Source organism: Enhydra lutris, unplaced genomic scaffold (genome assembly GCF_002288905.1).
Source record: "Enhydra lutris kenyoni isolate GAN:26980312 unplaced genomic scaffold, ASM228890v2 scaffoldscaffold18, whole genome shotgun sequence".
Lineage (NCBI taxonomy): Eukaryota > Metazoa > Chordata > Mammalia > Carnivora > Mustelidae > Enhydra > Enhydra lutris.
Window position 1 is genome coordinate 34,910,108 of NW_019154102.1, and position 142,604 is coordinate 35,052,711.

At 44.9% G+C, this 142,604-nt stretch overlaps 5 protein-coding genes and 1 pseudogene across 9 annotated transcripts; 2 read left to right on the plus strand and 4 right to left on the minus strand.

The window, feature by feature from the left end:
• Positions 1–14,261: 14,261 nt before the first annotated feature.
• Positions 14,262–29,651, minus strand: LOC111148090 (CD8b molecule). The gene is made up of 6 exons (XM_022504488.1): positions 29,557–29,651; positions 25,982–26,341; positions 22,053–22,139; positions 18,492–18,581; positions 16,992–17,028; positions 14,262–14,990 (listed from the first exon to the last, which is right to left on the minus strand). The coding sequence occupies exons 1-6, from the start codon at positions 29,597–29,599 to the stop codon at positions 14,978–14,980; spliced, it is 630 nt and encodes a 209-aa protein (XP_022360196.1). The 5' UTR covers positions 29,600–29,651; the 3' UTR covers positions 14,262–14,977.
• Positions 29,652–36,705: 7,054 nt separating this feature from the next.
• On the minus strand, positions 36,706–37,446 carry LOC111148002 (zinc finger matrin-type protein 1-like). The gene has a single exon (XM_022504334.1). It carries the CDS (start codon positions 37,444–37,446, stop codon positions 36,706–36,708), a length of 741 nt encoding a protein of 246 aa, XP_022360042.1.
• An 8,477-nt stretch (positions 37,447–45,923) lies between these two features.
• On the minus strand, positions 45,924–63,540 carry LOC111148057 (lysine-rich coiled-coil protein 1-like). 4 transcript variants are annotated; one of them, XM_022504432.1, is made up of 4 exons: positions 63,427–63,540; positions 51,698–51,802; positions 51,168–51,278; positions 45,924–47,311 (listed from the first exon to the last, which is right to left on the minus strand). In XM_022504432.1, exon 4 carries the CDS (start codon positions 47,287–47,289, stop codon positions 46,516–46,518), a length of 774 nt encoding a protein of 257 aa, XP_022360140.1. In that variant the 5' UTR covers positions 47,290–47,311; positions 51,168–51,278; positions 51,698–51,802; positions 63,427–63,540; the 3' UTR covers positions 45,924–46,515. The 4 variants fall into 4 exon arrangements, with proteins under 4 accessions (XP_022360140.1, XP_022360142.1, XP_022360139.1 ...); XM_022504434.1 differs by lacking the exon at positions 51,698–51,802; XM_022504431.1 differs by lacking the exon at positions 63,427–63,540 and having other exon boundaries at positions 51,698–52,133.
• LOC111148058 lies at positions 49,964–50,674 on the plus strand (annotated as a pseudogene).
• Positions 63,541–71,856: 8,316 nt separating the features above from the next.
• Positions 71,857–111,166, plus strand: LOC111148136 (SET and MYND domain containing 1). 2 transcript variants are annotated; one of them, XM_022504560.1, is made up of 10 exons: positions 71,857–71,993; positions 89,539–89,718; positions 93,620–93,833; positions 94,783–94,913; positions 96,964–97,002; positions 98,869–99,058; positions 105,932–106,024; positions 108,125–108,288; positions 109,322–109,490; positions 110,804–111,166. In XM_022504560.1, the coding sequence occupies exons 1-10, from the start codon at positions 71,857–71,859 to the stop codon at positions 110,960–110,962; spliced, it is 1,476 nt and encodes a 491-aa protein (XP_022360268.1). In that variant the 3' UTR covers positions 110,963–111,166. The 2 variants fall into 2 exon arrangements, with proteins under 2 accessions (XP_022360268.1, XP_022360269.1); XM_022504561.1 differs by lacking the exon at positions 96,964–97,002.
• An 11,193-nt stretch (positions 111,167–122,359) lies between these two features.
• Positions 122,360–127,689, minus strand: LOC111148135 (fatty acid binding protein 1). Its single transcript, XM_022504559.1, has 4 exons — positions 127,486–127,689; positions 125,704–125,876; positions 123,921–124,013; positions 122,360–122,472 (listed from the first exon to the last, which is right to left on the minus strand). The coding sequence occupies exons 1-4, from the start codon at positions 127,550–127,552 to the stop codon at positions 122,422–122,424; spliced, it is 384 nt and encodes a 127-aa protein (XP_022360267.1). The 5' UTR covers positions 127,553–127,689; the 3' UTR covers positions 122,360–122,421.
• Positions 127,690–142,604: the final 14,915 nt, after the last annotated feature.

Below are 142,604 nucleotides of genomic sequence, written 5' to 3' on the forward strand. Positions count from 1 at the left end.
TCATGTCTACACAAATACCTGCATAGATATTTACAGGAGCTTTGCCAGAACTCGGAGGCAACCAAGATGTCTTTCAGTAGGCGAACGGATCAATAGCTGTTGGTACATGTGGGCACATATCAAGCCATGGAAAGGCATGCAGGAACCTTAGAGGCACACTACCAAGTGAAAGCAGCCCACCTGGAAAGGCCACATACTCCCTGATTCCAGTTATGGAACATTCAGAAAAGGTGAAACTATGGAGATGGTCAAGGGTAATGGTTGCCAGGGTCAAAGGGGCAGGAAGGAATGAACAGCACTGGGGTTCTGAGGGTAGCAAACTACTCTGCAGGATGCTGTAATGCTGGAGACATGTCATCACACATTTGTCCAAACCCAGAGCATGCACACCAAGAGTGAACCTGAACATAGACCGTGGACTCCGAGTGATAACTGTATGCCTGTGGTGGTCAATCAGTTGTACCAAATGTAGCCTCTGGTGGGGATGTTGATCATGGGAGGCTGTGCACGTGTGGGGGCAGGAGGTGTATGGGAAATCCCTGGACCTTCCTTTCAATATTGCTGTGAACCCAAAACCACTCTAAAAAAGAAAGTCTTAAAAAAATGTAGTAATCTTCCAATACAAGGTTACCATACAATGCTGAAAAAATATTTCCCACCTATAGCCTGGCAGGAAAAAAAAAAGGTGATACATGTTGTGGGTGAACGTGGGGTGAAACTGGGACATGCTGGTGGTCTGGGAAAAAAAAATTTAAAGCTATAAAATGTTTATACCCACGTGCTCAGTAATTCCAGTCTGGAACATTTCTCCAGTAGATATCAATCTTTGATTCAGTACAATAGGGTATGAACAGAGATGTTAAATGTTGGAAACAATTGAAATCCTTAAAGTAACAGATTATTTAAGTAGAGTATGATAATCCACTTAAAGCAATTTTAAACATTAAAGATTTGAAGTATTATAATTATGAGAACTCTATAGGAAAAAGAAAAATGGCTTAGAGGAGACTTTATGAGAACATACATTCTACGTGATTATAACTATGTAAGTAATATCTAAAAAAAGTTAGAAGAAAATGCATCAAGATTCCTTTCCTTTGCTCTTTTTGCTAATGTTTAATTCTTGTAATGTGTAGGACCGCAGTTCTATTACTTTTACAAATGGAAGGCTTAAAAATAACACACTTCCCTTCTGGGGGACTGATGCTCAGGGCAAAGCACACCACTTTTTTTTTTTTTTTTAAAGATTTTTTCTTTATTTATTTGACAGACAGAGATCACAAGTAGGCAGAGAGGCAGGCAGAGAGAGAGGAAGGGACTCAGGCTCCCCGCTGAGCAGATAGCCCAATGTGGGGCTCGATCCCAGAACCCTGGGATCATGACCTGAGCTGAAGGCAGAGGCTTTAACCCACTCAGCCACCCAGCTGCCCAGCACAACCACTTTTTAAAGCTCTCTGAGGATAAGGACCAAGGACCTGAATCATTCTCATTTCAGACGTACTGTTTATTTGCTCATTTATTTAGTTTGTATTGTGCTGGTGGGGGCTTAAGCAATGCTCAAGAGACACATGTATTCTCTGAGGCTGACAGCGTGGTGGGACAGAGGTAACAGGGCAGAGAGGAAGGAACAGCAGAGTGTGAGGACTGGGGACTGGGAACCCCTTGGGGTCTTCTGAATGAGTGGGGGAATGATCTGGGAGGAACTGCTAGGAGGAGCCCTGGGGGTCCAGACAGAAAGAAGGGGAGGGGCCTTCCGCAGTGTGTGTGTGTGTGTGTGTGTGTGTGTGTGTGTGTGTGTGTGCGCGCGCGCACACGCATGCCAGGGCGCAAGGGCCTGTGGTGACTGGGAAGCCAGCTGGAGTGTATTCTAGGTGTGGTGGGGAGCTGGAAGGGATCCCCCACACCCTGAGAAGAGGAAGGGAGCACGCAGCCAACATGCCAATACCTCACACTAGCCACTGACGGCCACACTCTTTACCCACATGACCTCCTGGGCCTGGGGACCCTGAGAAGCCCCGTTCCTCCAACACCGCGCTCAGTGTAGCCTCTCTCAGGGCTATGGCAGATGAATGGGCACAGCCCGCGTCTACCACTCGGGTCTGTGTCTTTGTTCACGGCTGCCATAGAGCTGTGTGTACAGTGTCTGCTGAACGGCAGGAGGGCAATTGTCATCTCCAGTTTGCAGAAGTGGAGACTGAGGCCTGGGAGCAAGAAGCCATTGGCCCAAGGTCTCGGAGCAGGGAAGAGAATGAGGAGTGAGCCTGTCACTGAATGAGCAAGCAGGAAGAGAGAAATGTCTGACTCCATCCCTCCCTCCCCCAAATTTCCTCGAAGGGGCCTGAAGAAGGGGCCCAGCGAAGGGAGAGAGAGGCCTGTGGGTGTTGGCAAGAGCAAAGTGGGGAGCAGAGGCCCCCACAGAAGATGACAAGAAGATTCTGGTCTCTCCAGAGCATGCTCGAATGTGCTTTCTTGTGCTTCTTTCCCCACCCTGTGTTGACCTGACTTCCTGCAAATGCAATGTTACGTCCTCTTTTTCCTTGATTATTTGCATAAATAGTCTGAGTCTTTTACAAAATCTTTATAAGCTCCATTTCTGAGCTTGGAATAATCAACTGCCAAGTAAACGAACCACAATTTACGAAAATTGCCTCTTACTGTCAATCATTTAGGTTGCTTTCGGTATTTCTGAAATACATAAATAATATTATTGAATAGTGTGGATAACATGAGCATCCTATTTCCTGAGGATTAATCTGCAGCCTGGGTTTCCAAGGTCTGAGAAGTTTCTTTGGGTCCTGTCGGTGTTGACCTTCCGCAGGGCCTAAGGCGGCTGTGGGCAGGCGGAGGAGGCCGGGGACAGAGCCGGGATGACACTGCATCTGTGTTTGTAAATGAACTTGCTCTTTCAGGCCCAAACAGTGGTGTGGGGAGAAGCAGGGGTGCGGGGGGCACTGCTGGAGCCGAGAGGGGCTGCCCTACATAGCATCCCCACATAAAAGGGCAGGTGTGCAGGTGGGACCTGGGGTGATACCAGTTCTGCCTGACTCCCCAGCAGAGGTTGTTGGGGGGGGATCACCCACATCACCTCCTCTCAGGCCCTTCCTTGGTCTATTCCCTTTAACTCCCTCGGGAAACAGTCCCACATTCTGGGATTCTCTGTGCATTTCAACCTGACGTTTGAAGCAGGGCCACGGCATCTGTAACTGTCACGGCAAACCCCAGGCACGCATAAACAGAGGTCTGTGGCTGGCTTGCGGTTGCTGTGATCACACCAGACTCAGAGAACCCCTCCTCGGGCAGGCGTCACCCAGTAGTACATCCCAAGTGGGAAGAGCCCCGCGCCGGGTGGGTGTCCCAAGGATGTCTCAGAGAGAGACCCCAGCCCTGGGAGCCTGGGCTTCAGCCAACTTGGCCTCCTATTGGTTGATTCCTTGGAGGCCAAACACATCTAGGAGGAAACCAATGAAATTCATGCAGAAGCAACGCGGGAGAAGAAAAGTGCTGTGTCCCGCTCTTGCCTGCCTCCTCCAAGTCTGCATGGTCAGCAGACCAGACCATAACCAGAGGGGCGGGAGCGTCCCCGAGAAGGCCTCTCCCTTCCTAGAGGCTTACCTCCAGCCCATCCATCCCTGCCCTTTACCACCATTACCTGACTCTATCAGGCTGGGTGACTCAGCATGTGTGTGCCAGCCAGCCTCAAAGACACACACACCGTGGAGAGCAGCTGCAGCCCCTGTCCTCAAGGAAGGGACACCAGGCACAATTCAATCACAAATAGGAGCCACGTACCTGAATGTATGGATACTGATGGTTGGAGTTTTGGGAGAAAAACATCCAAGACAGCTCCTCCAAGCTTTGATAACTCTGTAGGCCAAGCCGACTCAGACACCTGCGTTTTTAGGTGTTTTTTTTTTTAGAAAGTCTCACTTATGTTATATTATTGTACCCCTGAAAGACTGAAAGGAAGTGTGGTCTTGTGGGCTGTGCAGGCAGCCCCAGACAGCAAGACCTGTTGTCTTCTTAGCTCTGCCCCTTGTTGTCAGAGGAGTCCATCTGCGCCTTGGGAATGAAGGCAGGTCACACTTGCCCCTTTGGTTAGCCAGCGACAACTCCCCAGTTGGGGGGCAGGGTGATGGAATTAGAAAGCCAAATTGCTCCTTCCAATAAACAAAGTAAAACAAGATAAGGAGCAGTTCTAGAATAGTGACTTTCTTGCAAACAATGAAATATTCTGAGAATCTGTGATATCTATGGGTTTGTAAATGAAGAGGAAACAGGAACCGCTGATCGTTAATGATACCATTAAAAGCGGCACTGGTTCTGGGCCAGGGGGCACCAATAGACATTCTGGGAAAGCAGATGACCCAGGAAGAGAGGCATTCCCTGTCACCCAGAAAGAACCCAGCTTACCTTCTTAAACTTCTCTGTATGGATATGTTACTTCGTCACTGCTGGCTGTGAAGTGTAGCAATTAGAAATACCACTTCCCTAAAATAAGTAGAGTGGGTTCAAGGCTAAAGACACTAAAATAGAGTGTCACCTGTTTACTTGTATCTGGTAGGTTTCCTCAAGTGGGCTAGAAAGGGATGGAGTGACAGTTGGGAACTGGCCACGGAAATAGTCACACGTGGACATCCTTGTGAATTTTGTGGCAGCAAAAGGCTCATCTTGGTGCACTAGTGACTCGAAACTGCAGTCATGTAAGCCATTGAGTAGACTTGCTTTAGGAGGGGTTCTTGGAAGCCCGCAGGGACTTCCTTTGAGAAAAACACTTCCTGGTAGAATTAGAGAATGTGAGTTTCATTAATTTAAATGTGGGGAGGACGAGCCCGTGGCAGGGCTGTCCTAGAGGGTCTTCAAGTATTATTTTGGAAGCTGAATGAGACTAAGTTCTTTTCCCAACATAGAGATCTGAATTCTAAAGGATCAGATTTTACGAGTCACGAAGAATTTTTCGAATTTTTCATTTTGGTTGCAGTTTGCTGCTGCTTCTGCGACAACCAGAGTAGAGAAAGAGCCCACAGCATGGCTATTTTGTAGCAGTCATGAGCTCTGGGGCTTCATATGGTGGTAAGACTAGTTGAGCTTCTGCAGGACCTAGGATTAAATTGCCCTTTCTTTTGTCCCCACGGCTTCGGGTGTGGTCACAGGACATCTCACTAGGTATCACTGGGTGGTGGGACTCAGAAGAGTCTTATCCCTGCCATTTGCTTTATAGCCTGGTGGCTTGGTGATGCTTAGACTTGGCATCCTGCTTGTACCAAGGCAAGAGTGCACGCGTGCATAAGGGCTTAACTGAGAGAAGGCAGGTAAAACCATATATTAACGAGCACTTAGTAAGCGTTTGAGAAATAGCGGTGGTGGCTGGCAAGTGAGGGCAAATATCAATGAACAATATGTGAAGATATGGGTCATCTGGTCACTTAAAACTTCTGGTGAGACTGGATGTGGGCTACTCTCCTCTGGGAACAAGTAGAAACGTGTGCAACATGGGTGCGTGTGTGGTCAGACCCATAGACAACTTTTGACAATAGATAAACGAAGTAGATCATCTCATCTATATTTTGGAAATTTAAAATTTATGTTAATCGTTTGTTATTTGAGGATTGTTTTGCTCACCTCATTGGAGATTTTGCAGCCTCAGGAGATGCTCTGGATGAGCTCGCCTCTGAAGGTTAAGATGCCTTTTGAAGGGCCCTGAACTCACAGTGAGAGCCCCAGAGCAGCCGGAGATGATGAGCCTGTGATATTCGGCAGGTCATAGATGACTTTTACTTTCGTGTTCATGCGTGTGGATTACTCGCATCTGTGTGTTACATGTACAGCCAGAGAAAACTATAAAGCAGTTTCAATTTTGAAAAAAAAAAAAATATATATATATATGAGGAGAATGTAACAAGGAAGAAATTACTGTTTTAAAAAAGTTATGGGTGGGGCACCTGGGTGGCTCAGTGGGTTAAGCCTCTGCCTTCAGCTCAGGTCATGGTTTCGGGGTCCTGGGATTGAGCCCCACACTGGGCTCTCTGCTCAGCAGGGAACGTGCTTCCTCCTCTCTCTCTGCTTCCCTCTCTGCCTACTTGTGTTCTCTCTCTCTCTCTCTCTGTGTCAAATAAATAAATAAAATCTTTTAAAAAATGTTAAAAAAGTTATGGGCGCCTGGGTGCCCCAGTTGGTTATGCTTCCAACTCTTGACTTAGGCTCAGGTCATCATCTCGGGGGCATGAGATCGAGCCCCAAATTTTTGTCGCTATAATTCTGTTGCGCAATCATAGTAACCTTTCCATAATAGATTGATAGAAGAGGATTTACTGGGTCAAAAAATAGACATAACTCTAAGGCTTTTGATACCTGTTACCAAATTGCCCTTTGCAATGGTGGCACCATTTATCAGTACTCTCATCCATCTGAAATATTATATTTGGGATAATCTATCTGGTAGATTGCCTTTTAAAAAATGCATTCCTTTTTAAAATTTGTTGTTTAAACAACTCTGATCTGTATTAGAAACAAGTTCATATTTAATTTTTATTAGTTTATTATTCACTCAATTACTGACCTCCTAGTATCTTGCTTTCAGTATATTTTTTAAAGTATTCACTTATTTAAGACACCTAGACTCTCTTTCCATGTAAGATGTGAAGGGTGAAAACTTAATTTTTTTTTTCAAATAGCTAACCAGTAATTGCTTTATTATGTAAATCCTTTATTATATAATCCATTATTTCCCCTTGTATGTGAATGCTACTGGTGTCATGCACTCCAAATATTCTAATGGGTTCTATTCTCATTTTAATTATTGGAATCAGTGATTGTAAATTGGTCCGTATGTGTCTAGTAGCTGATAACCTTATTGGGAGGAAGAGGCTTTTGCCTTTGAGAAAGAAAACCTTGATTCCAAAAAGCTGGATCAGTTACATTCCTCTATCTCTGCATTTTTTTCCCTCTGCTAGGACCTAAGGATGAGAAACACAGGACATCACTGTGAGGACAGAGGAATCCAGAATTCAAAACCGTGGTGACCAGTAACAAAGCCTGTGGGAAAACTGTTGGGGCGGAAGGGAGGGGTGTGGGGGGAGGAGAAGAGAGCAGCAGGAGGGGGTCACAGTAAAAACTGAAGATCAGCTTCTGGGATTCTGACGCTTTGAGAAACCAGCCAAGTTCTAGGACCCTGAGAAAAAATTAAAAACCAAGAGTTTGGGGAGAAGAAGGAAGTATTATCTCGTGCTTTTCAAGAAATTAGTTAAATAACAAACAAATAAATAAAATGATCCACAGCATCATGCCCAAGTAAATCAATGACCTCATTGTACCTATGCTTGAAATGCCATTTTTTTGAAGTGTAGGAATGGACAATAGGTCTAGCTACTGTACAAATTCTACCTCTGTGAAAAAAAAAAGTCTGAACGAGTGGAAATTGCATGCTCTCATGTAACCGTCCAGGCAGCCAGGTGGTGACACCACAAACCCACAGCCAGAGCAGCACAGTGGCTCTGGGGTGGTGAGTGGCAATTTTAGGCAAATAGAGAGGAGAAAATAAATTACCTGGAGTGACTGGAAAACTAAAAATAGAAAGAGGCGATAACACATCAAGCAAGATGAAGGACATGGTACCATCAAGTCTTCGTGTCGTGTAGTACCTACCAATGGCTCGGCTAGAGTAGGAAATGTGTATTGAACGCTGACAGGTGCTGTCGCCACCCGGATGCCACCGCTTTGTCCCCACTCCCCCATTCCATTGCTGCTTTGTCTTCTTGTACTGTTCCCTTTGCATGTGTAGCTGTGTCACGTGCCCCAAATCCCTTTTGAAATTAGGGAGTGCGCGAATGAATAAAAATATTGATTCTTAGGTGCTTTTCAGAGTATTATAACATTGAACTTTAACAATCAAGTTAATTAATAGGAAAAAAAGGAGGAATTCTTTTGTTTCGATATATCCTTACTTCAGGAAAACTGGTTCCTTTTCCAGGGGAATATTTGCTTCCCAGCGCTCATGCCCAGTATTGGCGGTGAGACGTGTCTCCTTCTACGGTGACATCTGCACGGTCATAGGCTCGTGTACCCTCAGCCCGAGGCATGTACGTGGTTTTCCGCGGGTGATCACTTGCTTTACAAAAAATAGGATCATGTTTCAAATTCTCCTTTGAAGGAGAATTTTCCTCCTTTTCCACCTTTTCCTCCCTAGGGATTCCTGGCAATCTCACGAAATCATTCCCTTGAGTCATTCTTTTGATGGCCACGTGATGTTATTTTAGGGCATGTACAGATCACATTTTATTTGGTAATTGCATATCGATGAACTGGGGGTTGTTTCCAGTTTTTTTTTTTTTGTCTCAAGAGAAATGTATAAGTATATAAACGTATAAGTATACTTACTCTTTTGCAATAATTACTTTATGTGGGCATATTTCCTGGATTGTTGGGGTAGAATATGTGATTTATATTAGACGTTACTAGATACTACCAAACCATTTTTCCGAAAGGGAAACAGCTATAGTGTCTCGTGATACCACCAGCAACCCCTGTGAGTGCCCTTGTCCACGTCCTCTCCGCACTGAGGGCTGTCACTCTTACTGTTTTCACCTACTCAGGGACATCTGGATGCAAATGACAGATTTCCATTTTCCTGGAAAATGTATTCTTAACCTTGACCTAGTCACCACCCATTCTCTGGAGATGAAACTGGCGTAGAGGTCATGGCAGGAGAGATGAGACCGTGTGAATCATCCGTCCTCTCTTGAACATGCAGACGCATTCAAAGGGCTTCATTTATCTCAGGGCAGGGAGGAGGGTGGGGAAGTTTGGAGTTAACATCAGCCGCGGCTGTCCAGGGTCAACTGTGGGACAGCTGTCCCCTGAAAGGCCCTGTGGGGCACAATAATCAGGAACCGTCTACGAGGCAAACACACAGGGGCCTGCTCCTTCTGAAGAGACACAGATTAAATCCCAACAGTGTCACCCTCTTCCACTGCTAAGCTCCACAGATGCCCGAGAAGATGTGGAGAACGGTTAGCAAGCTCTGGCTCCCATCAGAGCCCCAGTGAGCCTTCCTTCTCTCCTCCTTCAACCCCAACACCTCAAGGTAGGCCATGAAAGAAGGGAGGCTGAGTTTCTGGCCAGGTGGGCTCTGAGTGTGGTCTAGGGAAGGGTTTCCACGAAGGCCTACTTGCCTTGTGAAAGTCATCCTCTGTCCCCTTCCCAAACCGGAAGTGTTAGCGTGGTGGTGGGGAAAACAGTGGGGTAGAAGGAAGGCACATCTCACCTCCAAATTGTCCTGCCCTGCTTACCCAGAGGCTTGGGCCAGTCCTCTCATTTGTGCTGATTGAACCTCCCATGGCTCTCTGCTCCCTAGGCCTCCCTGGCTCCCCAGGCATGGCAGAACCCAGGGTGGAGTGAGGGTAGAGGGTAGAGGAACAGGAGTCATGGCCTCCCTTTGGCCTGGCCTGGCCCCTTCAGCATCCTGTGGGCCAAAAGCGGGCCCGAGGCTAGACCTAGACAGCAAGTCTAGCCAAGCAACCAGCTTTTGGCCCACAGGATGCTGACAGGGGGGCTGGGGAGAGCTGTGTTGGGGAAGATGGGCCTCCGCCTCCCCACCAACACTTCAAATCTTCCCCTCTCTTAACTTTGTCCCCACCCAACCGCAGAGACCTCCACAAAATCTACTGTGAAAGGCCTCATACTCTTCCCCCAGCCGAGCACTTTTTGTCAGGTGGCAACTCGTGCCTTCTGCTTGTGTTAACATCACCTGGGTATTTGCCTGTTCACCTGTTTACCATCCGTCCAGGACTGGCACAAGGTTGGGTCGCCGAGGGCACTCGCTCTTGGAGTCACACAAGTGCCGGGCCTGTGTCTATGTCCCCCACGATGCTGTGAGCCTATAGAGTTAGGGATAGCATCTGCTGAATGCATTGTTGGTGCCAAGAACTCTATGGGTGCTCAGTTAGTAACTAGTTTGCTGGGCATATGGTCTCCAAGGGGTTGGTTGACTGTACCTGTCAAAGCAAACACTGAGAAGTGTGGCTAAGTCTAGTCTTCACAATCTCAGGGCCCAGATAGGCTGGGTGGGGGAGCTGGCGGAGAGGGCTGAGGGGGTGCCAAGGGTAGGCTGTGTTCCTAGCTCAGCAAGTGGGCTTCTTGCTTCCTCTTTTATTCATCTAGATTCTGGTTTCGAGGCTCAGGAATGCTGACTGTGTATGTGGGAGGCAGAATGGGGCCAGAGGGCTCCCACAGGCCTTGGTCCCACCAGGAGATCAGGGACTGGCCAGTAAGAAGGGATCCGGGAGGCCAGGCTGTGTCTGTTCTGGTTCCCCCAGTCCCAGCACAGGGCCAGCAGGACACACAGAAGGTGCCCAGAATAAATACCTTCGAATTGTCATGGAGAAGCCTGAAGAAGACAAGGACTAACCTCGGCGAGCGGGCAGGTGATGAGCTCGCTTGTCAAAGGGGACAGGGCGGGAGACAGTCTGCAATTAAAAATATATGAAAAGGGACACCTGGATGGCTCAGTCAGTTAAGCATCTTCCTTTGGCTCAGGTCATGATTCTGGGGTCCTGGGATCGAGTCCCACATCGGACTTTTTGCTCAGCCAGGAGTCTGCCTCTCCCTTTGCCCCCGTCCACTGCGCGTGCTCTCAATTGCAAATAAATAAATAAAATCTTAAAATATATATATATATATATATGAAAGGAAACAAAGACTTTTTTGTTCAAATTCTGAAGCCCAAGCTAAGCTCAACATGGGTACTTGCACATAAAAGGCATTTAACGAGGGGGAGACAACAGGATCCAGGAAAGCCTAGGAAACTGTGCAGGAATAGAGTCCTTTTTCAGCCCTTAAGCATTCAGCATAACAAGGACGCCCCCCCCGGGGGGGGGCAGGCATGTGTCTGTGAATCCCAAACTGATTTGGTGTTGGGGGACGTGGCTTCCTTCTGTTTGGGCTGAGGCACCCAGTTAGATAGCCCGCGGGTCTCCAGGAACCCGTGAGTCACAGTCAGCTAGGAGTGTGAGTGACGCATCTGGGGAGGTTTCCCAAGAAGTGGTGGAGGAAATCTCTTTGGTCCTCCACACCTGGAAAGGCCTCGGAAGACAGAGCTCTTTCTCTCTTTTCCTTTGACTGGGCGGTAGATTCGATCAGCTCCACAGGCCACACAGGACCGGGGATCACTTTGTGAAAACAAGTTGCCCACTTCCTACAGGTAGAGAGACACGAGCTGCGGGGGCAGGGGTGGGGATGAGTAAGGACGAAAGGGAGGGGGTGGTGGAGGAGCCCCCTCTTCCTTTGAGCTTGTGCTGCTGGGTGCTGCACCTGCAGGCTGGCACCCAGAACTGGCTACCTTTGCTTGCCGCTGAGAGGAGGGCCAGCTGGGGGAACCAGCACTGGTCTCAGACCCTCCTGTCTGCATGCCCCACAGTAAAGCAGAGAGACAGAGACTGCTGCTGCACAGGAGGGAACTGAGGCCCGCAGATGTTACAGGAGCTTGCTCACGTTTGCACGACTGGAGACTTAGGCCCTGCTGTCCGGCAGCTCCCACACGCGTCACATGATTTCCATTGCTCAGATTTTTAAAAATCATGACTTATGAACAAATCTCTCATTGATGGCTACTGGAGCGGATTCCAATTTTTTAATATTACGACGATCAGAGCCTCTTTTTAAAAAGACACTGTTTCTTTTTTTCCAAATTATTTTTACCCCCAGTTATAAAAGTCACACGATTGCTGTAAACATTCACACAACACAGAAATGTACAAGGCAGAAGTGGAAATTCCCCAGAGTGACTACCATTAACAGCTTGGAGTATACCCTTCCGGACCTTCTTCTATGCATACACAAATATGTCTAGAGGCATTGATATATTATTAGAGAAAAAAAAAATCAAATTTGTGGAATAATAAGACTTGATTTTTTTTATATTCTATATCTTAAGTATTACATATTACATTTTATAAGATTTCGACTTCTGTTTAAAAGAACACATGCAGGAAAAATCTGGGAGGACAAGAAAATTTTAATGCCAATTTTGCATATTTCCGCAATGTTCTGTACTTAGATATACAAAACATGTCTTTGTTGGAGTTTAATCTCTATCTATTTCCATTCATACATATGAGAGTTGGCATATCATGAACATAGAGCTCAGTGATTTCCACAAACTGAACACACGCGTGGAAGCAGCCCCCAGACAGGCGACAGGACACGGCACCCCCCAAACTTCATACTCCCTCCTACTGAGCAACCCTGCAATAAGGGTAACCGTATCCTGACTTTAATGTGTATTTGCTTTGCCTGTTTTTACTGTGCTTGAATTTTAATGGTGGCCATATATTGCATTTAAAATGAGGATAATCAATACAGATGTTCAAGCATATGCAGGTGTAGTGACCGTCATGGGAAGCCAGGATGCATGAGTCTCACTCATTCCCTAACAGCTGCATGGATTCCCTTGTATCACAACTGATATGTCTTTTTCTTTCTTTCTTTTTTTTTTCTTTTATTGATCTTTTTCTGATGGACATTTGGATTACTTCCAATTTTTGGCTAATAAGTAGGACGACAAAAACCAATCTGATGGGTATTTGTGCATGTAACTTTGAGATGTGTGTGTGTGTGTGTGTGTGTTAAAGATAATTGCCTAGAGGTGAAATTACTAGTCAAAAGATAGCTAGGTTTAAAAATTCTTTAAAAAAATATTTTGCCATGATGGACCTCCAGAAAGTAGTAGATGCTCAGTTCCTTCTTCAAAATAAAAGTCAGGTGCCAGGTGCAGACCTCTTCACCGCAGCCCCTGCTGCTGGCAGCCAAGCCTGCTCCAGCTCTCTGGGCAGACCAAGCTGTAGCAGGTGCCTGCGGCACAGAAAAGAGACGGAGGTGTGCCCCCCTTGCCCCCCTTCCCCGGCCCTGGTCCCCCAACCTTACCCCCATGTGAATCTGCAAACAACTAAACACGATCGCAAAGACAGCAATGGGGAGATGCTGCTGTATAGCCGAGACAGAAGCCGGGAGAGGGGGCCTGGAGGCCTGTTCTTACTTCCGCTGTGGCCTGGGTGTGAGCCTGTAGGGAAGGCAGGCTGCGCCTCTGGGCTTAGTTTCTATCTTTTAAAAAAAAAAGATTTTATTTATTTATATTAGAGAGAGAGAGAATGTGTGAGGGACAGAGAGAGGAAGCCAGCATGAGCAGGGGGAGGGGCAGGAATAGGGGCAGGGAGAAGCAGACTCCCTGCTGAGCAGGGGGTGAGCTCTTAGGCTCCATCCTAGGACTCAGGATCATGACCTGAGTTGAAGGCAGATGCTTAACCGACTGAGCCGCCCAGACACCCCTGGGCTTTAGTCTCTTATCACTAAATGGGATGTCTCAGAGCAAGAAGCCCACCTTAAACATGAACCTGAGAGGAGTCTGGCCCTGGCTGCCTGGGCTCCTTCTCCTCTCCCTGGGAACCTGGCAGGCAGCTTGTCCAGTCGTCCTCAGAGCTGATGGGCAGAGAGCATTTGCTTTTCTCAAGAACCTCTTGCACCAACACCTTCTAACTCCCACCCACCACGCCTAGTTCTGCACCCTTCACTCCACAGGCAGCATCTCAGATGCCCCCTCCCCTCGGCCCATCTTTCCTTTCCTGTTTTCTGTGGCTGCCAGAGCTTCTGAGCAGAGCCTGGTTTGCCACTGCCCTTCATCAAGGGCCCCTCCCAGCAGACCAGGAAAAGCAGGTGGGGCTCTGTTCTCCCTTGGCCCGATGCTTCTGTTAACTCAGCCTAAGGCTGCACTCATTTTTGGCTCAGTAGCTTTTACACTGTGAAAGCCCAGGGTGGGGAACTAAGATCAGGTCCCCACCCCGGGCTTTTTCAGAAGGCAGGAGATCTCGTCTCAACTCCCTCTTCCAGCTCAGCATTTTCCCCTAGCATTTGCTTTCCCCATCAAAGCTGAGAGAGAGACCCTATGCCTCTCACCTTTTCTTTAGTACAAGGTCAGCAGTCTGTGGCTAGGACTCCCTGGGGTTCCACTCAGTAGAGCCAAACAAGTATAGTGAAGATGGCTTGGAACGGCCAGAGGTCAGCTCTGGGGCCCTACTGCTTGGCGCTGGGCGCTGGGGTGCTTCCCAACCTGTGAGACTCTCCCTGAGCCTACAACACGGACGACAGCATGTCGCAGGGGCAAATGAGGACAGGCACATTTTATCCTTGTTATTTTTTTTCAGCTGAGCATCAACATCTTTACCGTACAGATGGGCTTTGTGCTTTTCCATCACAGGACCCATTTGCATCTTTTATTCAGGGCTTTATTTTTACAACCAAGACATTTTCACAAAAAGAACAGAAAGTGACAGAGAAATTTAACAAGCCGTGGGAAGGCAGAAGTGAAAGCGGGGGAAATTCCTAATAGGAGATAAAGTGACTTCCCATTCTCAAAGCCACAAGTCCTCAGACCCAAAAGGACGTCCCCGGAGGCTGAAGTAACCGCAGGAGTCAGGTCCACCTTTCCCAGAAAGCTGGTTTCCAAGCTGGGGCTGGTCTCTGGGGCTCTCAATGAGGACAGTCAGCCCCAGCCTGGGAAGACCAAGGAGGAGCCATCCTGGGCCATCCCATGAGAGACTCAGGACTCCATGTCACTGCCCTTTCGGGGCAAAGTAGACGGCCAACACAAAGGTCCCATCCTAGCCCAGGGGAGTTCGGGAGCTGGAAGTGGTGTCATGGCGGCATTTTCTACTCCATCCTCCAGTGTGCACCCCCCTCCGAGTTGCAGAAAGCTTTTGGGGGGCTCTGAAGCCTTCTCTCTGTGACTCCCGATGACCAACTAACAAGTAGCTCCCATGCCTGAGGCCCACAGAGAGCACTTGCAATAGTTAAAAGCAGGCAACTTCAGCAGGTCAGTGAAATTTCCACAGTGGAGTGAGTTGAACGTGGCCCTTCTCTCTCATTTTTCCAGATCTCGCTTCTTACTGACCAACACATTTTTGTAGCAGGACCCCAAAAGTGTATTTTTTGCTCATTTATAAAACCTGAAAACAACAGCAAGTTGAGACACCACTTATTTTTAAGGAAATGATATGCATTTCCTGTAACAAAGACAAATGACAGGTGAGGATCCAGGGCTGTATTTCCAGTAAGGAGCCTGGGCCAGGAGTTTTCCATTAGTCTGTTCTTAGGGTCCTACTTAGTCATTAAAAAAAATTTTAAGAAGCTCAAAAAACAAAGCCCAAAACCCTCTAGCTTTGAATAGTGTTACTTCCTGCAGGACCTTCTAAGAGAAGCTAGTCACAAATGTACACTAAGGGGCCAGAAGAAGATGGCTTGCTGATGGGAACATTTTCCAGACTCAGCTTCGGGCTGGGGAGCGTCTGTCCCAAATCGAAGTTTGAGTTCAGAAGAGCTGATCTGTGGGGCCCATGGACCCTTTTGCCCACACCTGGATCATGGTAGCAAAACTAGACGTGGTTTCCAAACTTTGTTTTAGCCACAAACCCTTTTGTTCAAATGATTTCTCTTAGGCAAGTGTAACTACAGGTGGCCCATGCGGCAGTACTGTGAGCAGAGGGTGAGGGAGCTTGCGGCCCCCCGTGACCACCCCCAGCTCCTTCCCCACCTCAGCGGATCCTCAGCAACCCTGGGTTTGCCAGAGCATGAGATCCCATAAAACTGGCATCAAATCACCAGGGAACAAGTTAAAATAAAGGACTGAGCAGGGGCAGCTCAGGGGGATTCATTCTCCATTAGACGTTACCATGGGGAAGATGCTGAACAGAATATTCTGCGGATCTAGGCTCAGACAAATACACTCAGGTTACCGTCTCTTAGGTAGGGGATATCTTCTAAGTCCAGCACATCAAATTGTGGGAAGGGTGCACCATCAAAGTTATCATTGAAAATTGCCCATAAAAGACAGCAGGCATGTTTCAGTGACTATCTCTAGTCAAGCAAATATATAGACAAGTAATAATGTATATAAGAATGCAGAGAATATAATACAGAGTTTATATGGAGTTTAAATTTTAAGTAATTAGGAAGACATTTTTGTTCCTTGGTAGAACTGACTTTCATCAGAGACATGAGTTTTGTGCTCTGACTTCATGGGACTAGGGCTGGGCGCAGGTACAGTTTTCCTGTTTTACAGGTGAGGAATCTGAGGCTCAGAGGGCTTAAGCCACTCGCCCACAGTCCCATGGTTGGTGAGTGACAAATAGGATTCGAACCCCCAAGCCCAAGCCAGAGCTCATGAGCACCAGGCCCTGTTGCCCTCTTCAATCTAGAGGCATGACGGGCTTTCTTTTTTTCCCCCCGAACACCTCTAGATGGAAGGGACTGTCGTTAATGAGAGAGGTAGATGTGAAACAGTCTTTTGAGGAAGAAAATGTAATCCAAGAATACTGCCCATGGCCGGGCTGAGGCCTGGCAGTCCCTTAGGCTGCGAGCAGCCTCTGGCCATCGGCCTCTCAAGGTGTCAGCCTCTGGGGGCTCTGCCTGCACTCACACAGCTCAGGGACCTGAAGAACTAGTGCTTTTTAGCTCCCATGTCTGTGTGACTCAGCTTTTCATTCTGCCAACTCTGGGGACCCAGGCTGCCCGACGCTCCACACCAGTAAGGAAGGAAGCAGTGAACTGCCTTGGCCTCCAATCCAGTCCTGCTCTTTCCTAACCCAAATGCTCTGAGCAAGTCGTTCAACTGGTCTGTAACAGTAACCCTCCTACGTCCTTGCAGGACCAAGTCAAATGAAATGCTGGGTGGGCAAGGGTTTGGGGTATCCTCCTGCATTCTATGCTTGCAAGAGTTGACTGTGATCATTTCTAAGAGCTAAGTCCGTGCTTGAAATACCCAGTATGTTCATTTGTTTAGATGATCTCTCCTCCTGAACTCTATGGCTCCCTCTATTTATACAGTCTAAGATTTTTTGCAGGGGGGGTCTGGCTTTGGCTCCTGCAGGTAGAGGCTGTGGCAGCAGCAGGGGCCGATACCATACCCAGGGCCGCATTACCGGCACTTTTCTGGGGCCCTAAGCACTTACTGTTTCAGGAGACGAAGCCGGGCTCTCCTCCGCAGGCCTGGAAGAAGAAGAAAACAAGGACACAGGTTGGTGTGGGCTGTGGGGTGCTGACACCCAGCCTCAGAGAGCGAGGAGGGAGATGAGGGGGGAAAATAGCACCTCAGACCTCTTTTCTGGCGTCAGGCTCACAGCAAACCCGTGACGATTCCTCTTAGTATCTCCATTGGGTATATGGGGAAACTGAGTCCCAGAGAATGCGTGGCACGGAGTTACTTGCCCAAAGTTGTGCAGCTAGTAAGCAGTAAAGCCAGAATTCGAACTCAGTGAATCTACTCTGGTCTGTGTGCCCTTAAACATGCCAGTTTGTCCTTCGCAGCAGGTCGGGAATGGAGAGCTGTGCAGACAGGTGGTCTCGAGCTAGAGGAATCACAACGTTTCCCACCGGGATGCGGGAAAGAAGTGTGGGCATGTCTATCTACAGGTCTATCTCATCTTTTATTACTTTTCAGTTATGAAACACATTTAATAACATACTTACTATATGAAATAAATACACCTATTTGCAGTTAGAGTTTAAGAGTTAACTTTCGATCTATCTGCAGCTGGGGTTCATAATTTAACAAGTTTTTATTAACAAGATCCTTGATGGGAAAGGTTTGCAGACCACTGAACTTTAATGGGGACAAATGGATCCTTCCGTGAATGGCAATGTTATGTAAAAATGTTCACGTGACACATTTCTTTGGGGAGAGGGTCTGTAATTGCTATCACAAGTTTAAAGGGATCGATGACCTATAAAAGAGTCACTGATCAAGTCCATGCCCCTGCGAGCCACCTCCCCTATTTTATAGAAGCCCAGAGAGGGTCAGTGAGGTGCTCGTGGTGACACAGGTGAGCAGAAAGGCCAGGGGTAGGGTCCGGGGCTCTTGGGCTGCCGTGTGGGCTTTCCCTGCAGCTCCCCACTTTTCTGCTAAAGCCTGGGAGCCCAGAGCAGGAGATGATCTCGTCTTCAGAGTGGCTGAGAGACAGTTATCTTCAGTCTCCCTGCAGTCTCACAAAGGAGGAAGAGTTCGAGCTTCTGGGAATATAACCCAAACCCCAGTGCCATGTCTTCTGTGTTCTGATTCCATCCCGAGTGCTCATGGGAGTTCCCACTGACTGAGCTCTTACCCCAGGTTCGGACCTCTGGGCAGGACTTTACCAACAGCAACCCTGGGAGGTGGGTAACATTGTTACTCCTGAATGGAGTGGCTGAGGCTGAGAGGCCAAGGCACAGCCCAAGGCCCCTAGATCAGCAAATAGTGGGGTTGGCTTCAAGCCCAGGTCTGACTCCAGAGACGGCATGGTCTCTGGTCCCTGCAGCGTGGCATCAGGCCACAAATCACCTCCGCGGCTTCCATGGGTTGGGGGTGGGTATAAACTTCTGCCACCTGTCCCACTTCCCTAGAGAAGGACGGACCCTCAGGGACATCTCCAACAGCAAAAGCAGCCACCACGGTGGTCCAAGAGGGCACAACTTACGGTGTAGGTGGATGGCCACTCCCAAGGACACCAGCAGAAGCAGGACTCCGGCCACCAGGAGGCCGAGGGTGATGGGGCCACAGGATGGGCCTGGAAAAGACACACTTACTGAACATCTGAGGCAACACATAAAAATACAAAGAGGGAAAAATCAACTGGAAATCCCACCTCCCAGGGAATGCCACTGTTTGCATATTTTTCTCATCTTTCTTTCTAGGTACTTGAAACACACTGAGATAATTTTACACGGAAAATGTTATGTCCCACATCACCCTTTTAAAAATTAATTAAGCTCAGGAGCTACTTATGTTCAAAGGAGATAATTTTCATGCCTGGTAAAGAGATTTTCCTATTTATTTTTAAAGCTCTTATTTTAACTACACAAGAGACAGCTGAATATATTTTCATTGTAAAGGATTCGAGTATATGGTTAGAGAGCTCCTTGGCAAACTAGCCCCCTCACAGGGAAAAAAAAAATGCTATGGTTAATTTGGTACCTTTCTCTTTGTGTTTACACATGCATAATTTACACAGACACATACAGGTTTTTTTTAAAGCACACAGTGGCTTATATTGTACAAATTGTTTGGCAAACCATTTTTTATTTCACTTAAATAGATTGGGGGCCCCCCAGGTGGGGCAGTCAGTCGAGTGTCTGACTCTTGGTTTCGGCTCAGGTTGGGGTCATGACAATGAGCCCCGCAGCAGGCTCTACGCTCAGCGCAGAGCCTGCTGGGGACACTCTCTCCCTCTTGCTCTGCCCCTCCCCCCACCTCTCTCTAAAATAAATAAGGAAAATCTTTTTAAATAATACCTCAGCACACACTTTTTCTAGCAGAGTAACCTTTGCAGTTTGGACGTATCATGGATTACTTGGCCCTCGGATGGGCATTTTGTTTGCTTCCTATGTTTTGCTTTTACAAATAACCCCAGAGAAGCTCCTGGTACATTCTTCCTAAAGTAGGAGCCTGCCCGAGGCAGATACTGAAAACAGGAATGGCCAAACCATTGCTTATGTCCACCTAAAAGTTGCCAGACCCTGTGAAGTGCCTTCCAAAAAGCCAGCACCGATTTGCCCTCCTAACCACCAGCCGTGCACCTGGCCGACCCTCGATATTATCAAAGTGTTTGGTTTTCAATAGTGTCGTGGATTAACATGATGTGTCACTTCCAGTCCTTGACGATTTATCAGCGTCACCCTATTTTCATGTACTGGCCACTTGTAGGATCTGGCCTGGCCTTTCTTGCCTTGCTCGGTTTTCACAGTCCCCTGAAGCCTAGAGGTCACCAGCTGTTCCTCTCCGTGTCATCTCAAGGGACAGCCCGAAGACTTCTGGAGCAGGCCCTTCCCCAGGGTGGCCATATGGTTTCATTCATGAAGACAAACTTTGAGCTCCAGCTGGGTGCCCCCCTCAAGATGAGTGCCTTATGTACAACACCTCATTCAATCATGCCAGGCAAACATCTGATGAGGAAAGAGGTTCAGAGAGGCTGAGTCACCTGCCCAAGAGCACACAGTACAGACAGTGGCAGACAGGGACTCACACCTAAGTCTGGTTGACTTACAACTGGGGTACCCTGTCCCACGGCCCCTATCCCCAAAAGCAACCCCCACCTACTTCTCTCCCAGCCTCCACTTGGCCACCTTCACACCCATCCTGGTTATTCTTAATAACCTACTAATGCTGGACTTGCATATTTGCCCTGGGACTTAACTGAGGATCCATATAAGAAATGATGCAAGAACTTCAAAGACCTTTGTCCTCATCACTTACAGAAGTGTTTTTTTTTTTTAAAGATTTTACTTATTTATTTGACAAAGAGAGAGAGAGAGAGAGAGATCACAAGTAGGCAGAGAGGCAGGCAGAGAGAGAGGGGAAGCAGGCTCCCTGCTGAGCAGAGAGCCAAATGTAAGGCTTGATCCCAGGACCCTGAGACCATGACCTGAGCTGAAGACAGATGCTTAACCCATTGAGCCACCCAGGCGCCCCAACAGAAGTGTTAGAGAATTCAGTATTGCTCAGCAGTTCTTGGAGAAGGATGAACAGAGCGGCTTTCCTCTAGAATTTAACCCTGGGATGAAGGCTCTGGAACCCAGCGCCTGGGGTAGTTTCTTCATGCCGCCGTAGGGGGGCAGGGGTTTGTGCAAGTGTTCCCTCTGGTGCAGCTGGCTTCCCTGCTTCTCTAGAGTCACCCTCAACTTCGTGGCCCTGCTGTGTTTGCCTTTGTGTCGTTTTCTGTTGTGAACTACCTGAAATCCTTTAGGCAAAGTTGTGGAGCATAGGTGCTTTCTCCAATGAGGTCATTCTATCTCCACCTTTATGCTCCCCAAGACTGTGCCCTTCTGTGTCCAGGTTCTGACTTCCTTTATTACTGTGACCCCGTGGGATGGCTTCCTGTGCTCATCGCCTGAATCCCACTAGATGCCTGTCCTCGGGCTCCTTCTGTTACTTGACGTATTTAAGACTAAGAAACCCCAGGAGCGCCAGGCTGCTCTAGTGTGGTGGCTTCCCTGCCATTCGTCCTATGGGTAGGAGCAGATAACACCTTCTTTTTGTCATCAGTATCTTTTGCGGGGCAGAGGTAAGTATTTTTCCAGAAACACAGTTGGGCTGATGGTTCAAGGGAAGTGTGTGCACGTGTGTGTGTGTGCGTGTGCACGTGTGCGCATGCACGCGCTCCATCTGCCGTGTCTGGTGCTTATAGCACAGACACACAAGCTTGTTCACTCATTAACAAACATATATTAACACGTGCTGTATGTTAGGTCCTCTGGTAAGCATCCGAACTGAGAAAGTTTGAAGTTCTGGTCCTTCGGGTTCGGTACTTTTGTTTGCTAACAGCTCTACTGAGATGGACTTTACATATAAAGTTTTCCTGCTCCAAGTGTGTAATTTAATGGTTTTTGGTATATTCACAGAGTTGTGCAACCATCAGTCGCCACAATCTAATTTTAGAACATTTTCATCTCACCCCCCCAAAAAATCCTGGACCCTTTCATGATCACTCCCCATTCCTTTCCAACCCCCCAGTTTTAGGCAACCACTAACCTACTTTCTGTCTCTTTGAAACATCATATTCTGGGATCCCATAATACAGGATCTTTTGCATCTGGCTTCTTTCACTGCGTAATATTTTCAAGGTTCATCCATCCTGCCGCTTGCATCAGTAATGCACTGTCTATTATGGCCAAATATTACTCCATTGTATGGATATTCAAAATTTAATTAATCTATTCATCAGCTGGTGGACTTCTTAGTTTCGACTTTTTGACCATTGTGAATACTGCTGCTAGGAATATGGTGTGCAGGTTTTTGGGGGGACATAGGCTTTGCTCTGTGATGATTTGTAAGCGTGTCCCCTACTAGACTGTGAGCTGCTGGAGGGCAGCACTGTGGTCATACTCGACTTCCCTTCTGAGCCCAGCTTGGCTGGAGCCAGGGAAACGGGCCAGAGTCCTCACATGGGAAGGGCTTATGGAAGGAAGGAAAGAAGGAGGGAAGGAAGGAAGGCAGGCATCCTGCTGTACTTCTGATGGTCCAGGAAGATGGGAGAACTCACCCTTCTGGGTCACTGGGCTTGGGGGCCGGCACCTTTTCTTCGTGGTGGTCTTCTTGGTAGGCTGGGCAGTGGTGGGAAGGACATCAACTACAGAAAGTAAGCAAGACACATGTTAAAATCTCATGTCTTCCCTCCAGGTGCTAAAGCCCCTGTGACTATTCCCTGGGCTGCTACAGGGCTCCAAGCTTACAGAGCAATAGAATTTTCTAGGTGTTTCCCCAACTCTCAGACCTATCCGAGAGCCTAGGCAGGGGGCTGCCTTGGTGTCCAGGAAAGAGAGGGGCTCTGCACCCACATGGTCCTGAACAAAGCCCCAGCAGCCCTGATTAACTGCTGTGTGACCTGGGGCAACTCCTACCATTTTTCTGTGCCTCAGTTTCCCCATCTGTTGAAATAAAGATGACTCCCAGTTCCTTCTTGGGAGTGTCATGAGAATTAAAGAGGACAGCAGGCCCAGTGAATTGTGCTCCCCCTGGCCACAGCAGGCTTCCCCTGGCTGAAGACCTTGAGGGGAAGCCAGAGTCCCCGAAACCTTGATAAGACCAGCCCCTCAGCCAACCTGCCAATTCTTAAATGGTTGGAGGAAGCTCATAGAATGGAAGTGGGTGCCCTTTCCCATATGTACAACACTGGGCAGGCTGCAGTGGGGATTATCTTTCCTTAATAAGTGTCTTTACAAATCATCTACTACCGGAGCTGGAAGGACCTCTAGTCTCAACCTTTAATTTCAAAGATGAACAGCAGCGATGTGAGGGGCTGGCCCTGAGGCCCCACATTGCAAAGAGCTTGCCTGAACCCCCGACCCCTCGCCTGACGCTTGAGTGGGCCACTCCTCTCTTTTGTTCTAATCCAGGGTCACACTCTGATGCATTGGGGCAGGGCAGGGGAACAAGCACACAGAGCCAAGGGAGGCACTGGAGGCTTTGGGGTGCCAGGAATGGTGTGAGCACTAGATGCTGCTGAATCCATCCCTTGTCTCTGGGAGGTGAGCAAAGACGTTTCACTGCCATGACTTTCTGCAAAATGGTAGGAGGGGGAAGATGGTGACCCCATAAATTTAAACTCTAGCATCAAGGCAATAGGGAGGGGCCACCCGCAAAATGGTCATTTCAGGGCTGGCCAATTTCCCATATAAAAAGTGGACAGTCTGGACCCTCGCTGGCCTGAGTGTCCCCCAGAAAGTAGAGATAACACAATCTCCTCTGCTGGCTTTGTGAGGTTTCTGGGAAGAACCAGCTCACCAGAATGGACCCCTGCTAAGTCCCACCATGTGCTAGGGGCACAGCCAAGCACTGCGGCTTATGTTTATTGAAACCAACAACTTTGGGGACAGGCACTAGTACCCCCGTCTTATCCCCAAGGAGGCCTAGGCTCAGAGAACTGAAATAGTGTGTCCAGGAAGCCTTGAACAGCACAGCCAGGATCTGAGCCAAGAGACCCCGACTCTGGGCTCTCACGCCACTGCGCTGCCTCAGGTGCCAGCGCCTTCTGGCAAAAAGGTAGGCACATCAGGTCAAGGCCCTCGGCCATGGGAATACTGAGGGAAACTAAGGTAAGAGGGAAAAGGACACCAGCTACGGTGCTCCCAGGCTGTGCGGGAGCCTGGCCCTCTGTCCAGGGTGGGCCAGTATGTTTCCTCTGTTCCTCCCCACGGCCCTGGAAGGGTCTGTTCCCTTTACTTCATACACAAGGAGGCACAGAGGTCTCTCGGTCAGCGGGAAGCCTCCAGGGGAGCCGACTCTATAAGGCCTCACATGTCTTGGCTGGGTTCAGGGGCCTGGGTCTGATGAGGGGTTTGTGGGGAGTCTCGTTCCGTTTTAATTTCTTCTTGCCCAGAGCTGGGTCCCCTTGATGACTCCTGACTCCCCCTGCCCCCCCATTCAAATCTCCCCACTTCTCTCCTCTTTGAAAAGGAGAGGACTTTTGAGCCCATGGTATGGTTAAGCGGTACCCTAAAGGCCCTATCTTTCTCCAGATACTTTCTTTACTACTTGAGCTTCCTCCTTCAGTATGTGCTGGCCTCCGGCAGGAGGGGTAGGGTGTGGCTCTGGACACCCTAATTCTGGCCAGATGACACAGTTGCGGGCACATGCTTTGGGAAGGGTCTGCTATTCTCGGAGAGCTGGGCAGCATGAAGGGTTTGGAAATATCAAAGCCAGGTGTGAGTGGGTGGTGGTGTAGGTGGAGGGGAAGCTTCTAGAAACCAGTTTTGTTTATTTCATCATCTACCTTTCTTAGACCCCAAAATCTCATGTGTGGGAAAATGTGGGTAAATTTGTGGGAAAATTTGTAGAGACAAAAACAATAAACTAAACCAAAATCCCAGACCCCCCCCAAAGCCCAATTTTCAGTATAGGAATCAGCTGACACCCTGCTGAGGATGCCTGGGCTTCTCGCCCCGAGGGCTAACCCTCACCCCTACCTCCTGACTGAAGACCCCAAACTGGTGAGATGGGACAGCAGCTTCCCTCTGTTTCTGTCTTCCTAATTGTGCTGCTGTCCCAGCTGTCCCTGTGTCTTCCCATTCTGAGTGGTCCAATTCCTGGGGGGGGGGGGGGGGGGGGGCCCCTTGTCATTCTTCAGTCCCCAGCCTGAGAAGAACCCAGGTGAGAGGGAAGCAGGACAGTGGGAGGAGTGCAGGGGGTCAGCCGGCCAGTGGCTAACATGGGGAAGGGGCTAAAGCCAGGTGCAGGCATTTGAGAATTTCTGCCACGATTCCCTACATCTCCCAGAGCTTACTCCTCACTGTCCAAGAGTGCGACCACCTGCCCCTGAGCCTCTGGCCAGTCTCACTCAAGGGTTGCGGTGTGTAAGAAACACATCGAACACTTAGTATGCAAAATATTTCAGTAATAATTTTTAAATGGATTACAGGTTAAAATGATGATCTTGTTGATAAATCGGTTAAAAATGTAGTATTTAAATTAATTCTGCTTCTTTCTTTTTACTTTTTTAACATGGCATTAGGAACTTTTTTTTTTTTTTAAAGATTTTTATTTATTTATTTGACAGAGAGAAATCACAAGTAGGCAGAGAAGCAGGCAGAGAGAGAGGAGGAAGCAGGCTCCCCGCTGAGCAGAAAGCCCGATGTGGGGCTCGAACCCAGGACCTGGGATCATGACCTGAGCCGAAGGCAGCGGCTTAACCCACTGAGCCACCCAGGCGCCCCGGCATTAGGAACTTTTAAATCACATCTGTGACTTATCATCTATTTCTGTGGGGTGTGCTGGACTTAACTCTCAGAACTGCGGCTTCTTGGGGTTGGAGGGTGTTGTGGAGGCCAACGGCAGCCCCATGAAACAGACGGGAAACCTGAGGCCCAGGGAGCAGAGGTACCAGTGCAAAGGCACACAGTGAAAATACAGCAGAATTTGCAGCTAGGCCTGGGGTCCAGTCTCCTTCCTCCCTGGACCTCTGGGTGTAGGTTTGAGCCACAGGCCCCCCCATTCAGCATGTAAGAGCATCCGCCAGCCCTAGAAATGCTCTCACTGGGTATGTCCAGGCAGTGAGGACCTTCTTTCCTGGTGTGCACTCTTGGTGGGAGTTTCTGAGACCACTGTCAGGTTTGGGAACTCAGCCCAATCTAGGCAGAGCCTCATGTAGGCCTGGTGAGGCTGAAGGACAGCACTGCCTTGTCCCCAGAAGAAACAGCAATGCTTCTAAGCATCCCATCTGCAATAGGTATCTGCTTCTTACCTCCCAGTGTAGAGGGCAATGGGAAGTGAAATGACTCCGTAAAACCCCTGCTTCTGCTTGGCCCTGGGTAAGTGTACTCCTACCAGCTATGGGCTACTGCTCCTGGCGGACACCCTCTCTGGCAGAGTGGGGCTTGCCGAGAGCAGAGGCAGCTCCCTCGCCTGGCACGCACCCAGCACCCAACACCCAGCAGGTGTTCCATGCTCATCAGTAGCATTGAGCTAGATTCTTACCCACACTCAGCTGAGTTCCCTTCCCGAAGTTCAGCTCAGGGCTCCCAATGGTCATGCAGAAGTAGATGCCACTGTCTGCAGGCTCCACTTTAGTTAGATTGAGAATGGACCGGCTTGCATCCAGAAACACAGTCAGCTTCTCTTGCTTCACCTCTTGGCTATACACAATCCCTCTTAGGGAATCCCAGGCGGCCAGGAACTCATGGTGACTGTCCGGGCTTGGAGCCTGGCGCTGTCTCAGCCAGTAGATGCGCGTGCTAGTGCGGGAGGCTGTGGCTTCACAGGACATCACCACTGTCTTGCCGGTCTGAATCATTAAGAACGGCGGGGTCTGCTGCAGCACGGAGCTGCCATGGAGAACTAGGAGAAGCAGAAGGCACAGAGACCATTAGCATGTTTTCCCAGCCACCGCTGTGGGGCTCTAGAGTCACAGAGTCAGGCATCGAAGGAAAGCCATCCCCAGTTGCAGGAGCCAGGGGCTATGATAAATGCCGCTGGTGGCTCCCGGACTCAGAGCTCGAGCACCTACATCCCAGGGGACCATCTGCAAGGCGGGTGTTTCTTATGGCCAGTTTGACCGAGGGGACGGGGAGAGAGCTGCCATGTATTGCTTGCATGCTTATATGCCTGGCTTTTTGTGTGAATGATCTTAATCCAACCTGAAACTTATTTGGGGATTTTCTTCCCCCCATGACACAGATGAGGAAAGTGAGGCATGGAGTTACTTGTTTAAAGTCCCACCAACAATTAGTAAGTGACCTGGGATTCAAACTCAAAGATTCCAGGTCTGAAATCAAAGCCAGCTGTCTTTCGCCTTGTCCTGCTGCCACTCTCTGGACAGACCTTCACAGGCTCCAAGCAGGTAGAGAAGACTCAGGCAGCCCGGAGGATCCCCAAATCAGAGGCAGAGCCTGGGGACTGGCCTGGCCAATCTAAAAGAGGGCCAGCCACCCTTTCTGTAAGACATGCTCAAGCAAGAGGAACTTACTATTGCCACAGGTGCCACTCAATTCTCAGCCTAGCATGTGCTAGGTCACTGGATCCCCATTCCCAAAGGGAAGGACAGACACCCCAGAACAGTCCTGGGATTTCATTTTAGTCTCAAGATGGGAAACATCGACGAAGAGGGGATTGTTCATGGAGAACTGGACCAGAACTCCAAGACCCGGTCTTGAACCCAGCTTTGCCCCCTACCAGCGGAGGGATTGTAGGAATTCAAGGAGTCCGCCTCTGCCCTTTAAGATCAGGGCAGCTGGGGGCCACTGTCCTGCTTGCTCGAGAGGGTGAGGACGTCCAAGAAAATGCACTGCAAACTGTAAAGTGCTGTCCATTGGTATATCATTGTCTCCGTGTCCCACACCGAGTTGTTACAGACAGCAGATGACACTTTAGGAAAGATTTGAATGGATGCTTCACAGCCAAGTCCTACACACTGAATCTGACCTGGTGAGCCTTCCATTTTAGCTGTGGGGGAAAGGGAGATCCTACAGACCGGGGCAGAGACCCAGGAACTGCAAGGCTTGGAGGGCACAGGAGTCTAGAGGGAGTGTGTGTGTGTGTGTGTGTGTGTGTGTGTGTGTGTGTGTTTGTACCCAAGGGGAGCTGGCCTACTGAGGCAGCGGCCTAGAGTCACAATCCTGCCAATGCTTGTGTCTCAGGCTGATTCATGGTCCCATAGCAGGTCACAAACGTAAGCTTTTTGACTCCACTCACAGGCCACTCCAAGCTTCTGCGTGCATCAAGAATGACATGGTACCTGGTGCCCACGTGTCTGCTGGCCCTTCTCTTTTCTCCCTAAACACCATCCTACCTTTTCAGCAGAGTAGAGCTTCTTCACTGCTTTGGGGGTCACTGATATCTTGGGGGCGATAATAAGAGACGATGCTGCCCATCTTCACTGAACTGTGCCCAGCGTGGTGCATGCATTATGTCACTTAATCCTCAACAGGTCCTGGTCTACACCCATTTTACACATGAGGAAAGAGAGGCTCAGGCAAGTTAAGGACATGCTCAAGGTCACATAGCCCATATGTGGTGGATCCAGATTCAAACCCAGGTCTGCGGCCCCACAACCTGACTTTGAGCCACTCCCTGAATCGAGGAGACCTGGGATCCTCTCCTGAGTGGCTAGCCTGTCCCCCTCTGCACACAGTGGGTCTGCAAATATGCAGACTCCTGAAATTCCTGCAAGAAAGCCTAGAAGTGACTCCTTTTTTTTTTTTTTAAGATTATTTATTTATTTATTTGTCAGAGAGAGAGAGAGAGGGAGAGCGAGCGAGCACAGGCCGACAGAGAGGCAGGCAGAGGCAGAGGGAGAAGCAGGCTCCCTGCCAAGCAAGGAGCCCGATGTGGGACTCGATTCCAGGATGCTGGGATCATGACCTGAGCCGAAGGCAGCCTCTTAACCAACTGAGCCACCCAGGCGTCCCTAGAAGTGACTCCTTAAGGGGTCAAGGGGCCCCAAAAGGACCTGGGGCTCTATGTGTATGTTCCCCTTCCTGTGTCCTGACACGCAGGCTTGCTAGGTGACATACCCTGCTCTCTCTTCTGTCCCCGGAGGCTGAATACCCGGCCGTGGCCAAGCCCCGTATCTGTGCCAGACTCGGAGCCGGGCCTCGCTACCCATGGGTCTCATGGGATTCATCTGACCTCTCCCAGTGATTCCACACTCAGAGGGACCTGCTGTTTCTAAAAAGATCAGTAATAACCAATAGGCTTGAATGGCCTGGACTTGTTTCTACTGGAGATGTGGTGAGCTCACTGGGTCAGAGCAGGGGCCTGGCAGACCTTGTCACGGTCGGCAGGATAACCAGCTTTGGGCTTTTTGGGGAAGATAGCAATCCATCGCAGGTTAGTGGGCAGTTTGGGACTTCTTCCGAGTGGCAGTCTTGGTGGGCTTATGAGAGGGACGTGGGGACTTCCTTGCTACATGCGGACTGCAACATTCCAACTCCAGCGCTGCTGGTTGGTTCTGGGAACCCCGCCACACAGCACATACAAGCCAGGGAGTGCTGGGGAGACGGGGACCCCTTAGGGAGTCCTCTGCCACACCTGTCCCAGAAGGGGCAGCAGCCTGGTGTTCAGCAGATTGTGCAAGTACTTCCCCGGAAGTATCAAAAATGTGTTGACAGAACCCTGGGCCAAGTACAGGACATCAAAACCAGAACTGAGCCTCTGGAACCCTTCCGGGGGCACATCCCTGTGGGCACCCTAGACAAGGGTGGATTTTTTTTCCCTCCTCTCTGTACCTCCTTCCCCTTTCTCTTTTCTTCTTTCTTAAATCCTTACCCCTCCCCCTGCCTCCCTCCCTCTTCTCTTCTTTCCCCTCCAGGATTTTGGGGGAGCTCCAGGGGCTCCAGGGATCCCTGGATAAAAACGGGGGGGGGTGAATTTCTTCTCCACCCTCAAGGTCTGTGCCTACTGCGCCTCCTCCCAGGGACCCCCACTGCCCTGGTCTCTGGGCTCTGCATCCCGCCAGGACAGCCTTTTCTAAACTCTAGGGCTCAGGCTCTTCCTGGGGCCAGGGCAGACCACCCGCTCCAACCCTGGGCGCCCCGCGAGTCTCCCGGGCTTACCTGCGAGCTGCGCGGCCAGGAGGAGCCAGAGCCCCGGCTGCATCTTGGCACGCCCCGGGGACACCTGGTCCCAGCGGCACGCTGCTGAGACCGTCCAGGCTGGCAGTGGGTGGGGAGCGGGGCGGGGCAGCTGGGGTGGGTTGTGGGAGGAGGGGTGGGAAGGACAGGACCGGGCGGGGGAGGGGAGGGAGTCCGGTGTGAGGTTGGCAAGCTCTGCTCCCTCATTCTCCCCGCATTACCAAGGTCTCGGATGCGTTTCCAAAGAGCACGCTAGGACCTTCCGCTTTGCTTCCCGGGGAGGAGGTGACACTGCTGTCCAGCGCCAAGCAATGGCACGTATGTGATCGTGTCCTGCCCTGGGAGGGTCAGGACTCCCTGGGACAGTTGAGGCCACTGAGGCTCAGAGAAGTCAGGATCCTCAAGGTCCCACAGACGTGAAGGGTGGGGCTGGACCCTAACTGTGGTCACTCTTTTCTCTTCCGTCTTGCTTCCGCCTACTCCTCCCTCTGCCTTTGTTTTGTTTTGTTTTAAACTTCTTTTCTTTTGGAGAGGCCCTCCGGCTCAGTGGTGCCTAGAGTGACCAAGACTGAGGCCTTGCCCTGAGAAGACATGAGCAGACATTTCTCTGAAGAAGATGTACAAATAGCCAACAGACACATGAAAAAAAAATATATCACATCACTCAGCATCAGGGAAATACAGATCAAAACCAGTGAGATACCACATCACACTGGTCAGAATGGCTAAAATGAACAAGTCAGGAAATGACAGATGTTGACAAGGATGCAGAGAAAGGGAACCCTCTTACACTGTTGGTGGGAATGCAAGCTTGTGTAGCCACTCTGGAAGACAGTACAGAGATTCCTCAAAAAGTTAAAAATAGAGTTACCCTACCACCCAGCAATTGCGCTACTGGGTATCTACCCCAAAGATACAAATGTAGTGATCCAAAGGGGCACGTGCTCCCAAATGTTTATAGCAGCATGTCCACAATAGCCAAACTATGGAAAGTGCCCAGATGTCCATCAGCAGATGAATGGATAAAGAAGATGTAGTGTATATACATACATACATACATAATACACAATGGAATATTATTCAGCCATCAAAAAAATGAAATCTTGCCATTTGCAACAATGTGGCTGGAACTAGAGGGTAATACACTAAGCAAAATAAGCCAGTTAGAGAAAGACAAGTACCATAATATTTCACTCGTATGTGGAATTTAAGAAACAAAACAGATGAACATAGGGCAAGGAAGGGAAAAATAAAATAAGATGAAACCGAGAGGGAGACAAACTGTAAGTAAGAGATGCTGAACTGTAGGAAGCAAAATGAGGGTTGCTGGAAGGGGGGATGGGGTAACTGGGTGATGGGCATTAAGGAGGGCACGTGTTGTGATGAGCACTGGGTGTTCTAGGCAACTGATGAATCACTAAATTCTACCTCTGAAACTAATTAAAAAAAAAAACAAACACTCAGACCTTGCCCTAAAGGGCGCACCCTTGTGAAGGAGGAAGGGCTGCTCCTACAGCCCAGCCAGAGGCCAGAGTCTCCCTCAAAATTCTTCTCATTTCCATGAGCAAGTGTGAGGCTGAGCACACACAAGGCAGACAGCCCTGGTGTCTAGTGTAAGCTTTTTTTCCTCCTTAATTGAAGTGAAATTCACATAACATAAGGTTAGCCATTTTTAAGGGTACCATCCAGTGGTCTTTAGTACATTCACATTGACATGCAACCAGCACCTACTTCTATCTGGCTCTAAAACATTTTTGTCTCCCCAAAAGAAATCTCTGTACCCATTATGTAGTCACATTATACTTCCACCCTCCCCAAATCTTCACCTGGTCTCTAAGGATTTACCTATTCAGACATCTCATATAAATGGAATCATACAATATGTGGCTTTTGGTGTCTGGCTTCCTTCACTTAGCATAACGTTTTTGAGGTTCACCCATGCTTTGGCTTTGAATCAGTACTTCATTCCTTTCTATAGTTGTAGTATTCTGCTGTGTGTATATAAGATGATTTGTTTATAGAGTCACCTATTACTGGACATTACTGGACATTTGGGTTATTTGTACTTTGGGCTGTTGTGAATAAGACTGCTATAAATATTCTTGTACAAATACACATTTGAGTACTTGTTTTCAATTCTCTCGGGTATATACGTAGGGGTGTAATTGCTCTGTTGTATGGTATTCCTATGTTTAACTTTTTGAGGAACTGCCCAACTGTTTTCCATGGAGCTGCTCCATATTACATCCCTACCAATAATGGATGAGGGCTCTAATTTCCCACATCCTCACTGACACTTGTTACTTTTTTTTTTTTTTTAGTATATCCCTCTTAGTGGCTGTGATGTGATATCTCATTGTGGTTTTAATTTGCATTTCCCAAATGATTAACATTAGACATCTTTTCATGTGTTTATTGGCCATTTGTATCTCTTCTTTGTGTGGCTATTCAAATTCTTTACTCATTTAAAAAATTGGGTTGCTTTCTTGTTATTGAGTTATAAAAGCTCTTTATATATTTTAGATACTAGACCCTTCTCTGATATATGATTTGCAAATATTTTCTCTTGTACTGTTGGTTGTCTTTTCCCTTTTAATGTCCTTTAATGCACAAAACTTTTTAATTTTGATGAAGTTCCATTTAGGTATTTTTTCTTTTGCTGTTCATGCTTTTGGGGTCATATATCAGAATCCTTTGCCAAATCCAAGGTCATACATATTTACTTTGATGTGTCCTCCTAAGAGTTTTATAATTTTAGCTTTTATATTTCCGTTGCTGATCCACTTTGAGTTTGTTTTCATATGGTGTGAGGTAGGGATCCAACTTCATTCGCCAGCAGAACACTGTTTTGATCGCTGTGATGGGATGGTTAATTTTATGTCACCATGGCTAGGCCACAGATGCCCAGGTTTCTGATTAAACTTTATTTCTGGGTGTGTCTGTGACGTTCTTTCTGGAAGAGATTTACATTTGAATTGGTGTACTGAGTAAAGTCAACGCCTTTCCCAATATGGGTGAGTATCCCTCCAATTCACTGAGGGCCTGAATAAAACAAAAAGGTGGAGGAAAGTTAGATTTGCCCTCCCTCTGCCTATCTGCCTGAGCTGGGACACCTGTCCTCTCTTGCCCTCCACACTCCTTGTTCTCTGACCTTTGAACTTGGACTGGAATTTACATCAGTGGCCCTTAGGCTCTAGGTCTTCAAACAACACTGTCTGCTCTCCTGGGTATCCAACTTGCAGACAGCATTTCACAGGACTTCTCAGTCTCCATAATTCCATAAGCCAAAACCTTATAAGACAGTATATATATATATATATGTGTGTATATATATATCAATTATTATATTTTACATATATATATATATATATATATATATATATATATATATATATCTCCTGTTGATTCTATCTCTGTGGAGATACTAATGTAACTTTCTAATAAATTTTAAAATCAGAAAGTGTGAAAAAAGAAATTGGGAAGTGTGAGTTATTCAACTTCTTTCTTCTTTTTAAATGTTTTTTATGGGTACCATAGTCAGTTAAATGGATGCCTTTGGCTCAGGTCATGATCCCAGGGTCCTGGGATCAAGTCCTGCATAGGGCTCCCTGCTCAGGGGGTAATCTGCTTCTCCCCCTGCCCCTCCCCACTGCTCCGATCTCTCTTGCTCTCAAACTAAATAAAATCTTTAAAAAAAAAAAATGTTGTTTTAACTATTTAGGGCCCCTTATATTTTCGTATGAATTGGAGAATCATCTTTTCCATTTCTGCAAAAAAGCCCATTGGAATTTTGATGGGATTGCATTTAACTTGTAGATTGCTTGGGATAGTTTTGTCATCTTAACAATATTAAGTTTTACAATCCATGAACACAGGATGTCTTTCCATTTATTTGAATCTTCTTTAATTTCCTTCAGCAGCATTTTTTAGTTTGCAATATAATATAGTTTGCAGTACAATACAATATAGTTTTCAGTATAATCTTTGACCTTCTTGGTTAAATTTATTCTTTGTTATTTTTGGAGAGGTTTCTATTATAAATGAAATTTTTAAAAATTTTCCTTTTTAGTTGTTCACTGCTGGGGTATGGAAACACAACTGATTTTTGTGTGTTGTGTTTGTACCCTGCAACTTTGCTGATTTTATTAGCTCTAGCAGTTTTGTGGGGTTTTTTGTAGATTGAGATTTTTCTATATATAGGATCATGCCATGTGAGAGTAGAGATAGTTTTATTTTTTTCTTTCCAATATGGATGCATTTAATTCTTTTTCTTTAATTGTTCTGGTAAAACTAGAAATATGTTATTGAATAAGAGTGATGAGAGTAGGTATCTGTATCTCTTTGCTGATCTTAGAGAAGTTTTTAGTCTTCTATCATTGAACATGATGTTAGCTATGACTTTTCATAAATGTATTTTATCATGTTGAGGAAGTCCTATCTATTGTCAGTTTTCTGAGTATTTTTTACCTTGAAAGAGTATTCGATTTCATCAAATGCTTTTTCTGCTTCGACTGAAGCTTTTTTTATTTTGTTCTATTAATACAGTATATTGATTGATTTTCTTATGTCTAACAAACCTTGCATTCCTGGAGGGGGGGTCTCACTCCTTGCACTGAATGGAGACTTTCTTCTTGTAGGGCATATAGGGGGAAAGAGAACAAAGTGAGTAACCTCCTTTTGTCATTTCTTGTGTCTGTGCATTACTTAAAGTAACATTTGGAAACAAAGGTGGATGGAAAGAACAGTGGGTCAGGTCACAGAGCATCTTGATTAGAATAATTTCTTGGTTCTTCCAGCCTCCAGGCCTTGATTTCCTCATCTGATAAATGGGGTTCAGATACCAGCCTTTCCTGCATAACTGGGTTGTCATCAGGGACAAAGGAAATCAGGGCTCTGATTTTTAAACTGTCAGTTGAACTTCCAGAAGCTAAGTTAGGCTTTCTCTGAGTGAGTAGGAACCTCTGGGAGGGTCACGTTTTGTAAATTTATGGGAGTCTATGTTGATTGTCTCAACACGTAGGTGAGGTGAAACAGCTACTGGCATTTTGTAGGTGGGATTAGGGATGCCAGATGTTCAACAACTGTGGGATGGTACCAGTCAGCAGACAACGAATACTCCCACAACCTTCAGGATTCTCAAAGTCTTTCCAGGCCTACATCAAGGTGAGTTACCTGCTCATCATGACTCAAGCCCAGAAATGAGCTCCATTTTATACATCAAAAAAGCCTTCCTTTCTTTCTGTCTTTGTATCTTATTTGTATTTCATTCTCCGCTTTATCCTTAGTACCTGGAACAATGACTGGAATTTAATATTTGTTAACTGAATGTATAGGTAAATGCCTATTTTCCTGTTGAGTTGTTTATATTTTCTTATTAATTGGTAGATACTGTTAGTCTATTAGAGCTCTATCAGTTAGGGCTCAATCAGAATGCAAACCATTCTAGTAATTTAAAGAGAGAAAATTAAATATAAACAAAATTAAACTAATAAAATGTTGTTAACTACTAAAACTGGTACAAGAGTCTGAAACAGGGATCGACAAACTTTTTCTGTAAAAGGCCAGGTAGTAAATATCTTAGGCTTTGTGGAATATTTATGTATAACAATACAGAATACAAATCTCCACGACTTTTGTATTGATAAAATTTAAAATATAATAGTAGGGGCGCCTGGGTGGCTCAGTCAGTTAAACAACTGACTCTGGATTTTGGCTCAGGTCATGATCTCAGGATTGTGAGATAGAGCCCTGAGTGAGGTTCTGGGTTTGGGGTGGAGTCTGCTTAAGATTTTCTCCCTCAGCCCCTCGCCCATTTGCACTTGCACTCACACTCTTTCTCAAATAAATAAATAAATAAAATCTTCAAAAAATAATAAAAAATATAATAGTACAATCTTTGGAATAAAGTTCTTTAATGAGAAGAATGGGATCCATTCTATTCTAAGAATAGATCCATTAAGAACTATTCTTAGATGGGGGGCAGTACAAAAACAGGTAGGGGGCTGGCTTTGGACTGCAGACTGCGGTTTGCTTACCCTTGACTCTTGAGGGAGGTGAACATGGAAGAAAGAGAGAAACCTGGAAGAGGGGCTCCCCACATGACTGAGATCTGGACCGCTGCGGAGAGAATATGGAACGCACAGAAAACACAGGTCACCAGGGACAAAAAAAAATTGTCACATGGCGTGGACTGCAGCTACATCCCACGTACAAAGGCAAGGACTTGCTGCTAGGGGAAACCAGCAACCTCAGGAAAAGGAAGAAAAGTCCCTCCTGCTCCCAGTTTATAATGTCCCTCTAGCGCCCTCTACTGGCAGAGAATAACACCAAGCCAGAGCGCAAAGGAGACAAGTTTCGATTGTCCAGTTTCACAGACTGGCAAAGAAGCTGTTTGGAGATAAGAAGCAATAATTTGATAACTGACACAGGAGATATTAATACAGAGTGTTGCAATTATTTTTGCCAGTGTGTTGCTTGCCTGTAAAAAATATTTATTTAAAAGGTATTAATCTTGGGGTACCTGGCTGGCTCAGTCAGTGGGTAGAGTGGGCAACCCTGAGATCAAGGGCTGTGAGTTCAAGGTTGGGTGCAGAGATTACTTAAAATTTTTAAAAATCTTTTTTTTTTTTTTTTAAAGTAGTGGATACTACCTAATTCAAAATAGAAAAAAATGAACACTTCGAAAAGCCTGCGACCTCTGTCCCCCACCGACTTGGTTTTTGCCCCCAGAGCCAACAGTTCAGTGTATCTTCCTGGAGGTGTTCTATGCCTATATACAATACTTATCTTTTAATTTATTCTTTAAAAATTTACAAAAATATGTTCTGTTACACAGATTTTAAATGTTTCTGCAATTACACTTATTATTTTTTCATCTTTATGGATTCTGAATAATGTATCTCCTTCAAGAAGGCCATTCACACTCCAAAACTAATTTTCCTATATTTTCCCCTAATAGTTTTATACTTTAGTTTTTACACGGACATCATTAAGCCATCTGTATTTTATATTCAAATATAAATCTGAGGTGGGGGGTCAAGTTTTATTTTCTTCCAAGTGGTGGTCACAGAATTGCTTCAGCCTTTCCAACATATCCAAATCGTTTACTATCAGGGGCCCAAATCCCCACCATCAGTAACAACTGCTGAGGATGGCTTCATCCCACAAGTCCCTCTCCTGCGTGCTTTCTTTGCCAGGTTGCTTCTTCTCTCTCTGGGACCTTCTTCCCTCCGTTATGGTATCTTGGTGGCTCCTCTTTCTGTGTTTGGGCTTTTCCGCGCTGATTGGCTGCACCTTGACCTTTTTCTTGTTCTCTTTATGGGAATCTCCATCCTCACGATGCTTTGTCTTCCCCTGTCCCTGCTCCTCCTTGTCACATTCTCCTCTTCCCTCCTCCCTGAAACTTCTGCCCTGGCCTTGATCTTGATCTCCAGCCTGATGGGCTCTGGTGGGATCCTCCTCCCAGAGGTGGCTGGTATCTTTCCTGCGTTGTGCAGCATGGAGGTCAGGGGTCTTTCCTTGCACGGGTGGGCTTGGAAGCCACAGATTCTTGGAGAAATGGTCCTGTGTTTTCTGACAGTGGCTTAGAGATTCCAGTCTTTGTCTGGCGTGATGAAGTTTGGACCACGGCAGTAACTGGTTTTCTTCTGTTCTCTGCCTTGGGTGGGAACTGGAGAATGTGTGGGTCCTCGTGAAGGAGGATCCCTGCTCCAGCATTAGAGGTCTGGGTGCAGTGTGGCCTCTGTCTTTGTACTCAGAATCTTCTGTCACCTTTCTAAAGCAAACCTCCGGTTGTAATCCTCTGGCTTTCTGCTTTCTAACATAATCCTCAAGTTCATGTTGAAAAGAGTCATAAATCTTAGAATTTTCCATTATGTTGACTATGGATGAATCTCTGCTAGGGAAGATGGAGGAAGAAATTTCTGTTAAATGTGTCATTTTTCTACAGACGTGTACTTTGTCATTAAAAAGATAGGCTCTCATGCTGAGCAGTGTGAAGCAGGCCCTGCCTAGAAAGGTCTCAGGTGCTGGCAGAAAATGTCTGTATCGTGAGATCCATTTTACCTTCGAAAGGCCCCTGGAATTTACCCCCTGCCTTCCATCCTCGCTGCTCCCTCCCCTGTCTGAGCCCCGTCTTCTCTCACTGTGCTACAGGTGCTACAACTCAGCCTTCATGGTCGCTTTAACATACCCTTGAGTCACGCTCCAGGAAGCAGCCAGAGGAATTATGTATTTTTTTCAGAGTCAGTCTTCCTTCCTTCCTCTCTCTCTCTCTCTCTCCCTCTCTTTTTTTCTTTCTTTCTTTCTCTCTCTTTCTTCCTGTCAGTCTGATTCTTCTTCCTACAGCCAAACCCCTTGTGTTCCCTATTGTTTTAAAATAGTCCTTATTAAGTCCCTGAGGCCACCCCCGGCTAGCCTGGACCTATCCTCAGTCTCCAAGTACCAGCCACAACTGCTGTCCCCCATTTTTTCCATCCCCTCTGTAACAGCCATGCTCCCTCAGGCCCTGAAACCTCTGCTCAGGCCCTTCCTGAGTCCTTAACCTCAGCTGCTACTTTTCTCCACAGTCTGCTAGCTTGTCATGGCCCTGCCTACTTCTGTGCCTCATCTCTGCTTTGTTTTCCCCCCTGGCTTTGTTTTCTTAGTTGGGGTGCTGTCTGTTAAGACAAACTGTTAAGACAGGCTGCAGCAGATCAAACAGGTACACCCTGACCTCAGGGCCTTTGCCCTTCTCTGTCTGAAGCCTACAAAGCCCTTTATCTATTTAATCAGGAATGTCACCTCTCACAGTTTCAACGGACACCCTCAACCCCTGGGACAACCCCTAGGCCCCTTCCCTACTGTTTTTCTCCAGGACACTTTCTATGACCTAACGCAGTGCTTTGAGATAATTGTGAAAATGCTGATTCTGAACCATTGGTCTAGGATGGGGCCTGAGACTCTGCATTTCTACCAAACTCCCAGGTGATGCTGATGCTGCTTGTACCCAAGCTACATGTTGAGCAGCAAGCATCTAAATAGAATTTAACTTGGGAATTTGGTCTATCTCCAACCCTGGAACAGAAGTTCCTTACCATATCAAAATGTGTTTGACATAAAGTCAAGGCTTAATGCATACTGATAAGTATGAATCCGTGAGTGACAAGAGGCCCTGATCTCTCCTGACACTTCATGTTCAATGTGCCGGCCCACTAGGAAGTCCAGATCCAGGAAGTCCCCCCCTCCCCCCGCCACCTCCTCGGGTTCACACCTCAGCCACCATCCCCCACAACGAGCGCTCTAAAATGTCACCACATGGAGCAACAGACAAACATGTCTGGTTCGCCTCTTACCTGGAACATACTAGTTTACTGAAAGAAATTTCCACAAACAGATGCAACCCTCATCTCCTCAAGCTCATAAGTCCTTGAGGTGGTGTAAGGAGAAGTCCTGTGGGCCCACAGAGAGCAGAGGCCACTGGGCTAGAATCTCAAGAGGAAGTGAGGAGCTAGTGGAAAGTGCGTTTCACTCTGAGCTCCAGGAGAAGAATCCCAGCTTCCTCCTTGCTCAGAGGTCTCAGCTAGGAACCCTCTACCCCCTCCACCCCTCCCACTCCCCCACCCTGAGCCAGGAAACAGCAAGCCACGCCCTTTCCTTTGTCTTGGCTTTTGGGTTTTAGACCTCTTCATCCTATAGACCCAGGCTATCAGGAGAAACAAATCCTATCAAGTTTTCAAGGTGATTCAGGAACACCTAAGCCAATCTTATCACCTTGGAATGCGCTCTGTCTCCCAACCTAATCAACATTCTCGTATCTTGTTTGAAGTTTATTGTGAGAAAAATTTTAAATAAAATCCACCACCCTTAAATTGTAAAGTGTAGCACACATGCAGAAATATAAAGCACAATGATTCATCACAAAGGAAATGCCTACCAAAGCACATTCAGGTCAGTAAATAGACACTGCCCACAGACCAGAAGTCCGTCTAGTTCCCCTCCACTTGTTAACTGAGGGGCACTAACTTGACCTCTGTGGTAATCTTGTCCTTCTGTATAGCTTATCACTTAAGACATCTCGAAATAAGGTAGTTTAGTTTTTTTACTATTATTTTATTTATTTTTTAAAAAGTTTTATTTGAGAGAGAGTGAACATGGGGGTGGGTGAGTAGAGGGAAGGGGAGAAGCAGGATCTCCACTGAGTGGGGAGCCTGACATAGGGCTCAATCTCAGGACCCCAGGACCCCAGGATCATGACCCAAGCCAAAGGCAGATGCTTAGTGGACTGAGCCACCCAGGCGCCCCTTGTTTTTTTGTCTGAACTTTACATAGGTAGAATCATATACCATGTACTTCTTTTGTTCAACATACTTTTGAATTTCACCACAATGTGTTCTTTTTCATGGTTGTATGGTATTACATTCTGTTGAACTACATAATCACAGATCATGTATCCATTCATGGACTTACACATGTTTCTATTCTAGTCTAAGAGCAGAATCTCTGGGTGACATGGCATTGCTTATTTAGCGTTATCAAACACAGTAACACCAAATATTTTTTGAAAGAGACTCTACCAGTTGAAATCCTTCCCCAGAAGTGTTTGATTGCTTCTCATTCTTTCTAATGCTTAGAATGATCAGACCTTAAATTCTGTATCTAATTGTAATAGTTAAAGTAAAATTCAGAGTAACCAAAAGCAAGCCAAACCAAAACCAAACACAAGCATTTCTTAGTTTCCAAGGATACCGAGTACCTTTTGTAATAACCACTGGCTTTTTGGATTTTTCTCTCTTGTGAAGTTCTGGCGGAGGTCTCCTGAACATTTTCCTGCTGCCTTTTTTGCATTTTCCCTATATTCTGCCAATGAGCCCTTTGCTGTTTCTACAGGTGTGAGATCTCCCACTCTTTGCCTTGCATTTTCATTCTCCTTGTGGCATCTTTTGATGGACAGCTAATGATAAAGGGTGAAATTTCATGTGCTTGGCTCTATTCTCCCCATTTGGAGGGGGACCTTTGAGACCACCCAGTCCAATGCCCTCTTTTTCTTTCCAGAAACAGCCCATTACCCCTTTCCTATTAGACCAAGACTATGACCTCACTGTGCCCTCATGTTCTCTGCATATTCTCACATACACGCTGAGGTGACTCCCTCCTTCCCTTCAAGGTCTATGGTAAACCTGTTTTCCGCACTCTTGGCCCCTCCAGGAAGCCGCTAGATCCCTCCAGGAAGCCCCTAGATCCTGTGAAGTCCAGCCAGTACCCATCTGTCAGGTACCCCCACCCAACACACTTCCTCCTGATTCTATCCCAGCTCCCTAAATGGCTAGGGTTCAAACCTCAAACCTGGGAGGAGACAGGGCTGGGCTCCAGTGTAACCTTGGACAAATTACTTTGAATGATTCTCAGTCTCAGCTTTCTTCCATGTGAAATGGTGGGAGCAAAGTTCCTTCTTTGATAGCTTTGGGGATGAGATGGACACCAATGTCACATGCGCCCAGGCAGCATCCATTGTTATTAGGGGCTCTGGTCTCCAGGCAATCCAAGACACACTGGGATATCCATACTGCCTGTGAGGGTTGTCCTTTTCTTTGGTTTGTTTCCTGTCCATTGGAGGTCCATACTTTATGGTCCTGGAGGAGCCTCCCAAGATGCCGAGTGCCCTTGCAGCCATCGTTTCCAGGGCAGATAGCATGGGGGTGGGTGGCAGGGAAAAGCCTAGAATGCAGCCCTTCTCCTCCATGATTAGCGCACCCTCATATCATGGCCTCTGCTGCCCCATCCTTCCAGTTCTTTCGCATGCTTTCCTCTGGCATTCTGGGTATCAGGACTGCTTACAAAGTACTAGATCAGTGTGCTCCAGCCTGAGGACTGCCCTCATGCCAGTCTGCGGAGTTTGTTTTTAATTATGTTGAATGTTTACGTTGTGCCAAGCACTTTATATCCTCTTATTTAATCTTCAGAATAGCCCTGCATGGGTACTTGTCTTATCTCCAGATTAAGAAACTCACCTAAAATCATGAAATGTGTAAGTTAGCTTTTGCTGCATCACAAACCACCCAACAACTTACGATTTAAAACAGCAAGCATTTATTTTTCACCATTTTGTAAGCTGGCTGGCCTGGCTCAGTAGGGGTCGGAAGGCCAAGGAACCTGGTATGTGGGGAAGAGGAGGAGTTAGTTCAAGGTCAGCTGGGTGACGGAAACATGGCCACAAGTCTCTCATGATTCAGCAGGGCCTGTACAAGGTGGCTGAGTAAACAGAAGTAGCATGAAAGCAAGCAGGGGCACTTTCCAAATCTAGCTTGCGTCATATTTGCTGTTCTCCCGTTGGCCAAACCAAGTCCCATGGCCAAGCCCAGCAGTATGGGAAGGGACTACCTCAGGGGTGGCACGGGGTGGGGGTGGGGGGATTATTGCTGTCATTGGCCCGACAAGGAATGTACAATACATAGCTTATAAGTGTCCAACTGGAGTTCAAAACCAAGTTCGTTAGATCTGAAAGTTCAAAACTGTCTTGGGAGTTATCGCCCAGGGCCTGAGAAGCCAGAATACTTCATGCATTGCCTAAACAAGTCAACAGACTTTGCATGCACACCTGTAACTGTTTTGCAAATGTATATACATAGTGCCATTAATAGACAAAAAATACACCTCAGTAAACATAGAAGTGTTTGTTCTGCTTCATCGCTTGTTTTCTTGTTTAGAGATTCTAAATATATTTGATTTTCCTTTGCTTGCTTTTTATCACCTTCTTGCAAGTCTTTTGTATTATTTTCCTTACTTTTTTTTGCATTACCTTCATTATTCTCCTTTTTACACTTTATTTCCCCTTTCTATGTTGTCTCTACTCTCCTGTATTCTTTTTATTTCCTAAATGCTTTTATTTCCCTGTTGCTAATTTTTTCCTGTGTCTGTCAGGGTCATTGTTTTGTAATCACGTCTAGCTGAAATTTGATGCTCCATGAATATTTCTGACTGAAAAAATAGAATTACCTTTTTTTTTTTCCTGCATTACATTTTGTTTTCCCTGCAATTAATAATTATTTTTCTTTTTCAGTTGCCTGTCTGGCCATTTTATTCCAGAGCTATTTTTCTAGTTAACGTGCTTTTCTCATTACTATCTTATTTCAGCCCTTTCTGGTATTAGGGCAGAGTTTTCATCTGTTTTGTGTCTGCCTTTTTTCAGTGTCTTCCTGTCCAAATGGTTCATAGTTCATTTTTCTCTTGTAATATTTTATGTGTGCAAGATCACATTCTCCTCCTCTTTTCCAAAATTTAAATGAAATGTGTTAACCCTGACCCCTGGAAGGACATTTCTGAGGACAAGGGAATGGCCTGGGGTAACTTTCTCAGCTTCACAGCTCAGGGCTCCCTCTTTGTTACTGCGAAGGGTGCCAAACATGGTTACTTCTCTGCCTCTCAGGGCTAAACCTGCTGCAGAAAATTCTACTCTATTTCCTATTGGCCTCTGGGCTTTGCCTATCAAAATAAAAGATGTTGTATTTTGCTGTTATAATCATTTCTGGGTTTTGCTTCCTCTGGGACCTTTTCCTGCTCCCTATTTGAGCCTTCTCTTCTCCTTACTCCTAGTGTTACTTCCCTGCTTGATTTGGTTACTCAGCCTAGCAGGTTTTTTGTTTTGTTTTGAGGCAAGATTTTGTCCTTGTGAAGGGAATAGTTGCTAGGGTCTTGCTGAAATCCTCAGGGTGTAGAAGACCATAACAGTAGTTGATTGCCTGGTGCTTCTGTTTCAGTTTTGCACTCACCAACTCAGAACCAGTGATGAGTTCTTCCAGTCTTGCAGTTCTTTTTAGACTTTTCCTGTTTAGTGCAAGGATAAATGATGGTTTGGGACAGGAGGGTGTCAATGAAGATGCAGAGAACTGGACAATAGGAGAGAGAATTCGATGATATAACCAGGAGGAATTACTGATAGGGTTGACGTAGGAGAGGAAGGGTTGAACACCTGATTCGGTGTTGTTAGTCACAGAGCTGGGGAAACTGGGTGAGGAGGAGGCAGGGAGGAATGACTGGTGATGAGGGAAGCAAGTACTCCTTTCCATTTCTAAGTGGAAATATCAACAAATGCAGTTGGATATGAGTCTAGAACTCACAGAGAAGATCTAGTCTAGAAATAGAAATTTAGAGGTCATCAACTGTCTTAGACACTTTGAACTGCTATAACAAATTACCATACGCCAGGTGGCTGAGCTAGCTGTCTGGCCTCTTCTTACAAAGGCATTAATCCCATTCATGAAGGCTCAATCCTCATGACCTAATTACCTCCTAAAGACACCATCTCCATATACCATGACACTGGGGATTAGATTCCAACATATGAATTTGAAGGGTGGGGAACATGTAATCAACAACATACAGGTAAATTTAAAGCCATGGGCCTGGGTAAGATCACTTAGGATGTGTGATTTCCGAGTAGTAGGCTAGGTCTGGTCCCCGATGCACCATATGTGATGATGCACTTAGAGATAGGTGGGGGAGGAGGAACCAGGAAAGGAGCCCATGGGAAGGAGGAGCTATAGAGGTAAAGAAAATCGGGAGAATGTGGTGCTACGAAGGCTGGGGGAAGAGCATTTCAAAGAGAGATTGATCAACCAGATGGGAGGGCTGAGAGGCTGAACTGAATACAAATAAAAAATATCCATTGGATTTGACAACATGGAGGCCATTGGAGACCTTGACTGACAAGAACAGCTTCAGAGAAGCAGTAGGGACAGAAAATTAGGTGGAATAGGAGAAGGAGAGAATGAGAGGTGACCAAGTATGTAGACAGCTGGTGTAGACAAGTTTTGATGTGAAAGGGAAAGGAGGTAGCTGCAAGAGGATATGGCAGTGAAGGGAGTTGTTTTTTATTCTTTGTAGAGGGGAAAGAGAAACATGTTTGCATACTAATGGAATAATCCAGACCTTGAGAAGGTGAGAGGGTATAGGATCCAGTGCATGCGGGGAGACTCGTTTTTAATAGGAGCAGGGACACCTTCGTTGTAACAGGAGGGAAGACTGAGAACAAAATTCCTGAGGGAAGTTCATAAATCTGGTGGTATGGCAATGAGTTAAAGCCCCTTCTGAAGGTTTCTATTTTCTCACTGGAGTGTGAGTTGAAGTCAGGAGCTGAGAAAGGAGGCCTATGGGAGGTGTGAGTAAGGGAAAGGTTTGAGGAGAGAGAATATAAAAGTGGTATCTTGTGCACCATGGGGGGTTAAGGGGGTAGAAGAGTAAATGAAACAAGATGGGATTGGGAGGGAGACAAACCATAAGTGACTCTTAATCTCACAAAACAAACTGAGGGTTGATGGGGGGAGGGGGGTGGGGAGGGGGGGGGTGGGATTATGGACATTGGGGAGGGTATGTGCTATGGTGAGTGCTGTGAAGTGTGTAAACCTGACGATTCACAGACCTGTACCCCTGGGGATAAAAATATATGTTTATAAAAAATAAAATTAAAAAAAAAAGTGGTATCTTGGAGCGGGAAACTTACTAAGGAAACTTGATTGGAGGTTTGTGGTTATTAGTTTAAAATAAAATGGGTCATCTACCTTCTCTCCCTCCCTCCTCCCCTTCTTTCCTTCTTTGCTATTTGGGGCCCAGGGCAGTAGGAGCCCAAGCAAGGTGGTGTGACCCAGAGATGGGCCAGGGCTGAGTAAGGCAACAGCTCAGCAAGGGTAGCGAGATTGGTTCATGCAGGAGGAAGGGTTGAGGGGGATAGATATATTGATATATTTTATTATATTTATATATCTTTTAGTGTATAAGCTAAAAACGCTTTTAGCAAAAATAATTCTGAAGTTAATATTAAAATAGATATGTAAGCACAACATTGTGAATGCAGAGACTTTTCATACCACAGAATCTTGTTATCCAAAGCGTTTTAGAGGTCAATCCTAGTCATATTTGATAATGAGGAAAATGAAGTTAAGTGACTCCCCCAAGTCACGTAACAATTTGATGTCATAGCTGAGACTAGAATTCTGGGATTCAGATTCCCAGGCCATAGTTCTTTGTACAAGATACTGATGCTCAAATATTTGATATACTTATCATAAAAAAGGGAATTATCAGAATGAAAGCATTAGTTAGGAAAGAATAATCTGCTAGCATTTTATTTCTTATGAATTCCTCTCTCTTCAATTTCAGCTTTTTGGAAAAATTGTCATCAATAATAGATTTCTGTCCTAAAAAGTGGGTTTAAATATGAATGAGCAAGGTATAGTAAAGAATTTTTACAACTGCGAAGTGTGACCTACCCAAAATATCTTGCCTCTTAAGTACAAACTGCTTAGTTATTTCTCTTCCACAAGAAAATCACTGTTGAATGGGAACAGATCATCAACACAGAACAACAAAATGCAGAAATTAGAACACTTTATTATAAATATTTCCAGAATATAAACTGATTTTGCATAGACTCTTTGAAACTTTAAAAACTATACGTAACTTTAGCTTATTATTATTATAATGAATTCCATTCTCCACTTTCCAATCTAAAAATACACTGCAAGTTAAATCAAAAAGGAAAAACAAATCAGTCTAAATTGTATCATAGAGAAAACTAATGAATATAAATACACCTCATCCAAAACTAAAACAAACCCAATCAAGAAACAGATTTTCCAAAGCCTATTAATACACTCCAATTTAAAATAAATGACCTCCCAAGGGAAAAATACTTCTACTATCATAGCAATTTGATGAGTAAAAGCAGAGCCACTCTCATTAAGGGAAATTATACCTTATACATGAAAAATGTAAGGATGCATTTAGAAAATGAGGAAAAGTAATTTCCATGATGGAGAGTAAGCATATTAAATACTTCCTGTTCACTGCCTGTTGTTAGAAGTTAAAGTACCTGTTCACATGAAAAAACTGGTAAGAACATGAACATCAGAAAACCAGACCCCTCAGCTATTTTTTCAATTTAACCTCAGGAGAACCAACCCAAGAGCTTCAAAATCCGAGGATAGACTGGTCCCAAAGCATCTCCTCCTCTGTCCTCTCTTTACCTTGTTCCTTTTTCTCTTTTCTACGCTTCCGTTCCTCTTTCTTAGAGGCTCCATCTCGGCTTTTTTTCTCCTTTCGATTCTTAAGCTTTCCTGTACTGATCCTGTCTGCTTCCATCTGTGTTTTGCTGGTTTGGAAGTTCTTCTGTTTGTCTAAATCTATTTCCTCGCAACCTTTTTTTCTCTTATGCTTGGGCCGCTCCTCCTCTGGTTTTTCTCTGCCTTCTTCCAGGTGCCTTTTCCCCTTCTGATGTAGCCGTTTATGATGGGCTGGATGGTCACTGGCACTGTTTGCTGAGGAGAGGCCATTGTGAACTCCAGATTCTACACTGTATGAGCTATAGTTATACTCTCGCTGACTAAGGTTCAGGGGTCCTGGTTTCTTTGAGAAATAGTCCCTTGTGAATTGACAGTAGCTCAGGGAGTCTAGTCTTAGCCTGCTGTCATGAGCTGGTAGCCACTGAGGTAAGCGGTTTTCCACTTTTTGTGAACTAGGGCATGATCTCGGGTAGGTCTGCCCGGTTTCAGAAAAGAGTCTTTGATCAAATATTCTATACCTTGGTCGGTAATCAGCCTCTTCTCTGTACCCATAGGTTTCCAAACAGTTGTCTCTCATCTTTCTGAAACAAGTCTTTGGCTCTAAGCCTCTGGCTTTCTGCACTTTGATATAATCTTCAAGTTCATCTTGAAAAGAATCATATGTCTTCTTTGAATGCTTCATTAGGTTGACAACAAGGGATTCTCTGTAGAGAAGATGGGAGAAAATTCTTCTTACTAGATTATTTTATTCTGAATATTTCCTTTGCTCTTGAAGAGAGCTTCAAAAAACAAAACAAAGCAGCCCAAACAAATTAAAACTGAATTTGGCATAAAAGTTAAATACCATGAAATTATATGTCAAAAAGGTGCATTAGGATAGTCAAATATTGGGTGCCTGGGTAGCTCGGTTGTTGGGTGACTGCCTTTGGCTTGGATCACGATCCTGGAGTCCCAGGATCAAGTCCTGCTTCGGGCTCCCTGCAACAGTGAGTCGGCTTCTCCCTTTGATCCTCCCCTTCTCACGTTCTCTCTCTCTCTCAAATAAATAAATAAAATCTTAAAAAATAAAAGAATAGTCAAATATCTCCTAGGCCACTCAGAAGTAGCTTTTGTCTTTCTCAGATGTGGGATGAATGCAGAAAGGAGATGGAATATAGGGTTCTGTTGTATAGCTAAAAATTTAAGACATATGGGAATGTGTAGATAAGGACTACACATTCCTGACAAGTGGCCTGTTCAAGTGCTCATATATTTTCTAAAGTTCTGATTTAATAAATTTCTTGTATATTGTTTTCTAAAAGAAGTAATAGAACCATATAGAAGTAATTTAATTTCTAAACTCTTCCTTTTACTCAAACAAAATAAAATAAACATACATACTTACCTGACTAGAGTACTATAAGACTTAATGTTTACAAAATAGTTTGGGAATGCTGGAAACTAGAAATTCAGCTATGAGAAGAAACTACTCTTTTGTATAGGGCATGAGAGAAGATGAGGGAACAGAGTTCTGTACCTTCTGTATAGGGCTTGGATTTCATTCTATTACTTCTGATTGGTGAAGAAAGCATTCTAGAATGTCTTTTGCTTTGTTCTCTAATATAAAGTACTGGTGGGAGGGTTAAGGGAGGAAATGGAGGTGAAAGCTGAGACAGTGTCAGACTGATACAGAGAAAAGTTTCAGGAGAAATATAAAGTAGATACACTAGTTTTTTTGTTGGCATGTTTGATTCTTTTGGTGGGGGCAGCACTATTCCTGATTTATTTCTTTCCCCTCCCTCAAATTCTACATAAGTGCAAATATAACAGAAAACACTTACTACAAGATGATAATGCCCTAGATATTTTTGGTTACTTACTCTGTCTCCAAAAATTAGGAGGCTGCATAATCCATGCAGAAGAGTATATTTCTTCCCTTCAACAGAAATAAGCCTGACAATAGCACTCAAGAGTCATTAATGATCAGCTATCTTTTCTGGAAACTTGAGATTAAAAACAATGTTTAAATGAAGCCTCATTTGGTGAGTCAGAAAATTTAGCTCCTATTCAACCTAAATAGTGTAAAAATTCTAACTAGAAGAAAACAATTTAACAAATATTTGATTAAATATAGGCAAAAGATTTGAATAGGCACCTCAGAAAAGAATATATACGAATAGCCAATGAGCACATGAAAAGATACCATAAGTCATCAAGTCAATGTCCATTAAAATCACAATGAGATACCAGTATCAGCACTCACTAGAATGACTGAGATCAAAAGAATAACATTATCTGTGTTGGTGAGGATGTGGAACAGCTAGAATTCTCATACATTGCTAGTTAGCGATGTAAAATGGTACAACCACTAACAAAAGTTTGGTAGTTTCTGAGGAATTTAAACATATACCTACTGTATGATCTAGTTAGTCCATTCCTAGATACTTCCCTGAAAAGAAAAGGAAATATACATCCATACAAAGACTGATACATGAATATTCATAGCAATTTTATCTGTAATACCCCCAGAAAGGAAAACACCAAAATGATGATAGACAGGTAAATGGAACTATCAAATAGTGGTATACCCATACAATGACATATCAGTGATAAAAAGGAATGAACTATTGATACAGTCAACAATATGGATGAATCTCAAAATAATTATGTTGTACATAATATATTATATACATATGTACATATGTATATGTACACATGGATCTATGTTGATGGTGTAATTCTAAACTTTGTACATAATATATTGTACATAATATACACACATAATATATGATTCCACTAAATAAAACTCTAGAAAATGTAAATTAATCTATAGTAACAGTGTTTGCCTGGGGATGAGGCAGGAATGGGTGGGTGGGATGATTATAAATGGTATCTTTGGGTGGGGCGCCTGGGTGGCTCAGTGGGTTAAAGCCTCTGCCTTCAGCTCAGGTCATGATCCCAGGGTTCTGGGATCAAGCCCCCCATCAGGCTCTCTGCTCAGCGGGGAGCCTGCTTCCTCCTCTCTCTCTCTGCCTGCCTCTCTGCCTACTTGTGATCTCTGCCTGTCAAATAAATAATAAATAAAATCTTTAAATAAATAAATAAATGGTATCTTTGGGGTCTGGATATATGTTTACTATATTGATCATTTGAAGGTATATACATCTGTCAAAACCCATCAAATTTTATATTTTAAATATGTATGGTTTATTATATGTTAACTATACTTCTACAAAACTGCTTTTACAAAGTCACTAACAAGATTGAAAAGATGTTGATAATTGTTGAAACTGGATGATGGGTATATGAAGGCTCACTATCCTATTTTCTCTACTTTTATGTTTAAAAATTTGATGCTTCATACCCACAAAGATGGCTAAAATAAAAAAAGGCAGATGACATTAAGTGTTGGCAAGGATGTGGAAAATTGGTTAATTCATTCATTGCTTGTGGGGATGTAAAGCAGACGGTTATTTTGAAAAATAATCTGGACTTCTGGCCCTGTGCCTACCGGGTAGGTCTGAGCCTACCCGGAGCCAGATAGATGGTCACCAGGAAGTTCAACCCCTTTGTGATCTCAGACAGCAGCAGAAACCCCAAATGCCACCTCAGTGCCCCCTTGCGCATGTGCAGGAAGATCCTGTCATCCCCACTCTCCAACAAGCTGTGGGGAAAGTACATCTGCTCCATGCCTATCCACAGGGATGATGAGGTCCAGGTGGTTTGAGGACACTATAAAGGTCAACAAATCAGCAAGGCTGTCCAGGTGTACAGAAAGAAATAGGTCATCTACATCACGTGTGTACAATGTGAGAAAGCTAATGGCACAACTATCCATGTGGACATTCACCCAAGCACGGTGCTTATCAGCAGGCTAAAACTGGACAAAGATCAGAAAAAAATTCTTAAACGAAAGGCCAAATTTTGACAAGCTGGAAAACAGAAAGGCAAATGTAAGGAAGACCTTATTGAGAAAAATGTAGGAATGAATATAACCTGTTGTGCAACCATAGTGTAACTGTAGATTTTTTAGCCTGGTATGTATTCCTTTGAAACTTCTCAAGATATCTCTATCTCTTGAATATTTCATTTCTTTCTTGTTTTCTTATTGATATATAGCTCTGTAAATCTACTTTTTCTGTTTTGATGAATACTTTTATAAATAACCACTGGAAATATTTCCTAATTAAAAAAAAAAAAGAAAGAAAGAGAGAAAGAAAAACAATGTGGCAATTCCTCAAACGTTAAACAGTGTTGCTGTATGACCCAGCAATTTCATTCCTAGGTACACAATCAAGAGAACCGAAAACATTTGTTCACACAAAAACTTAACACCAATGTTCACAGCAGCAATATTCCTGGGAGCTAAAAAGTAGAAACAACTCAATGTCCATTAACTGCTGAAGGAATAAGTAAGGCATGCTATCTTCATACAATGGAATATTATTCAGCAATAGAAAGGAATGGAGTGCTGATACACAGTACAACATGGATGAACCTTGAAGGCATGACAAGTGAGAAAAGTGTCCTCACAGTCCACAGATCATGCAGAGATCAGTTAAGAGGTAAATGGGAACTTACCCTTCTCAGGCTGAGGACTTGGTGAAGAAATCTGGTCATAGTCACCCATTAATGGCTTGTTTTCTAGCATGAACCTTCCCCACATGGCGAGACTGTGCAACAACAAGGAAACTAAAAAACACGATGCAGAGATCCCCAAATCGATTTTTGTCTAATACTCTTCTCCCAGTCATCTGAAGCCAACTGCAATCTTGTTATAAAGATTAAACAGTTCAAAGTTTAGAATTATACCATCAACATAGATCCATCATCTGAAAATTCACACATCTCCAATTTCGTATCATCTTACTTCCTGTAAGTCTAAAAGTGAGGCTAACTCTTTGAGCGCATATTTTACCCCAGAAAAATAAATATTTTGTTTTAGAATAAAGTGACCCCAAATTTCCACCTCCAAATTTGCAGATAGACATTCATGATTTTTAGTTTATTTAGTCTGAACTAAGAGTGTAAGAAGCCTTTTGCTCGCTTCCAAATAAGTCAGCTTCATAGAAATAATCCTATGATCTAGAAGATCACTATTTTCTACCTACCTCATAATGTGAAATGCTTTGCAATTCAAACTATATCCCTACTCCCCATACTCCTTTTATAAGGGGAACTGGAAAAGTTCAATATTTGTTCATTCAACGTGGTACCTATGAATAAAATAAAGGGGGGTAAGATAGAAATTACATTAAAGATACATTAAAGGTAATATTTTCAATCTTTAAATAGACGTCATTTCATATACCATCTCAAATTTTAATTTCCTGGGTGCTTGCAAGGCTACATACTAGCTTTTTGCTAATTAGAATGAAATTTCAGTATGAAAACATTTAGTAAGCCTCTAATCTTTAATATGGTAATATATTTTTATTTAGTCCAGAAAATACCATTCTAAAAGAGAAATTACTGGGTCACCAGTCTGGACTTTATTGAAAGATAGGACTAAGGGGGGCACCTGGGTGGCTCAGTAGGTTAGGTGACTGCCTTCGGCTCAGGTTATGATCCCAGAGTGCCGGGATCGAGTCCCACATCGGGCTCCCAGCTCCATGGGGAGTCTGCTTCTCCCTCTGACCTTCTCCCCTCTCATGCTCTTTCTCACACACACACTCTCTCTCTCAAATAAATAAAAAAAAATCTTAAAAAAAAAAAAAAGATTGGACTAAGAAATCTGGCCTTGGCATTTTTGTGTTTTACAGTAGACAATTTCAAAGCATGCAGTTTAAGAGAGTCTCTGATTCTAGCTATATCCCTAATGTCATTTGGGAATCACACAGAGAAACCACAAATCACTTTACCTGTGACGGGAAACAGTCCTCCACAGTTGGTACAAACATGATCACAAGCAAGGCTCACTAAACCAGGCTCAGATAAGCCACTCAAAACTATAGTCATGTTCACATATTAATTTCCAGAACTTTTGTTCAAAAAAAATTCTCACCAGAATAAATAATCTGTACCAAAATGACCACATTTATACTTGAGGTCTATATTACTATCTAAAAGTTCTTAACAGTTGAAATTTATTTTATGGAAATTTATTCATTTATAAATATGATATCAAAAATTGGAACATCAAAATTGTACTTCCTATGCAGCCATATAAATGAATGTACGGTCAAGGAGAAATGTCCATTATATATTAAGGGGGAAAATGATGATACCTATTTACCTATTAATTAATTAATCTAAAATCCAATTTTAGTGTAAAAACACTCAACATACAGAACCAAAAAAACTAAACATATTCATATATGTTTATTGTAAGGAGGAGTTAAAAGAACTGCCCGGCAACCCATTTACTTCCTTTCCTGGGGCTGGGGGAGAGGGTAGAAGGTAGGTGACTTCTGGACCTCTGACTAAAGAGACCAATGATATTAGCTAGGAGAAAGGGAACTTATATTTGACATGTCCTTAGCAAGATGTCCCTGGCTAAGGATTATCTATAGTAAATAAATTCAGGATTTATGAGGCATAGCTTTCTGAAGAATGTCATGTGAGCTAGGAGGTATAAAATGGAGATGATTCATAATTTAAATAAATACTCCCACTGGGCGAGGTGACCCTCATTTGGAAATCTCATCTGTTATTTTGGGCCAGAGAATGCATGACCAATGTAGGAAAACATGGTTTGCGGAGCCATCTTTCATGTCCTAGATATCTCCGCTTCTTTAATAGAGTTGCGTGACCCCTTCTTGAAATACTTAGTAAACGTTGATACTAGGTAATATTACTGATTTGTGTTAGTCTGATCTGACAGTCTGATCCTGTATATTGCAATATCCATAGGAAAAAAATCAGAAAAGATATACATTAAACTTAATGGGGTTTGGGAAATGGGTTTAGGAAAGAAGTAATAGACAATACTTAATATTTTGCTCTCTGAACATGTCTGTATTGTTTTAATTTCTGCAAAAGCATTACTTTGTAATTGAAAACTCTATAAAAATTTAAATGTTCTACAGAGTATCTTCATATTAAGCTTAATTTTTAGTACCAGCATATAGATTAAAAAGGTTTGCTTAAAAATATTATGAGTTTGGGATGTTTGGGTGGCTCAGTTGGTTAAGCATCTGCCTTTGGCTCAGGTCATGATCCCAGTGTCCTGGGATCAAGCCCTGTGTCAGGTTCCCTGATCAGAGGGGAACCTGCTTCTCCCTCTCCCTCTCCACTTCCCTAGTGCTCATGTGCTCTCTCTCAAATAAATAAATAAAATCTTTTTAAAAATTTGAGTTTAAGAACTGTAAATCAGAAACACTTTAGAAACAATGAATATTTAAACATGTTTATTATATATAATATCTCTCTGAATTATTTTTGAGTTGTTTTAAGGTATATAACTAAATTACATATGACTCCAAAGTTAAAATGAAAAGGCAAGCTATAAACTTGGAGAAAATATTCCCATCTCACATATCAGACAAAGGACTTATATCTAGAATACATAAAGAACTTTTGACTCAATAAGACAAATTCAAATCAAAATGGGCAAAAGATTTGAACAGACACCTCAAAAAATAATTTATATATATAAATATGACTTGAAACCCTACACCATCGCTGGAAATCATTAAAATTAATAGGACTGAAAATACCCAATGTTGGTAAGGATGCTGAACAACCGGACTTCTCATATGTTACTAGCTAGAATTTAAAATGCTACAAGCTTACAAAGCAGTTTGATAATTTCTTTAAACATTAAACATCTACCATATGACCCAGTCATTTTGCCTGTATGTATTAGTCTGAGAGAAATGAAAACATACATCCACACAAAGACCTGTACATGAATGTTCATAGCAGATGTATTTGTAATAGCCCCAAACTGAAACAATCCTAATGTCTGCCAATAGGCTAACTGATAAACAAAATACGGTTTATCTATACAATATAATTATTCTGCAACAAAAAGAAAACAGCGATATATAGATAATATGGATGAATCTCAAAATCATGCTTAGTGTAATACACAAGAGTACCTACTGTATGATTCTATATTTGTAAAAAGTTCTAGACATATAAACTAATCTATAGTGAGAGAAAGCAGATTAGTGATTGTTGGGAACAGGAGTAAGTGTGGGATGGATTATAAAGTGGCCTGAAAAAACTTTTGATGTTAACAGAGGTATTTGGTATTTTGTTTACAATGGTTGCTTGGGAGTATACACCTGTCAAAAACTCATTTTCTTGTATACTTCAAATATGTGTATATTTTAAGTAAAGTGTATCTCCCATCCAAGTACTAACTAGGCCCTACCCTGCTTAGCTTCCGAGATCAGATGAGATCGGGCACGTTCAGGGTGGTATGGCTGCAGACAGTAAAGTGCATCTCAATAAAGTGTGTCAGAGGAGCTTAAGGATCTTTAACAGATGTTTTGGAAAAAGGAATAATTTTGCCTTAATTTGTTCAACTGGATTTTTAAATGTTGAGTTTGTTTCCAGAAAAATCACTCACCTAACAAAGGCCAATTTACCTACACAGAACTACTGCCAGTCATATTATGTCACTTAATCTCATTGCTCCTAGGGCCAGACATAGGGACTCTGGAGTCAGTGCTAGCACTTCTTAGCTATGTAAGCTTGGTTAAATTCCCAACCTTTTTGTGCCTCAAGTTCCTCATCTCTAAAATAAGGATATAATATATGCCTCAAAGAGATGTTGTGAGCCTTAAGGAAATGAATACATATAAAATGCTTAGAAGAGTATATGGCACACGGTAGGTGCTGAATCAATGAGCTACTTTTATTAATCCTCAGGATTTCATCTATTTAACTGACATAGTGAAATATTCTCCCACTCAATTATTCTCATAACTACAGAAAACCAAATAAAGGAAAGATTATATGTAAACAGAGCAAGAGTGCTTGTCAGGAGTACCTAAATCTTTTTATTTCAAGCTAACTCATGTTTCAGAGGGACTTCTTAAAAATGAAAACTGAGGGGGCACCTGGTGCTCAATTGATTAGGCGTCTGACTCTTGATTTCAGCTCAGGTCATGATCTTGGGGTCATGAGATTGAGCTATGAGTCAGGCTCCCGGCTGCTTGGGATTTTCTCTCTCCTTCTGTCCCTCCCCCTGCTCTCTCCTTCTCAAATAAATAAATCTTTATTTTTTTAAAAGATTTTTATCTATTTAAGAGAGAGAGAGAGAACATGAGAGAGCATGAGCAGGGAGAGGGGCAGAGGGAGAGGGGAAACAGACTCCCCACTGAGCAGGGAGGCTGTCCTCCAGCTTGATCCCAGGACCCTGGATCATGACCTGAGCCAAAGGCAGGTGCTTCACCAACTGAGGCACCCAGGCACCCCTGTAGTAAACAAATCTTTTAAAAAATAATAATAAAAATGAAAACTGAAGGTTAGACTTGATCATTGTCCTTTGCGATTGTTCTAATTTTAAACCAATTCTTTTAAGATTTCAGTTTAAATTGTGTTAATGTGTGTCATGTACAATACTCAAAAGGGTATGGAGTATCAGGCAGAAACACCTAGGATACAAGCTAATTTTACTATTTATAGGCTGTATTAGGTCCCATCTTGAGTATTTTTTAAAGATGTACCTTCTAGTATTTTTGGAACAAATCTAGGAAAATTCTGAAATCTTGAGTTCCTATTTATACTGCACATACACCACAAGCCTAGTTATAGATGAACACCCACAGAGTACTACTTACTTGTTCATTTAGTTCGGGGAAAGGTACCATAGTGAAAAGAGCAAAAATATGGAATCTTTTATTTTGAAGAAATGAAACTATGTAGGTTATTCAGTAGCTGGAGGTTTGATCTTTTTTATTTCAGTAAAAATATGGAAAGTCATTGTGAAAGTTAAATAAATACATCATATATCAACTATTGTGTTAAATATGAAACACATGAGTAATATGAGTTACTCTTAATTCAAAATTGCCTAAAACAGCTTCATATCTTAATAAAAAAACTAAGAGCCACTCAAATTCTAGAACTGTCAGAGAGAATTTGCTACATTCCAACCACCCATTTAGAAATTGTAAAACTTGAACTTCTGCATTGTGTAAAATGTTTTTAATAGGTCTTGGGTTTGGTGAATAAAGCAACTGAATTTAAGTTAAAAAAAATCTAATAAAACGTTTATGCCCCACAAGCACATTCCAACCACCCATTTAGAAATGTAAAACTTGAACTTCTGCATTGTGTAAAATGTTTTTAATAAGTCTTGGGTTTGGTGAATAAATAAACTGAATTTAAGTTTAAAAAAATCTAATAAAACGTTTATGCCCCACAAGCACATCATTTGTGTTGTGGCATGGCATTTAAACATCATATAGTATGAAGGTCTTAAAAAATGTTTATTAAATATCTCTGAAGAAAAAAATGGGCAAAATTAGGATGTTAATCTGGTTAGTTTTAGCTCAATTCTTCCCCTTTAAAAAAATACACCAAAGAGCATGGTCTTATACTTTTAAACCTAATTCACAAAGAAGCATTAAGGGATGTTTTGTATTTTTCCATTATCTGCATCTTTTTCTTAGAGATGTTATGTAGCATTCTCTGTATTCTGTTAAAGCTATCTAAAAGTATTTTGGCTTTTTTTTTTTTTTTTTTTTGATGCAGTAGTAAATACTATTTTTTAAAATCTAAACTTACTAAATGTTGCTAACATTTAAAATGTTATTGATTTTGTATATGGGCCTTAAATTTTACCCCTTGCTAAACTTGTTCTAGTAGCCTTTTCCTAGATTCCTTGCTGTTTCCTACATGTATGATCATATCATCTGCAAATAGAGACAGTATTACTTCTTTCTCTCCCATCTCAACACCTTTTTTCTTTTTTTAAATATACTTTTAAAGATTTTTATTTACTTTTCAGAGAGAAAGAGAGCACACAAGCAGGGGGAGCAGCAGGCAGAGGGAGAAGCAAACTCCTCGGCAGAGCAAGGAGCCTGATGCAGGACTCAGTCCCAGGACTCTGGGATGATGACCTGAGCTAAAGGCAGGCACCTAACCCACTGAGCCACTCAGGTGTCCCACCCTTTGCTTTTCTTGTCTGACTGTACAGGCTAGGACCTCCAGTACAATACTGAATAGAAGTGGTAAGAATGGATATCCTTCCCTTGTTCCTGCTCTTGAGTTCTGCAATCTTTTAACATTACTACTATCTCAGGAAAGACTAAACAGAACATCCCATTAAATTTAGACTAGGTAACTGATTCTATTACCTTAGCTATCTTTTAAACTATTTGTTTTCTTTGCAACAAATTTTTTACCTTTTTTTTTTTTATTTTATTTTTTTTACCTATTTAAGTGTCCTTTAGAAATCTTAATTGTAGTACAAATGCAGCTCTATGGGGAGCCTGGCTGGCTCAGTTGATTAAGCATCTGCCTTTGGCTCAGATCACAGTCTCTGGATCCGGGGATAAAGCCCTGGATCACACTCCCTGCTCAGCGGGGAGTCTGTTTTTCCCTCTCGTCTCCCCTTTGCTTGTTCTAATAAATAAATAAAATCTTAAAAAAGAAAGAAAGAAAGAAAGAAAGCAAGAGAAAGAATGAAAGAAAGATAGAGAGATGCAGCCCTGTACCTGTCACCATCATACTCTTAGCTATGTTGGTTATTAACCTTGCCTTTTCAGGAAATGAGATTAGTATCTGATCTAGGAGTTTGCCACACTCTAGCTATTTTACACTAACACAACAATCACAAAAATAACTAAGGGTTTACTACTATGGTATATTTCCAGTGATAAAATACAAAAAATTTAACAAAATCCTTAACTGGGAGTACCTCACATTTAATAGTTAACACATTTAATACAACATTTATGTCTTTATATCTAAACTAAGTCTTTGAACACCAATAATCATTAAGGACTCTATGGCTAGCTAGCTCAAGGATCATGCTTGTGAAGTTAATTTGACTTGGACCCAAGGCAGACATCCTTCATCAGAATGCCACCAAATGCATTCCATTCCTTCCAAAGGGCTGGTAAATGTGAATGGGTCTATAAGGGGGGAAAAACCCCAATGCTCATGTCCTAACATATACTTAATGAATATAGTAGATGAAATCTTGTTAGCTGTTTTAACATGCTTAGTCACCATTCTTATATATGGACAGCTAATAAAGGCAACAAATCCGAAAATCACAAATAATCATTAATGTCTCTCCAGACATCTTCCTCCCCAACCATTCTATCCAGCTATCAGTATTAGATTTACAACATGCTCTGGTGTGCATGTAGCAAATACATCTCGAGCAGAGCACAGATTCACATAAAATAATGAACGACTTCTGATTATTCCAGGAGTCCTGGCTGATCTACATTTACACCTGCACTTTCTTCAATGTGCTTATCCTGCTATCTCTTACCCATTTTAGAGGCTATTAACCTGTCTCCTCCCACCCACCAAGGAGAATCTGACTGCCTTACACTACTATCCTGTATTTCCTCTGCAGCCATTTCAGACTCACAGATGGAGGTTGTGTGTCAGAAATGGCAAAGCAGCCATGCCAGGTCTGGAGCACTTACCTTTACTGTAATTTGAGAGAGAAATAAACTTTTATTTATTTATTATTATTTTTAAAGATTTTACTTATTTATTTGACAGAGATCACAAGTAGGCAGAGAGAGGGCAGGAAGCAGGCTCCCTGCTGAGCAGACAGCCCTACACGGGGCTAGATCCCAGGACCCCGGGACCATGACCTGAGCAGGCTTTAACCCACTGAGCCACCCAGGTGCCCTGAGAGAGAAATGAACTTTTAGTGTGTTTAAAAGAAACACTGCATTTTTCTCCATTTTTCTTTCTTTTTCTAATTTCACTAACAAACACTACTACTACCAAGCTCTTTAAAAGGGCTGTACCTAATTATCTGTATATCCTTGTACTAAGCAGATAACTGGTACGTAGCAGGAGCTCAATAAATGTTTTCTGAATAAATGTCAACATGTTAGCTATTAGCTAGATTTTGTCATTTGATCCAGATCTCTTCTTAGTATCATGAAAACAAAGGAAAACACTTTTAGGCAAGTGCTATGTAAATGGGTTAATGATTCAATAAGGAGTCAAAAATATCCTTTATTCTAAAACTGAGTCCATTTAATTTTTTTTCTTAAAGCGAAGCAAATAAGCAAGAATTGTTTGTTGCAGTGTTGTTTTTACTGATCCCTCAGGAATATCACTACCAGGTGAAAAATTTTCTGTCAAAAATATTTGAGGAACATCACTGAATGAATTACAGTGTCCTGGAAAATCTTATGACAACTTCACCATAAATTCTATGTATATTTCTTTTCATATAAGTCTGGTCATGTGGTATTATTTTTTGGTGACTGAGTTTACTTTCTCAATTTCCTATTTGTAATCTTATACCTTGTGTATATTTCCTGCTTGCCAATATTTAATCCTTACATCTGTTCATTATCAAGTCCAATACAGAAGAGCTCCTCTTAGGAGTGTTACAGCTATAGGTGAAAAGGAATTAGAAGATGTTCTTCAAATCAGTTTTAATTGTCCTATCAGGATCTTGAAAGTGACTGGAATTTTAGTAACTGGATGCATGATAACTCTTTCATACCTTTTGGATGAATCTTCTGTCTTTCAAGAAAAAAAAATACTGGATAAGTAACAAGCAACAGGCTTTTTTTTCCTACTTCTTGTTAATGTACTATCTTGACTGGCAATTATTAAGGGCTTTTACAAATATCTCAACTAAAAATACATTGCCTCAGGGTGCCTAGGTGGCTCCTTAAGCATCTGTCTTAGGATCTAGCCCTAAGGCTTAAGCCTTTGAAGCCTTGGGCTCCCTGCTCAGCAGGCAGCCTGCTTCTCCCTCTTCCTGCTGCTCCCCCTACCTGTGTGCTTGGTCAAATAAACCAAATAAAATCTTTAAAAAAAGGTACTGATTCCTATCATTGTTTTAAAAAGTATAATATACCAAATATTAGTCATTTGTTAGATAGCAGATAACTGAACAGTTAATGAAGGATATTTACCCAAAATAAAGTGACAAGAGGTAATTTTTTAGGTGACGAATTATATCTTTTCAAATCCTAGTGAATGGTCTCAGTCTTAACTCAGATTTCATCACTCTTTTGAATGTCATCTGATAACCATTATAGGTTGAAGTTTCATGTTTTACGAACTGCTGTTCTAGTACACAGCCAAATCAAGAATATCAACATAGAACTGTAAAGGCAGTTCATAATTTTAATGCTGTCAAGGACCTCCTAGTTCAGTTGGTGCAGAGGTCCTCAACCTTGCCACTACTGACCTCTGGGGTAGGAGAATCCTTTGTTGGGGTGGAGGTGAGATGGCCCTGTCCATTTCAAGATGTTTGCAGCATCTCTGCCCTATATCAAATAGATGGCAAGTAACTCCTATGCTCACTATGCCCTTTCTTCCCCAGTGGTGGAAACAAAAATGTCTCCAGAAAGTGCCAAATGTCTTCTGGGGTGTGGGTGCAAAATAACCCCTGGCTGAGACCCACTCAATTGGTCTAATCCAATTCTCTCTCCCAACAGATGACAAAACTCAAAAAAGAAATTTGGGACTTTGAGTTTGAAAGAAAAGTTTGGGACTTACTCAGTTCATACAGCTAATGGACAAACTAACACTACAACCTATTACTTGTTAAGATTCCTATTCCAGTATTCTCATTATGCCACCTTTAAGTTGCATGGAAAGGTTACTGCTAGCATTGTGTGAACTGACGCTGTATAAAGTAACTGCACACATTCAAAGCCATCACACACACACACAAAATGTCATCTGGCAAAAACTGTTTTTCCATGAGAAACTATTTCTAGGTCTTCTGTGATCTGGGTATGAGAGCCAAATTGAACTGTAGTCTTGACATCTATAAACTGCTTAGGCTTACTTGTTGTTTAAGAGGCAGTAAGTTTGGTATGAAAACAAATAAATCCAGATTTTTAAAAATCTCAGATGTCATAACCTAGGCTGACTGAAGACACTAAATCTAGTCTTCCAAAGGTTGCCTTCACTAAGAGACCTTTAATAGAACAGCATTTTGGTTGTAATGAAAAATTCCATTTTTAGTGTATGGAATTTATATAAGGTGCTTACAAAAATGTTTTAAGAAATGTATACTTTTTCTTCTTTTTTTTTACTTTGCCATTCCATCAAAGTGAAATATGTAAGATTATGGAATAGCACAGAAAAGTAGAATATATCATGAAAGAAGGTGAAAACGAAATTATTTTCATGAGGTTATTTACTGATGTCTCTCCAGAAAAAAGGGAACTAAATTATTCTATAATATTTTGGCTTTCACCATCTTTCATTCTGGAGACAAAAAGCAACATAAGGCAACCCAGCAAATACTAAAAATTATGAAAATGAAGATGGTTAAATGTTTCACTGAGATCTGCAATGTGATCAAGCTCCACCATCTAGAATCCTCTCCAAAACTGCCTTACAGCCTTACCTCCTAGTTTGGAACAAGCAGGCTGTTCACAGGCATAAAGTACTTGTAAGAACTCAAACATCTGTTAGGTTGAGATGATCAAGAAATAGCTTTTTGTGTTAGGGGAAACGTGTTGGTGAGAACTGTGAAAACTTGGGGCAGAAACACTCCTTCCAAACTCCTGCAGGAACACTTGCCCAAATTTTAGCATGGCCTCCAGCAGCTTAAGGCTGAACCCCTGGGATGACCCAGCCCCCTTAGGAGCTCCTGCTAGAAAAAGCTCAGGGCTGTCAAAATACATGTACTGTTTTTAGAGCCGACACCTGATGACAGGCCCCCAACCTCTTTTTGAGAGTGCTTAACCAAAAAGGGCTTTGGATTGTGGATCCTTCCGGTCTCTGAGACGGATGTGTACCTCCTCCAACTCAGAAGCGTCCTTCTCAAAGACCTGGAAGCCATTCTTTTCAAGTGTAATTATCAGGAAGGAGAGGCCTAAGTCGGGTCCCCCAGTGGCTGCGGGAGGACAGAATCCTAACTTCCTTACTTGCCAGCCAACAGACGCTGCTGGCTTAACAGCATCCACAAGGAACAACACTTTGTAACTTCACTTCCCTGACTCCTCTTCCACCTCTCCTGCAGTCCCTCATTTTCCTTTTAAACTCCCAGTCAGCTCTGAGCAAATACGAATGGCGCTCAGCTCTTTTCTCTACTGTGGGCAGTTTCTGAATAAAATTTGTTTTTCAACGCTCTCACTAATGGCCGCTTTGCTGTCTTGGACACTGGTAGATCCGTACTGAACTCAGGCCACTAACAAGAGAGGCCTATAAATCTAAGAAGCTGTTTTTCAGGGTGTTACCCTCAAAAAGCCTAGAAAAACTCTCCGAAGGGGCGTCTCACAACTCTTGCCCCTCTTCTCCTCCTTCAGACCCCCGCAGTTTTAACCTCTCGGGGTACTTCCGGCTTCTCGGCGAAGTCCTGACTCCACTTCTGCCTAAGTACCTACTTTCCCGGATGTTGAATGGCACCCAGCCGAGGTCTCCACGCTCGCGCGTCTCCGGCTCTTTCTCTCCTCATCTCGGAACTTCCTCATCAATCCCGCTACCCTTTCCCTGACAGTCCCAGGTCGGCTTCTACCTGGCCACCTCTCTGCCCTCTCAATCCTCAGCATCCTGGGCGTGCTAAGGCGTCTCTCTCCCCTCCGCGCTCCACCTGAGGGCCGTGGCGCCCCTTTCCAGGAGCGACGGGTGGTGAGGGGAGCGGACGGACTCCGGCCCTCGACGCGGTCTGCCATGGCGCACATTCGGGGCGCGCACAGCCGTCCCTGGGCCGCGGAGTTGAGGGGCTGAAGACGCGGCCGCCCCCGCCACCGGGGCGGGAACTCACCTTCTCTGAGGCAGGGGCGGGCGTCTACAACTACTGTTCCCCCTCCCCGCCAACGCCGCCAGCCGGGGAATAGGCCGGGGTGGAGGTGGCGGAGAGGCAGGGACAGGCGCTGCCGCCACCGCCGCCTCCGCCGCCGAGCAGGCGGGGTTAGGGGAGGAGGCGGAGACCCGGCTTCCTGAGGGGAAGTCTCCGCCACCACCGGCGACTGACTGGACGGCGCCGGCGCCATGGCGGCAAAGCGCGCTATTGCGGTTGCGCGGGTCGCCCCACTTCCAGAGAGGGCCTTTAGCCCCGCCCCCTCCTCTCGACTTTTCCGGGACTCGCCCCCCTCCGTACCCGTGTTCTTCTGTGGGGTGATTTCCCCTCCTCGTTCGAGGTCAGGGAGAACGGGTGCGGCGGGTCACCTGGGGTGAGTGAATCTAAAACCGACTGAGAAAGAAAAAACCTGGAAACCTCTGGATTCTTCCTTCAGAGTATCTGAGAAATACGTAATCTCCTTTAAATGTCTTTCCCTTGTTAGGGTCTTTAATGTACAGAGTTAGAGTAAGCCGAAGCCTTGGTCATGATACGCTGTCGTCATTGGTCCGTAAATGACTTTTTGTCTCGCCTCCTTCAGTATATGCGTGTGTACAAACACACACATACACAACCTCACCTCATCTCATTACCCATCTCCCAAAGAAAAATCACTGCCCTGGTTTGTCCTCATTTCCTTTTGTATATAAATCTTTATCACACAAGCGTGTAGCTAAAAAACGTTTACTTTTGAATTTCCTAAGATTTAAATCTTTCTCTGTGCAGTATTCTAGAACTTGTTTCACTCAACACTTGGAGGATCATCCAAACCGTTGCACGTAGGTGTACAATATTCCACCCATCTTCCTGTTGATGGCCTTGTCTCCTGGTAGCTGTGCAAGTTTCTCTTGAATAGACTCTCCTTTCTTGTCACACTGCCATTGGTTAGTTTCAGGTGCTCATCATCTTTTAATAGAATCATGGCAACAGATGCCCAACTTACCCTTCTGACTTCACCAGTCCAATCTACTCTTCATTACTGCTGCCAAAGGGTTCTATCTAGAAGTCATTCCTGGCTCTCCCTAGTCTATTGGAGAAAGTCAAATTAGACAAGTACTCCTGGGCTTCTGTGCACCTTGATCTCATTATCTTCCTACTGCTGTCACCTCCCCACCCTGCTTGCACTTTATGATTTAGCAACATTAAATCTTTACTGATTCCTATAAATACCAAACTGTTGCATGACTCAGTTTATTGTGTATGCTGCTCCTTCTTCTGGAATGTCTACTCCCTACTTCCTAATGAACTCCTCCTCCCTCCACAAGTAAATTGTATCCTGAATTCAGCATTTCTCATTCATTCTTAATGTTTTTGTTACATATATATCTATCCCTAAGTAACATGAAGTATTACTTTGCATGATTTAAAACTTTACATAAATGTCATTATACATACTGTTTATTCCCCTGCAACTTACTTTTTTCACTTATTCTGTTTTGGTATGCAGATATGCTGAGATGTGAGGTTCTAATTCATTCACTTCCACAGCTGTATAACATTTCATTGCATGACTACACTGTGAGCTATCCATTGTCCTATTGATGGACATTGAACTTGTTTTCCATTTTTGCTTTTATAGCTAGTGCTACTTTAATGTTCTTAAATAGTCTTGTGCACACATGTGAGAGTTTCTCTGAGGTTTATACTTAAGAGATGTTGCTGCCTTTTAACTAGAAGCCTCAATAATACCCACTTCGAAGGCTATTATGAAAACCATGAGCGATGTTAATAAAGCACAATTTCACACATTCAAACATTTATTGTTAGAAAAACCTTCAAATGTTTATGAAACACTGGGACATAAAGGCAATAGTCTGGTGCTTGAATGGTAAACAGAAAATGTGTGCTTCTGTAGCTCCTGCAATACCCAACTCACTGTAGTTGTCTGCACATCATGTTTTTTCTTTATCTCCACATCTCCACTCATGCTGCTATGTCCATGGGGCTGAAATAGTCACCTCCAGCTCTGGTTGTCTCCCTGCCTTCTTATCTTTGTCACCTATGACTCTGAAGCCTTTCCTGACTTCTCAGGCTTCCCCGGATATCCTTTCCCTTTTGCTTCCTATATCTCTCTCACCATTTTTACATGCTCTTCCATAATTATCTCTAAATGGTCATTGTTCACAGGGCTTTAAAGACAGAGCTCACATTTATTCATCTTATTTTGGGGCACTGAGCACAGTGCCTGATACATGTGCTGATAAATGCATGTGGAATGAGAATATTTAGGGATTCTTGGGAAGAAAATGCAGCCAAGGATTTCTTGGGGCCAAAGGAAGAGGGATGGAAGCAAGCATGTTATTTTATTAAGAACACAGAGCCCAGAGAGTTTGAAATTTTGCCAGTGATGTAATTATACAGGATATAATGGACTGTTAAAGAGGAAACCTGCCTCTGTCTTTATGGAATGTGAGTGTTAGATGTGCACATCTAGCAGATTTTCTTTGATTCTGTCCCTCTTAGTGATTACAAAATAAATGAATCAGCCAGTGAATGCACTTGAAAGCAATGAGCAGCCCCCGGCTTATTTAATGTTGCTAGACATTAAGTTATTATCAGTTTAAAGCAGGCGTTGGCAAACATTGTCTGTAAAAGGCCAGATAGTAAATATTTTCAGCTTTGTGGGCCATATGGTCTTTGTTGCAAGTATTCAACTTGACTGTTACAGTGTGAAAACAGCCATAGAAAATATGTAAACAGATGAGTATGGCTCTTTTCTTTTCTTTTTAAGTAGGCTCCATGCTCAGTGTGGAGCTTGAACTCGCTACCCCAAGATTAGGAGTGTCGTGCTCCACCAACTGAGCCAGGCAGGTGCTCCTAATATGTCTGTTGTTTGATAAAATTTTATTTATGGTCACTGAAATTTACCTTTGATATAATTTCGATGTGTCACAACATACTCTTCTTTTGACTTTTACCCCCAACTATTAAAGAAGGTACAAACCATTCTTAGTTTAAGGTCTCAAAGAAAACTTGTTGATCTGGCAGAAATGAACCTTATCCCCAGGTACAAAGGAGGTGGAATCCAGTGATCAAGGGCCGTTCTTTTACTAAAGAAATCTTGCAGTTCTCTTGATTTGCCAGTAGATGGAGGTCCGTTGTAGGTGTGTGGCCTAGAGAGCTGGTCTTTCCAATACAAAGGATGATTGGAGTTTTTCCGTAGTGTATGGTAAATGAGCCACTGCCATGTTAATGCAGGCTTACAAACTGTCGCAGTGTTTCAGAATCATTCCTCTGGGTTTCATCTATATCGCCACCTTTATACTTATACGTATTCCTTCTTTGCATATCCAACTGAAGGGAACACAACCATTCTCAAGTCCTCTGAGATTATTTGCTCAAGGGCTCAGGAGGAAAATAATGTGAATACAGGCTGTGGCTAAAGATTTGCGGGCTGCAGCTTGGAATCTGGGAACAGCTGCTAACCAAGATACAGGTTAATAAGTGGAGCTCATATTCAGAGGATGCTTGAAGCCCAAGTGTTGATATACTTAAAACTCCAAAATAGCCCCCATTCTTGGCTTCTTCGTGTCACCTTCTTCTACCCTTAAGGTGCATGACAGGACCCGACATTACTCTGGTCCAGCATCTTCTGCAAGTTTCATTATACCTTTTTTAGGGTGCGGGAGTACTTGGTAGCCATAGTGACATTCTAGGCACATATGTGTGGCCTGAAGTGCAAGGGAAGTTCAGCTGACATAGAGGTAAATAGAACCATAGTGGTTATTCCTGTCATCCTCTTGTCTGAAGTCTCCCAGCTCAAATCTCTGTCCCAGGCAAGGAGTCCTCTGGCTTGAGCTGCCCCATTTTTCTCCCTTTGTCAACACCCTTCCTCAGACACGCCAAAGAAAGAGACTGGATGGCTATGAAAATCATTAACAATGGAAAAAGTTTCCAACTTCTTGGAGCAGGAAAGGGCTTGACAGAAGCATAGCTTTTAAGGACTGTGAAGCTCAAATCTGTCACGTGGTTATGTCTACTCTGGCCCCGAGTTTGATCTCTGAGGAAACGTAGAATAAATCTGTTTTTTCCATACCTCAGTATGTGATGTTGAAGAAAACTCATATGTTCTTCCTGAATCTTGTCTGCTAAACATCTCCAGTTGGGCAATAAGGAATCCTTCCAAAACTCTAGATGGGTTTTTCCTGATAATGAAGACCAGCAGTTCTCATGAAGGCAGTCCCACCACTTGGGGCATTTTAGAAATTGTGTGTTGGGGGGAACTTCTGGTTGTGCCATGCTACTGGCATATTGTGTGTAGGACTGGGATCACAGAAGGGTTTGGATCCCAGTGGGAGAATCCAGAGGGGCGTAGGTGAGCAAAAATTTTTATAGGATTTAGGTTGATGAGCAGTGCAGCAGGGCCACATGTCCTCTTCCATGTCACCAGCTAATAACTAGAGCCACCGTACCCTTGCTCGCTGATCCTGGCCAGAGATGCAGGATATCCTTAGAAGCAAGAAGCAGCCTTATGCATTGAAGATTCTTTGCCTGGCCCTCACAACCTCAAATATACAGATGTACATTTTAGGTGGGTGAAACTTTGATTATAATTATCAGAGTCTAGAATTCTGTTTTATATGTAATCATAGAATCTTTTTTTAAAAAGATTTTATTTATTTAAGACAGAGAGAGAGAGAGAGAGTGAGAGAGAGAGCATGAGAGGGGAGAAGGTCAGAGGGAGAAGCAGATTCCCCATGAAGCTGGGAGCTGGATGCAGGACTGGATCCCGGGACTTCGGGATCATGACCTGAGCTGAAGGCAGTCGCTTAACCAACCGAGCCACCCAGGTGCCCCCAGAGTCATTTTAATATAAGCTAAATCTTCCAGGAAGGCAGCCTCTTGTTAACTGAAGGATTATGCTTGCTTTCGTTCAGAACTTAACTAAGAATCATTCACTATTTCAGAAAAATCATGTCACAGACACCTGTGCCCTGTGCGGTATTTGTGTCTCCAAAATCAATCTACACTTTTAGCTGTTACTATCACAGCGATTCTATGTGGAGGTGTAAACATATGAACACGTTATCATGTGTTCTACTGTGGTTGTGCCTGAGTGTATACATAATGAGCTCACTGACATATTTAATTTACCATGAATATATATTATTTTATTATAAGCTGACTTTAATTTTATTTCTCCCTTATTAGGTTAGGGAAATGTTTTCATCCATTTGGGCTACAATAACAAAATATTACAGCCTGGGTAGCTTATGCAGAACAGAAATTTATTTTTTATAGTTCTGGAAGCTAGAAGTCCAAGACCAGGGCACGAGCACAGTTAGGTGAGGACTCTCTTCCAGGTCGTTTGTAGTCCTCACGTAACAGAAGGGCCTAGGGACCTCTCCGGAGCTTCTTATTCATGTGGGCTCCATGTTCATGATTTAAGCCCCTCCTAAAGGCCCCACTTACTAAGACAATTACCTTAGAGGATGAGGACTTTCAACATTTTGCAATTTGGGATGGGATGGAGGGGAGTAAGATACACAAACATTCAGACTACAGGATTAATAATTTATATTTTTTAGATATAAGAGCTAGTAAATTTTATATGCCATTTCATTTCAGAGTAGCAAAAGGGTGGTTATATAATATTTATTAGAATGTGAAATGATAATATTTTATATGTTTGTTTCCTGTTGTTGCCATAACAAATTATTTAGTGGCTTAAAATAAAATAAATTTATTATCCTGCAGGTTGGTGGTCAAACTCCAGAAATGGGGTTCCCTGGGTTTAAATCAAGGTGTAATAAGGCTGTTCTCCTTCTAGAGGTTCTAGGGAGAGAAGCCATTCCCTTGCCTTTTCCAGTTTCTAGAGACCACCTGTATTTCTTGGCTCATGACACATCCCTCCATCTTCCAAGCCAGCAATATAGTATCTTCAAACGTCTCTCTGACTCTGCCCTCTTGCTTCCATTGTTATATCTCCTTTTCTGACTCTGACCCCCTGCCATCCTCTTATAAGGATTCTTGTGATTCCATTGGGCCCACCTGGATAATCCAGGATAATCTCTCTCTCTCAAGATCCTTAATCACATTTGCAAAGTTTCTTTTATCACGTAAAATAACATATACCTGGGTCTGGGGAGTAGGACCTGGACATCTTTGGGGGCCTTTGTTTGGTCTACCACACTTTAATATAATACTTGCTTTGATAAGGTTGACACTCGCAGATATAAATAAAGCATTAGGTTTGATGCTCCCTCTCTTTCTGACTTGGGGCAGCTAGATTTCTTTCTTGACCTTGGCTGGGGCTGAACTTGTTCCAGGGGTATGGTGTCTAGAGAACAACCTAATCCCTCCCAGGCTGAGCCACGGGCTCCTGAGTGAAGACCTGTTGCTGCAAGGCCCGAGTTGCCAGGCAGTGTGGGTCCAGGTATTCATTTGAAGCTAACCTGGATTGAAGAGCTCCTTTTTAATCTTTTTTTATCCCCCCCCCATTGGGAACATGTGATGTTTACTCTCTGGGGAACCTAACTTGATTTAATTAAATTAATTAATTGTTTTTTTAAACAACATTGGTTTTTTTTTAAAGATTTTATTTATTTATTTTTTAAAAAGATTTTATTTATTTATTTGACAGACACAGAACACAAGTAATCAGAGAGGCAGAGAGGGGGAAGTACACTACCTGCTGAGCAGAGAGCCCCATGCAGGGCTTGATCCCAGGCCCCGGGGATCATGACCTGAGCCAAAGGCAGCTGCTTAACTGACTGGGCCACCCAGGGGCCCCTTGTTTTGTTTTTTTAAATTGAAGTAGCATTGACATGCAATGTTATATTCGTTTCAGGCACACAATGTAGAGATTTGACAACTCTGTATGTTACCCTATGCTCATGAGTGCAGTTACCATCAGTCACCACACAACATTATTACAGTACCACTGACTGTATTCCCTGTGCTGGACCTTTCATCCCTTTGACTTATTCATCCCATAACCAGAATCCCACATGTCCCTTTCCCCTTTTGCCCAGTCCCCCAGCCCTCTCCCCTCTGGCAGCCACCAATGTGTTCTCTGTATCTGTGGGTCTGTTTCAGCTTTGTTTGTTTTTTTTAGATTCCACATGTAGGTGAAATAATACGGTATTTGTCTTTTCGACTTTATTTTTTAAGATTTTATTTATTTATTTGACAGAGAGAGACACAGCGAGAGAAGGAACACAAGCAGTTGAGTGGGAGAGGGAGAAGCAGGCCCCCCCGCTGAGCAGGGAGCCCTACACAGGGCCGGATCCCAGGACCCTGGAACCATGACCCGAGCCAAATGCAGACACCCAATGACTGAGCCACCCAGGTGCCCTGTCTTTTCAACTTTAATATCGGCTGTCTCGTAATCAAGAAGAGTGGCAGTTAGGGGCACTTGGCTGGCTCAGTCGCTAGAGCATATGACTCTTGAGTTGTGAGTTTAAGCCCCACATCTGGTGCAGAGTTTACTTTAAAAAAAAAAAAAAAAGAACAGTGGAATTTAAGTCAATGGACGTTTTAGAATTGCCCTTCCCATGTCCTCATTCCTAGGAAAGAAGAAAGAGGATGTTGGTGTTTTTTGGGGAGCAGATACATGTTTCAGGGAAATTTGATAAAAAAATAGAAATGAGTGTTCTCTTTTTCAAAGTCTGCCTCCTCTCTCTAATACAGCCTCCACCAGCACACCCGCATCATCAGGGAGCTCCCAGACCTCCATGCCCTGGGTGGGGGTGCTGTGGGAGCACCAGATAGTACTGGAGAAGAGGGATGCCTCCAGGAGCCTAAATAGTACTGTTATGTATCTGCCAAGGGGGTCAGTTTGGCATCTGCTGTATTCTGCAAACAGTCTGCCTATGGGGGAGGAGGGAGGGAGACAGGGGCCCATCACACTTGAGAAAGTATAAGCCTGACAGCTGAAAGTTCCCAGAGCAGCAAGCATCACCTCTTCTCTTGGACCATTTCAGCTGTCTGCTTTGGATTGACAGAGGCATCTGGCTGCTAAAAATACCCTACTGACCAAGTGCTCCTTATTCCAACTAAAGCTGAGCACAACTGCCATCCGGAACTGATCTGCTTCTTGCAAAGGAATTTTTCAAAGTTTTCCGTCCCCATTCGAGGGGCATACCAGCCCATGGTCATTTCTGCCTTGTCAGCTTTGCTGGGTGATGAATGAGACCCTTGTCAGATCACTGTCATCTTGCCTGCCCCATTCCCACCTCCAGGAAACACGGCAGAGGGGGAGGTGAGGCCCCAGTGGCTGAGAGGGGGTAGGGAAGGGGAGGTGCTTGTCCATTTATAGGCTTGCTCTTTGGGATGCTGAAGGTGCTGAAATAGCAAGGACAAGGGACTTGGCTGAGTGTGAAATACCCACGGAGCTGCCTAAAGGACTCTGAGATGACAATAGGGAGCATGGAGAACGTGGAGGTCTTCACTTCTGAGGGCAAGGGCAGAGGTCTGAAGGCCACTAAGGAGTTCTGGGCTGCGGATGTCATCTTCGCTGAGCGGGCTTATTCCGCAGTGGTTTTTGACAGGTATGAAATGTGGGGCGGTGTCGCCTTTTCTCTATTGGTGTGGGTCTAAAATCCTTTGCTCTCAAAATCATCAGGGAAAGGGATAGAATCCATGTGATCATTTTTAACAAAATGGCACTTCTGACAGCTGTTTCCTGGCATCACTTTTTCTGCAAAGAGTCATTGCTAATGTGATTTACTCTGGTCCCTGGGAGGGTTGTAAAGGTGAACAAAGGCTTTGGGGTACTTTCTCACAGTCCCGTTGAACTTGGCTGAATGGGTGTTCTGTGTGTGGGAAGGGCAGAGAGAAGGGGAATGGAAAGGTGGGTGTGGTGCTGTAGGAAACATTTTCTTACAGAAGGCTCCATGTTTTTAGCTTCTTGAGTATAATCAATATATTAGAGCATAAAGTAATTGCAGAGACTTTAAAAAATCAATTGTAAATATACAACACTGGAATCCATTTACATTTGAAAAATTAGAGTATCACCAATGAAACTGAAAGCCCTTTTTACGTCTCCCACCGCTAACCCCAGTCGTCTCTTTCCTCAGAGGTAATACCTGTTATGATTTTAATGTGTTTCCTTCAAGAATGTTCTTGTACTATGATGCACGTATATCTGCATTTATCAGAAATGTATAGCTGTAGTTTGTCTTTTTTTTTTTTTTTAACAGAGGTGGTGTCATACTTCAAATGTCATTCTGGAACTTACTCTTTTCACTAAACAACATGTTTTAGATATGTCTATGGAAACTATAAGTCTATAGATAATTATTTTAAATCCTTGAAGATCTTTTCTTTTACCCACGTGTAGATCTATCCATGTTGACCCATATGCTGTGTGGATTGCCAATTTTAACTGCTGTAGATATTCTACCCTATAAATACATGAAAACTTATCTATCCACTTCCCTTTTGAGAGACATTTGGTGGTTTCCAGTTTTTCATAAAAACAAACATTTCTGCAGTTAAAATCCTTGATCATGCCCACTTGTACACGTGTGTGGTTATTCTTCAGGATATATGGCTAGAAGAGGAATTGTGCCATAAAGTGTGCTATTTCTATTTTAATAGGCTCTCCAAAGCAGCTGCATTAAATTTACATCCCTGTTTCCCCACAACCATGTCTCTACTTGACTACCAAACTTTTAAATTAGTATTAAATCTTTATTAAAAAAAAAAACAAACAAACGGCCAAGTGATTAAATTATAACAATATTCTCCAAGCCCAAGGATGGGGTGACCTGTCTCACATTGGTATGGTCTGAATCAAGCTGGCCTCTGACAATCTAGGCTTTGTGGTTGGCTCAGTGTATTTACCATCCTGAGAATGGGCACTGCTTTTCAGAGATAATTTGATTAGTATTCAGATTTTCATTTCTCCCGTGTACCAGGACCTTAGGGAGAAGGCAGTGAATGGAATATATGGCTGACTGTCACCTGAGGACTATAAGGGGGGGGCTGAGGTGACAGGAATACCTCTTCAGTGGGAGCTTATCTTACTTGATTAATTTACATGTGTATGTTTCATGGCTGGAGATGAGTGCAGTTGAGGAGTCATTTGAATTTGGAATTAAGACTGAAAAGCTGGGAAACTCTCAACTCTGATCTTGGTGCTACCACTGAATGGCCACATTGCCTTATATAGGATACTTCCATGGGTGCCTCCAGTTCCCTAATAGCCAATTAGTATCCCTTTTAAGAATGTTTGGAGTTGGGGCACCTGGGTGGCTCAGTGGGTTAAGCTTCTGCCTTCAGCTCAGGTCATGATCTCAAGGTCCTGGGATTGAGCCCAAGGTTGGGTTCCCTGCTCAATGGGGAGCCTGCTTTTCCCTCTCCCTCTGCTGCTTCCCCTGCTTGTGCTCTCTCTCTGTCAAATAAATAAATAAAATCTTTAAAAAAAAAAAAAAAGGAAAACTAAGAAATAAAAATATATATCTTCACACAAAGATACTAACCCTAAACATTGTTGTATATGTCCTTCCAGCTTATTTTAAAACATAGGTTTCATTTTTACTACACAGCTGGGATCTTATTATAGAAACAATGATGTTTTACATTTAATAATTTAGCTGCTTCTTTGATACTAAATTCCCTTCATAATATAGTATTTAATGGCTGCCTACCACTTCTTTATGACTGAACATTTGGGATGTTTACATGTGTTTCTTACCGTAAATAGATCATCATTCATTTGAAGTTGTAACTACAAAACAACTTTAGTGTACATTGAGATTACATGCTAACAAAATGTTATATTACTATTATAATAATAAAAACTGAGATTATTAGGGTAAATGATCTTTAAAATGATTGAAAAAAATCTAGAAGAGATACTTTTAAAAAGTGATTTTTCCCAAATTTGTCCCTGCAAAGATGAAGGGGCTGCTCTTTGGGTGTACCTGGGACAGCCTGGAGAGGCAGCAAAGGAAACCTTTGCCCATCATGTCCTCCCATTTTAGCCTCCTAGGAGACTCAGCCGCTGTAGAAGAGAAACCCAAGTGGGGAGGTAGGACTGAGTGACTCACAGAAGAGGCACATTCTAATCCATGTTATTGCAAGCCAGGCTTTCTACCCTACCCTCCAAACATAAACAGGAGGAAAGATTTTATTTTTAGTTGAGTGCTATATTAAATGAAAATTCTTTCCAACAATACATGACTTATATTGTATGTATGAATGAATGTATGAATCTTGAATGTATGTATGAAACATAACAATAAATGAACATCTAGGAAACATAATAAATGAGCACCCATGAAACCATCATCCTGCTTAACTAGAGTATGCCATTATATTGCATCTTTATCTTTCCCTATCCAATCCCCGGCTTGTCACAAAGGTGACTAGTATCTTGAATTTTATGTTATTATTCCCTTGGCTTTTGACTAATAGTTTTATCACATGTGTACCTATTCCTAAACAATTTATAATTTAGTTTTTGTGTTTTATTTTTGATCTTTGAAACAAGGGTATAATATCACATATGACTTTATGCCACTTGCTTCTTTCACTCAATGTTAGCTTTCTTATTCATCCATATGGTTTTGTGTTACTAAAGTGTCGGTTTGTACCACACTTTATTTTTCCATTCTTCTGCAAGTGGTTGCAAAGAACATTTTTTATTTTATTTCTTGGTAAACAGATACATTACGTGTGTATCCTAGGAGTGAAAATTACCCGATCATAATGTATGTGATATTCAGCTTTAAAATATAATGCCGTAGTGTGTAGGCTGTCTTGCAAGTTTGCATTGTCTTTGTCAGGATGGACTTAGTTTAGCATTAACAGCAACAATCCAGGCCCTTATAATATAATCCTTAGTCTGGTTAGGATCTCTTGAATTTTACTGGTTGGAAAAAATAGGTGGTCTCCTTAAAGATAAAGGAGCAAGAATAAAGTAGAGACAATCTTTTCAGGGCTGGCACATATGTAATACTTAGACTACCGAGATCCCTTCCAGGTATAGTTAATCAACTGGGCAACTCCTTCCTGAACTCCAACTTAGCCTAAGGAGTTTTTCTATCAGGGTGCTCCAAGAAGCCCTTACTAATCCATCAAAACTGGCATTTAAAAGAAGAGCTATTTGCCATCTCTCTTAGAGGTTTGATTGGGTGTTGGAAAGGGATGAAGGTGAAGTAGGTAGGTAAGATCAATTTACCAAGGAGCTGTCTTTCATGGACACGGTCTTTTAAAGTGGATGAACCCCCAAGGGTGGTAGATGAACTAGTTGCTCTCGACTCCTCGTGCTTTCTATTCTGAGTGTGCCCAGTTTTCGGGAGGACAGAGAATAGGAACCCATGATACCTTAGCTTGAGTGATCCTGCTTATTTCTCCATGAGATTGGACTAATCTGAGAATTCATGGTGTTGTCTTATTCAGATTTTTAAGCTTTTTAAATAAAATATAGAAATTATAGGAAAAACAAAGTAAGAAAATAAAAATTCTCTGCAACCTTAACATTCAGAGAAAACTACTGTTAATATTCTGGCATATATCCTTATGATTGTTTGTTTTGTGTTGTTTTTACGTGAAGTATAATTGACTCCTTACAAATGTTTTATGCAGATATGATCCATATCGAATATTTTCTTGATCCTAATGATTTGTAGGTGGGTGGTGGTGGTGGGAGAAACACTACACTAAATGTATACCTTGATCATAAAATGCTTCCCTAAAATTAACAGACTGTATTAAAATGGGAGGGGCAGCTTATTTTACAATGAAAGGAATATGACACAATATAGTATTTTATTAATTCTAGGATACATATTTAATTTTGACATCTCTGAAGTCATGATGTATCCTACAATCTGTGGCTCATGGTTTAATTGGGAACATTTGTTTGTTTGTTTCCTAATGGCAAAAAAATGATATATTTAATAATTGACAGTATCTTAGATTCAATGTAATTAATGTACACATTTCTTCCTTTCACAAAAGTGGGTTCTTATGTAACTTCTGTGTCCTAAAATATGTTGTGAGCAACTTTTCAAACCATTATTATCCTCCTAGAGCGTATTTAATGACTACATTGTATTCCTTTTATTGACTGTTACGTATCACTTCAGCAAGTGCCGTATTTTGGAGATCAAGGTTGTTTCCTCCTTTTCCTAATAGATCATTCCATACATCTCTGATTATTTATTAAAGATAAACTCCTAGGGCGCCTGGGTGGCTCAGTGGGTTAAGCAGCTGCCTTCGGCTCAGGTCATGATCTCAGGGTCCTGGGATCGAGTCCCGCATCGGGCTCTCTGCTCAGCAGGGAGCCTGCTTCCCTCTCTCTCTCTCTCTGCCTGCCTGTCTACTTGTGATCTCTCTCTGTCAAATAAATAAATAAATAATCTTAAAAAAAAAAAAAAAGATAAACTCCTAGATGTGTTTTGGATTCAAAAGACAGTTTTAAGGTTCTTAATATAGATTTCCAAATCACCCCCACCAAAGAGGATTATTATACCAGTTTTCTTCACAGGCGATATAGCATTTGCCTCCTTATCCCAGCACTGGCCAACACAGAGAGCTAACTTTGACTTTTATATTTTATATTTTATCTATAAAAACTTTTTTAGTATTATTTTGTTTTCAATCTTTGTATTATTAGGGAGGTGAAAGGTTTTTAAAAAATACATTTATTGGTCATTACCTTCCTTCTTTTGTGATTTGTCTATTTTCTTTTGATGCCCTCATTTGAAAACTATATGTGTAGCTCATATAGAGCTCATAGCTCATTCAGAACTTCTAAGTTGGTTGACTCCTTCTGCATCATTTTGATTTATTACCTCTTTTGATTTTATCTCTTTTGTAATTCTCAGTTATTTCTATTTTAATTAATTAATCAACATATTTATTTATTAAGTACATGCCACGCCCAGTGTGGAGCCCAGTGTGAGGTTTGAACTTAAAACCCTGAGATCAAGACCTGAGCTGAGTTCAAGAGTTGGATGCTTTGGGCACCTGGGTGGCTCAGTCAGTTAAGCGACCACCTTTGGTTCAGGTCACGATCTCTGGGTCCTGGGATAGAGCCTCATGTTGGACTTCCTGCTCAGTAGGGAGTCTGCTTCTCACGCTCTCTCCCCCTCTGCCTTTCCCCACTGCTGGTTCTGTCTCTCAAATAAATAAATAAATAATCTTAAAAAAAAAAAAAAGAGTTGGATGCTTAACTGAGGCACCACCCAGGCACCCCTTGTCCTCAGTTACTTTTGACTTTCTTTAATTTTTCATGTCTTTTATTTTTTAAAAACTATTCATTTTTCTATCTTACATATATTTTTTTTTTTAAGATTTTTTATTTATTTGACAGACAGAGATCACAAGTAGGCAGAGAGGCAGGCAGAGAGAGAGGAGGAAGCAGGCTCCCTGGTAAGCAGAGAGCCTGATGTGGGGCTCGATCCCATGACCCCGAGATCACGACCCGAGCGGAAGGCAGAGGCTCAAACCACTGAGCCACCCAGGTGCCCCTCTTACATATATCTTTTAAAATGATATCCAAGCTTTTTTTAAAGTTTATTTTTATTTTAGTTACTTATTGTCATTGCATTCTTTCACTTTCCTTTTTATAGCTTATTTAGTTCATTTTAGGTCAAGGGGAATGAGAAGATAAATGGTTTTAGCCTTAAGAGCGACTCAGGCGTTCTGCAAGATTAAGGCCTTATCTTTTTTGCTGCTTTGTCTTGGAAGGACTTTTCCAGTTCTCTGAAGTAAAACCTCCATCCTTTTCAAACTATAAAATCAGTTGGTTAACCTAGTTGACCTACAGACCAAGGTCCATGGGGCATGCCTTACCACACTGTGAATAGAATTGTATCATCGCCACCACCATCATCATCTTCAAACAAAACCCACAACCAAATAGATTCAGGGCCAATCTGGCGTAGAATCAGATTTGACCAGGGTAGGAATTTGAAGCATGCTCTACAGTAATATTGGAGAGCTTCTTCTAATAGCCATCTACAAATAATGGACTGTTGTTTGGAAGAAAGAGGGTTCTGAACCTTTTTTTTTTTTTTTTTGATTGACAGAAGTGTGAGAACGAAGCACCCTGAGCAAAAGTTACAGAGTCATATTTCGGGTCAAAATGAAGTGTGGAAGGGGTAGTGCTGGTTAGAGCTCAAGCCATCTAAGAACTAAGTAAGCCTTGGAAACCTTTACCTTTAGAGGTACCTACCACCTCACAATATATCAAAATGTAGTTTTTGCTTACCATTTCTGAATGGAGTTTTATAACTTTGCTATTGGAATTGTTATTAATTTCCATTTGGCATTTTTTGTTTTTTTTGTTTGTTTGTTTGTTTTAAGAAAACTTTGGGACTATTCAGAAGTATTATAAGTCCCAAACCTTTTCCTAGGTCACCTATAAGCTTTTAGGCCCTTGACACTGAGCCTCTATTGCCTAAACGAGACCAGGGCTGCCCTCTGTCTGGAGATGGAAAGGCTATTTTCAAGGTTGTGTCGTTCCTGATGGCAACCTGGCAGAGATGATGTCCATGAGGAGTCAGGCAATAGAGGGGAATTTGGTCATTTGGCCCTGAAGATCCCGTCTAGCATGAGATTCTACGGGTTATATGATTTCTTCAGTACATGTGAAGGACTCCAGTGCAGCACCAGAGGGGTGCTGGGCTAATATAGAAATGGAGCTTATTCTGATTATTATTTTATTTTAGCATTAAACACAAGAAAGGGCATGGAAATGGTGCTCACGAGCAGTTCTAGGAGCCAAAAATACTGTGTAATGTTTCCTTTTTTAACAATCTTAGACATCATGAATTTAGAGCGCATCTAGCTTTTGGGTTCATGGATCCTTAGCTAGGGAGAGACCTGTATTTAGAGGATCAAAGTTTATGTGGATGTGCATTCATGCCTTCTACTTCCGGAGAGAAAGTCTATAGCTTGCGTCACTTTTTTTTTTTTTTAAGATTTTATTTATTTATTTGAGAAAGAGACAGTGAGAGAGAGCATGAGCAAGGAGAAGGTCAGAGGGAGAAGCAGACTCCCCATGGAGATGGGACTCCGATGCAGGACTCGATCCGGGAACTCTGGGATCATGACCTGAGCCTAAGGCAGTCGTCCAACCAACTGAGCCACACAGGCGTCCCAGCTTGCGTCACTTTTGAAATCACTTTTAACCCAGAAGAAGGTTGAGATCCATTGAGTATATTCAATCCTCTCTTACAGATTGGGAAACAGCTTAGTGACGTGACATGCCCACGTCATACACAGACGAGTCATAGGGCAGGACTGAGATTCCTGGGATCTTGTCCAGCCATCACTTTTCACTGTGTTGAAAAGTGGGGTCCAGCATTGCCTACTTAATTTCTTCTTTTCTTGTCAGTCCTGTTAATAATATTTATTTTTAATGCAAGAAATGGTACCCGTCCATCAGTTTCAAAACAATCAGTCTGGTTCTGGGACCTGAGAAGGGTTAGATCCAGAAACTAATAGGTAAAAAACAGGAATGTACATGTGATTACCCAGGAAGAAAAGTGCTTGTAATAACGAACCAATGTATTCCCTTCCTACCATTTCTATAACAAATTACCACAAATTTTAGTGGCTTAAAAACAAATTTTTTAAAAGATTATTTATTTATTTATTTGACAGACAGAGATCACAAGTAGGCAGAGAGGCAGGCAGACAGAGAGAGACAGAGAGGAGGAAGCAGATTCCCTACGGAGCAGAGAGCCTGATGTGAGGCTCGATCCCAGGACCCTGGGATCATGACCTGAGCCGAAGGCAGAGGCTTTAACCCACTGAGCCACCCAGGTGCCCCTTATCTTACACTTTTGAAGGTCAGAGATCTAAAATGGGTCCATAGGGCTATGTTTCTTAGAATTTTTTTTTTTTTTTCAGTGTAACAGTATTCATTGTTTTTGCACCACACCCAGTGCTCCATGTAATCCGTGCCCTCTCTAATACCCACCACCTGGTTCCCCCAACCTCCCACCTCCCGCCCCTTCAAAACCCTCAGATTGTTTTTCAGAGTCCATAGTCTCTCATGGTTCACCTCCCCTTCCAATTTCCCTCAACTCCCTTCTCCTCTCCATCTCCCCTTGTTCTCCATTCAGGCTGCCTGTATTCCTGGGCTCTATCTTCAAAGCCAGCAGCATAGCGTCCTTTCCCCCCTCTGACCTCCTGCCTCCTTCTTAAAAGGAACCTTGTAATTACATTGGACCCACCGGGATACTTCAGGATTGTGTCCCCCTTCTCAAGGTCCTTAATCTTAATTACATCTGCAAAGTCCCTTCTGCCATGTAGTATAAAATATTCACAGGCTCGGGGTGGGGGGCTTTTGGGAATTTTAGGGGGGCCTTTGGGGATTTTGGAGGGCTATCATTAAGCCTGTCACAACCAATAAGATGAATTGCATATTAATCCAGCTCATCACAGAAGATGTTAAGAAGAATCAAAGATAGGGGCACCTGGGATCGAGCCCCACATCGGGCTCTCTGCTTAGTGGGGAGCCTGCTTCCCCCTCTCTCTCTGCCTGCTTCTCTGCTACTTGTGATCTCTGTCTGTCGAGTAAATAAATAAAATCCTTAAAAAAAGAAGGATCAAGGATAGTGCATTCTTTTAAAAGATTTTATTTATTTATTTGACACAGAGAGAGAGAGATCACAAGTAGGCAGAGAAAGCTGGGGAAGCAGGCTCCCTGTTGAGCAGAGAGCCTGACATGGGGCTCATCCCAGGACCCTGCGATCATGACTGGAGCTGAAGTCAGAGGCTTAACCCACTGAGCCACCCAGGCGCCCCAAGGATAGTGGATTTATACAAAAAAAATTTCTATAAATAGAAACTGAACTGGATCCTTATTCTGTTGCAAGACTTGAAAGTGCCCAGGAGATCATGCATTCGTGTATAGGAAAAAAACAAAGGTAAGAACATAAGAAAAAGTAGAGTACTTTAAAAGAAATTAATGCCAGTCAGGCTTTTTGAAAATTGGAGCAGTTAGGAGCTTCGGGTCCACTGGAGACAGCTGGGCTTTTAGCCACTGTAATACTATATGGGCCTGTGGGAACACCGGGATTAACGTGGTTTAAACACCAACACACTGTGGCCTTAAATCTGATAACAGCTGGTAGGGTGGGTAGTGAGGGCAACTGTTGCTATAAATGGAAATCATTTAATAAAGGGATCAAGGAAATTCCTGAACAATTAGTTCAGAAAATGAATGAATCATTGTTTGTTATTCAATTTACAGTGTTAAACATTTACACTCAATGTTCAGAAAATAAATGAATCATTGTTTGTTATTCAATTTACAGTGGTTAAACATTTACACTCGGTGTTGAGGATAACCATAGCAGATTTAGAAATATGTCTTTATTTTGTTTTATTTTTAAGTAAGTTCTACACCCAACATGGGGCTTACACTCACAACCCTGAGATCAAGAGTCACATGCTCTACCGACTGAGCCAGCCAGGCACCCTTAGAAATATGTCTTTAGGGTTGCCTGGGTGGCTCAGTGGGTTAAGCCTCTGCCTCCGGCTCAGGTCATGCGTAGTCTCAGTGTCCTGGGATTGAGCCTGGAGCCTCGCATTACATCGGGCTCTCTGCTCAGCAGGGAGCCTGCTTCCCCCTCTCCCTCTGCCTGCCTTTCTGCCTACTTGTGATCTCTCTCTCTCTGTCAAATAAATAAATAAAATCTTAAAAAAAAAAAGAAATATGTCTTTAGTTTGGCATTTTTAGTTGCAGAGACAAAACACAGTGAAATGTCAAATGACCTGTTATAAGCTGTATTGCTCAATTTCATGAACTAACCCTTAGATGTGGAAGTTTGAGAATAATTGCTTTTTCATTATAATTAGATCCAGGCTGTCCCCACAACAATGTCATCTTCAGTTATGTGCATCTGAAGATGTGTTTTGAGCATGGGAAGTGGGGCGCGATCACAGCCCCAGTGTGGGAAATGCAGACAGATCCAAGTGGGGTATGTGAACTTCATCATGTGAGTTGTGGCAGAGAAAATGTTGAGAATTGCTACTTTACTAAGGAAGAGATGTTAAAAAATAAATAGGCAATACCTATATCTGACCTAAGGAAGTAGTATCACCTAACTTCTTATGCTGAAGTATGTAGAGTACAGACATTAATCCAGCGATGCCCCATGGGCTGACATGGGCCATTTAAAAACAACATTAAGTATATGGCATCAGGAAATGAAAAATGAATCTCCCAGCCCCAGGTGTGTGTCTCCACTCTGCAAAAGTCTTCAGTGGCTCCCCTTTGCCTGCAGAATAAGGACGTACTACTGAGGGTAACATTCCAGCTCTCCTTGTGTCTGGTCATTGTTCCAGCATTGACCCAGCAAATTACTGGTCATTTCCCAGTGTGGTGTAGCCCATGGTCTTGTCAGATAGCTACTCCTGTCTCCTCCACATGCTGTGTCCCCCACATGGATGCCTTGACTCAAGCCAGTGCCTCTCCATGGAAGAACTTGACATTCTCTGAGTACAAACTCAGCCCATGTTTAGTGGGTTAGAACAGTGCCTCCTTCCCTCACAGATGACCGACTTCCCAGATTCCTCGCCTCCCCCACCTCAGTGTGAGTTCGGTCTCTCTCCCTTGAACCCTGCAGCAAGTTGCCTGCACTCCTGGATGGCATGCCTTCGGCATGCCCTACATGTGTTTATGCCTCAGCTCAGCCTGGGGACTGCTCAAAGGCAAGGTTTGTGTCTTGTTTATCTTTTTTTTTTTTTTAAGATTTTATTTATTTATTTGACAGAGAGAGACACAGTGAGAGGGGGAACACAAGCGGGGGTGGGGGGTGGGAGAGGGAGAAGCCGGCTTCCCGCCAAGTAGGGAGCCCAGTGCGGGGGTCAGTCCCAGGACCCTGGAATCATGACCTGAGCCGAAGGCAGACGCTTAACCACTGAGCCATCCAGGCGCCCTTGTGTCTTGTTTATCTTTAAGGCCCTCTGTTACCAAGCTCAAGGCACAACACACAGTAGATGCCCATAAAGGCTTGTGAAAGGTAGAGTGGAAAGAACAAGGAAGGAAGGAAAGAAGGAATTGAAAATATTGTAAAATCCTCTGGGTACTTGAGGGATGGAGTATTCTTTAAGACATGCCCCTTCCCCTCCATTTTTGAAGGAAGAACCCCTGGCAGGGTGAGAGTTTTTAGGAGTCCAAAAAGGCAGAGTTGTTGGTTCAGTCCTTTCTGGCTGTTTCTGGAAGGCTTGTCCACCTTGCAGGCACCTTCTCTTCGCATTTATCTGTCCAGTAACTGGTTGTTTCCATACAAGGAGCTGAGTAGCAGCTGCACATCCAGCCTCTTGACTCTGACAGATGATATAACCCAGGACAGACTCCAGGGCAAGGAGTGAGTGGGGCCGGTTGGCCAGGGCAAAGCATGCTCAGGGCTGCAGGCAGAGCCCAGAGGTGGGCTTTGGCGCCTTCCTTTGTCCTCTGTGCTGGACGCAGTGGAGGCAGCTGGAACTCTTATAAGCATAATATCCCTGGAAAGACTGTGGTCACTATTCTAAAGGGTTGCTGTGAAGGTTTAACAGAGGAGAATTGCTTATAACATCTATTTGAAAATTGCAGAGTGTTGTGAAAATGGGAGTTACTGTTCTCTACAAGCACTGGAAAAAGGGCCTCAGAAGAAAAATGGGACTTCCCAAAGGTCTCCTGGCTAAGGCTGGCTGGAGGAAGCATCTTTCTCTTGGAATCCAAAAAGCGGTTTTGGACTTCCTGTCTCCTGGATACTCTCTCTCTCTCTCACTGGGGAAAGTAAGTAGGAGGGGAGGTATTTCTGTTAGAGAATTACCTGCCCCTCCTACAGGGGTTCCCCTCTAGCTGGGAGGTCTTCCTTGCTGGCGGCTGCCTGAGAAGATGCTGGAGGAGAGCAGGAGCTCTGAGATCACCTAGCCTGACCTCCCCACATGGCAGATGGGCTGGTGGACCAGGCTGAGAGCTCCTGAGCCCTCATCTTGTGCGAGGCTCACTGAACTGGCTCTTTTACATTTCATTTCATCTTCAAAATCACTCTGAGAGTGGTGGGATTTGGGAACTTCTTTGTAATTTTCTTCTTGCTTGAATTTCTTAAAATAGTTAAGCATGTTTCATTAACAAGTAATATTCATCTGTCTAAAAGATTTCAAGATCTAGGTGTTGTTATTCCCATTTTCACATAAGGAGATGAAGACTCAGAGAGTTTAGGGTACCTGCTTGAGGTCACACAGCTGGTAGCTCCTAGAATCAGGAGTTGAACCCAGCTCTGACTGACTCCAGGTCTGACCTTCCATAATACCCATTCTGCCATCAGTCAGGGAGATGGAGACCAGAGGGATAGGATTTTTTTTTTTTTTTTTTTTAATTAATCTCCTTCCTGCCTTCCTGACACTTCTGTGCATACCCTACGGGAAGGAGCAGATTTTCTCCCATCTCTACATTCCTGTTACTCAAAGTTACAGCTCAGCATCACCCAGGAACTTGTTAGAAATGCAGAATCTCAGGCCCCACTGCAGAGCTACTGAATTGGAACCTGAATTTTAACAAGGTCTCTGGCAATGTGTATGCACACTGATGTTCAAGAAGCCCAGCTCTGCTTCACACCCACCCCCTCCTCCTTCCTGGTTCCAGCCTTAGGGCTAAGCCTTAGTGGCAGGTGAGGTGTTGGAGAGAAACGTCAGCTTCATCCCAAGGAGATTTAAATTAGGAGATAACTCACAATGCTTTTCACCAGGATTTAAAACTTGACTTTAGGGGTGCCTGGGTGGCTCAGTGGGTTAAAGCCTCTGCCTTCGGCTCAGGTCATGATCCCAGGGTCCTGGGATCAAGCCCTACATGGGGCTCTCTGCTCAGCAGGGAGCCTGCTTCCTCCTCTCTCTCTGCCTACTTGTGATCTCTGTCTGTCAAATAAATAAATAAAATCTTTTAAAAATAAATAAATAAAACTTGACTCTAAGCCCTAGAAAACTTGTAGGATGGATTGTAAAACAAGTGTGTGAGCCTGTAGAAAATAGTTTGGATAGTTTGGTGGCTAACATCTGGAACCCACTATGAGTTCACTATGAGAAAAAAATAATCATTTCAAATTAATCACATGTTCTTCTTACGAGAAGTAATAAAAATTCATTATAGCAAAGTGTAAAGACCGTCATGAGACAATATGATAGTGACATGATGTTGAACTGATAGTTGAATTGATTAAGGACCGCTAATTGATTGTATAGTGTTTGTAGAGGTCTCTCTAACACCCGGTCTGGAGTGTCTTTATGCTGCAGCACGGGGCCTCTGTCTCTAGCCTTCTCCTGGTCAGAGTGGTTGCTAGTGACTTAGAAGGCACGAGGGGCTTTCCACTAGAATTTCGTGTGAACGTATTATAGCTATCATTCATGGCAGGTAGATTATTCTATAATTAGGCCCCATTAGAAGTGTAGTAAGTCAGTTCATGGGATCCTGGAGGCAGGTTCCAGTACAGATGTATTGCCTCCCTTCGAGCCAGGCTAAGAAAATTTGAGCTTTATAAGCAGCATGGACCAAGGAGAAGGCAATGCCAGAGGTCCATCCCTGGGGCAGACCGTAAGGGGGTGTTGTCTAAACAGAATTTAAAAACAATAACAAAACTGACATTTAAAAACCTAACTAAAGACTTGGTTTTAATTGTCACCGTGCATCAGTAATTCTAAACAATGTCTAGGATACAATACTCTTCTTTGGTGGGGGGGGGGGGGGGAGGGGAATCTACTTTGGTCTCAGTTCAAAACAATTGTTTTTGCATAAACTTCAAATTAGCACGTTTTAAAATCACTTACCCTTCAATAAATATTGTATCTTGCCCAAAGGTTAAGCCAGAGGACTCTTCAGTCATCTGGTCGACACCTAACACCCATGCCCTCCACCACGTGTTTGTTGCAAGAGCAAGTTCTTAAGGTTCTCCGTTGCTTGGCCATGGTTCATGTCTCCAGCCCCTGCGCTACTACGTCTTCCTGAAGTTTAAATATATTAGAAATAAGTGGAGCCCACAAAGATGAAGCAGCAGAACTTCTCTGTTATTCTAGGTGACCACCTGGAGTTTGTGGTTCTGTTTAAAATGTGAAACAGTGAAATAGTGCAGGAACTGCAAAGCGTAATATTTGGTAGGTGCAAATTTCAGTTTCCACATGAAATATGTCTATGAATGTGAATATATCTGGATATATATGCTTGAGTATATTGAGGATATTATGCTTGAGTAGTCTAAAAATATCTAAAAATTGGGTGTAAAATGCTAGAGCAGTCCCAATGTGGGGTTGTTCCCTGATGGCACCCCTAGAGCAGATAGGCATGGAACTCCATGTGACAAGTCACAAGTGACAACCAGCATGATTGTGCTTGCTTCTCTTTCCTCTCTCACCATTTCCCTTTCTTTCCTGCCTTGGGTTTGTATTCCTGTTCTGGGTCCTGAGACCCCAGAAGTGGGCGTCTGCTCCTCCTTCCTCTTCCCAACCTAAGACTTGCTCTTAGCCCTGTATCATCTTCCGATAGAAGTGATGGCAGAATGAAAGTTCAAAGTGGTCTGGACCATTTGGAATACTATCAGCTAGGGATAAAGGGGAAGGCCCCCACTTCAGGTTAAAAAAGTTCAATGTCATGAAGAAATTTTGGGGAGTGTTGGATAGGTTCACTGTCTTGGTCATGGTGATGGTTTCACAGGTATGTGCATATGTCTGAGTCTATAAAGTTAAAGATTTTGGCTAGGTATGTCAGTCATACCTCAAAGCTATTTTTAAAAACACAGCATTGTATGGACACATTGGGGGAAGCTTTGATTTGGCTGCAGCACCTTTAAGAAAACTTGGGAGGTTCTGGTGTCTAGATTTGTCATTTGATCTTAAATAACTGTGAATTTTTTTTGCTGAAAGAGTTAATGGAATCACAATGTTCAGATCCAGGAAATGTGATACTGTACTCTGTTCTGGGTACCATAATTATAAAGCACCGTGACCCACCATCCACCTTTGAGTGGCCAGGAAACAGAATTTGGAGCCTCATTGGAATCCAAATTACTTGGGCTCTTCAGTAGTTCAGTCTCTGCTGATGAACTTCACATGCCTGCCAGAGAATGCTATCTTGACTTGAGGCAGATGTGAGAAATTTATAGCTTCCCATCTCTAGGGTTTTGTTGACGCCATTAAATGATCAGGGTCCCTGCCCGTGTGTTCTATTCTGCTGGAGTGCTCATGGCAGATGACCTTCTCAAACAGGGAATACCCTCTGTGGCATAGCTACGATGGGTGCAGATTCTTTGCAATTCTAAATATGCCAGTGTAATTCTACCCTTCCTCTCTCACTGGAAAGCTTAAGGGATCGCAGAGGAGGGAGGAAGACATTATTATGGGGATAACCTTGAACCTGTTCTAAACTTAGAAATAACCACTAACCTTCCATGCCTGTGAGTACTTCATGGTTAATAACAATTATTAGCAATGCACCTCATAGTAGTTGGGGACACAGTGGTGTGTTGAGTTGGCAACCCAGAGACTGAAAACTGGACTTTAGGAAACCCAGGACCTAGCTTAGAGTAATAGCCCATGCAGTGCCCTCAGCTTGGCTCTCTACCTGTCTGTCCATTTCTTGATGCTGTCCTGGGACCATGGGGCTTGGCCTTTGGGCTATTGCCCTGGCATTGGCCACTGGATCTTGCTTGATTGCCCTGCTGTGTCCACCTTCCTTTGGCTGCAGGGACCCACTGTGGGCACACTGAGACCAGAATGGGATTGTTGAAGGGACTGGGAATATTTAACGTTGAGAGGGGAAGTGAAGGGGAGTCACGCCAGTGGTCTTCAGATTCTTGAAGCACTGACCTGCCCAGGTCTTTTCCATGGGACAAGGATCCAGAGAGCCCAATGAGATGACAGGAGTATGTTTCTCGGGAAGGCAAATTTGAGCCTATCACGAAGAGGAAATCTGCCATAGTTAGGACTGGTCAACAATGGACTAACTCTTCTTGGAAGCAGTGCACTCTTTTTTACTATGGGAATTTCAAAAAGGCTCGGTCAGGGATGGACACAAGGGATTTCTGTACTTGTATGTTTTATTGAAGTTTTTTTTTTTTTTTTCAGGCTCTAGAACGTATGATTCTAAAAACCCCTATTTTCCTATGCTTTTGGATCCCTCTTTAGACTATAAACTCCAGCCTGAGTTTACATACCCATTTTCCCCGGGAAGCTCCGTGCTTCTGTGCGTACTGCTGAACTTCTTTTCATCATTTCTCTGCTTCAGGGGCCAGGATTTCTTTTCCCCACATTGCAGAGATACTGAGATATTGCGCATCATACCAGATTTCACTCACTCTGGGTGTTAGGTTATGTCTTGAAGTACGTTTCCTTCATGCTAACTATACCCTTTTCTGCCTGAAAGACAGCCCCCATCTGGGAGACACACAGCTCTCTCTTGGGAACACTGGGGGCTGGGAGCATGGGGTAAGGAAACTCATCTGCCTATGCCTCTCCCCCTCTCCTCCTGAGTGAGCAGGCATGAACTTCTCTTCACTGCCACTCACTCTCTGAGCCAGGAAAATACAGTGGATGACCTCAGAGACATCAGTGACCTTGTAATTGTTACTCTTGCAAAACGCACAGAACTGTGACATGTATCACAATGTGCAGACCCCATTTTGTGTAAAATGTATCATGTTTCATGTTCCCTCATATTGTAGATATGAGTTTTATTCTTCAGGGAAAGGGTCACTGCATTTCAAGAATGAGAAGTTCATGTCACACAGAGCACTCCCTCCCATGCTGTGGTGCCAGTGACCTGTGGCTTTTGGCAGGGGGACCATGAGGAATTTCCACCCAGTCCCTTGGCCTGGAAGACTTCCTGGGCTCCTCAAGTGTCTGTTCAAGTGTGTTCCAGGAACACCCCATGGGTCCACTATCCTAGCCTCCTTATGCAGGTTCACTCACTCTGACGGCTTATGTATTCCCAGTGCCAACCAAATAGGGGTCATAAATCTACACTCGCTGAGTTAAATTGAAAGGCTTATAAAGCAGGGTGCAATAGTATCTCCCACATGGGGCCCAATGTCTAGTGCATTCCTTTTCTGTTGTGCCACCCCAGTCACCCGTTTCTCCCTCCATTTCCAGCCTGGTTAACTTCGTGTGCCACACCTGCTTCAAGAGGCAGGATGCGAAGCTCCATCGCTGTGGACAGTGCAAGTTTGCCCACTACTGTGACCGCACGTGCCAGAAGGATGCTTGGCTGAACCACAAGAATGAGTGTTCGGCCATCAAGAGATACGGGAAGGTGCCCAATGAGAACATCAGGTCAGAGCTGGGCCTTGGGGGTGGTACTTAGGATTCCCAAATGTCAGGTGGGGAAAGGCCTTAGTAACAAGCATTCCCAGGCCCAAGGAAGCCAAGCTGTGTGCACGTCAGGATAGAGCCTCAAAGAGACCGGAGAGGGGCACTTCTGCATCCGGGAGCCCATCTAGAACTGGATGTCTGCAGCAGCCATTCCAGTCCACAACCACTGGTTGGAGCTGGCGGCAGACCCCTTCTCGATGGCTCTCTAGGGTTTAAGTCTTTTTTAATTGACCTGCCAATGTTTAAAAAATTGGGAAAGGCCACATTTAAAAAAAATAAGGATTTCTGGTTTCCTTTCTTTCTTTCTTTCTTTCTTTCTTTCTTTCTTTCTTTCTTTTTTAGGATTTCTGGTTTCTCTTGAAAAAAATAATCTCAAGATTTGGCCAAACGAGCTAGAACTCAATAGCAGCAACTGCCTTTGAGAAAAAATGCAGAGCTTTTTTAAAAAAGTTTTTACTTAAATTACAGTTCGTTAGCAGAGAGTGTAGTATGAGTTTAAGTGTACGATGTAGTGATTCAACATTTCCTCCCGTCACCCGGTGCTCATCACAACAGGTGCTCTTCTCAGTCCCCATCGCCTACTTTTCCCCATTCCCCTCCCCACCGCCAGTAGCCATCAGTGTGTTCTCCATGGTTATATGGCAGCTTATCCTCCATCATCAGATTATGGAAGCAGCCCATGTGTCCATCACCTGAAGAATGGACCAGGAAGATGCGGTAGATACACACACACACACACACACACACACACACACACACACTGGAATACAGTATATACATATATTGTATATATATATACATATGCATATATATACAATGGTATACTCTCTATATATGTATACATATACATATATATAATGGAATATTACACAGCCATAGAAAAGAATGAAGTCATTTGCAATGACATAGAGCTAATGACTATTTTTTTCAAAGAGTATTATCCTAAATGAAATAAGTCAGAGAAAGACAAATACCCTCTGATTTCATTCATATGCGGAATTTAAGAAACAAAGCAAAAGACCAAAGGGAAAGAAAGAGAGAGGCACACCAAGAAAAAAATGCAGAGCTTTTTAAGCACCACAGCCCGCTAGTCCCTGGGCTTGTGCAAACTGCCCTCTATCCTCATTACATGGGAAAGGCATTTGCAACTGTTACTGGTGACCCCGGCGGCTAAGGCCAGAAATCTCAGGGCCTGCACTGCCAAGTAGGGCTGCGGGTTGGTGCTGGGAAGTGAGAGTGGAGAGCAGAGGAGAAGTGGAAGGTGAAATTGGGAGCATTTTCACCAGGTTTGTAGGGTGTGAAGATAAAGTACAGAATGGAATGATCATATCCTAGAAATTTTTAAGAAACTACAAAATGAAATGGCTCAGTCAACCTTCGCATCCCCTTTAGTTTCATCTGCTGAACTCCTGCTTCTTTAAAAAAATTGTCCTTTTGGGGTGCCTGGGTGGCTCCTTCATTATGCATCTGCCTTTGGCTCGGGTCACAATCCCAGAGTCCTGGGATTGAGACCCACATCGGGCTCCCTGATCAGTGGGAAGCCTGCTTCTCCCTCTGCTTCTGCCTGCTGCTCCCCCTACTTGTGCTCTCTCTCTCTCTCTCTGTCAAATAAATAAATAAAATCTTTAAAACAAACAAACAAAAAATGCTCTTTTGCAATTTTATTTTACTTATTTTAATTTTTAAAAAAGCTTTACTGAGATATAATTGGCATATAAGATTATAAGATATTTAAGCTGTACATAATGGTGACTTGATATATGTATACATTGTGAAAGGACGCCACCCCCCCATCTAATTAATTAACACGTCTATCACCCAACATATCCGTCCTTTTTTTTTCAAGTGAGAACTTTTATGTTCTACTCTCTTAGCAGATTTCAATGATACAATACAGTGTTATCAACTATAGTCACCATGTTTTACATTAGATCCTCAGACCTTATTCATCTTATAGCTGAAAGTTTGTGCTTTTACTAAGCCTCTCCCTGTTTCCTCCACTCCCCAGAGCCTGGCAACCACTTTTCTTGTTTCGGTGAGTTTGACTTCTTTCTTTCTTTTTTCTCCTTCCTTCCTTCCTTCCTTCCTTCCGTCCTTCTTTCTTTTCTCTTTCTTTCTTTCTTTCTAAGATACTATATATAGCAGATACCATGCAGTTTTTGTCTGTGTCTGGTTTGTTTCACTTAGCATAATGCCCTCAAGGTCCATCCATGCTGTCTTAAGTGGCAGGATTTTCTTCTTTCTCGTGGGTCCATCCATGCAGTCTTAAGTGGCAGGATTTTATTCTTTCTCGTGGCGGAATAATATTCCATTATATATGTTTATTGCATCTTCTTTATCCTTTCATCCACTGATGGACACCTAGGTTGTTTCCATATCTTGGCTCTTATGAATCATCCTGCAGTAAACATGGGAGTGCAAATAGTTCCTCACTATCCTACTTAGTCTTTCAAGCCCAAAGTAAATGTTACCTTCCGTGATAGGGAGCTCACTCACTTTATCTGCACAGTCCCAGTTGGTAATATCTTCCGATACTGAGTTGAAATCTTTTTCCCATTTGTCTTTACTCTCTAAGCTCTGTGACCCTTTCCCTAATATTCGGAGGTAACAGACACTCTGCTGGAACCTTATTTTCTCCAGTACTGTCCTGAGCTCCTTGTGGGGATACCTTGGTTCCCAAGCACCTGGGATGCCCAGCAGGGCATCTTTGCAGAAATAACTCTGTGATCCAAACAAGAGGAGAAGCAGGCCTGTTCTTTGCCAAGGGGGTCCCTCAAGGGACAGATCTGCCTTAGGCCACCAGACCCCTGCAGGTGCCTGGCCAGCATGCATTCAGTGAGTAGCTGAGAGTTGCCAAATATCCCTCAGTCATAGGCTTCATCTTGTGGTCAGTTAACAAGGAGACCCTCACTGCACTCAAGGTGAAGTGCACGCCTGTCTCACTCAATGCCCTGTGCTCTCTAGGGCTCCCTCCTGTCCCACCTTGCCTCCACTCCTCCTCCAGAACCCTATGTCCCAGCCAGGCCAGTCCCTCCCTGCTTCCTGCATATGCCCAGCCTCTGGCTGCCCCCAGCCTTTGCTTATACTGTTTCCCCACCTGGATTGTCTTCCCACTTCTCTCCCTAAGCACTAAGACTCTAAGTTCACACACATGTGGACATCCAACACATTACTTTGTCTTCCAAATACCCCATCAGGGGATGTGTATTATCCCTCTTGTGGCTAAGTTCAGGGAGGTTCAAATGAATTGCCCAAGGTCATACAGTAACTTGAAACAGACATGAACCCAGGCTATTAGACTCCTTCTCCAGTGCCCATCTCAGTGAGCCATACTATCAGGAGAGACCAGGCTGCCATAGCTCAGTGTCCCCAGACCCCTTTCATGGTCTCAAAGATCCCATGAGCCCTGGTTCCTGCCCACTTCTCTACCTTTATTTGCTCTGTACTCCTCACTCCCTAGGCTCCAGCCACCTTGGCCTTCTTGCTGTTTCTCCATTATGTCAAACTCGTTCCTTCTTCAGGGTCTTTGTGCGCACTGCTCCTTCTCCCTCTGCCCAGAGCCCACTCCTTCTGTTCATTCCATTTTCAGCTCTGGGGCTCCCCCTCCACGTCACCTCTTCTGATCACCATGGCTTCCCTTTCCCCAGCCACTCTCTATCATATGACCCTATTTTATTCTCTGCATAGCACTTAGCACTAGTTTCCATTTGTAACTTGGGTCTCCCCCTCTATGAAAAGCTCCATGATTAAAGAAATTCCGTCTATACAGTTCAACACTGCCTGACACGCAGTAGGTAGTCAGTAAGTGCTTCTGGAACGAACCACTGCGTCGGGACATCCCTAACCCTGCCCCTGTCTACAGGCTGGCGGCCCGCATCATGTGGCGGGTGGAGAGAGAGGGCACCGGGCTCACCGAGGGCTGCCTGGTCGCTGTGGATGGCCTGCAGAACCACGTGGAGCATTTTGGGGAGGAGGAGCAGAAGGAGCTGCGGGTGGACGTGGACACCTTCTTGCAGTATTGGCCGCCCCAGAGCCAGCAGTTCAGCATGCAGTACATTTCGCACATCTTCGGCGTGGTACGGTTCCTCATGACGTCGCAGAGGCTGGGGGTGGGGGGTGGGCAGTGGTGGTGACCACTGGGATTGGTCTGCCAAGACCTATTCAGAGCCTGCAGGGCAGAGTGGGAGGGGAGGCTGAGAGAAGGACTGGAGGGGACAGAGGCCCAAAGTAAAGAACTTTCACCCCCTTTCTTTCTTTCTGGATTTCCTTACTAGGAAGTCATTCCCTCCCTCTTGGAAGCTGGCATCGCACGCACAAGCTATTTGTTATCTCCAAATGGTAGATTTGGATAGAAATTTACCCTCTTGGTTATCTGTACTTTCTACTTTTTCTCCTGTTCGTATTGAAAACAAAGACCCATCACTATCCCTTGTTGCCCACCAGTCACATTGAAAATGAGATCATTCCTTTTCCCAGACACGGTGGACAGGGTAATGGAAAGCCTGGAGCTGGGGGCTGTGGACATTGGGGAGAGTAGCGGAAGGACTTTTGGAGAGTGCTGTCTTGGAGCAGCAAAGCCAGACCTCTTGTAGCCCTAAGAGTCTAAGAGGTGGTGGAGGCTTAGGCCATACAACACCCCCACCCCTACACACACACAGACACACTAAGTCAGGCAGAGCAGGGCAGAGAGAGAGAGACCAAGATAGAGACCAGAGAAGACTCATGTGAGACCCAGATACAGGAAAAGGAGGAGACTTCTCAGAACCAACATTTCTGTCTTTGGCCTTTGTATAGAATACAACTACCCAAAACTTCCAAGGTGGCCTTGCATTTTAGCAAGTACGGTACTCCCCCGGGGTGCTTATCTCGAGGGTCCTTTGGAGTGACCTAGAGAATAGGAGACTCTCTACGCATCTCCAGAATGCGACCGAGTTTTCTATTTTGTTGAACTCTCAGCAGCCGGGATGGTGTTCTGTCCCTGATCTATGTGTGTTAACTGACTCTTTCATCTTTTCCTCTGGGTAGATTAGCTGCAATGGCTTCACGCTCAGTGACCAGAGGGGCCTGCAGGCGGTGGGCGTGGGTATCTTCCCCAACCTGGGCCTGGTGAACCACGACTGTTGGCCCAACTGCACCGTCATATTTAACAACGGCAAGTGAGTATGTCTTTAACTGGGGTTGGTGTGATGGGGATGGGGAGACCTCACAGTGTTTTCTCCACTTGACCTAAACCAAACCATGGAACCTGCACTAGTATGGATTTCGACTAGGCAGCAAATAGAAATTTCATTCTAGAATCATAGTGGATAAGAGAAAGGTAATGAGGAGGATAGTAAAGAATTCCACATGGGTAATTTCTGGGTCTTTGCGTGTTTCTTGAGGCTGCCTAGATGTGTTAGGTAAACCTCTGACTACTGCTTTAAAGCTTGAAGGCTGGGATTATCTATCTAGAGGTCACTGCAGAACAGCATCAGCTGAGAAGGGGCTGAGGCAGAGCATATATTAGTCAAGGTCCCAGCAGAAATCAGAAGGCACACTCAGAGTTTGCCCAAAGAGAATTTAGTAACAGGACAATCTATAGAAGTAAGGGTAAAGTTTAAGAAACTAACAAGGAATGGTGAGATGTCCAGAGTCTAGCAATAGTATGAAACCATTACTGCCTCTAGACCTAGGGGTCAGGTGTACTATATTGTTCCTGCAACTGGTGAGAGCTGTAGCCATGGGAGAAGTTCCTTTCTCTACCCACAACCCAATAGCTTAGCTGTACTGGTAGAGAAAGCAGCTGCTGCTGGAACCATTGAAAGGCAGAGAGGGAGCCGGATGACTAACTACCCCAACCTCTCTCTCCTCCCACTTTCTGATCTCCTCCCATTGGCCAAACTCCAACCAGAAGCCAGAGAGCAGAGGACCCTGAGTAATGAAGCCCTTTAGAAGCCCACACCCCTCGCCCCACACTCCAAAGGCACAGATCAAGGGACAGAAGGACAAAGAATATGTCTTGGGGGTGGGCACAAGTGGAGAAGTCAGCAAACAGGAAGAGACTCTTGTTGTCCATGGCTCAGGGCTGGGGGGGATTTGGGGGAACAAGACCTAAGCAGTATTACTTATTTTGCTCTTAGAGATGAGATAAGCTTTTATGACAGATGCAAGTCAACTCTGAGCCATCAACAGTGAGCAGATTTCCTTTTCCAAAACTTCCTGGAAACCAGAGACAGTGCTTTCTGGTTTTCAGTCAGGAATCAAGCCTAAACCCTAGTCTAGCAGGGCCTCTGATTCCCCCATTCCTTCCTATTTCTGGAAACAAGGGCCTGCATGACACCGGGCTCTCGAGCAAGTGAGAAAGTCACTCAAGACAGAGAAATTTATTTGGGACCCAAATGGTAATTTTCCTGTGGCACTTGCAGTTCGCTTCCTAAGCCTCTTGGGGTCACTGGCGTGGACCTCATGGAATTTTCCTCAGAGGAGCTGTTGTCCCAGGTTAGCCTGGTTGGATCAAATCCAGCCATATATAGGGCTGGCCTTTCAGGATGTCACTGCCCCAAGCCATGGTGACCCAGGGCTCCCCTTGTGACATGTGACAGCCACAGGAACCCGGGAGACCTTTCTTCAGATCATTCCTGGTGTCTGTTCCAGCTTCTTTGCATCCACTAACTTTGAGCAGCCACATTGTACCTGGCTTCTTGGCTGTTGTGCAAGAGAAGGTGACTACAGTCACCACCCAGCTGCCTGCCATAGTGGAAAGAACCCAATTCTAACCCCAACAAACTTTATACATGACCTGTGTGACCTAACCAGTCTCCATACACAATTCACACAGTCCCCCAAGATAGACATCAAAGAGGCAACACTTACTCGGCCAAGGTGCTTGTGAGTGGGATAACAATAGCATCCCATTACAGTTTTTGGCACCTACTTTGAAATGTACTATCTCATGGAACTGCATTTCCAGGTTACAGTGGAGCATACTGAGCCCAGGAACGATGAGGACCTTTGAATCCAGAATTTTTCATTCCAGAGCCAGTGTGCTTTCCGCTATACCAGGCTGTGTCTGGTCAAGGGAGCCCGGCTGGAAGGGGCTGGGATGTAAAGCTGGTTGTCATGGCCAAAACTTTGATCGCACTAGCTGGGTTGCTGTGCCCCCTTGCTAGCTGTGCTGAACTAGCCAATGGTAATGATTCCCATTCGGGTGTCTGTTTTGTCTTTCAGTCATGAGGCAGTGAAATCCATGTTTCACACCCAGATGAGGTGGGTCAGTCTTTGCAAGCATCCCTTCTCCTCTGACCCATCTCCCTCACTTGCCTGGTTTGCTGGGCCCACCCCTTCCCGAGACTCCATGGCTGCTTCTCGGCTATAATGTTCTCCTGTGTCCCCAAAGCCTTATCCTTGCTGAATGCTGTATTTTAAATGCATACATATGAATCATCTTGTTCCTCACCCACCCACTCCCTGCTGTGCCTTTGCTTTCCTTTGCTTCTTTTCTTCCCCGTCTTTCACGCCTGACTTCTCTCACTCCCCCAGCCCCAAAGCATGATGGTCCCTTCTAGTCCACATCACCTTAGCAAAGCCCACACTGTCCCTCAAAGTCCTGCTTATCATAAAAGGAGGACTGCTGATTTTATTGACCTACTAAAGAAGTGTGTTTGTTTATAACCCCCAACTTCCCACCCATACTGGCTTCTGAAAATAGTCCCTGTAACTGTGATAATTTTGATAAATATTTATTCACACTATTCTGTTTACTGCTTCTGGCCAATTGTGAATTAGTGTTGTAGGTTAGATTTTGCTCTGACTTTTCTTAATGACAAATAAATAACCCCAGATGGGTCTTTTTCTCAGGTTTGGTTTAAAAGGACTTGAAATGTTCTTTGGATTAAGAACCAAACTCTGCGTGGGAGTTTGGGCTCTGGGAAGACAGGGGTAGAAGTGGTTGGTACATTGGAGTCTGTGTTGGCCTGCGTCACACATGACTTTAGATAATTTCCATCATTCCCTGGGCCTTTACTTCCACATCTATAGAGCCAAGGTCAGGATGAGACGTCTCTAGGGACCTTCCTGGTTCTAAGTCTCTGTAGCTCTGGCCTGCATTTCTAATCTCTCCAAGAAATGCTTAAATAAATTGTCCACGTGTGTCTCAATTAGTTGACCTCTAGAATTGCTGGGCATTAGAGATGGAAGAGGGAGAATGGAGTGGTGCTCACTGTTTATCCCCTGATCCCCTTTCCAAGTAAGGTAAAATGGGGCACCCATATTTTCATATTTAAGTGACATTAAATTAATTTGGCTTTGGAAATTCCCTTAACATGATTGAAATAATTTGAGATACTGTGAGACCTTGCAAGAATTGGCTGAGCCATGATGGGACACAGAGCTGCTAGAAATCCTAAGTCACCCGGCACTGGATCACTGTTGAACATCACGATGGAGCCGTGCCTGGAGAAGGGGTTTTGGGGGGCAGAACTGCTGACTTATGCCTCCAGGTCCAGATGGCAGAGATCCACACTCAACACTGGCCCAGGAGTTGCTCACATGGAACTCTTTAGACTATCGGCAGAGCCCTAAAATGAAGGGCTTTGGTGCATCTCCTTTCTTGTGCATAGCAGACCCAGGAAGCAGATGGAGGACGGTCCAGGGAGAGCAGTGTGATGAGGTGAAGCATGACTGGCACTTGATTTCTGATCTTGACTGTTGCCAAGGTGCTGTGGGACCTCTGGGGAAGTTCCTTCCCCTCTGCCTCCCCTCTGGGAGACAGCGCCCTCCCTTGTGAAATGGAGAGGTTGACCCCCTTTGTTGCAAGCAATCAGTAGCAAAATGTACAGGGATAATTGCAGCATGGAAGCAAGGTATGGTTTTGTGATCTCTACCCAGAATCGATTTAATTGGATTTCCAATCAATTAAATAAATGGAGCAGATTCGATTGTTGATGAGTAGAGCAGAATTATCCAGAAAACTGTCTGTTAGGTCACATTTTCCCCTTTTGTGGGGAAAATGGGAGTTTTCTTGGAGTGCTAGTGGAAGTTGTCTTTGAGACTCAACTCCTAGAGACCTTGAAGAGCAGAAAGCCCCTTCTGATGGCCCTGGATCTGACTTCCTCTTTCCTTTACCCTCTCCAGGATTGAGCTCCGGGCCCTGGGTAAGATCTCGGAAGGAGAGGAGCTGACAGTGTCCTATATCGACTTCCTTAACGTCAGCGAAGAGCGCAAGAAGCAGCTGAAGAAGCAGTACTACTTTGACTGCACCTGTGAGCACTGCCAAAAAAAGCTGAAGGATGACCTGTTTCTGGGGGTGAAAGATGACCCAAAGGTACATGTGGCCCTGCCACTGGGGTGTTTGCGACCCTCTTCTCCACGAGCCCACGAGGCTGGCGTTCACTGCTAACCAGCGCCCCCTGGTGGCTAGTTCGTGGAGAACCAGCCTGTAACTGTCGGAAAGGTGTTAATGGGAGGTGGACGGAGCACAGATAACAGGTCCCAGCTAGTGTCCTGGGGCCACCCCTTGCCAGGAGTTTACACTGGGAAGTTGCTCGGTTTTCTCATCTATAAAATAGGAATGATAACACCCAGTAGACAGGGTTGTTAAGAGGATCGAACAAAATAATATATGTAAAGGGAGTGGCATATAGGGTGGCACTGAGTAAATTTTAGTTCCTCTCTTTACCTTTTTGCTGGTTAAGTAATGTTGAGAATTTCATATATTGAGACCAGATGGGCAAAGAGACTAGTTGCCTGCTTATCACAAAGGTATTCCTAGTCCCCTGGGAATGGGTAATGTGGACATGGGGCAATGTGGAGGCTGGCTAACATGCTTAACTCCTGAGTAGCCTGTTGTCTGGTTGATGGTGAGACCATTGAGCAGCTGAAGGATCATGGAGGGGATGTCAGGAGCTTAGCTAAGCTGGGAGAGAGCCCAGCAATGGTATCAACAAAAGGCTGAAACTGGCCACCTCCTGTTCTGTTTTCCCCCATGGAAGGGAGCACCGGTGGAGGTCAGGGCACAGATGTGGGGGGTCTTCTCACTGCTGGGGCACTCAGAACAAAGGGCTCCATCACTTTTATAGATTCTGAGGTGGGGAGGGAGAGGGAGAGGGTGTGGGGGAAGGGCTAGGAGTGGAAAAGTGCTGGGTACTAGGTTGGAGTGAGAGAGAGAGTCTTCAAATTTCCCTCCTCCTCCCCTGTAAGGCCTAGGAATGAAGGCCCCTGGCTGGGAATGAAATTGTGCAAGGAACATGAGCAGCAGAGGGCTGGACTCCCTTTAGAGACTGTTCGGAGGGCACTTTCCCCCACAGGCATGCCAGGTAGAGCCTTTGTAATTGTGGTCAGGTCTGAAAAATTACACATAGGTTTTTAACCAGGAGCTGGACTCCTGGGGGAGGCTTTCTGAGCCCCTCTCTATAGCCCATAGGCCACCAGTACACTTAAGATACAAATACACAAATGTGCTTCTTGGTGAGCTTAACTTCTGCATTGTATGTGTGAGCAGAAGTTTGCCTCTGATTAGAGCAAAGACTATGAGCAAAACTGACTTCTAGGTACAGACAGTGGGGCCACTCTCAATTAATTCGTTACTCAATGCTATCAGTGCTAATGTTCAGATAACACTATTTCCCCACTTGATTCATTTCTCTCATTCATCCTCTGGCCATTCTAGACTTTTTTTTTTTTTTTTTTTTGCCACTAACTTTTTTTTTTTAAGATTTTATTTATTTATTTGGTGGGTGAGAGAGAGAGTACGAGTGGGGAAGAGAGGCAGAGGGAGAGGAAGACTCTGCACTGAGCAGGGAGCCGGACATGGGACTCCATCCCAGGACCTTGGGATCGTGACCTGAGCCAAAGGCAGACGCTTAACCCACTGAGCAACTCAGGTGCCCTGCCACTAAGTTATTTTTATTCTTAGGATGTAATATTTGTTACTCTTTGTCCAAACAGTTCTACTTCCAAGAATTTACCCAGCAGAGTTACTTACACATGTGCACAAAGGTATGTGTATAAAGAGATATGTTGCAGCATTGTTGAGAACAACTGAATAAAACCTAAATAATCACCAATTGGGAAAATTTAAATTAAATTACCTTGCAGTCACTCAAACCAATGAGGTAAATTTTTGTGGACAAATATGGAATGAGCTCTTTTTTAAAAAAAGATTTTATTTATTTATTTGACAGACAGAGATCACAAGTAGGCAGAGAGGCAGGCAGAGAGAGAGGAGGAAGCAGGCTCCCTGCTGAGCAGAGAGCCCGATGTGGGACCCTGGGACCATGACCTGAGCTGAAGCAGAGGCTTAACTGGAATGAGCTCTTTAAGAGAAAAGAATGTAAGCTCTTTAAGGGAAAAGAATTAAGGACCAAACACTGCCACTGCATTGGTTCGCTAGGGCTGCCATAACACAGTACCCAGAAGTGGGATGACAACAGAGATGTACTCTTTCCCAGTTCTGGAGCCTGGCAGTCTGAAATCAGCATGTAGGCCAGGTTGGTTCCCTCTGGGGGCCGTGAGAGGAGGCTCTGCTCCAGCTTCTCTCCTTGGCTCTCAGATGGCTGTCTTCTCTCTGCGTCTCTTCACAGTGTGTGTTTCTCTGTCTTCACCTGATATTCTTTTTATAAGGACACCAGTCATATTGGATTAAGGACCCCGCTACTCCATTAAGACCTCATCTTAACTAATTAAGTCTGCAGTGACCTATTTCCAGTAAGGTGCATTCTGAGGTACTGGGGGTTAGGACTTGAACATATGAATTTGGGAGGATGGAATTCAATCCATTACACTGTTTATAAACTATCATTTATAAAAATGCTACCATTTATAAAAAATAAAAGGGACACACACTCTCTCTCTCTCTCTCTCTCTCTCACACACACACACACACACACACACACACACACACAGATCCATGCACACATATGCCTGTGTAAGCATAGTCAGGCTTGATACAGATGGTAGGAGGAGGAGAAGGCTGTAAACAATACATCAGTGATGCTTGGTGTGGACAAATTGAGAGTCACCCTTCCCGGACAGGATACAAAGGAGTTGGGGCCCATGAATTATTATGTGTGTGTGTGTTTTTTTTTTAAGATTTTATTTATTTATTTGAGACAGAGAGAGAACCAGAGTGGGAGAGCCCATGCACAAGCAGGGGGTGTGGGGGCAGAGGGAGAGAGAGAAGCAGACTCCCTGCTGAGCAGGGAGCCTGATGCAGGGGCTCCATCCCAGAACTCCAGGATCATGACCTGAGCTGAAGGCAGAGGCTTAACCGATGGAGCCACCCAGGCGCCCCAATATGGGATTTTTGTTTTTCACAAATCAAACATTCTATATTATGGGAAATGTATACTGGCACGTGTATGCAGAGCACGGAACAGTACCATAGGAGCTACAGGAAAGAATAAGCTCCTGTGTCCACCCTCGTCCTGACATTCTAGAACCTGTGGGATAATGTGTTTTATCTGCAATCCAGCCAGTCTTCCTTCCTGATGTGTGGCCCTGGGTATTTGTTTCATAACTTGCTCCCACCATTACTTAATTTTTTGTTAAGAAACCAGACTCTTTTCTCCCTTCCAAAGTTAAATGTATGTGGTAACCTGGATAAAAATAAAAACCAAATATTTTTAAAAATGAGAAAATAACACCACAATGTAGAACATTCCCCTTAACTGTAGCTTTGGAGCCTCCCTGTTTAGGTTCCTTGGGTTTTTCTTTTCTCTCTCCCCAGCCCTCACCCCTGGTTTTCACAATAGGAAGGTACTAGTTTTTCAAGGTTGGGGAACCAGCATCCCTCTTTTTTCTTCTAGCTCTTCTCCCTTCAGTGACTCCTCCCCCTCTGCTGACTCCTCCCCTTCCTCCTCTAGCCTTCCTCTGGCTCCTCCTCCACTGTCATTTCCCCCTGCTCCATCCAGTTCCTTATTCTTTCCCTCCTGGTTGTCTATTTTGTGTTTCTAGGGAGGGGAGTCTCTCTCTGTAGGGTTCCTTAAATCCTAGCTGTGGATCATGCTTTCCTCTTGCCTTTACTCTGAAAAGTGGAGCCAAGTGGAACAGCCCCATTTCCTTTCTCAGAATAGCTTTATCACATGTTGCACATGTAATTAACAAGCTTCTAGCCAGGTTGTTTTGAGAATCTTGGCAGTTGCCTCCTTGAAAAAATTTGATTCACTTCCAGAGCTTGAAGTAACACTCTTCCTTTCAACGTCAAATCAAACAAGACTTTTTATTAACATCTGACCACTTGGTATTCTCCAACTCTACCCTGCAAGCTATCTATTACTACAGAAGATTCACTAAGAATTTTGAGGTTTTTTTTTTTTTAAAGATTTATTTATTTATTTATTTGATGGGGAGAGAGAGAGAGAGAGATGACAAGTAGGCAGAGAGGCAGGCAGAGAGAGAGGGGGATGCAGGCTCCCCGCTGAGCAGAGAGCCCGATATGGGGCTCGATCCCAGGATCCTGAGATCATGACCCGAGCCAAAGGCAGTGGCTTAACCCACCCAGGTGCCCCAGAATTTTGAGTTTTAAAGATGATGGAACTTAGATTAGAGACCAGTGATCGTAAACTAGATTGATTCTATGAGCCACTGTTAGGGCAACAAGCTATGGATGTTACAAAAAAATCTAGGTTTGGCAGACTAGTGGTACACCTCTAGACTACCAGTTACAGAGCTCTGTACAACCAGGTGAGATGTGGACCCCCTTTTACTTATGTGCTTGACTGAAATGAGTTTAGGAAAGTGAATATGCACTAAAATGACTTGTCTATAACCAAGACAAGGTCCAAGTCCATAGAAGACTAAGTAGCACTCTGGGACTAGAAGATAGCCAGAAGCCAGAAATCTCGGCCATATTAAAGATCGAGACAAAGGTGAGATCAGGAGTGAGGCCTGTGAGCAGAAGTAACAGCAGCGGTGGCTACCTCAGTGGTGGAGTCAAGCTGTGTGACAAGGGCAGGTAGATATGCAGGATTCCAAGGAGGCCAGGTACAGAGGGAAAAGAAGATAGTCAAAATTGAAGGGACAAGAATTTCAGAGAAGCCAGAGTAGGTGAGGTGAATAGAGGCCTAAGTAGAAAGTCCATTCCTTTAGGAGATCCTGACCCAGAAGCAAGCCGTCCTGGCCAGGGCCTCTCGTACTATAAAGTGGACATTGCCGCACTGGCTCAGGACACCTGGGAAGCTGAGGGAAGATCCTGATCTCCATCTCTTAAGGGAGTGTGTTTTTAAGGGAACGAATGCCCGTCCTCCTGTTACTTTTTGATAGTGTGGAGAAGGTGACCTCACAAAACAATGTAGGCAGAAAATCTAAATGAAGCCTCTGAACTCAATTCCTTATAGTGAGAAATTTGGAAAACTGGAGAACTGGTTAACTAAATTATTTTGGCTTTATACAGTGGAAAACTCTACAATTAATTGAAGTGGTAATGTGTTTTTATATTGGTATGGGAAAATATCCATACCTACTGAGTGAAAGAACAGACTATAGACAGAAATCTGGTACACTTCCAGTTGGAAGAACTATTTGTGCTGTTGGCATATACACACACGCCTGTGTACACCTACGGAATGCAATTCAGCCAGTAGGTGCTGATAAGGCCATAATCGACATGCTTCCTGTTTATGGTCAGTGTCTGTTCTGATTGGTCAGTGCCTTTCCTGGCCAGTTGTTAAATATTTTAAATATTATGCCTATATGTATGCATTGGAAAATGTTCCTCGAAATGGTGTGTTCATCGTGGAGTGGATTGTAGGAATTTCTATTTTTATTCCCTACTTTTTTTCATATGTTTTGATTTTTTACAGTTTCCATCTATCAGTTTTGTGGGGCCCAAATAAATAATGAAGTATTTTCATTTTGGAAAAAAGTTTTATCAGATATGCCTAAGCAAAAAAAAAAAAAAAAAAAAAAAAAAAAAAAAAAAAAAAAGTTAATTCCAGAAAGGAGTTTCTCATATGGACAAGCACAGCAAGTAAACTTTTTCTTTGGAAATTGAGAACTTTGGCACTACTTTCTTCAAAATTGTGATGCCTTCATGGGCTTTTTAATTGAGATACCTCTTTCCCTGAAAAGCAAAACCTCATTCTTTAAAAATAAGATCATTAGGGGGGTACCTGGGAGGCTCAGTCAGTTAAGTGTCTGCCTTCGGCTCAGGTCATGATCCCAGGGTCCTGGGACTGAGTCCCACATCAGGCTCCTTGCTCAGTGGAAAGCCTGCTTCTCCCTCTGCCTCTTGCCCTGCTTGTGTGCTCGCCCTTGCTCTCTCTCTCTCTCTGAGACATAAATAAATAAATAAATAAATAATCTTTTAAAAACGTAAGATCACTAGAAGGGCACCCAAGGTGGGTGGTACAGTTGATTAAGCATCTGACTCTTGGTTTCGGTTCATGTCAGGATCTCAGGGTCATGATATGGAGCCCTGCATCAGGCTCCTTGTTCAGCACAGAGTTGCTTAAGACTCATTCGCCCTCTCCCTCTGCCCCTTCCCACCTCAAATAAATGAGTAAATCTTAAAAAAAAAAAAATCACTAACCATTCAGGTAAATGCTATAAGCCTAATGAATCCAGATTTCAACAGAGACAGCTGACAAACTCTCTTATGTTACAACCTGGTCAAGACAAAGAACTAGGAACTGGATGCTAAGATACTTCAGAAGGATCTGAATGCACACAGCCAAAAATCCCCTTTTTAATGAATTCCAGTGGCAAACTGGAGTAGGATTTTTTTTGGTCAAGCCTTAAGCTTCAGTCCTCAGCTCTGTGCTGGTCAGTATGTAAATCAGAGTTGAGCAAAGACTAAAATGCATGGGCATATGTGGTTGACTTGAAGTAATGAGGAACAATGGTAAATATTCAGGTGATAGGCTAAAAATCCAAAATGCCAGAGAAAATACCACAGAATTCAAGGTCCGATTTGGCCCTGGGGTCCAAAAACCCAGGCGTGAGTGCAAGGTGGGACACGACTGGCTGCCAGCAAGGCTCTGGGGCTTGGTCAGTGGAAAGTGCCCCTGAGTTAGGAGCTTGATGAGGGAGCTGCAAAAGCTGTAGGGATCTGGAGCTTCCTGCATGGAAGTGAAGCATTCAGAATGAGGAAGGCCTCCATTTTGCACGACACTGAATGTCAAAGATGGCGACTCTGCAGAGATGCAATGGGTTGCTTTGTGAAGGGGGGGGTCTAACTCATCGTCCCTCTCTTTCCCAGCCGTCTCAGGAGGTGGTAAAGGAGATGATACAATTCTCCAAGGATACCCTGGAAAAAATTGACAAGGCTCGCTCTGAGGGTCTGTACCATGAGGTAAGAATTCGTTTTTATAGGGATGGGATGGGGAAGAGAGCAAAAAGGTTCTTTGGTAAGTGGGGCAGAGGGTGGGGTGAGGTGGAGTGGGTGGAGATGGGGAGACTACCAAGCAGGTTGTTTTTCTGGAGGATGTCCCTTGGTTCGGACTGTGACTCTTCTTGTCTTCAGAGCCTCTTAGAGGTATGTTGTCAGGGACTGTTCAGCCTACTGAAACTGGGTCTGGGGAGAGCACAGGCAGCCTGACAAATGTCCCTGGGGGATCTGTGATAGCTCAGGTTGACATCAGAGGTGGCGGAATGGAGATGGCAGTGGATTGCTTGCTTTTTCATAATTGAATCCATGTCCTGGCTACAGTTTTCAGTCTCTACTGAGTATTCAGCCCTGGCTCTCAAAGGAGCAGAAGTTATTAACTGTCTGTGCACTAGAATCATGGACAAGTCCTGATGCTCAGACACTGACCCAGGACAATTTTATCAAAATCTCTTGGGATGGAGCCCAGACATCAGGATTTTTAAAGCTCTCAAGCGATCTCAACAGGCACCAAAAGTTGAGACAAACCACCCCCCAACCCCCCTCCCAAGTAAACACTGACCTGCAGAACATTTCATCAAAGTCACTGGGGGCAGCCTGCTGGAAATGCACAGTCCTGTGTCCCACCCCCTCTGATTCATCCAGTCTGCAACAGACTGCGAACCAGTATTTCGTTTCCAAGCTTTTTAAACATCTCAGGCATGTAGCCGGGCTTGGAAACCACTAAGGCATGGCAATGTGAGAGAACAATTTGTGTTCACTTCTGTCTGCTTGTCCTTTATCTTCATCCTCCTCATTTACTCATTCATTGCACATTTTTGAGCCCTTAGTGGGGTGACCAACACAGACCTGCTCCTTCCTTTCTGGGAGTTCTGTCAGGTGGGGAGATGGTTACGTCGATGTGTGTTATTGTACAATATGGAAACCCTGCATCAGAGGCCTGATGTAGGGGCTGGAGCAACCAGAAGGACTGCGCTGGCTCCCTCCTCCGATTTTTTCTCTTCTGTACAAACTTAGCAGGGCCAGGTGGAGGGCTGGACACTGGTCCCATGGGTTGAAGAGGATTGTCTTTGAGATGAATGGATGTGGGCCCACATTTTGTCACACCCTGACCCTGTTGCTTCATGGGACTGGGAGAATCTCAGAGCAAATTTAGCTTCTGCTCATTTGAAATGGAAGAATTATGTGGCATTTCTCCCATGACAGTGGCAAGGCAAGAAGAGAACAATGAGCAACTAAAATCCAGAGACCATCTGACTTTGTAGGGTCAACCTAAGCCTATGTAGACACCTGAGTCAGGCAGGAAAGCTTGACTCCAAGCTTCTTATTCCTCACCAGAACCAATGCGACACCCTCCTGGTGGGTCTCCTGGCCTCCTGGGAGCCTCTCTGCCAGCTCATCTTGTACACTTTCCTCAGAGAATGATTGTCCAACCTCACTGCGCATAAGGACCACCCAGGGGCTTGTACAAACTACGGATGCCAGGGACCACCCCCCACCCAGTCTCCACACAGCCCCCAATATTTGGTTTCACTTGGTCTGGGGTAGGGCCCGCACACCGTGCCATTTTTAAAAAGGTCTCCAGGTAATTCCAGAGCCCAACCAGGGTGGAGAATCACAGGAATGGTTGTTAAGATAAAGCATAACTGCTTAGTTTGAATTTTTGCTCCATGTTTTACTACCTGTGTGACTTTGGCCAAGTACTTACTCTCTCTGTGCTTCAGTTTCCTTATCTGGCAAAATGGGAATATTAGTAGTATCTATGTCATTGTACTGTTGTGAGAATCAATCAGTCTATCAGTCTCTCCCTTTCATAACTCTCTGCTCCCTACTGATCATGAGGACACCTCTCTTTGCTTGTTGCCATGTCAGCCACATCTCCCGCTGTTACCCTCTTCATCCCCACTCGTAGCAAAATAGGACCGTTTTGCTATTCAGATCACAAACTTGGGCTTTTCCACCCCTGTCAGCAATGTCCTGAGCCTTAAAAGAAGGGGCGTCCAGGGTTATGGTGACGCTCCCCTGCGTGAGGGCAGTGGTAATGGACGGGGCCTGTGTCTCCTCCAGGTTGTGAAATTATGCCGGGAGTGCCTGCAGAAGCAGGAGCCAGTGTTTACCGACACCAACCTCTACACGCTGCGGATGCTGAGCACTGTTTCCGAGGTCCTCTCCTACCTCCAGGCCTTCGAGGAGGCCTCCTTCTACGCCAGGAGGATGGTGGATGGCTATATGTAGGTAGCAGTGCTGGGTCTCAGAAAGTACCCTGGAATGTGTCTGTTTCAGGGATGGCAAATAGCACACACGTTGCTACTTCCCCTTCCTGTAACTCACCCAGGCATCAGTAATCGATTCTGATTCTCTCTATCTTTACGACTGAGCATTTTTACCGCAGTACTTTGAGTAGTAATAACCAGATCTTCAGGGCTGGTACCTGCGATGAAACCTATCTGTCATCTCTTGTCTTTCCCACATCCTCCAGCTCATCTATCACTTGGGCAGTGGCTTCTGCTTTTGGTTTTCTTAAGGCTAAGTCCCACTTAATTTAAGTGTTCAGAAAGGTTTGTCTCTCCAGCAGTCAGCATAGGCAACCTTTCTTTTATTAATGAATGAATGAATGAATGAATGAGTGAATGAATGAATAGAAGAGGTGTTAGCCAAGCCTGCTTTCAAACTATAAAATGCAGAGCCCCTGCCGTCCCTCTGCCAATGTCTTCTCTTGCCTTCCATGTCCACATTGGCATGTGACTTTGTATCTTTGGCCAAATGAGTAAGTTGGCATAAGCAGGTTCCTTTTTTTGCGAGAATGTTATTCATAAACAAAAGCCAGGAAAATGATGCAATATGCTAAAAGGAAACTATTAGGAGGGTGCCAAGGAGGTGAGAATACAGTTCTGTCCCAAGAAGGACATTCAAGTTCTTTTATTCCCCTGAACTTCTGCTTTCCAGGAAGAGGGCTGGGGTGTCCCCGAGAGCTCCCCTCTTCCTGTTTTCCCGTGCGGAGTCCTGACTCTTTTGCCCATGAGGACTTGGCTTCGTGGCCCAGGGCAGAGTCTCCGCTCCCACAGCCTCACCGTACGGGGTGTTTGGTAGCTTCTCCCCTTCTCTGTGGCTCAGTCCCTGCTCCATGGGATGCAGATGCCTCACGGCGCTGGTGGGAGAGCGGATGGACCAAGTCAATGAGGGTACTTGGTAAGTTGTCAGATGCTATGCAGATGTAAGGAAGGTTGGGATTATCTGTGACAATTATTTGCTGTGTCCCCACAGGAAGCTCTACCACCCCAATAATGCCCAACTGGGGATGGCTGTGATGCGGGCAGGGCTGACCAACTGGCATGCTGGTAACATCGAGGTGGGGCACGGGATGATCTGCAAAGCCTACGCCATTCTCCTGGTGACCCACGGACCCTCCCACCCAATCACCAAGGACCTAGAGGCAAGTAGCATGTCAGGGCTGGGCCTCCTTTTCTGGTCCGAGCTCTCTCTACAGATGGGAGCTGGGTTCTGGACTCTGCTTTTTGGAAAGTCCATAGATTGCCCACTGGAGCAGAAAGAAATTCAGAAATGCTTTAGACCACTCTCGCCTTGTTTTACATCTGAGCAAACTGAAGCCCCCAGAAGGGCCTAGCCTGGCCATAGTACCATGGCGAGTGGATGGCAAAGTTGAGGTTCGAAGCCCGAGCTGCTCCAAGCGTGGATGGAGAAAGCCCACCCAGCAGTGTGCGTGCACCCACGTACGTTGCAAGACGTGCTGTGTAGCGTGGAGCTGGGGAGCACAGACTCTGGAGTCAGACTGCTGGGATTAAACTCCAGCTTCACCCCTTTCCAGCTGTGTGAGCACAGACATGGAATGTGTGTGCCTCAGTCTCCTCAGCAGTAAAATGGGCAAAAGGGTAGGGTTGTGATAAGGGTTCCGTGCGTTAATGTGTGAAAAGCACTCAGAACAGTGCCTAGCAAGTGGCATGCTCGTAATAATTGCTGTTTTCCTTTGTGCTTTGAAGGGCTGGTTTGTTTGAGGGTGACAGAGTTCAAAGGACTGTCCTCAGGCAGTACAGTACAGGGAAAGAGGATAGATTTTGGTGTCATAAAATGTCTGAGAAGACTAACTTTATGCCTAGTATACTAAGCTTGACTGCTGTATCCTCAGCCCCTCAGTGATGCCTGAGAAATAGTGCTTGAATAGAAATGTGGGAGCCTGGGGCTTTTCTGTATGTCACATACTATACCCTTCCTGGTCCATTGTGAAGTATGAAGGAATCTCACCTACTTTATGTATGAGGAAACTGAACCCTGAAGGGATTGTCAGTTACCTAAGGTCCCAGAATGTTAGTGGGGACCTGTATGCAGGATCCAGCGTTCAAATCTAGGTCCCCTCTGGTCCGTTCCTGCAAACAGGCCTTCTTTGCCAAGAACATTCCCTCGAGCGACTCTCTCAGGCATCTGACTCCCTCTCCCTAACAAACCAAGCCCACTCCCAGGACATTAAGCCCCCAGAGGATGAGTGTGTGTGTGTGTGTGTGTGTGTCTGTGTGTGTCTGTGTCTGTGTCAGTGTGTTTGACTGTATGTGTCTGTATGTGAGTATGTTTGAGTGTGTGTGAGTGTGTCCTCTGAGTGCGTGCAGCTGAATCTCAGTGACTGGGAGTCATTTACTCTGTTGTCTGCCCTTTACAAAAGGACCAAGGTAGGTCAGAAGCCAGTATGTCCCTATGGCCTGTTGTCACTGTATATGGCGTATCTGTGTCCCACAGGCCATGCGGGTGCAGACGGAGATGGAGCTGCGCATGTTCCGCCAGAACGAGTTCATGTACCACAAGATGCGCGAGGCTGCGCTGAACAACCAGCCCATGCAGGTCATGGCCGAGCCCAGCAGTGAGCCAACCCCGGCTCTGTTCCATAAGAAGCAATGAAGCCCTGTCTGGTGGGGGCGGGCTCCGTGCCTGGGGAACTGGGGAGACATTCTGGAGGGAGTGGGTTTCTGGGAAGACCCTTGATGAGGATGTTCACTCTTGTTGCTGTGGGAATGTACTGTCCTGTGTTCCTCAGGTCATTTTGGTTCATTAAACTTAGTTCAGTTCAGCTGAACCCTATCCCAGGCCCGCCTAGCCCAGCTTATCCTACCAATATTTATTGGGTGGAAAGCCCTAGGGATAAAGAAGCTTCAAGTGTCTCTGGGGAGGCAAAATGTAAACAGCTAAAGCAAAGTGAAATAAATGCAGTGGTAAACTGTATGGGGGGGCACAGTGGAGGGCATTTGTATGGTATGTGGGGGGGTGTGTATGCATTGGGAAGGGCATTATGGAGGAGGTGACATTTGAGGCGAGGGTGGCAGGTGCCTGGAGCCTCAGGAGGCTGCTCACGGATCTGCGTTATCTCTGGGGCTGCTGGTCTCATTCAGGGTCTGGAATACTCAGGTCTTATCCGACGAAGATGGGTGACGTCTGGCTTCCTCAGGTTAGCATGGAACTATGAAGAAGGGGCCATGTTTGGACCATTTAGATTCTACTCAGAGAACCAAAACCTCTTAGTAAATATGAGAATGAGGTGAATATGCAGAAAGAGGTGTGGCTTTGCCCTAGCCATTGGAGGCCTCAGTTTAAGGTCTGGATTGCAAGTATTATTCAGAAACTATTTCTAAAATACCCAGAAAATGTCTCCTTCCCTCACCTTCACTGCCAAGCTTTGATTCCCTGTGATGTGGGTGCTACTTGGACAATATCTGAGATTTTTCTGGCCATTGAGCAACTAGGATTGAAGTCATAGCAGGATGAACCTGAGGGAGAAACTTGTGCGATGGTCTTGGGTTCAGCAGAATTGGTTTTGGGGAGTTTTATTTGCTGACATGTGCCTGGATGGTCTTTACCGGCTTAGACATCATCATAGGCCCTCAGTAAATTTCTGTTCTTGGTAAGGAATAATTATGATTTCCTTTGCTTAATTTCTTTCACTGCCCATGCCCTGGGATCTCTGCTCTCTCACCTCTCTTCTGGATTAGAAGAATGTCTAATCCAGACTCTGCACGCCTAGGTTAGGATCTCCTTGGTGATGTGACCCACTTGCCATCATGTCCTGGGAGGTTGCTGTGGTTTCCACCCAAGAGTGAGGGTCTTGGAATCAGCCAATCTAGTTGTCCTGTTATCTTCTGGAGTTCTAGAATTCTCACCAATGTTTTAGGGGAATCCTGGAGCAAAGATCTCCATTAGGGGGTGTCACCAAGTCTTCCAAACCATGACCCCAGAGCTCTAGCTACCATCTTGAAGTGATCCCACCAAGCCCCATATTTGTCACCTCTGCCTCAAATGTTAGTTCCTCCATCCCCCACTTCATCCTCAGAACCACCTGCTGCTTCCCTCTTAACCTCTCCAGTGGCTCTGCAAATATGCCAAAAACTGGTCCAAAGCTCTGTGAGTGTGCTACCTCTTTGCAGAATACTCATGCCTGGCATTCAACTCTTCTTCAAGGTTATCCCCTTCTCTAGAAGCTTTCACAGGAAGACTGACAGTCTTCCAAGCCTTCATTCTAATAGGCCTAGAGATGGCTACAGCATTCTCCCAGGAATCCAGAGCACATTCAAATGATCACTCTCCTGCCTTCCTGTAAAACCGCCCTCCAAGCCTCTTCCCTTCTTTGTCACCATCCTCTGTGTACCTCTCTGAACACAGGCACTTCTCCACACTCCTTGCCAACCTCAGCTGGCCTTTGGGTGCAGCCCGGAAGTGTTTCATGTGCCCCTCATTGGCTCTCTCCCTTTTGCCCAGTAGCTATTTCAGGCCTTCACCTCTGTTGTCCAGTCTTGTGCTTTGAGCAGAAGCTCATCTCTTGCTTCGTAGAGAAACAGAGGTCAGAAGATGGGACGCCCTCAGTTCTCTTCCCACATTCATGCACGTCTTGTCTGTGCTTGACCTTCTTTCCCTCTTTCTCATGTCAGGAGCCCCTCTCCTCCCACAAAACTAATGCTCCACCTGTGCCCTTGACTCCTCTGATGTCCTCGGCCTTGTTTCACCTGTAATTCCCTCTCCACCCTCTCCACCTTGATGTTCCTCCATCCCCTGCCTTCTTCATCAACAAACATGCTGAGGATTCTTGGATCATAATCTTCACAGCTAAGTATTTTTTTTTAAAGGACTTGTCTCTCATAGTTATCATCTGCCTTTCTTCACTTTCCATTTCTTCCTGAACCCACTGCAGGCTGGCTTCCTGAACTCCACTAATATGGCTCATACAAGGTCACCTCTGGCGGGGTAGCTTCTTGTCCGTATTTGGCTTCCTTGCATCAGGTGACACTCCCAACCCTTGATTTCTGAGTATCATTTCCTTGTGATGATCCTCTGATATCCGTGGTTTCTCCATCTTCTTCCCTAACCCTGTTTCTCTACATGCCACCGATACATTGGTGTTTCCTGGGGTTGGGTTTGTTCTTTCTGGTCACTCTTGGTTCGTCCTTATCTCACTCTGCACACACTCCCTGCATGATCCCGGCTAGGCCCTTTGTTGAATCACTACCTTGAGGCTGATGTTCTTAACTCTCTATTCCCAGGCCTTGCTTGTGAGTTTCAGCCCCACATGCTCTCTCGAATGTTCTCCAGGCACATCACACTTGGCACATCCAAACTGAAACTCTTTCTCTTTCCCTTGTCCCCTCTCCCACATCTGTCTCTCAACACCCCGCCAGGAACACCTGACTTCTGTTCTAGTCTCTCACTTCCATTGCATCCTAGATACCAATCCGACCTGCTCACTCATGGGTCCCTGAATGACTCATGTTCTCCTGGGCCTCTCTTTGAGTTTTGAAACATTCTATCTAAAATATCTGTAACCTGCCAACTCCAGTTCGTCTTTCAACATCCAGTTAGGAAATCACCTCTTCAGTGAAGCCTTTCGCCAAGGCCTTAGCTTCTGCTGACTGCCTGTCTGAGTCTCTGATATCACCTTCAAACCCCCCACCAGAACACTCTCCTCATGGCATCACAGTTGCCTTTTTACTTATATGCCTCCTCCATCAGATTGCGAACAGAAGCTGTGTCCCTTTAATTTTTTCTATCCCCAGAACCTAGCCTGGGTCCTGGAATGTAGTAGGTGCTCAGTTAATGTGTGTTGAGTGAATGAATAAGTGAATGAACTTGCTTATCTCAGAGCCGAAGAGACATAAAACTGCATATTTTGAGTTTTTATGTTGTAGCAGTCAACAAAGGCCATTAAATCATCTGTATTTCCAAGCAAATGTGTGTGGCTTCTTTCTTTGTGACAGTCTATTTAGAGCAGCGTTGTCTAATAGAACTTTCTGTGATGATGAAAATATATTGTGTCTGTGTCATCAAATATAGTACCCACTCGCAACATGTGATTAAGCTCTTGAAATGTATCTAGTGTGAGTGAGGAACTGAATTTTAAATTACATTTAATTTCAGTTTAAATAGACAATGTGGCTACTGGCTGCTGTAATAGACAATGCAGTTTTAGAGAATAGGGTACTTTTAAGATTATGGACACTGAGACCAGTGACGTTCCTATGTCCGCTCTCCTAATGTCAGCTGGATGACGTAGGACTGGTGATTTCACCCAGGCCTGTTTCCTCATTTCTACCTACCACACGGATTTGCTGTTGTGAAAGCCCTTTGAACGATGCCTGGCCCATCCTAAGTGCTCCAGGGGCACTCCAGCCATGCTTCTGTCGAGGATCCCTCCCCCTGCAGAGAAGGTGAAGGTGGAGGGCAGAAAGGAGCAGCAGTGGGCGGCCAGCTCTGGAGAGCTGACTGTGCCCTTCTCTTCCAGACTCTGCATTCAGCAACATCACGTTGATAGCTTGATGTTGGCCATGGTGGGAATATTTATACTGGGGCAATCGGCTTAACTTTAGAAGAACACATGAATTTTGGGGTGTTGTCCATCTATAAAAATGGAGTTTGCTACATGGAAGTAACAGAACGAATAGTTAAAAACACCATTAAAGAAATCTTTCCTAACCCTGGGGTGAAATCTGCATTCTGAAGCTTGTGCCCCAGACCATGACTAACCAATCTAGGACCTCTGATTCCTTCCCTTCTGACTAAGCCTCCGCTCAATGCACCACCAGTGTGTCAACAGACACCTGTATTTAGGGCCAGATACAGCCACAGCTTGGGCCAATTGCTCAGGGTTTTCTTCTGTAAGGGTGCAGGAGGGAATAAGGAGAGTTGGGGCGCACAGCAGAGAGAATGGCGACATATGGGAGGGCAGTCAGAGGTGCGAGCTCCTGGCCCGAGGTGTGCACTTGGTAACAGGTGGTAACATCCAGGGCATGAGGATGAACAGCATTTCTGGAAGCTCCCTCACCCACTCCTGGTCCTGCATTACATACAAATCACCCAATCCGTTTGCATAAGGCCCCCGGGAGTACATCATCAGTCTCAGAGAAGCCCCCCACACAGCACAATCGGGGGCTGCCACGTGTGGTCGATAATCTGGCATGAACTCATCCTCCTTGTCAGCACCCCCAGCTCAGCTTGGTCTGAGAACAGTCTGGTCCAGGCACAGGGCTACGGTTTCCCAGATGTCCTTAGGCGCCTGTGGCCTGTTGTTGCTGTAACAAATCACTACAACCTCAGTGGCTTAAAATAACACGGATTTATCATCTGACAGTTCTGGAGGTCAGAAGTTCAAAAATGGGTCTCACATGGCTAAAATGGAGGTGTCAGCAGATCTGGGTCCCTTCTGGAGACTCTGGGGGAAGAATCTGTTTCTTGCCTGTTCCAGCTTCTAGAAACTTCTAGAATGCCCACACTCCTTGGTCTATGGGCCCAGTCAGCAGCCTTATCACTCCTCCTCTGATCTTCCTGCCTTCCTTTTTCACTTACCAGGATACCTTGGGCCCACTGGGATGAGCTGGGATAATCTCCCCACCTAAGGTCTTTACCTTAATGAGTCTTCCCTCCCTTGCATCACATTGCAGCCCCGTGCAATTTGCCTGCTTTCTCTTCCTCATTCACCAAGACAGGAGTTGTAGGTGCTCACTAAGTGAACCTCAGCCCAGTCTCACTGCCTTCCTCTGCCTGCTTGTCCCAGGCAGGTGTGGTATGTGTGGAATCCCGCTAGAAACCAGGCACCTTCCTGGGTATGGCAGAGAGCCGTGGGCAGTGCAGGGACCTGTAACTTGAAGCATCAGAGAGCGTTCCAGATGTGTGGTTTGTGTCCTTCCGTGGCATTAGCATTTAGCCTCGTAGACTGGTTCTTTGTCCTTATACACCATCTAGCTTGTCAGGGTGTGTTTCTTGTGGGAAATTTTGTCTTGCTCACAATGGTAGGTGTTCAGGCCCTTCATACTGCTCATAGCTGAGCTCATCATTTCCCTCCAAACCTCCACCAGCATCCACCTAGTTCCCCAAGATCTGGACTATTGTTATTACTTTTTAGATTATTTATTTATTTATTTCACAGACAGAGAGCACAGTAGGCAGAGAGGCAGGCAGAGAGAGGGGGGGGAAGCAGGCTCCCCGCCGAGCAGAGAGCCCGATTGCGGGCCTCGATCCCAGGACCCTGAGATCATGACCCGAGCTGAAGACAGAGGCCCAACCCACTGAACCATTAGGGGCCTCCCTCTCCTTCACCCCCTGTAACGGGCTTCTGAGCCAGTCTCTTCAGCCCAGCATCTCTCCAATTCTGAAAACAGTACCGACTCACGCTCTAGAGACTCCGCTCTGCACCATGAGGGTCACAGGAGGCTGCTCAGGATAGGCTGGCTGACGACCCAGCCTGGACCTATCGTGGGGCAGCGTTCCCCGACCCATAATGGGTATGCTGGCAAATATTTAATAACAGTGTTGAGAAGAGTCCAGATATGTGACACGTGCTGATTTTTATGGAATACATACATACCCTCACCATGGCCAACACTGAAGCTACCGAGATGTATGTTGTTTTTTTTTTTTAAGATTTTATATTTTTTATTTATTTATTTATTTATTTATTTATTTTTTAATTTATTTTTTTAAATTTTTTATTTATTTGACAGAGAGAGGGAGATCACAAGTAGACAGAGAGGCAGACAGAGAGAGGGGAGAAAGCAGGCTCCCTGCTGAGCAGAGAGCCCAATTCAGGGCTCGATCCCAGGACCCTGAGACCATGACCTGAGCTGAAGGCAGAGGCTTAACCCACTGAGCCACCCAGGCGCCCCCCGAGCTGTATGTTAAGTTGGGAGCTGGTTCTAGCTGATTCCCACATACCACTGGATGCGACCCAAGCTAGGCAACTGGGCTCTTGCCAGGGCCCTTCTGAATTAGAGGAGGAAGAGTCCCTGCTCTTCTCTGGGAACCCAGCTCTCCGTTTGGGGCCCGGGAGGTGCTGCTAGTGGTACTCACTGCTGTTTGGAAAGTTCTGGGAGAACATAGCTAGCGTCCAGAGAGAAAACGGATGGGATAAGAAGAGAGAACTATTGGTAACATTGTTGTAAGACTTTGGACCACCTGTTCTTTCCACTTCTGAGTCAGTGAACCCCCTCTTCACCCCACCTGACTTTAATTTTAGCCTAAGTAAGTATATTTTTTTTTCTATTTGGGACTGAAGGAGTTCCCACTGTGCTAGTTTGTTTCCGTTTATCTTACATCTCATCTCCACTCATCTCTGCCCTGCTCTGTGCCCAGAAGGCTGATCTCTGCTTTCTTGTTCAGCCCATGCGAGGACCCAGTAGAAGGAGGGAAGACAGAAGGATGGAGAGGTGGCATGTTACTCCCCACAGCAACCCCTCTTCCTGCCCCTTCTCTGCCTATCCAGGGTTCAGCTCCTGTTGGGTAGCTCTCCAGTGGCTCCAGTGCTCAGTGAATTCAAGTAATGCAGTTCCCCACGTAGTCCCTTCAGGCCTGTGGTTTGGTAATGGCTTTCAGTGGCTGCTCGTCCCTGGGTGCCTCACCTACCTTGTGGGCTCCCTTTACTCAAACCACACCTGTGTAAATAGTGCCTCCATTAAATTCTCATCAGGAGAACCCTTCTGAGTGAGGCTTATTTCCTGCTGATAACATCCCTGACGTTTATCTGTCCAATGCGCTTCTTACCTCACAGGCAGTGCCTTGGTTCAACCCCCCACATCTCTCATCTGGGCCATTGCCACAGTCTCTTAATGGAGTCTCTGTATTCAGCCTTGACCCTTCTCAATGGTCCTTGATCCCATGGCCAGAATAATTCTTTACAATGCATTTAGTATTATGTTATTCTTGAAGCTAAAATCTCTTCAGTGATTGCCCACTGTCTCCAGGATCGAGTCCAGACTGCTTACCAGAGTGAAAGAATATTCACGAAAGAGACTCTGTGTCCTCTCTCTGCCTCATCTTTTGCCAAGTCTCCATTTATACCACGCCTCCCACCCAGGCAAACATCCTTGAATGCTATGAGAGTCAGCTAAAATGTCTGGAGCTTGCACCCACTAGGATCACAGCAGGGATCATACTGTTGCCATGATGGATTAGGGGTTGATCTCCACCTCCCAGGACAGCAAGTCTCTAGGGGAATCATTGTCAGACTTAGCACTGCCCAGTCCTGATTTGACTGAATGAGGCCAGGTTGTGTGGAAAAGATACACTTAATTTGATTTCTCCATGTCTACCCCATATTGGCTCCATGAAATCCTAGAAAATCATGGGATGGCCAGTGCGCCTTTAGTATATATAGAAAAGGTACTCTGAAGATTGAATATTGATTAAGTTAGACACCCACCCCCACCCCAAATCACTTTCTTTACCCTAACGGGAATTAGTTTTTTAAGAAGAAGATAATTGGAAAAGTCTACATTTGCATGAATATAGATGCCAAAACTGGCTCTTTACAAATCAATCAGCACTTGTGGGTACAGAGTGTGCTCTGTTGTTGGGATGCCCACAGGACAGGTGGAGAGAAGGGAGCAGGCAGGGTCAGGAGGGGAGGGGGTCAAGGCAAAAATAGCTGATACCATCAACAACTGTTTATTCAATTTATTTAAAATTGACTTCAGGCCCAAAGTTCTCTGGGCACCTATACAAAATCCAAATGTAGTATAAAATTAAATTTCTTTTTTGGGTATAAACACAAAAACAATCCCCTCCAAAAGCAAGACTTGTTCCCAGGAGAAGATCTCAGTTGGGAGGAGGCTTTGGGAATGTTATCAGATCCCAAGAGGCCTGGTTGAAGAGACCCTGTTTCTACTACATCCCTCCCCCTGTGTAGCTCCTCAGCTGCGTGGTCCTTGGAGACCTCTCCTCTCTGTGCCTCTTCATCCGCTCACAGATGCTTCTCTGGGCATAACACAGCGGCTGCTAATGGTCTGGAGGTCAGAGCCAACTGCAGCTCTCTCAGGAATCCAAGGGCCGTAATGACATGCCTTGTTGGGATGGCACACGCATCATTTTTTTAAAAAGATTTTATTTATTTGACAGAGAGAGCGCGCGCGCACACACACCCAAACAGGAAAGTGGCAGGCAGAGGGAGAGGGAGAAGCGGATTCCCTGATGATCGGGGAGGCTGATCCGGGGCTTGATCCCAGGACCCTGGATCATAACCTGAGCTGAAGGCAGACACTTAACCGACTGAGCCACCCAGGTGCCCCCACGTGCATCATTTCATCTGCTATTTACCCAAGCCACAGGAGAGGTATTGTGTCGTCCAATTTACAGATGAGAAAACTATGGTCCAAAATCAGGGGTTAGTTAACTAGAACCTTGTCTTCCAGCCCACTTTTTTTTTTTTTTTTTTTTTTTTTTTTTAGAGAGAGAGAGGGAGAGAGCACGCAAGTGCTGGAGCGGTGGGCAGGGAGGAGCAAAGGGAGAGGGAGAATCTTACTGCCTTGGACATGGAGCCCTTCACAGAGGGTGGGGGTCTCAATCTCAGGACCCTGAGATCACAACCTGAGCCAAAACCAGGAGTCTGACACTCAACCAATTGAGCCAACCAGGCACCCCTAAATCATATACTTCTAAAAAAAGGTCACGGTTCATTAAAAAAATAATTCCACATAATTAGTTCCTTGCAGAAAATTCAATATAAATAACGCAAAAAGTTCTCTTGACTTCCCACACCAAAGGCGATGGCTATTATCTGGCGTTCCAACAATTTGTGGTTATATACATGCATGTATATCTATGTAAATAGATAATTTTGTTTCATATTTTAACAAAATTTACATGATATTGTGCAGGTGATACTGTTCAGAAACTTGCTTTTTTCTTTTTAAAGCTTTGTCTGAGAAAGAGTTCTATGACAACACTTAGAGACCTACCTTGTACATTTACTCCACCATGTGTTATTTCCAAGTATGACTATACCACGATTTATCTAACCTTTTCTTACTCCTGAGCATTTTTTTCCAGTTTTTGGCTATTGTATCCTTTATATGCTTTTTTTTTTTTTTTTGGTATGTGTTTAAACATTTCTCTAGGGAGACAAGACATACAACAATGGTATTGCTAGGTATTAGAGAATTCACATTGAAAATATTAGTGGATATTGTTAAATGGCACGCCACACAGGCTGTAACAATTTTCTGTACCACTGTACCACAGTGGTACACCATCTGTACCACTGATGGGAGAGTCATTCCTCACATCCTTACAAACAATCCCTGTTATCAACCCTTTCACTTTTTACTAGTTTGATTTGTAAAACGATATCTCATCTTACCTCCCTCCTCCCTGATTACTTTGAGACGCAGCCTGCTTCATACTGTGAATTACCCATTAATAGTCTCACCCCACGTTCCCACTGACTTGCTGGGCTTCTTACTGGTTTTGATATTCTATTAACCTCTGTTAAGTAAGTCACAAATATTTTCTTCCACTTTTTTGCTTCTTTTGGAAACTATGTTTATAGTGTCTCTTTTCATGCAAGACTCTGTTTTTGAGGTAGTAATATGAATCAATCTTTTCTTTTGTGGCTTTTGCACCTTCTTTAAGAAGGTCTATACATCGATATATACTTGTTTATCTACAGTATCTATTTTTAATATTTCCCATTTATTCTCTTAGTTCTTTAGTTCATCTGGAATTTATTTTTGTGAATGGTATGTTGTAGTGTGCTATAGGATTTTCTCCCCTGTATCCTCTATCTCTGAGTTCTTACTGAAGCTCTGAAACTCTTTCCTTAAGGGTGCCTTAGTACCCCAAATTATGGTCCCCCTTTTTTCCCAAGACCCTGCTCCACACAGGAGAAGGAGGGAAAACTTATGGTAGTTACATGGATAGTGCAAGGCAGGAAGAATTTCATCCAATAGACCTGTGCTGATAAATGCCAGAGAGAGGGAAAGAGCACTTTCAGCAGTACAATTTAGGAAGCCTTCTTGAAGGAGGTGGCAGTTAAATTGCTGGGGGAATGAGAAATTGTTTAGTTTGATTGGAATGTATATGACAGGAAAGGGTTGCAGCTAGATAGGGTGGGACAGGCTATAATCACGCAAGGGTCAGCAACCTACAGTGCATGGGTCAGATCCGGCTGCCATCTGTTTCTACAAGGTGTGCAAGCTAAGAATGGTATCCAGTATTTAAATGGTTGAAAAAAAAAAAAAAGAAGAAGAAACTGTTTTATGACATATGAAAATGACATGAAATTCAAATGTCAGTGTCCATAAATAAAGTTTTGTTGGAACATAGCCAAGCCCATTGGTATATTGCCTGTGGTTGCTTTGTGCTCTAAAAGCAGATCTGGGGAGTTGAGACAGAGACTGGATGGCCCACAACACTGAAAATATTTACTCTCTGGCTTTTTACAGCAGAAGTGTCCCAACCCCTGGTAGAGAGACCTGAAGGTTTAGGAGTTTGACTGTTATGTGCTAGGCAATGTTGTAGGAAGCATTCTGATCAGTGCTGTTTTTACGGAAGATGGCTGTTCATGGAGATTGGTAGATGAGAGAGAGGGGGGCATCCAGCTCCTTGCCTGTACGGCTGACAGGGAAAGGTCATTCCAGGGCGGCTTCACAGATCCAGCCACATCTCATGTTTCTTGTAGGATCACCTGAGTGGGCAGCCTGGGGTCTGCTTTCAGGGTGAGGATCACCCTTCGGACCAGACCCAGCGGGATAGAACATACAGATCATCAAGATTTACAAAAATACAGGTGATCAGGGGGCACTTAGGTGGCTTAGACGGTTAAGTGTCTGCCTTTGGTTCAGGTCATGATCCCATGGTCCTTGGATAGAGCCCCGCATCGGCTGCTTCTCCCTCTCCTCTGCCTGCTGCTCTGCCTACTTGTGCTCTCTATCTATCTCTCTGTCAAATAAATAATAAAAAATAAAATAATATACACATAGGTGATCAGGGCCCATTGATACCAATAGCACCATCATTGACAAGCCATCAAGAAGAAAAGATGTTTTTTTTAAACAAAGTTCTCTTTATTACATTAATTTTACACAGTAAAAGAATATGAAGTGCAGACTTGTTTAAATTCTCTTGCTGACTCTCTTGAAGACAATGTCACCCAATGTCATGGTCTGAAAGTTAAAAAAAAAATCATAAAATGTTCATCTGATGTTCAGTTGTAAAAGGTAATGAAGGCTACAAAATCATCCCAAATATGCTAGCATGTGAAACAACCCAAAGATTTCCCTGTTTTCTGTTAGATCAGAGGAAGGGCGGGCGATCTTTTCTAAAATCCCATGCCAGGTCTTTCCCACTTCACTTCCTCATATGAAGAACTGTCCTGCCTTTTAGTGAATGCCTTTCTATATCGATGGCTGTGAAAGCAAGACTGTCCAAATGAGTCCAGTTCAATCCAATTTCTCAAAGTTTCATTGAGTGCCTACTATGTACCAAAGGAGCCCTTTAGCTTCAACAGCAATGGAATGGAATGAAAATATCTAGGTTTGAACCCCGGTTCTATAGCTCATTAGCCAGATGACCTTGGACAGGTCAACCTATCTATTAAATCCCTCATCCTGCCTCCCTCACAGCTGAGGGGAAGATTAGGGGAGATATCAAAAGCATATCCAAACAGACAAAAAGCCTATCAAAGGACTTTGGCCAGGACTGAGACCAGGACAGGCTCGTTTCCCTCCACCCTGCTGGTACCTTCTTCCTGCTGCGCTCTGAATGTGCCTGGCAGGGGTGGGGACAGCATGTTTCCTTGCTGTGCTGACCTTCACACTCTACCTAGTTGAGGGATTTTCCCGCTTGAACAAGGAGTGGTATGACAGACCTTTGGGTAGTGTTCTGCCTTCTGTTACTCCCCAAAGCACTTTCTGGGGGAAAAGAGATCCAGAGGACCCTCCTCTTCTGCTAGAGAAACACTGTGCTATTCACCCCCAAATCAGGGACAGGACATGGCTGACTATCAGGCACCAAGGAGGATTGCCCATCTGGAGAGTGCCACTCGTAAGCTGCCATAAAATTGCTCTGAATATGATTCTCCTTGTAAAAGCCTGTGAGCAAGTCTTATGGCTACATCCCGGTGGAGACTGAGAAAGGTGGGTCATGCTGGTGGCTCTGAAGGACCCTGTCTCTCCTTGTACCAAGCACCCACTTACCCATCCCATGTGGGTATAAGTGAAGAAAGGGGGATAGCAATGAGGGGAGAAGGAAGAGGAGGAGGCTAGCCCGCATCCACTCCAAGATGGTCCTAAGTATATGAGCCCACACCATCTCTAATGGGAGTGGCTCCCTGTAGGATTGCGCAGTGCACAGCTGTGGATGACAGCCGCCGCTCAGAGGAGCCCTCGTTCTGCCATTTCCTGGCTCTTTGTTGCCTCAGTTTCCCCACTTAGAAAAGTCAGGGTGGTGGGAAGATAGAGATCATGTATGTAAACTGCCTAGTACATCATGGGTCCTCAGTAAGTGGTAGCCAAGGTCGAGCACAGGAAAGGTGGTGGGGAAGCTGCACCTCACCCTGACTTCTCCCTTCCCCTCAAGCATGGGGAGCCACCAGCTCAGAGTGCCAACTCACGTTGGTGATCACGTCACCATTGAGTTCAGTCACGGACTTGATGCCTTTGAAGGTTGTCACCAGTTTATTGTCACCTTCCATCTGGACCACCGCCTGCAGGGGAGAGAAGAGATGAGCTGTGAGGAAAGTCTGGGGAGGGAGCAGGACTCTTGCCAGTAACATGGGCTCCCCCCTCCCCCCAGGTCCTGGCTGACAACAGCCAAGCCACTTATGCCCCCCAGTCCTCTGGATTAAAGATAGGAGGTGCATTTAAAAGCTAAAGAAAATGCCAGGGCTCCTTTGATCAAACTTTTAATTTATGGTACGTGAACTAGAAATGAGCGTAGGACACCTAAGTGGTCTCAAATGCAGGCACTAAGATAAAACTGGAAAAATCCCAATTCTCCAAACTGATGGACAGAGGGAATAGCAAAATTCCAAATACTAGCCGGTTGGGAGAACACCTATCTAGCTGTGGTATGTGTTCCTTCCAGCACATTTTATATATTGCATATTGTGGTCTCTTTTTCGAGCTTTATGCATCCAGGAAGAGACAGCAGAAACCCAGCAGAACCAGAAGAACCTGGCCAAGGTTAAGAATGTGCCTCCAAACTAGACAGTATCATGCTTAGCGAAATAAGTCAATTGGAGAAAGACAACTATCATATGATCTCCCTGATATGAGGGAGAGGAGATGCAACATGGGGGGTTAAGGGGGTAGGAGAAGAGTAAATGAAACAAGATGGGATTGGGAGGGAGACAAACCATAAGTGACTCTTAATCTCACAAAACAAACTGAGGGTTGATGGGGGGAGGGGGGTTGGGAGAGGGAGGTTGGGGTTATGGACATTGGGGAGGTATGTGCTATGGTGAGTGCTGTGAAGTGTGTAAACCTGGCGATTCACAGACCTGTACCCCTGGGGATAAAAATATATTATATGTTTATAAAAAATAAAATTAAAAAAAAAAAAAGAATGTGCCTCCAAGATGGACAACTGGAAAAGGTCTGTGGTAAAACCCACAATGGCCTGCCCCTTCTTACAGGCATATCAAGAGAATTTCCCTCCCAAAGTTTATCACACATTTCCTGGCTTGTAATGTCATATCTAGGGAAGCAGAAATAAAAGTCTGTCAGTAGAGGTAAAAAGACCAACACGCTGAGGCCAAGGCACAAAGTTGTCGAGAGTGGGAGGGGTGAAGACAGCTGCTCTGTGGTGTTGGCTGTGCTAGGCGTGTGGAGTTTCCCAGGGAGGAAAAGAAGTCTCTTTTCTTTTCACCCCACTGCCTCTGATCTCTCTGCCATTATCTTCTGGCCATTTCCACAGTGCCCCCACCCCAGCTCTCAGGGCACACCCTGAGCCACAGCCCAGCAGAGTGATGCTGCCCTGCCCACTGCCTTCTGTCAGGGAGGGGAGGCTATGCCCATTTTACAGATGAGGTACCTGAGGCCAGGGGCTCAGTGACTTCTGAAGGCTTGGTCTGAGGGCCTGCCCAGGGCCTTGGTATTGTGGTGTTCTTGGTGTTGCCAGCACCTCCTCCAGGAAGTCTCTGCTCATGACCAGAAACTATAGGCTCAGCAAGGCTGGTTTACTTTGGGCTCAAGGATGACATCGCAACAAGAAGGGCATCCCTGGAGCTTCGTCCCTGAAGCTGTTTGGTCTCTGGCTCCCACTGCAGAAGTGGAGCCACAGATAAGGTATCCATGGTGGGAACTGTGAGGTGGGAGCCTGGCAGGATGAAGCCCTGGGGCCAGGTTCAGGGAAAGTTCCAGAAGCAGAGGGTGGTGTGAGGGGGCACCTCCTACCTTGACCTTCTCCCCAGTCATGGTCTCCAGCTCACACTCTTCCCCCAAGGTGAACTCATTTTGGATCACTTTGGGCCCCGTGGTGATGATGAGCTTGAAGTGCTTCCCGTTCTGCACAATTTCTGACACCCCCTTGATGTCCTTCCCCTTCTGGATAAGTTCGTCAGGCAGACCTGGGGGAAACCATTTGAGGTTCAGAGATGAGCAGAGGTGGGAGCTCCAGGGCAGTGGTCACAGAGAAACTCTGTGGCGTGGTGTCAAACAGGGAGGGGCCGTGTCTCCCCAGAGGCCAGAGGCCCGGACTGAGTCCTCTGAGCAACATGGGCTTGGGCCTCTGAAGGGAAAGGTTGGTGTTCTGATTCGGCCTGACCTGGCGGTCCACTAGTTCACTGTTGGGTGTTATAAAAGAAGACACTCCTGTGTCCTGAGGAACCTTTACTCTAACGAACGCCCTGGTTCCCGCTCGCTCTTCTATCTCACGCCAGACTTTGCCCCGAGTGTCAATGTTTCATTCTACACCCAGAGTGACCACACAGTTTGTGTTCTGGCCAGGTCCCTCCTGAGAGCGAGAGGGGGAGCTATGAATAATATGCCAGGACAATGCGGGCCAGCCGGGACAGCGCCCGGCGATTCTGTGGCCACAGGTCCCCACTCGACCTCTGCTGTCGAGGCTCTTGAGGAAGGAAAGGGGGACTCTCTTGCCCTGGGACAGACCTTTACACATTTCAGGGCACAGGTATGCTGTTCTACGAAGTGAGGGCCCCGTGTGTTGGCAGTGGGGGTAGAGGGTCCTATGGCCTGAGTAAGGGACTCGAAACAGAGGTGGCGTGGCACCCGGTAGGAGAAGGGCTTAGCTCTCGGCTAGCCCTGGAGGTCCTCCTCTCTCTGCCTCTGCTGTCTTCCCCACACTCTTCCCCGTTGGCACCCTTCTTTTTCCCACTGCTCCTTTCCTCATAGGATTCCCTCTACCTGGAGGGCACTCCCCTCATCCCGTCTCCTAGGGACCGCTTACTCACCTGCCAAGGCCCAGCCGAGGCTCACATTCACCGTGAGCAAGCCCCCCTTCGTGCCCTCCCATGAGCCTCTCATCCTTCTGCACATGACTCTGGGGGGGCCAGAGGAGTAAAGTGGGGGTCTCTGGAACCAGCATCCACTTTGTATCCCAATGCAAATGCTTCCTACCTGTGTGACCCTGGTCTGTATTACTTAACCTTTCTAGGCCTCAGCTGTCTTGACTGTGAAATGGGAATGATATTACTACCCAACTCAGAGATTTTTGGTGACGATTCAATGGGGTATTGTATATTAAGGGCTTCGCACAGTGCCTGGCAGTGAGTCAGGTTAGGAGGTTAGGAGATGCTTTACTGTGTCTCTACTTTTTTTCCATCTCTAAACTGTGACTTGGAAATGGGACTCATTTCCAAGTTATCTGTCTCCCTGGTATCCATCCAGCACAGTGAGCAGCATGTGGTTGGCCCGAGTCAACGTGTGTTAGAAGAAGGAATGAATGAATGAACGAACGAATGAATGGATGAATGAATGGGGGAGGGAGGTCACACAGTGAGGGACCAGCAGAGATTGCCTATAGAATGGCCTTGTCCAGTGAGTAATAGCACAAGCTGCAAATGACTACAAGAATCCTATGCATCACATGGCCTCTGGTCTGTGCAAAGCCTGGAACCTTCCTCCCATCCCCGAATCAAGACTCTGATGAGCCACCACCAACAGGGCCAGACCCTCGCCGCCATGACCCCCACCCTTGGTGCCCAGCCCAGCACTCACCAACGGCCTTCATGAAGGCCTCGAAGTTTTCCTGGCTCTGCAGTTGGTACTTGCCGGAGAAGTTCATGGTGGCGACAAGGCTGGCTCCAAGCGGATTGGCAGCTCTGCTGGCTGGGCTGCCCAGTGTGGGCTGATTTATAGGGGGCTCCTTCCACTTCGGATGTCGGACATAGGTCAGCTGCTGTCGACTCCTTTACTGCCAGGTTCAAACATTAACTGCTAAGAGCAATGGTCAATGATAAAGAAACAGGATAAGCACAGCAGAGGTTTGCTCTAATTCAGTAAACATTAGTGGCTATCCGTTAAGGGAAAGCCCTAAGTTCCTATAGCCTTTAATGTGCCAATCCTCCATTAAATGTGCGTGTGTGTATGTGAATGTGTGCATATCTGTACACATATGCACGTGATCGTGTGCCCAGAGATGTGTGCTGATAAACGTATGTGTGTGCCTATATCCATGTGTGTACTTAGATCTAGACACAAAGAAAAATGCCTAAGAATCCTTTTAAACTCAAAACTTCTCCTTATTTACATAACCTTATGATCTCTTCCATCTTTTTTTTTTTAAGATTTTATTTATTTATTTGACAGAGAGAGACACAGCGAGAGAGGGAACACAGCAGAAGGAGTGGGAGAGGGAGAAACAGGCTTCCCACGGAGCAGGGAGCCTGATGCGGGACTCGATTCCAGGACTCTGGGATCATGACCTGAGCTGAAGGCAGACACTTAACGACCGAGCCACCCAGGTGCCCCATCTCTTCCATCTTTATCATTACACAAACTTATTATTTACAAAGCTGTCACAAGCCCCTAGTGCTCTTTCATATTCTGGGATTCCTCTTGATGATTCCAAGCTCTGCACTGTGAACATCAGTCTCCATTTAAGGATGTTAAACAAAGCACTGCTTCCTGAAGGGCAGGTGGGAACCACGGAAACTGGGTGTGCGGAGAGTGAGATGTATTTTATGAGGCAGAGATGGGGTAGGAGAGAGGAAGCAGGTAGTACCAGCTGGGCCAACAAAACACGTCAAGGGGGCACCATGCCCCATGTTTGCTTTCTCGCTGCACCCTCTGCCCTTCCCTCACCTTCTCCACCTGCTCACTTCCTCTAGAAATTCTCTGGGCTCATAGAGCACTTTGTAAATACCTATGTTCCAGACCCTACTGGGATTATTTCTCTATGTTTTCTTCTTCATTTCTTCCTTGGTATTCCCAATACGTAGCACCTAGTAGGTGTCTGTGATAGGTCAGTAAACAAAAAACCATCAAAAGATAATGAGGCCATGGATCTCCTTGTTGAAGGAAAATGAGAAATATGGAAAATTAGCTTGGCGCAGCCCCTCTCATCACTGAATCATTGGGGCAGGGCAGCCAGGATCAGGGTGTGTGTGTGTGTGGTGTGTGTGTGTGTGTGTGTGTGGTGTGTGCGTGTGTGTCTAACCAAGCAAGTGCATAGATGAGATTCCAGCGAACAGGGTTGGCCATGGTTAAATCTGGGACTGAGAGCCGGCTACTCTCTTCCCACCTCTGTCCATTCTTTCTCCTTCCTCCGAGATCCCGTTCTGCTATTCCAGCCCACACTGGGGTAGATGGTGGGAGATTGGTTCTGTCACCTGGACAGGGCTCTCCGCTGCCAGGGGACCCTGTCTGTCCTTACCGGCAGCACAATCGCCAGGATGACTGCACACTCACTCACTCAGCCACCAACATTCTGGGTGCCAACATTCTGCCAGAGTATCTGCTCTGGAAGCCCAGCAACCCTCAGGTTCTGGCTGTATAGGAGTCAAGGGACACGTGAGTGTGTGAGGTCTCGTCGCAGGGACACTGACCACAGGAAGACAAGACGGGAGCACAGCATTAACACGAGTGTGTCAGTCCACAGGAGAGCCATGCTCTTTATCTCCAACTCCCTCTCACGTACTCTCTCAAATTTCCAGAATGTGGACCTGCGGATCTAGCAAAGCACTTGAGAAGTCCTCTCACCCCACCATGTGCTCAATGTCAAAGCCCTCCTCTGGTGTCCCTGCCGGGTGGTGTCAGCATACAGCCTGCCACGGAAAGATCGCTCTCTTCTGAGCAGCATGGGCAAAGGGCACTGGTTGACGGCCATCACACAGATCCCAGCACCAGTAAGCCTGTCCCTCGGGGGCAGAGGGGTGCTCCCGTCTGCCCTCTCTGCTCGGTCCCCCTCTGACAGTGCCCAGGACACAGAGTGCTTTCCAAGCCACGGGTCAGGATGGCTCCTGGAGAGTGCTAAGCAGCCTTGGAAGCCCAGAACACACAACCATTTTTAGGCACTGCAAATGCCCTAGCACCCAGCTGGCAGTGGGAGAGTGCACTCAAGGGATGACAAGCACATCTTGTTCTAAGCCGAGACCCACCCACCCCACCTCACCTACCACCTCGCCAAAGAACTTTCCAAATACCTATCAGGAAGTAAATCAGTAAGAACTTGCCTCAATGAGGAGTTTGGGAGTTTTTAAAGGCAGTGAAATAATCACTAAGGAAATGGTGATGATGAGGCCATTAACCCTCTCCCTTGTGGCCGTGAAGGGCTCAATTTGGGAGACTCTACGGGTAGTGCCACGGGCACACCACGCTGTCCCACGTGGCTGATGCCGCCCAGCATCTCTCCTCGGATAAAGGGATACCCGGGTCCACATCCAGACACTCTCCCTTGACCACCGATGTCAAAGGACCCACCCCACAGCACTGCTCTCTGGGCTTTAAGGAGGAGGGTGGGAAGGAAGGCCATGAATTTGTCTCCTTAGGGCAAGTGAGCACCCATCCCAGAGCCCTCTCAGAAAGGCGGGGGGGTTTCCTCCTTTTCTGGTGTCCGACTTCCTGCAGACCCTTCTCCCTGGCTGCTTCACTCCCTCCCTACCCAGTCCAGGCAACACCTGGGCAGGAGTCACTCAGAGGCCGCTCAAGAGGCAGGCACAGTGGTAAAACCTGCCACCTCTCTCTGCAAACGGACAGCCTGACAGACACGAGGCAAGGACCTCTTCCTCTTCTTCTTCTCAGGCAATCTGCGATGGCCTCCTTCGGGCCAGATTTTTGTGTGTGAGGCTGGAGGGCGGGGAGGTTAGTGGCCATTTCAAAACTTAACCCTTGTTAAGTAGTTTTGCGTAAAATTAGGAGAGGGTAATGACATTTCCTGCCCACAAGCCAAGCAAACACAAGAAGAGATAAGCTTAATTGCAAGGACAAAGTTCAAGTGGCTTTCAAGAAAAAAAAAAAAAAGACTCTCCCTTCATGGGAACAGTTTTCAGTTCCAAAAGTGTAATGCCTCCCCAGTTCCCACTAGACGTCCTCTATCCTCATGCTCCCTACCCAGATGAGCAAGGGGTGGGGGAGCGGGGGGGTGGGAGAAGAGGTGACTCATGCCTCTTGGTGAGCAGAATATGCCTGGCATTCTTTGAGGTCAGGCCACTCTCCGGTTGTGTCTCACCCTACCACGTTGGCCCACTTGCCTGCCTCCCGGGTGTTGCTGGAGGTGCCCTGAGCTGCCCATTCTCCTGCTAGAGAAAGGGCTCTGGAGAGCAAGGAATTTGTGGTTTGGGCCCAGATTTCTCTACCTAACCCGAGATCCTGGACAAATCACTCAGTCTTCTTGAGCCTCCACGTCCTTATCTGGGAAGCCATGACATTCTCTGCCCTGTGAATACCCTGTGTAAACTGTCGAGTCCTTCAGCAATGTGAAGCCCCTACCAGAGGGGATCCGAGTGCTTTGCACTGGCTTTTGCCAGGTGTCTCAGAGCTCTCTCTAGCTCATAACCGATTTTTATGTTTCTCTCTTGGCTTGGGATCAAGCTTCTTCCCGTCTCCCTGGGCTGGTGGATAGTGTCTTCCATCCCTAGTATGCTAAGGTGCAGTGGCCTACCAGGGATCTCAGTGCCCACTTCGTGTCTTTTGGGGGCCCTGAGGCCTCATCGCCTGCTCCGGGGGGTATGGAAATCCACACTCTCTGCCCCCCGGACCTATTTCCAGATCTGGCGATCACCCCAGGTACCCCAGCCTCGTTGCACTGTTTACTGCCTTTTCAGATCCGTCTGCGCTTCTGACACTTGGGGATTTTTCTTCCTTTCCTTCTTGTGACCTCACCTCTATTTCTGAAAACCTGTTTTATGGCTCAACCTGCACCTTTTAGCCATGCTGAGGGAAGAGTTTGCCTTAGTTCCTTGGACCATGTTGTAGGGCCTGGAAGCCTTGTGTTTTTATTATGTGCTGTTTTAAATCCTTTTTGTGGAATTTCAGGATGTACCTACTTCAACAAAAAATTTTATTTTATGATTTTATGATTTATTTTATTGTTTTTTTTAAAGATTTTATTTATTTATTTATTGGACAGAGAGATAGAGCACAAGTAGGCAGAGCAGCAGGCAGAGGGAGAGGAAGACACAGGCTCTCCATGGAACAGGGAGCCTGATTCGGGGCTCCATCCCAAGATACTGGGATCATGACCGGAGCCGAGAGTAGACACTTGACCGGCTGAGCCACCCAGGTGCCCCAACAGAAAATTTAAGAAGACATACTTTTTTTTTAAAAAAGATTTTTTTAATTTATTTGACAGATCGAGATCACAAGTAGGCAGAGAGAGAAAGAGGAGGAAGCAGGCTCTCTGCCCAGCAGAGAGCCCGATGTGGGGCTCGATCCCAGGACCCTGGGATCATAACCCAAGCTGAAGGCAGAGGCTTTAACCCACTGAGCCACCCAGGCGCCCCTAAGAAGACATTCTTAAGCATTGCTTTTCATATGTGTATTCCGTGTCTTTGATCATTGAATATCCTTAAAGAAACCCCTGTTGTTGAGGGACACCGACTCTGCCTGCTTGTGTGTACTCTCTCTGACAAATAAATAAAATCTTAAAAAAGAAAAAAAAAAAAAGAAACCCCTGTTGTTAACAGTCCCTTCTAGGGCCAGTCCCTAGAACGGAATCTGCCTTAAAACCATCCAATATCGGGTGCCTGGGTGGCTCAGTTGGTTAAGCGACTGCCTTCAGCTCAGGTCATGATCCTGGAGTACTGGGATCGAGTCCCGCATCAGGCTCCCAGCTCCACGGGGAGTCTGCTTCTCCCTCTGACCTCCTCGCTCATGCTCTCTCTCACTGTCTCTCTCTCTCTCTCTCTCAAATAAATAAATAAATAAAACTTTTAAAAAAAAAAAAAAAAAAAAAAACCATCCAATATCCTTGGCATTTTTTGAGGTCTGCCTGCTTGAAGAAACCAATGGTGTGGGGGGGCAATGCAACTATGGTAAACTAACAGTGTAGGTGGTGGTTTGCACTATATTAAAAAAAAAAATCATACCACACAGATTGCCCTGAATAGTGTACTCAACTGAATGTCCTTTTACAAATAACTTTTAGGAATATCCTCGTTGTGGAAAGTGAGACCTTCCTATCAGTTGTGTTAAGGACCCCTGTGAGTTCTGCTTTACTGTGATGCAGTAGAGGGAAAAATCCTGTGGATTCCATGGCAGGCAGTGGGGAGGATTTACAGGCTGATGTAATCAAAACAGAACTCAGAACTTATCTCTAAGGCTGTTTATAAGACTCTTATTTTGGCTGTAAAGCTAATAGTGTTTGCTTGTCCTGTATCCCTGTGTCCTTGTGTCCCTTGCCCTCTGAGGGTTGAAAGCTAGCCCATTTGGCTTCAAAGTCAGCCTGATGCTTCAAAGAAAAATCTCTTCCAAGCGATCCTTGGCCACCCTGTCACCCTCACCTTCCAACCTTGCATCTCTCTGCTTTAGAGCTGTGAGTCAGCCCTTTGGACCCGGGAAGGCCACTCCACTGACATCCCAAAGGCTCAGTCCACACTCCCTCCCCATACAACCTTCCTGAGGTCTCTGCTTTCTCTGTCCTCCTAGACCAATGTCCCCAGTGCCAATTTCTATTCTCTTCCATTGGTTCTATTACAGTCATAGTGATAAAACAATAGCTTCTATTAACTGAACACTAAGTAGGTGCTTTTTCTGTATGCTCATCACATTCTCAAAATAATACTATAAGGTGCCATTATTACCATTTTTCAAATCAGAGAACTAAAGTATGAAAAGGTTAATAACCACTTCCACTTATGCAAATAGTAATTTGCCAAAGAGGAGCACAAGCCCAGTCTGTTGGACTCCAAAGCATATGTTTTTCGACCTTTATTATTTCTGTGTTAGAATTTTTAAAGGAATATCTTAGTTACTTTCCTGAAAATTCTTCTAAACCAGAGCTTAGTGTTGCACCTTTCATGGAGTACGTGTCTAGAAAATGTTGGTAGGATAATAGTCCAGATGTTGTTGACCTCTAGAGTCATTCATGGTTGGCTGACTATTGGCTCAGAAGTATCCTCTTACTCTAGACCAAATAGCCTCACCATGCAGGTGCATGAAGAGAGAACTCAAAGAAATAAAAGATCCCGAGGTGGCTGCTGGGCCCTTATGTTTGGTGGAGATGCCGGGCAGAGTATATCACTAAATTCTAATTCCTTAAATCTAGCATCTGCAGTTCTTCCTGTATTCAATTTCCTAAGCTATCCCAGGCACACACCTTGTGCTCAGTTGTGATCATGCCCATCATTCTGTCCCCTCCTCCAGGGTAGCCCTCCCCCAGCTTCTAGCCCAACAAAGCCACAGGCATCAGATAATTCATCTGTGTCTTGGGTATTTGCTCAACAAATACTCTGACCTCCTCTGTGAAATTTGTGGGGTGGGGGGTTATGTTTTGAACCTACAAAGGAATTCACTGTAGGAGGGAGCATGATGAGAGTTAAATGCCTTTGGTGTGGGATGAAGTTTGAATAAAACTTCAAAATGTAGGGAATGATTGAATTAAGAATTAAGAGTAAGAAGAGTAAGGAGGAATTTTCTGGTCAGGGAAGGAGTCAAGATTCATGAAAGATTGGCTTCCATGAATTCTGAACAAAGCATGCAAAGGCATAGAAAAAAAGGCTGTTGCTGAACAAAGCATGAGATTCAGGGAGGAAGAGTAGAGAAGAGTAGAGAAGAAAAGGGAAGTGTCTCTGTAGGGGACCTGGGGATGCGAGCAGAAAGAGAGGCTGCAGACGGGTGGTGAAGGGGAGGCTGAATTGTATCCCTGGACGAGAATGTGTATATACCCAGAATGGGGTTTATATCAGCACAGGACATGAATTTAGATGGTACATGAAAGACCACTTTCATATTAATATTAACAGTTATGCATTGAGTCTAATACAGATTAGAAAAACATGCACCAGTTTAGGACCTCATAGATGTTATTGGTTAGGACAAGGGCTAGTTGTTTCTGTTTTAGGAGTAACTTAGAGAAAAATCGTACATAATTCACAGGACAGGAGTCTGGGACAGAAAGCAGATACTGCCCTGGGTGTTTCAAATGAGGAAATTTAAGACAGGAGACTGGTCACCGAGCTGTTGGGAGAGCTGGAACAGCAAAAGAAGGGGGAATCAAGGCTGTGAATATACTGGGGCTGGGTTCCAGAGATCAGCACTTGCTTCTACAGGGTTGGAGATGGCTGGTGTCTTCAGTTCTGGATCCAGTAAAGTGGTGCTTCCTCGGCTCGGGCTTGAGCTCCTGAGAGGGGCCAACCCCCAGACAGGCTGCTGGAACCTAGACCCAGTGCATTCCTGCTGCCCAGCAAGTTTGCCTCTTCCTCTTGCCTTACAATATGCCTCTTCCTCTTGCCTTACAATATGCCTCTGCATGGCTCGTCCGCATGCCCGAAGTCTGGACAGGAGGCAGCGGAGTTCAGAAAATGTAGCTTGTAGACTCCGAGTCCCTAAAATACAGAGCTGAGTGGTAATTGAGGGCGAGGGGCTGAGAGACAGAGGCAAAACCCTAGCACGAGGGACACCTGCAGATATGACAAAAAAGAAAACAAAACAAAACCCGTGAGGCTGGTATGCTAGTGACAGCATTTGGATATTGCTGTGCTAGGGGATGGGCGGTCAACAAAAGTTTTAAGCAGAAGAGAGGTGTGATTGTGATTTTAGACAACTACCCTGGAGGCAGAAGGAGATGAGGAGAGGTCTGGAGATGGGAGAAATGGGTTAGGGAACTCCTGCAAAAATTGTGGGAAGAGATGAGGAGGACCTGATCTCAGGAGGAGGCGGGTGGGTGGGAAGCGGAACACTGTTGTGCAACTGTAACTGAGAGCGTTTGGGGGTCCACTGTAGGCACAGGGGTGGGGGGGAAGGAGCTACAGATGCCTCCCCATGGCATTGCTGCAGACCCATGCGTCCCTGTCACATATCCTTGCGGTTCCATCTAAGACCTCCTGAACACTCACTGTCACCAGGCACACGGGTAGGAATTACCCATTTTCGTAACACATGAAAACCCATTTTTAGAGATGAGAGCTCTGAGCCATAGAGAAGCTAGGGAACTTAAGCTTTTCCTAGGTGAGAAACGCAGGAAGGAGCCAGGATTCAAATGCACAGAGTCTGGCTGCACAGCCCAGACGGGTGTCATCAACGCAAGATAAGGAGTCGCACTCCAGCCTATTTCCCAAGTGCGTCCCGATTCATAGGGACCCACCTACCCTCACCGACTTCCCAGCAAACTTGGGTGGAAATCAGGGCCGAAGGATTTATTAATGTCAAAATCGTTCGGATCTTCTCCTTGTTAATACTGGACCTGGGTGTGAGTCCACAGTGGAGAAACCATGCTAATCTTTCATCAGGATGTTTCCCACAAATGTTCTCCAGACATTTGGGACTGCCCCACCATGAGGGATGCCTCCCCAAATGCTCTGTGGAGTTTTGGAGCCTGCCTAGGTAGGTCTCCAAGAGTGGTAGGTTTCAAGCCTGAGGTATTCCCCAGCACTGTCCCTAAGCACAGGGATGCCCAAGGCTCCATTTGGTCTGAGGCTAAAGGGAAAATCTCGGGGCTCCCTGAGTTATTCTCTCTTCTCTTGGACTTCAAACTCTGGTGAAATTATTAAATTTTAAATTTTGTGGAAATCTGATTAAGAAGTAAAGTTTTCACAAAACACCAAAACCCAAAAAATTTCAACTGGTTACTTTCAGTCTATTGATCTATGACTGTGAGGATTTCAACTTTGAGGAAATGATAATCATAATATTAACCCAGGAGCACAATGATACAACTGGAGGGTTTAGGTTTGTAATGACATTTCTGTTTCTTTATTCTTTTGTTGATTATGTGTAACTTTCTTGAGGGCAGGGACTGTGTTTTGATGTGTATCTTTAAAACTTAGCAAAGTCCCTGAGGGAGAGTAGAGAGCTCTCAGGACCTGCCTGTGGGACGACCAAGTGAACGGGTAAGAATAAAATAAGTGTGGGGCACGTGGGGTGGGGGGCTCAGTTGGTTGGGCGTCCTGCTTTGATTTCCGCTCAGGTCATGATCCCAGGGTCATGAGATTCAGCCCCAGGTCGGGCTCTGCACTGGGCATGGACCCTGCTTAAGATTCTCTCTTTCCCTCTTCCTCTGCCCTTCCCCCTGCTCGTGCTCTAAATAAATAAATAAACAAACAAATAAAATATTAAAAAAAAAAAAAAAGGAATAAAATGCCCCAAATCTTGCCTACAGGTGACAAGTCTTCTGGCATTTGCCCTCTGGCAGGATCTTCAATTACACAGGGAACAAATGCCTTGCACAGAGCAGAGATGTGATTAGACATCTATGAGAAAGGGCATCAGGTCTGTTTAAGCAATATCTTTATAAACATTTTATAGAAATGCTACAGCCCACCGCCCTTGAAAAATAGCATGGGGAAGTTATAGGATTCCATGATGTGGGCAGAGCTCATGACATGCAGACTGTCCACTGAAAAGAGGGATCGCCCCATCTGCTGACAGGTGTGTGGTGTGTGTGTGTGTGTGTGTGTGTGTGTGTGTGTGTGTGTTTCAGGGGTAGGTACATTTTTAATCACATGTCCAGCTCTGGCCCAAGTTTCTCCTTTGACCAAAGCTTTTGACAATTTGGTTAAATTTCAACTAAATATTATTTAACTAAACTTCCCCCTTTGTAAGTCAGGGCCCTGGAGTCTGTCAGCTTTCTTTGGCTGTCTTTGCTGAAAATAGCTCTGCTAGGAGTTGTTTTCCAAGATCAGGGCAAAGTTTTCCAAGGAAACCCTGGTGTCTTGAGAAAGGGCACTACTGGCCGTGTTATGCAGGAATCAAACCTTTATGAGAAGGACATGTGGGCCTGAATGCGACCAGTCTGATGCCTCAAACTGACTCCTTTACTTGACTCCTTTTCCAAATAGGCCCAAGTGGACCAACTCTTGACCCTGGTTTTGGTTGATATTTTTCATTGTAGTTGGGGAGACTGATTCAAAAAGAATCCCGATGGCCAAAGGTTAGGATAAAATGCCAGACAATAATCTGCACAGTATAGCTCAGCTGGACATACACATCTCCAAGCACCCCTTGGGTAGGCAAGATGCGTACTACTGCTCATGTTTTACCCAGAGAAAACTGAGATCCAGAGAGGGAAAGTGTCTTGTCCGAGGCTCACAGCTAGGAAACTGTAGAGAAGGCAGCCCTTCCGGGAGTAATGCTAGAACTGTCTCCTCTGTGCCAGAGATGCCTCTCTTTGCATTTTCATTCTAAAATGCAAACCAACTTTGTGTTTTAATGAAGTATGCATACTCAGAGTTTGGAAATTTCTCTTTTAGTCCATCAGCAGCAAGTTTGGCTACCAGACCAAAGACCCAGAGAAATTAGTGTGTGCCACACTACAGGTGCTAAAGAAATATTTATTGAATGAGTGAGTGAGTGAATGAATGAACGAACAAATGAGGTTTTACTACCGTTTCAGAAGCCTCCATGCTGCTGCAACAACACCCCCCAGCCTTTCCTGTGAGCTCAGCTCAGGCCCAGGCTGAGCCCAGGCCGGAGCTGCTCTGGGAGGAGCAGAATTCTTGGCTCCCAGGGCCCTGTCTGCCCCAGGCACCACTGCTTCTGGGCCACCTTGGCTGCTGCTCTCAGAGCCAAGCTGAGTGCCTAGCCCCGCCCACTGCCCCCCCCCCCCCCCCCCCCCCCCGCCACCCAGCACAGGGCCTCTATGGCAGCAAGTGGTTTTGCTTTTCAACCTTGCCCTCTGCTTCCACACACAAGTGACACACACTGCCCTGCCCGGTTTCTAGTGTGAGCCATTTCTCCCTCAGCCTCAGGGGTGCAGATCAGGACCAAGTGATGGGTGTCCCATAATCATAGAAAGAAACTTGAATCCACATTATCAGAGAAAAGAAAAAAAAAAAACAAGGAAACTTCCGTACTTCATTATTAAAGCGTGACTTTACTTGACTCTTGACTCTACTGATAGGGCTGAACGTGTTGCTGGAGGCCTGTCTGAAGCACCCTGGATCTCCCCAGGGGGCCCCTTTCCTACCTTCTCCATCCCCTTTGGAAAGCCCCCACTAGCTCTGCAAATTAACTACCATCCTCACCATTCAAATCTCCAGCAGAGATCGCTACATCCTGGCTTCGGGAGACCACTCCAGCCCCCAAGTGAGCATAACCAGTCTGCCTTGAATTGTACCTTGAACCATTCACAGAGCCAAACTGCAGCCTTTACCCCTTGGGGAGGGTCCCAGCTTCTTACTCCCACCTCTGCTCCCAGTCTTTAACGGACATGAGAACTAGGCATTGCCATCCATGGAAAAAATGGAAGGATTTGTGGGTCATGCATCATGGTTCGCTGGCTACATCAGCCTGGAGGTGCATCAGCTTCTCTGACCTCAGTTTTCCCATTTGTAGAATAAGAAGCAATTTACTTGATCACTCATTCAACAAATATCTATCAAGCATTTATCTTGTGCCAGGACTTTGCTCATCTGAGATATTAACACGTTGCAGCCATTGTGCCGGAGGACTTTGCAAAGCTTTGATCCACCCATGAGTCAGCAGGGCTGTTCCTTGGCTTGGCTGAGGGGATTTTTTTTTTTTTTTAAAGATTTTATTTATTTATTTTAGAGAGAACGAGAGAGCTTGAGAACAGGGAGTTGGGGAGGCAGAGGGAGAAGCCAACTCCCCACTGAGCGGGGAGCCCCATATGGGGCTCGATCTCAGGACCCTGAGATCATTACCAAAGCCAAAGGCAGACAGTTTAACTCAGATGCTTAACTGACTGAGCCACCCAGGCGCCCCTGCTGAGAGGATTAATGGAGATCAACCCTGTGGATACCTTTGTAAAGGATCTCTGGGGGGTTGCTATGCAAAAGCTGAAGGTGTGGGGACAGGGAGCTGGGGAATAAGCAACTCACTCAACCTTCCTGAAGCCTGTTGTTTCAATGGTAAAATGTGGAGCTAAATACACTATAGAGATCAAATGGCCTAGACTCTGCTTTTATGGATGATGGTAAAAGGCCAAAAATGTTGAGAGATTGACCCAAAGTTCCAGGGCTCTTGTGTGGGAGCTGGTATTTGAACCCTAGGCTCTTGATTCCGAATCAGAAATGTCTCCCTACACCATGCTTAATAATGCAGCAGACACTTCAATTGTATCCTAACATTTCCTTTGCTAATAAAACCCAGCCTTGTTCAAACGGTACTGTACTTTCTCTTATGTGGAGCTCTGTGCATTTCTGATAAATCGAGTATTTTCTATACTTAACGTCTGTGGTTACATCAATCTACAGAGATTGGTCATCCTTACAATATTGCGTGATCCCATCGGATGCACATCCTCTTAAATTCTTCAATAGAGCTCAAACAATTTAAAAATTTCCCCATGGAGGTATCCTATGTTTTATAAAGTCAATTCCTAGATGCTTTGCGATTTTTTGCTGATATTGTAGATGCACTTATATTTTCTAATGGATTATTGCTGGTATAGGTAAATGCTTTTTTGTTGTTCTTCTTGGCAGAAATCTTGCAACTTTGTCGAACTATTTCATGCTGAAAGACTAATTATTTAACAGCTCTATTGACGTCTAGCTGACATGTAATAAACTGCACATATTTAAAAGATAAAATTTGATAAGTCTGACATATGTATGAACCCTTAAAACTATTACAACCATCAAGTTAAGGAAATATTCGCCACAGTCTAGGGTTTCCTCATGGCCCACTGCAAATCCTCTCCTCACTCCTTGCCACCCAACTGCCTCCATTCCTAAGCAACCACTGATCTTCTTTCTGTCACTGGGTTAGTTTGAATTTTCTAGAATTTTGTATAAATGCAGTCATACCAGATATATGCTTTGTTTTTGTCTGACATCTAACGTAGTATAACCAAGTCATACCATAAATAACAAAAACCCAAAAACAAACACAAAGAAGGCGTAATTTCAGACGGAAGAGTTGATAACCTTATTCTGCTACATTATATAACCTGTCACCATTTAACAGTGGGATGCTGAGCCTGGGAACGAGAAGAGGGGAACAGTAGGCTGACGCAGGACAAAGGTATCTTGAGCAGGCAAGTCACATCAGCCTTGCATGTATGGCCTCTCCTCCCGGTAAGGAGGATGATGGATGGTGGTCAGGAGTCCCTTGCCAGCTCACATGTCCCTGTGAGTGGCTCAAAGCTTCAGTGGCCCTGAGTTTGCTCCTCCTATCTAAGAACTCGGCCCTGTGACCCTCGACCAGCTGGCCATGTGCCACCGATTCAATTAATCTCATTGAGATTAGGGAAGCATCAGGAGCCAATAGCTCCTTTGATTAGGCCCAAAATGGTCTGAACTCAGCACTCATGCACTCATTCTAGAGGCCTCCGATGGCCTCTAGATAACAGGCAGAACAGTACCCTGGCTCTGGTCTGGATGAAAGGTCTTCTCAGGTTTGACAAAGATGACTGAAGACTTTTGGGCCTCACAACTGCACGGGTTGTCCTCCCCCTTCCCAGAGCATCTGAGCCCATGAACTGGATGAGGAATGAGCACCATGGCCATTATCAAAGTCGTTACTTATCTAGAAAGACCTTTTTTCTCAGATCTGAAGGAGAAGGGTACAGCTAGGGCCCCTTCCCCAAGCCGACTTATCTTTTCTTAGAGTCAGCTTTTGATTTAATGCAACTCTTCTGAGATGTTCTGCTTTCTTATAGCCCTGGATGTCCTTGGTCCTTCATCACTCCCAGGAGACTTGGCCACCAGTGTCTTGGTCAAGGTGGGAGAGATTTGTATCTGCCAAGTTAGTAACCAGCTCTTTGATCCCATAAAATGGAGTTCGAGGTGCCCATGCACCTCACAGGCAGGAGACCACCCTCAGGCAAGGACTACAAAGTTGCTGTCCAGGTGGGAGTCCTGCCCTCTCTCCCCAGCTAGCCTGCCCACAGCCTCCAGAATCCAGATCAGCCTCGAACATCGGAACTAAAAGGGACACGTTCTTGGAGAACATTCTTTCCAAAAGACTGTAACCAAAAATTTAAGGGACCCCAAACAGTCTAGGAACACCCTAAAATTGTGTGCAACATGTACTGAGTTTTTCTGATAATGCTTTAATTAGATTCTCAACCTTCATCTCTCAAAAAATTCAAGAAGCTCGGAACTAATTCAATCCCTTGCTAAGATGGGGAGACAGAAAAGTGGAGTGGTTGACTCAAACTCCCACAGTGGGCCTGGAAGAGAATTTGGGGCTTGGCTCTATCCCGCTTTCTATCCCTGCTCAGAGTCTAGAGAAGAAGCGCTCAAAGTGGTCCTCTGAGCTCCAGTATCAGGTTAAGCATTTGGATATCTGGGCTTGCTACAGGCCTGCTCAGAGTCAGAGAGTGGGGCTGGGGGGTTAGTAAGTTCCCTCAGGGTTTTAGGGCACACTAAATTTTGAGAATTGAGGACCATCCCTAGGGGTGCCTGGGTAGCTTAGTCAGTTAAGCACCTGACTCTTGATCTCAACTCAGGTCTTGATGTTGGGGTCATGAGTTCAAAGCCCCACAGTGAGCTCCACATTGGGCATGGAGCTACCTTAAAAACAATAACAGCAACACAAAAACACTTAAATGGTAAGATAATGAGACTACTGCAACCACTTTCAACTCTTTTGGCTTTCTTTTCCGGGCACTTTTTTTCACATTTCTAAATAACACTGTTTTATGATCTTTCCTTCTCTTGTCCTCCTTCTCTCCTTCCTTTTTCAGTCATAGATATTACCGGCTAAGTTATTATCATGGGTGATGAGGATCATGAGACCTGTTTGGTAGTTTCCAGCTATCCATTTGGGCTCACCCC

Excerpts from the sequence above, each read along its gene's own strand:
- LOC111148090 (XM_022504488.1), bottom strand. The coding sequence starts at position 29,599 with ATGCAGCCGGGGCTCTGGCTCCTCCTGGCCGCGCAGCTCGCAG. Across the intron at positions 26,342-29,556 it reads CCTGGCCGCGCAGCTCGCAG|TTCTCCATGGCAGCTCCGTG; the intron begins GTAAGCCCGGGA and ends TGCTTCTCCTAG. Across the intron at positions 18,582-22,052 it reads AAGCCCAGTGACCCAGAAGG|GCCCATCCTGTGGCCCCATC; the intron begins GTGAGTTCTCCC and ends TGTCTTTTCCAG.
- LOC111148002 (XM_022504334.1), bottom strand. The coding sequence starts at position 37,446 with ATGGAAAATTCTAAGATTTATGACTCTTTTCAACATGAACTTGAGGAT.
- LOC111148057 (XM_022504434.1), bottom strand. The coding sequence starts at position 47,289 with ATGAAGCATTCAAAGAAGACATATGATTCTTTTCAAGATGAACTTGAA.
- LOC111148136 (XM_022504560.1), top strand. The coding sequence starts at position 71,857 with ATGACAATAGGGAGCATGGAGAACGTGGAGGTCTTCACTTCTGAGGGC. Across the intron at positions 108,289-109,321 it reads AGGATGGTGGATGGCTATAT|GAAGCTCTACCACCCCAATA; the intron begins GTAGGTAGCAGT and ends GTGTCCCCACAG. Across the intron at positions 109,491-110,803 it reads CAATCACCAAGGACCTAGAG|GCCATGCGGGTGCAGACGGA; the intron begins GCAAGTAGCATG and ends TGTGTCCCACAG.
- LOC111148135 (XM_022504559.1), bottom strand. The coding sequence starts at position 127,552 with ATGAACTTCTCCGGCAAGTACCAACTGCAGAGCCAGGAAAACTTCGAG. Across the intron at positions 125,877-127,485 it reads GGCCTTCATGAAGGCCGTTG|GTCTGCCTGACGAACTTATC; the intron begins GTGAGTGCTGGG and ends GGTTTCCCCCAG. Across the intron at positions 122,473-123,920 it reads ATGGTGACGTGATCACCAAC|ACCATGACATTGGGTGACAT; the intron begins GTGAGTTGGCAC and ends TTTAACTTTCAG.